The sequence below is a fragment of the Gavia stellata genome, chromosome 7, assembly GCF_030936135.1.
Source record: "Gavia stellata isolate bGavSte3 chromosome 7, bGavSte3.hap2, whole genome shotgun sequence".
Taxonomy (NCBI): Eukaryota; Metazoa; Chordata; class Aves; order Gaviiformes; family Gaviidae; genus Gavia; species Gavia stellata.
Genome location: NC_082600.1, coordinates 46,917,824 through 47,061,084, shown reverse-complemented (window position 1 = coordinate 47,061,084; position 143,261 = coordinate 46,917,824). Strand labels below are relative to the sequence as shown.

Genomic DNA, 143,261 nt, shown 5'->3' with positions numbered 1-143,261 from the left:
TAGGCACCCAGAAAATGAGAAACGCACACATGCTGTGTTTGAAAAAACTGGTTTAAATGACTTGCCAGCTTCCTAATAGAAATCTCCTACAAAGATTTTTTTCACAATAGGTGAAGAAATGGAGAAGCAAGCGTAACATCTACTTCTGTAATATGTCAGGCAGCTGCCAATTCATAAGAACTTCCTTTTCTTCCTGACACTCCTTCTCTTATTGACTGCACATTGTTTATCATCTCCAACGTACAACAAAGGCATCTCACATGAAATGATTTCATGCCCTGTGTAAGCCTGACTCAGTCCACAAGCAGGGCCCATGCTGTGCTGTGAATGAGACTCCAGGAGAAAAGGTACGCTATCGCATCATCAAAGAGTACACTGTGAAGCGTAAAAGGACAGCTAAGATTTCAAGGGCAAGTTTGGTCACATCTACATGTCTTGCTGGGGCTAAGACCCCGTTATCCAAGCCGCCCTACTTATATTGCCAGATGGTGTGGTGACTTAGAGTGGAAAGGTGAGCAAACACAACGCAACATGGAAATCAACTCGTTTGGGTTTGAGTGCCACCTAGGCCCCTGAGCTAATATAAAACCATAACCTTTCTTAATACATCATTTGCTGTTCTTTGGCCAGTGGAATTCACAGGCTTAATGTTCTTCCTGTTTTGTGTAAAGTCTCAAGCTTGTCTCAGAAAATGTTACCCAAGAGTGTGAGCTGAAAAGCAAGTGCTCGCTGATTTCTGTGGAGGCAAGGCCAGGTCCTATGTGAGGATGTGATGATCCATCAAGCCTGCCAGTCTGCTCCTAAGGACCTTGACCCAATCCATAAAATCATGACTCTCTTCTCCTGCTTGAAGAGGTACCTCTTCAAGCATCACTTTGCACAGGATAGCTGTAAAACCCCTGTTTCTTTGAATTGTTTAAAAATTATCTTTGAGCATACAAACTCTGCATGCTGCTGGTGGGCAGGATCAGAGGCTCCTGTTCCTCCTGTCCTCCATCCCCTACGTCTTCCTTTGTACCTTCTTTGGGGTATGTCAGTGCGTTCATAGAGCAGAGAGCAGAAAATGGCCTAGGGGCTTAGGGGTCTACAAATTCTTATCACAGAAATAGCAGGTACTAATCATGCCTCTGCACTCACTGGGGCGACTGAGTCCAGTGGGATTTATCCATATGGGAAAAAGGTAGTACTTTGCCTGGCCATGTTGTGTTACAGTGACGGCACATTAAAAATAGTTAGGAGAGGCTGTTTGTACAAAATCAGAATATATCATGAGCATCTTCTTCCCATCCAGTGGTGTGGACCTAGGTGTTGAGCTACCTTTCCGCTTGCTGCAGGTGGGACATAGCAATCCTCGTGCCCTAGACCTCATCCTCAGAACCTTTCATGTTATGGCCAGCTGTTCTGACCCGGCTCTGCCAGATCCTAGCAGCTTCTGAACTCTGCTACTGCGTATTATTTCCTCACTGGATGAGTGCAGGGTGCTGTAGTTCCCCAATCCTAGGCTACTGACGTCCGATGTCAGGCTGAGAGTGAATGATCCAGCGTATGCCCAGCGCTTGCAAAAGCACAACCTTGTCTTCTAACGTAGCAAGTAACTTTGGCTGTAAGTGGCATGTCTTGGCAGAGTAAATACCAGTTGTTGGAGGCCAGTGACATTTTGCCTGCCACGATGTGCAGATGCTCACTTGTTACAAGCACATGTTGCACTTGTCGCATGCTTTGTAGCAATCAGCCCTTCGCTTGGGTTTAGGTGAAATGGTCTGAAAAGGGACAGAGGTTCATGGTGTGGGAGCAGCAGCTTAAGGAGTGGTTTTGATGTCTGCCCAAACAGCCATTAGAGGCAACAGAAATGCCAATCCGGAGCTGGCAGAGTGTTTCAAGTGCTTTAAGTGCATACAACTGCATGATGGAAGTGACAATCAGATGATGCCCCAGTCATCTTTTCTCATTGGAAAAAGCTTAAATGCACAGTCATTCTCTAGGAGATAAAACTATTCTAGGGAAAAAAGATTTGTTTGAGGGCTTGTGGGGGTACTGAACAAGCCAAAACATATTTTAAAGATATTGTTCATAACCAGTGCTTGTATTAGCAATTTCTAGGGGAAAATGAAGCATATCAGGAAGGCAGAAGACATTAAAAACATAGACACAAGTTTAAACATCTATTGGGAGAATAAAACAAACATTTAAAGAGTTTCATACCTGATATAATTTCATCTTTTCATGAAATCCAACCCCTAAATCATATTGGTTATCCTGCTCTCCAGAAATGGAAGAGAAAGAAAGAATTTTAATTCTCAAAAATAAAATTATGCTTTCTAATCAGCCTACCAAACTTTCAGACCCTAATGTTCCCAATACTACCATTTTAATTTTTTTAGAACAACTCCTAATTTGACTTGATTATCCCAAAAGACTATTTCTTGAGGTAGTCTCATCAAATGAGGGCCTTCTAAAATTATTTCAGTTCTTCTGTTGACTCTGGCAAGGTGTTCCTGGAGCTGCTGCCATCTCCACTGAGCTCATCCAGTTGTCACTGGCATATGGCAAAGGAATAGGTGCCCACACACATCTGAGGGAAGAGCTATGCTATAGGCACAGCTGTGGATGGAGCATACAGCAGGGATGGGCATGTTCTGACTTGATGTAATACTGCGTTTTGCTGGGCAGAAAAATATCCTAGCGTAAAAATGTCTTTGGCAGAACATCACCCTGCAGTGTCGATCCTCCCTTCCATCCCCTCGCATCTCCAACAGCTGTGGTGCTCTCTCCAGTGTTACTCTAATGCCAAAATGTTTGCTCATATCACAGAGATTTTAGGGATACAAGCAAGTGTGTGTGTGTGTGTGTATGTGTGTGTGTAATGAATTTTGGAATATCTCCCCACTGTCAGTGGAAAGGCACGAGGAAGGGAAGGATCCAGAATGTCTGCAAGAACTGGTGAATTAATCCCCTTTAAAGAAAAAAGTACCTGCCAGAAATTCTCTCCTTTAACATTCCACAGTCCTCTCCTTCCCATCCCATGTCAGCAAAATGTGCTTAATGGATCATACTGAACCTTTGCAGAATAGCAGCTGCTCATTTTACAGATTTAATAAATTAAAGGCCAGATTCAATGGGCTGTGGGTCTGCTAGTGCCAGACACGAATTGCTCCAAAAGCACATGCTAGATCTGGGAGGTTCTGTGATCTTCGTTTTCCCAGACTACAAGCCAAGAACTCAAGTTGAATGGCCAGCCATGGCAGTAGTGAAGTAAGAGTTTGTCAAAATCAATAGAGAAGGTACCACACTTGTGAGCTGAGCTCAATAACATACGTTTTATGGCTCCAAGCAATAGCCCAGTTTAGAAAAAAAGAGGCTGCATTTATTCAACAAAGGACTTGTATTATTGCTAGTGGATTCTGAAAAAATAAACATTGTCAAAGAATAGCCTCTCCGGTTATCCACTGTTGAGCTGGGTTCTTAGCCATATAAGTCAAGGTGAAGTATTAATGATCTTGGTCCAAGGAAGGACTCAATCACATCCCTAACTTTGGTATTATAACCAGTCCCGTTGGAATCTATTGCACAGCTCAAATGCTTAAAGGTAGACACATGTCTAAGCACTTCCCTGCCTAAATCCTTTAAATGAAGAGCTAGTATTTATAAGCGGGAGACAAGCCGAATAAATGCAGAAAGTGATCCAGACCAGGCATAAATGGAGACCAGTAAATGCAATTGCAAAGTGTTTCCAGTTAAGTGAGAAAGTAGCGAGAGACTAAAGGGATGCAAGACGAAGCTCTAGATGTAGACCTTAGGTGTTGTACATGAATTGCAATACTGAGTAACAATGCAGCAAAAGGACAGCTTTCCCCAAATGCGTGGACACGACATTGCCACTGAGGAAATTAATTGAATTAGATTAATAAGAATATGAAAGTCCCCTTTGCAAACATAACTGCTCACATACACACAAACGCAATTATTTTATGCTTAACTGACAGGAGAAATTTGTGTGTGAAATTAGCAAGGAGAGGAACTATTGCAAAACAAACAACTAGCATGGGAAAGTGCTAACTGCACAGTCAATGCGGCAAAGATCCTGTGTTCTGTCTGTGACTCAAGGAATGAAATAGAAAAGTTAAGAGCTCACACCATGAGCTCCCAGCAGTGTGACTGTTTATGTGCAACAAAAGGACTAAATAAATACAAGGAAATGGGGAGAAAAAAGTTCCATCAGCAATTTTTAACCATATGTTTTCTAAAGAAATAACCTCTCATGGAGCTTTAGCTCCACTTACTGGCTGTAAATTAAAGTCCTTACTTATACTCAAAGGACAGCTCTCAAATAATTTTTACTGCCTTCACTCTGATCTCTCTTACCGTCCAGCTGAGCTACCCTGCCTGACCTTGGTGCAGCGCAAATCAGGGGCACAGCGCTCAGTAGCAGTCGGGGAGGTCCACACGAGCGGCCACGCCAGCGTTCACCACGTCCGTGGTGCTCGGCGCTCCCCTGGGCTACCCAGCCGCCACCGAGCAGGTCCACACCTCGCAAGGCAAGAGGGCATACCTGGGTATGGGACAGAGCAAAGGCCAGGCAGGGGGAATGCAGGTGGGATTCGTGACGCAGGGAGATCACGTACAAGTCCTCATACAGTTGCAAGACATGAGTATTTATCTGCGTGAAGCAGTGGCCATGCCACCTCAGCACAATCACTGTCTTCTTAAATGTACTACAAAGGGTGCATGCCTCATATCACGGAGCAAAGGAGACACTGCTGTGCTTCTCTGGTTCCTCCTCAGCGTCACAACTGGATTTACAGATTGATTTACCTTAATCCTCCTCCGTTTTACCGTGGAGCACCTAGGTAGCAAGTCGGCACGGACACTTAGGAAGAACCAGAAATGCCAGACGTAAGATGAGCTACAGTGGCCAAAAGTGAGTAAGGAAACAGCTGGAAGTCACTGAGTTACCATGCGCTAAGGCCAATGGCAGACTCTTGGTAGGAAAGAAGAGGCACAGCAGTACCTATAGATAGGTGATCGGAGGAGTGCAGGGTAGCCTGAACTTAGACCAGCAATATTCAGGGGATCCCAGCAGTTGCCCATTCAGGCACGGGGAAGCACACATGATCCAGAGAGCTAGAGAGGAGCTCACCAGCAGAAAGAAGAAAGATCCCTTCCAAAGCAGAGAGAACAGCACAAGCTGTGAGTGGTCCTTGTAAGGGCATTGCACTACCCTGGTTAAGCCTGAACAGTAAATGGCAAAAATGCCTTTACAGAGCCAGAAAGCAATAAAAGGTGGACTGAGAAAGCCATGAAACAACTGTCTGCCAAAAAAAACAGTCTCATGATACCTGTAACATCAGACCATCCTCAAGAATTGAAACAATGTGCTTAGTCAACCTCCCTTTCTTCAGTACTGCATATTCTGGACATGTGAATAGCTTTACAGCTGCCAATTTTCACAAATGTTTTCTGACCTTCAGAAGGGTGGAACAGGCTGGGGATTTCCCTACAGAGTTCCTAGCCATGCCCCAGTTCTCGTGGGAGGAATCCCACGAGTGTGAATTAACCCCCCGCTGTTCTTGCTCGCAGTCACGTACTTCACCCAAGCGCCTGACGCCCGTTGCGATCTGGCAGGCTGTGGTGGTACACGCAGGCAGTGGGTAAGGCAGAAGCACAGGCGGTAGAAAACACTGTTGCTGTGATCACTCGGAGTCTGCAGGGAGCTGATGCTACCTCTTGACCTGCTCATTTGAGGTAAAAAATGTTGCAGCACAACTATACTAGCAAAGCAGTCATCTTTAGGTCAGAGTTAACTGAACCCAACGTGACCTTACTTCTGCTCATTTTTCTAGCGTAGAAAAGCCCAAAGGCATAAGCAAAGTAACGTGTATTGAGAGGGACTACCTTAGAAAGGTTACCTCTTTATTTAATCATACATTTCAGTTATTGCTCAGTTAACAAACCTCATGCATTTTCATCCCTCTGTTGCAGCTGCAGTATCTTCAGACCTGGAGCTGTACAGCTCTGTGCCAGGCATTTTCTGTTACCTGCTCAGATAGGTAAATCATTTTCTTTAGTGCAGACTGGCAGCATGTATCCTTTCAAAGCAGAGGATAATTTCTGTGGTCTTTTATGAGGAAGTACGCCAAGTATGGAATACAGCGAGAGCACCCTTGTTTCTCCTCAGCTCCCTATCTGCACTTGGGTTGGAGATATGCCAGGTTGTGTGCTGGTTCAGGACCCAAGATGCCAGCACAGGATCCCCATCTCAGGAGCTTTGGTGTCTATACACCAGGTAGCACCTAACTTCTCTGTCATGTCCACGAGTAAGTCATCCAGTCACAGAATGATGGGAGTTGGAAGGGACCTCTGGAGATCATCTAGTCCAACCCCCCCACCAGAGCAGGGTCACCTAGAGCAGGTTGCACAGGAATGCGTCCAGGCGAGTTTGGAATATCTCCGGAGAAGGAGACTCCCCAACCTCTCTGGGCAGCCTGTTCCAGTGCTCTGCCACCCTCAAAGTAAAGAAGTTCCTCCTCATGTTTAGATGGAACTTCCTATGATGAAGTTTGTGCCTGTTACCTCGTGTCCTGTCACTGGGCACCATTGAAAAAAGACCGACCCCATCCTCCTGGCACCCACCCCTTCAGTACTGATAAGCATTGATAAGATTCCCCCTCAGTCTTCTTTTCTCCAGACTAAAAAGACTCAACCCCCTCAGCCTTTCCCCAGTACAACACTTCAGAAGTTCAGGAAGAATGATCAGGAATTTCACAAGCAGACTGTCTCTATAATAGATCGAATTATCTCTGAGCACAGGGTGAAAGATTTCATTCATTTCTACAACAGCTTGTCATCATGACTGTATTGCACCAGACATTAGAGCACACACATGCAAAGAGCTCCCCAGGCAGTACAGTCTGGCGCAGGTCCAGAGAGAATTAGCTACAACTCATACGGAGCTTCTCGCTAAGCTGATGGTGCTGCTTTCCGGACAAAAGCTAGTATCTCCAGGCAGAGCTACTCCCCTCCTGGTATGTGCCAGCCTACTTAGTGGTCATGCAGAGACCTCAGTCTCTGGTCATGCAGAGACCATGCTCCAGTGCAGTGTACGTGAGCCTTCTGCTGCGTATGACCTCAATGAAAAGCATCTGTAAGCATGGCAAGTGAGTCCCAGCTTTTGTCCAAAGTAAACTCTGGAATCATAGACTGATTTTAGTGCATCTCTCTTTTGCCCATCCATCACTTCACATTCAAACTTCGCTAGTTCGTACACGGTACAACTACTGCCCTAGCTGCTTGCCGCCGAGTGGCTGAATCTTAAAAGCAGTGCTATAGAAAAGATGAACCGGGTTCAAAACAGGAATACTGTGTGTCCATCCTTTGGGACATGACCTTCCATATCCATAGGGAAGAAACTGCATAATAAGTAATGGATGCACACTGCTGTAAAAGAACTTTGCACAAGCAACTACCGTGTTCAGGCTTACAAGACTGTTTGGCTCAGTTGATAAAGTTGAGATGTTGCTGTTCAGGTGAACGGGAGAGTGAGTTCATGCTCCCATGGCTCCATATGCAGAGCTCAAGGTCTATGTCTTACTTCATTTTCCAGTATGGGGCACAGAGGCTTTATGCTAGCTACCTCCACAGGGAAGAATCATTCCCAACAAAAGCCAGGAGAAAAAAACCACAATCACAAAAGCCCTTCTAATAGAAATACATTGCCATCAAGGACAAGGAGAAGAAAACTTTGAAGAAGACTTTGGTTGCCCAGAAACGTTTACCCATTTAATATAAAGCCTCAGGAAGGAAATGCAATAATCTACAATATTATCGCGGAACTGCTGTATTATCTAGAACATACATTAAAAAGTCACCCTGCTGCGAGACAAAATATCATTAACTTCCTGATCTTTAGAGCAGCCAAGTCCTTCAAGGGATACTTAATATCAAAGCATAGCATATCTCACTTCTTTCAGCTGAAATGGCTCTGTACAAAGTATAAAAGAAAACCAGGCCTTACTTCTATTAAGCATGAAAGCTGAGGACTACAACAGAAATTTTTGATCCCGTCATACCTCAGAAATGGAATAATTACACAAAAAGAGAACAACTTCATCAAGAAATTGTCCATCAGTTTTCAGTCGGAATATTATTTTTCGTCTTCCTTTTTTCCCCTTCCTTCCCTACACATTCGTTCTGGTGTTTCAGATGAAGTTAACAGTGATGAAAATGTGCCTACTAGCCAGAAAAGCCTCAGGAATAAATGGATATGGGGTTCCCTAGGTGAAAACGAGCGGAATAGAGTGCAGGATACATGGTTCCCAACTTGTGCGTAATTATTTAGAGGGGGATTCTTCTTGTTCAGAAATTGAGCTTGATGTCTTTGTATTGCTTAAGTCCTACAAAGAGTATTAAAATGGTGTGGAGGCCTTGAGCTGGCCAAGTGTACAGTTGTTCATTCTAAGTAGCGAGCCTTGTCTAAAAGCAAATGATCCATTAGACTTACGGCAAATTCAGACGAGACCGGTAAAGATGAAGGGATTAAAAATCAATATAACATTTCAATGTAGATTTGAAAGTAATTCTTACCAGGTCCTGAGTCTGATATTCTTGAAAGACATTTCTAGTTGCTGACTGTGGAAAGAAAAACGCCTACTGCAAAATAGTGGCAGCAGTATTGGAATATCTCTTCAAAAATAGGTAAAGATCAAAAGATTATGGGAGAAGGCCTATGTCTCATCTCTCCAAAAGGTGTATTCCCCTATAGTGAAGGGGACAGCCTTCTGAGTCCACCTTCTCCTCACCATGGGATTTACCACCGGCTCCCCCACCCCAGCATCACGGGCAGCACCAGTGCTTTACCCACCGGACATGCTTCTCCCACGAAACGAGGTGCTGCACGTAAATGGAAGGGAGGAAATAGAATTTAGTATGAATTTGGGGTCACTGTTCCGGAAAGATTGCTCAGAAATGTCATGATTTATAAAAGGATGCTGGTTTTGTCTTGATTATTATTGCTAATGTGGAAAAGATAGTGGGATGTAGAGAATATGACCCAGAACAGGGAAAGAAGTCTGGGTGTGTAACTTCACTATTCCTTTAAAAAACGTCTTTAAAAACTCTAGGTGTATAGACAGTTTGGACTTCTAAGAAATGAAATGCCAGTATAAGGTGCTGTTGTACACTGGCCCATTTTAAGCTCTAGGTACCTATAAATGTCCTCTTGTGTTTAAGGGAGCTTAACTAACACAATATTTAGACACCTAAGAGGTCTATAAATCAAAAGCACATAAGGTAACCCCCTAGCATGCATGCCAGATGGTCTGTGTTACAAACTGACTGAAACCTTAGATCAAATTTGCAAACATATCACTGTTTTCACGGACTACTCCTCTCTAGCACGATATTAAGTGATATTTATTAAAGCCGGTGATGCAGTTGGAGTAAAGGGAATAATACAGAGGTAATTTGAAAGGAGGACTCAAATAGCTCAGAAGCTGGCGTAAAGCACGAACGGACCGTCCTTGTACCCCACCTGACAATGCAGTTTGCGGCAGTCTTGTCACAGCCGCGCTGCAGCACCGGGAGTGGTGTCAGCTAAATGCGAAAGCTCTTTTCCGTCTCAATTCTTAGTCACGCTTACAGTTCCTGTGTAGCTGTCACTCCTGCAGGCTGAGATCTGACAGCCAAAAAAGGGCTATTGGATGAATTTCACTTTTCTCTCTGCTTAAGCCTCAGCTAATTCTTCAGCTGTGTCAATTGGGACTTGAGTGGTACATAAAGCTTGCAGTGGCTCTCTGCAAAAGAATGAATTTCACTCTTTGGTACTGTATAGTTTTACAGTGACTGATTTTACCATTCATCGGAGAAATCTGTAACAGAGTTATTAATACTGGAAATATTCATATTGGTATGAATGAGATATGAATGGAAATGTGGGTATTTGAAAGCACCAGAAAAAAATGTCGGAACAAGGGTCAAAGGGCTGGTGGGTTTTAATCGCTACAGAGTAATTGCTATGGAACACCATATCTGTGATTTTATACAAATGACCAAAGAAAGGAAGAAAAAACTCACTTAAACGTAAGGTGAAGGTGCAGAACAGTGCCGGAGCCATAAAATACTCAGATAAGGAAAAAGTGAAATTCATGAGTATTACCTAAAACCTATGCGGGGGCAAGAAAAAATGTGAGGCAACAGGTCCAAATACCCTGAGCTCCACGTAAAGGCACATGTATTTCCTACATTCCTTATTTTTAACTACAATAACCTACCTCTGCAGAAAGGTACCAGAATGAGTCTGTATATATTTACTTCCTTCTTCATAAATAAGTCATTTCTTCATCCCTTTATTACCTGCCCTCATTCTAGTTTATCGGCATCCTTTCTTTCTGGGATGTCAAACAGTGAAAGAAATATTTCCAGAGTTCCTTCTGTGCACACCCTCTTCAAAAATTGTGCCTTCTGATGCACTTGGATAGCTGCTGTTTGTTGTGTGAGTCTCATAACAAGCACGTAAGCAGTTTGCAGCACATAGGGCAGAGGGCTTTGCAGGTCTGATGTTTCTTTCTTAAAAAGGTGTCAAAAGAAGAGTCAGTAGGTCCTTGCAGCTGCTTAAAGCGTATTGCATAGCCTCTGGAGTGATGGGCATCTCTTCACTAGACATATTTCAACACCAGACACTGACCTAGGACCGCTACTGCTCTTCGTAGCGTTTGCTCTAATAGCAGTAGCAGGAGACTTTGGCTCCCGCTATGGGAGGATTTATTTATGGGTGCTCTCCCTAGCCCTGCCACACAACTCACTGTGAGGTTTTAGGTGAGCTGCTGACACAATCAGAGCATGGAGTGGACACCCGTCCTAAGAAGTGACTCTGATAGCCAGACGGCACTGCCTGCGATAGCCTTGTCAGAATAAAATGTGCGATATACAACTTCTGCCTGTGGCAAGTTTGGAATAACCACTGTCGGTCCGAGAAGAGTGAGTCTTCCTTTCGTTCACACGGCAGAAGGTATGTCCTAAATCCAAGTTACAGCTGAGTGAAAGAGGAAGAACTACACACAGTCGGTGGGTTATGCTGACTAGCTGGCAGGGACGGTTTGTTATCGTGCTTATTGTGACTCTGATAGCAGCAAACAGGTCATTCTCACTTGAGTCCGATCCCATCTACAGACTAGCAGCCAACAAGGTGGAGGCAGGAGAAGCACTCTGTTTCCCAGCCTCACGCTCGTTGGGAGAAGCAGCGGTTGAAGTATGCAGGAGCAAATGTGTACACATTGCACATGGGCAATTCTCAGCCCGTTCCTTCGCTGCCTAGCACTGGCGCAGTTAAAGAATTAGGTCCCCTTAAAACAATCAAGTAACAGAAGACATACTCTAAGTTTCTCTTAAAGATGTAATTGAAGACAGAGTGGGTTTGGCTGCCACATGAAACAAGACTCATGTAGGAAAGGAACTACTTACCCCACAGAATGTCACATTATTCTGGCCTGCGAGGGAGGCCACTTACCAACTTAACGAAAGAACAGAAGGAAAGCGGTAGGTTCAGGAGCAAGATGGAGCATGAAGGGAAAAGCAGAAGACATTAAATAGAACAAGAAAGTACAACTGAGCTCTCTTAAGTCCACTGCCACGTAACAGAACATACTCAAACTGATCGATTGAACAGAATGTCGTAATGCTAATGAAGAAACAAGAGAGGTAACTTGGCCATTTCACTATCTGCAGCTACTGCAGTTAATCAGGTTTCAACATTGTGGGTTTCTTTCCTTTTCTTTCCGCCCCAGACTAAACCAATGCAGAGACAGGATGTTCTTGCAAAGCAGCAGGGGCCAAAGAAGCAGATGGGGACAGGCCTGTTCCTCTCTAGTTCCTCGCTCTTCACATCGTTCCCTGTGCTTTGCCTTGTGCTGTTAAAATTCCTGCAAGCAAGGGAGAGAGGATGGCTTGTAACACAAGCACAGCATGTGAGCTGTGGCTTTTGTCTTTATTTCTAGTCCAGGTCCCTGAGTCATAGAATATGTGTTAATTCTCAAAGCAAGAAGATACTCCTCAACTGCTTCAACAGTCACGTTTTTAAAAAATAAATCTTCTCTTTCTTCCATCAGCTCACAAATTCAGTCTCTCTTTAGATTTTTGTATTATTATTGTTGAAATCAAGGCAACAGATTTACTGGCACCATAAACTGGAAGACTGACAGAGAGACTCGCACGGAGTATGCATTTCTTATGTTCCACCATACTTGGGCTGGACTGACTGCATCCTCCCAGAAGTAAGAGCTGGTTTTCTTGCCTTTGTCAGACCTTTTGCAGTGCAAGGTTATACAAAGTTATACGCATCACCCCGTTAGAGCAGGTCTCGTGAGGAAAGCCCGTACTGAATACCACGGCATGCTTTCTGCAGCAATTACCCAGCTGGTGCTGTTTCCACATCTCTGCAGATTTTTGATGACACTAACAGAATGGTAAATCAAACAGAACTACCTTCATTTCTGATGCATTAGAAACATGGTCGTCGTGCAGCCTAAACTCTCTTTTTGTACACTTGTATTGGGTTTGCGTGGCAAGGTTTTGGTAGCAGGGGGGCTACTGGGGTTGCTTCTGTGAGAAGCTGCTAGAACCTTCCCCTGTGTCCGATAAAGCCAATGCCAGCCGGCTCCAAGACGGACCCGCCGCTGGCCAAGGCTGAGCCCATCAGCAACGGTGGTAGCACCTCTGTCATAACGTATTTAAGAAGGGGGCAAAAAAAAACCCCTGGGCAACAGCAGCAGAGAGGGGAGTGACAATATGTGAGAGAAATAACTCTGCAGGCACTGAGGTCAGCGAAGAAGGAGGGGAGGAGGTGCTCCAGGCGCCGGAGCAGAGATTCCCTGGCAGCCCCTGGTGAAGACCATGGTGAGGCAGGCTGTGCCCTGCACCCATGGAGGTCCATGGTGGAGCAGATATCCACCTGTAGCCCAGGGAGGACCCCACGCCGGAGCAGGTGGATGCCCAAAGGCGGCTGTGACCCCATGGGAATCCCACGCTGGAGCAGGCTCCTGGCAGGACTTGTGGCCCTGTGGAGAGAGGAGCCCGCGCTGGAGCAGGTTTGCTGGCAGGACTTGTGACCCCGCGGGGGACCCCCCTGGAGCAGTCTGTGTCTGAAGGACTATACCCCGTGGAAAGGACCCATGCTGGAGCAGTTCGTGAAGAACTGCAGCCCTTGGGAAGGACTCATGTTGGAGAAGTTTGTGGAGGACTGTGTCCCATGGGAGGGACCCCACGCTGGAGCAGGGGAAGAGAGTGAGGAGGGAGGAGTGGCAGAGACAATGTGTGATGAGCTGACCACAGCCCCCATTCCCCGTCCCACGATGCTGCTGGCAGGGAGGAGGTAGAGAAAATCAGGAATAAAGTTGAGCTCAGGAAGAAGGGAGCAATGGGGGGAAGGTGTTTTAAGATTTGGTTTTATTTCTCGTTATGCTACTCTGATTTGATTGGTAATAAATTAATTTTTTGTTTCCCCCCATCCAGTCTGGTTTGCCTGTGACGGCAATTGGTGAATGATCTCTCCCTGTGCTTATCTCAACCCACAAGCTTTTCATTATATTTTCTCTCCCCTGTCCAGCTGAGGAAGGGGAGAGCGGCTTTGGTGGGCATCTGGCATCCAGCCAGGGTCAACCCACCACAACACTTGAAGACAGCTTCTTCTATTTTATTCTGGGATAGGCAGCAGAAGGGAGAACACCAGATGATTTGCCAAATGGAGAGGCATTAAACTGTGCCAAGTGCTATCTGGAGTTTACTCACAGACACATACGCCCATACCACAAACTGTCTCGCTGCAATATTTTTCCAGTAAAACCAAAAATGGTGCAAGATGCATTACTGTGCATTTCTTCATGGATTACAAGCTTCCTATGTACTCCAGCGCCTTTGTCTTGGTAATACGTGCCCTGCTGTTTCCGAAACGCGTGTTGGTACGTCAGAAGTTGGCTGCTCCATCGCAGTGAAAGTGTTAATGTGTCAGATACAATAAAGCTTCACGAAAAAATAGCAACCCCACCAACTAAGGCTTATTCCTTGGGAGGCAGATAACGCTTTTCTTGTCATTTTGACTAAACTCCTCTGGTCTCTCTTACCGTTCTGCTGATTTTTTACACCACACCCCAGCACCGGCTGTTCACATGCGGTGGGCACCCCTGCATCCTGCAAACGAAGAGCATTTGCAGGTCTGTAAGTATATTTGAGGCTGGGCTCTCAAAGCTGGGCTTGTTCAAATACGTAGTCCATCTTGTAATTGACTGTCAGCTTGATTTACAATGGCAGTTGTGATGGGTTTGGAGATTTCAATCCAAAAGGGTCTCTGAAATAAATGAGGGGAAAAGTCAATCCAGTGAGGCAACTCGATTTGTTAATATCATCAAAGAACGGGGAACGGTTTAGGCAACGCATCAGCCCCAAACAAAATGCACTCAGGACAGAAGCAGCCCAGACAGAGGCAGTTTATAAAACAAATCACAACAGCTGTAGAAATTATAGAAGCAGATGGAGGAATGAAGGTCAGAAAGGGGGAACAAAAAAAATCAGTCTATTCAGAAGCAAAGGAAGGAATGAGCAACAACATTTAGGTTCTGAAGATGTTGACCTTTCAAATGCTTTGTGTCATTTGTGGAAAAAGTTTCATAGGAATCCAAATCATATGTTATGGGCTTGAATTGGTGGCACTGTGCATCTTCCGGTCAACCACAGTTTGCTTCAGAAACATCATGCCGACCATTTAATTTTTGTAAAATCCCGAAACTCTTGTTAAACGTTAGGAAGGGAGGTAAAGGGGAAGGGAAGAAGATGCTGATGGAGACCTCCACATTCCTTGGTTGGTCTTCGGAACAGCAGACCCTCATCTTCACTCCTAAGGCTCTGAACACCTTGCATTTTGCAGCCATTGCCTTTCCATTTTTAAAGTGAATAGAGACACTCCAGATGCAGTCAGGTTATCCAAAATTGAGAGGACTAAGGGAAAACCTATTTTGCACCTATTGCAAGAGCTTGTCAGCAGGTGGAAAACGTTAACACCTTGTTTTCCAGCCACAGCTTTGTCAAGTCTCACTCCTGTGTTTAAGCTAATTTTCTTTGTTTAGACTAATAGACTTGAGATTTTCACTGAACTAGAATCAATCATGGACGTTTTTGGCTTTGTTCAGATGTAATAAACAGCAATAAAAGTAAAGCAGAGCTGACTTCAAAATCTATCACATTTTATATAGAAACTTATATGTTAAAATAGGACAGTTTTTGAAAGAGACCCAACAAATTAATACATGAATTGCAATCTTGATTCTTCCCGTAGACCCAGCTGACTGATTTGGGTAGTTTATTATTTTGCCACCGGGATCCTCCCATCTCCTACTTCTGATTTCTGTGCTTTGCTGTTAGACTACAAGACCTCAGTAAGCCAAGCAATTAGCCACATCAGCAAGCAGCTGCTTGGTAATAATACTTTATGCATGCCAGTTTTGAACTTGACATTGCAAACTGTCTGTAGGCGTACCATCCTGTTGGTCAGGCAGGTTAACCCCTTTGGTAACTAAAGCATGCACAGACAGACATTTGGTTCAAACTCAAAAGTTTCTCCAAAGTGAACTACAGAATAAGTCTCCATTTATTAGCACTGCAACAAAGTCACCTCTGGCCTCTTGCCGCTGAAGAACAAGGACTTTTGAATGCCTGATTCCAGTCAGCAAGGGGACCACATGCATACGCCCAATAGCCAGTCCAAAGTCCCATTCCTAGTGCTCCAATTCCTCTCTTCCCTTGTATAGCTAAGGCACTCTTCTTCACTCCTTGAGAAGGTTTAATTATTTCTCGATTTAAAACCCTTTTTCTTTGTTGGGAAATTATGTCCATATTGTTTTCAGTGGCAATGTTTACAAAGAAGTTCTTTTTTTCAGCTAAAAAGGAATACATTTTTTAAAGACTATCATTCTGTTCCAATTTCTGTTGAAAAATATTTTACCTTAGAAAATCAGAGGAAAACATAACCCAAAAACTATGTGAAAATACGTATTTCAAATAAACCAATACACAAAAAAACAGATGGTGCTTTTCATCGACCTTAATTCTCCTTCTCTACATCAACTTCACCCCTGTTTTCCTCATCTTCAGCGCTTAGTGCCAGTTCATTCAAGACACATCACCATTCTCCTTTCATGACTTCCTACCTTCTTGGCCTCTTCATTGAAAACTCTCTTACCTTTCCATTCACATGCATCTCCTAATCTCATCTTGGTACCTCTTTCCTGTTTGCCACTACTGCCAGAGTGCCTTTCAATCCAGACAGAAAGCAATGTTCTAGCTTTAAGGCTCTACCACAGTTTCTCCAAATATATCAGCTATAACTGTGCTTCCTGTTACACAAAACTAGATCCATTAACCAGACATTTTCTTGTGATTCCCTTGACTTAATTCATTGAATTTTGTCTTTGGATATTATCACTTACCTGGCAAAAACCTCTGGGATCTCATTAAAATTGCTTTCTTGTGCCCTTCTCCCAGAAGAGAATGTAGGACAACCATATTAATTAAAATACAGATAGATCCCAAAGTCTCAACAACATTCCCCATGAGGAACATGCTCATAAAATTTCATCCATTCACATTCCCCAGGATCTGGGTTTATTTTTCTGGCTGTCTGTAGCCCTCTTGGGATTGTTGGCTGGGGACTCTGCCTGGGGGAAAGGAAGAACTGCTGCAGCTGTGTAACGATAAATCATTTAGGACATTTCCATATATGAATGGCTTTATTAATGTCATTTAAATAGGGTGAGATGCTGAGGTTCAAAATCTCCAGAGAGGTTAAAAATAAAGCCAAGATGAATATGGGATTTGACAACAGCGGTCTTCAGGGCACTATTACAGAAAGGGACAATGCAAAGGAGATTCAAACATGGCATTTTGGGATGGGAGAGAAACAATGGAAATAGAGCGTAAAGGAAAAAAATAGGAAAGAAGATATGGCCAAAACAGGAGTTTCTCAAAATATTGGAAGTCTTTGACACCAAACATGGTATCATCAGTGCATTGTGATCAGAGAGTTGATTTAAACTAGATGAAAACATAAAGAAGTAGATGCTTCCTCCAAAGCAGTTGTTCCCTGAAATCAAAAAAAAAAAAAAAAAAAAAAAAAAAAAAACCAATAGAAAATAAAAAGAAGAAAGATTGAAAAAGGATAAAACATAAAATAGCTGGAGTTCCCTGAAAGATGAGATGCAGCAAGAGAAAGCCTCTCTGGAAAAGCTTTCTTTCCAGGTTTCTGAAGAGTCACTGCTTTTTAACACAGAACTCTGCTCCCCAGGAAACTCCTCCGCTCCTCAGGACTGTCAAACCCACAGCCTGGCTAGCAAAGTGCGGTTCTGGGAAAGTGAGGTTCACTCTGATACTGAAAGGAGAAGTGGCAATTGTTTCTACTTTGTCCATGCTCTGTTCAAAAATGCAAAGACAATGTCTTAGACTGAGAAAAGCTCCTGTGAAACAGTGAAGAATTTCAAAGGATAGCAAGGGAAGACAATGTAAGAAGGAAAGGATGGCCAAAGCCAGCTTTCTGCAGAGTACAGGAAGCCTTTGAAATAAACTTGGAAAGGACATTCACCAAGTTTGGTGGCATTTGTATGCTGAGGTCTGTATAGACAAAATCAGCCTTTGAGTTCTGTATTGCCTTTGGACCCATCTGCTTCTTGACTACTGCTTCTAAGTTCTGCTTCGAGGCTGGTATTTTACATGCTGAAAGGAAAATGGAAAGAGAGATACAAACTAATGGATATGCTCAGTAGAAGGTTCTTGTGAACGTAAAGGAGGGAGGACTGAGGGCCGGAGACTGGCTCAGCATTCAGGAACAAATCCAAAATTATGCCATTGGCATCAGAACGCCTGTTGCAGTTTTTGCTGCTGTAACTGAGAGCAGAATCCAGCTTTATTTAGCGCTGGTCAAAATTTCTTCATCATAAATGTGTGTGCCAATTCTGGGTGGTCCAGCATCTTCAGAGAGAGTCTTCACCTGCACTGTGGGATTCCTGTTCTTGGGACAGAAAACTAAAAATAATCCAAGGTTTCTGAAGCATCAATGTTCATACGCTATCACTCTACAGGAGTCATTGCTCTCCAGCTGAGGTCAGACTTCCTCCTTCACAAATAAATGTGAGCCAGCAACCTGTTTTCTCACCTTCTGCTCAACCTTCCTTCTGCTCATCTGTGTCAAGTACAGCAGGAAATCCAAAACGAGAGGGCAATGCTAGAAACAGACTACCAAAGCAAAGTCCTCCTGGGGAGGCTTTGAAAGTGAGCACCAGGAAACCGGGCAAGCAATAAATGCTACAAGGTTCTGCCTCTAGCAAGGGAAGGAACATGACCGGGATGCACTGGATACCTCACTCCAGAGCCTGATTCACTCTAAAGTGCCTGAGAGAATTTGCAGTTGCACAGCGGGCGCGATGTTCCCTGGCCAGATGTCCCTCGCCCTGTCAGTGTGTACGTGCTGATCTGCTACCGCATTGTCTACCACAAGAGGATTTCTCTAACATATGGGAGCTGCATACCTGGAGCATCCTCTGGGTAGGAAGCTGTTGGAGAGAGCAGGGGAAAGACGCTCGTTGTATCTGCCACGCAGAAACAATTTACCGGCTGCTTGCTTGATTTCAGAGCTAGCGTATGATTTTTTTTTTTTTTTTTTTTTTTTGCCTAGCTGCCAAAAACATTCTTATCCCTCTTACAAAAGAGAGTGGAGCTTATTCAGCTCTTGTGAAAATCCATTGACTCACGTTAGAGATAAATTTGCCCCGCAGGACTCAGAAGTAAGCAATCAGAGCATTCTGGCATGCAAAGAATCGCGCCTGTTCCTGAAATCCTTCCTGGGGTAGAGCATATTCTTCTTCTCACCCACGCAACTCGCAAGCTCCACTAGCTGGAACAGAGTAGGAAGCAGAACAATATCTCTGTGTCTTCTCCCTCTCACCTTGCTTTTTTCCGATCACCATCCCACCTGGCTGTATGGGAGCTGCCTGCTGAGTGCTGCTCAGCCCTTCCTAGACATGGATCGCAGGAAGGCCATCTCCAGTCCTTCCCCCCGACGCTTCCCCCAGCCCCAGGCACTTGCCTGAACACCACCAGGCTGAAACTTCGCTATACGCTGTAAAACCTTGGAGGTCCTCCCAGCAGTATCTGGGATCATCCTTGCCTGCCCGCAAGCATTTATTGAGGTCAGTAAAACCACCCTGACATTTATGTGGTGTTTGCAGAAGGGAAGGGGTGGGTAAGAGACTTGCATTGGAGGCTGAGTCTCCATTTTATCAGGAGCTATTTGAAGAGTGCTATTTAAAGAGTCAGACTAGATTTAGCGAGGCTGTTCAGGAGGGATCAACGGAGCTTTGTTTCATATAGTCCCAACTTGAGGAGCAGGATTGCTTTACCTGAAATTGCTCTCGAGCTGTTTCTCAACAGAATACATGTGGATTTCATGCAACTTGCCACCATCTTCTCTCCTTCAAACCCTTTAGCCGATGCCTCAAAATTTCAGCCTTTGAGGATGCGTTATTTGACTTTTACAAGATGACCTCTTTGATGCATCAGGGTACACACAGAAGCCTGAGAGTTGCAAAAAGGCCCAAAGCGACAGTATTAAGTAAGCACAAAGGCCAGGGTTTTCCTTGACATTATAGAAATAAAAACTAGAAAATTTCCAGGGAGAAGTTCCCATCTTTATTTGTCTCCCAAGCAGTCCAGGCAACGGCAGCCTTTACCATATCCCCAATACTGGGGATAACACCCCGCTGTTTTGGACCGTCACTGGAGAGTAGTGCAATCAGGTCAGCAGACAAGAGCACCTGGTTCAGTTACGGTGGCGGCAGCTCTACCAGGCTGCTCTGCAGCTCGCTGAGGCCCAAGCGCCTCGCAGAATAAGTCCCCTCCAGACTCCTCTGCTTGTCCTTTTGAACACGTCAGAGGGGCTATGCCAAACCAGCCCGGCCTCCTCACCTCATCGGTGAGGTTCAGCAGCTTTCCTTAGCCCAAAACAAGGAAAAGGAGGCAAACAAGGTCGCTGCTGAGAAATCACATTTGCTTCATCCCTCCTCCCCAAAGCCCCAGAGTGCAGGAACTGGAATCTGAGACGTCGGTCCTCTGCTCCGGTGCTCGCAAGTTCTCTGAAAGTGGCAGCTGGGTTTTTACCAAGGACCTGTAAAATTCTTTTAACTTACATGAGGCTTAAAAGATTAACTCGTTGCTGAGACCAGACTGTGATTCTCCTGATTCAGCAGTACTCCCTCAAAGTGCCTGAAAGTGCTTACAAATTTCATCACTCAGAGCCTACGTGGATGACAGATGGAGATAGACAAAGTGGTGATGGCAGGGGTGGAGGCTGCAGTATTTCCTTTCCTTTTTTGTTCCTTAGTCAAACGAATGTCAGCCAAGTAACACCCTCCAAATTCCCCAATCTCTGCAAGTTCATGGCGGCTACAAGATGTAACATTCATTAGTTCAATGGTTTGCAATGTAACTCCAGGCTCAGCTGGTATTTTTCATGTGGAATGAGGCAAGAAAATACAATTGGAAGGCTTGGTGGCTGCATGATGCCTATTTCTTATTTCTCTGATTGTACCTGAGAGTTAAGTGTGAAATTTTGCATTAAAAAAAATGTTGTGTCACAGTAACAACCCAATAAACCTGACTGTGGAGCTTTTAAAGAAGCAGAAAGCAATGAACTCTTAGTACTCACTTGTAGGAGTATTTCAAGTAGTCCTTTCACTTAGCTTTTATTCTTGACCACTTTTTCCAATAAATTAATGTTGCACTGGTAAAAAATAACAGAGCAAGAATCTTGGAACCTAAAGTCCGCTAACCAAAGAATAACGGTAGCACATGCAGCAGCAATACAGTCTCTCCATCTTTCATTATTATTGCCATTTTCTTTTTCTTGGTGCCAAAGAAGCAGCAAAGCAACCTGTATCCTTTCTTTGGGCCATACATATCTTCATCCACGTCTTTGGGCGTGAAGCAAGAAATGCCAGGTTTTCTCCTACGTTACCTCTCTTTAATGCACTGGTTTTAATCCATGGTCCAGCTCTGCTGGCCTGTTGTCTATATCCTCTTTATTCTTTGTGTCAAAAACACTTGCTGTAGGTGCCCAAAATACCTCCATATGCCTTTTTTCCTGTTCTTCTTGGTTGTTACAGTCTTCCAGCTTCTTCCTCTGTATCTACACATCTATTACCATTGACCTTGTCATTTTCTACATTTCACTCACTGTGAACACATCCATCATACAGTTACGGCAATTGTGTCTCTTCATAGCCAACAGCTGCATCTCACCCCAGCAATATCTGCATTTTGCAATCTGCATCTATGAAAACACAATAGTAATGGACTATAGTAAAAATTCTGTTGCTGCCCATAGTGGTTCTCATTTTCTGTCCTTCTATGGGTTTTCTGCTCCCGAAGAAATTATTTTCTTCGCCAACTTGGAAGCTAAAACTTTGCTTTTTTTTATGGTGGTTTCTTGCTTAGCTCAGTAATGGTCTGGTGTTATTGCCCAGAAGGGAGCCCCAGGTGGGACCTAGGCCTGAGACATCAGCTGTTTAAACAAGTGGAACGGCCATCATTAATCTTTGCTTCTGGAGCTTATAACAGGAAAATGGAGCAAGGAGGGAATTGGTTCTCAATAAAAGAAGCGTCCTTCAGCCTTGCACAGTTTCATGTCCAGCCACTAATCAATATATATTGTTCCCATAGATCACAGTAGCGGCAGGTGAGAAATTGCTTGGACTAGAGGCTTGTGTAGAGTGGACATGGGAGGATTTCCCACGCACACTACAGACAAATCAATCTTCTAGAATAAGACTCGAAAGAAGTATCAGGAAAAGGCAAGAGATGATACCAAGCATGTTTGGGAACAGACCCTTTGGGGGGAATATTTAAGACAGGAGGAAAGTCTGGTTCTTGTCATAAGGGTTTTCTTGTGCTTCAAAGATCAATACAAATATGTTAGAAGGTAGATACCTCTTCGCAAAAATACTGGTAGCTGAGAGCTAACTGGAAAGTGTCACCTGCCTGCAGAGCAGGCGCTCCTTCTCTTAATGACCCATTCTCGCTAGCGTCTCAAACACCTGAATCCCCCGGTCCACACAGGCTGTATTTCTCTATATTGCATCTTTGATCTGACTGCCTCACTCTTGCCCCTTTCTCCTCTCTCCACCGAATCTCTCTTTGCCACACCGGGGCTGTATTCATCAGTAAAAAGTGATTCTTCTTATACGGGAAAACTCCTGAGTGCTCTGAGCTGATCCGCCTCCCTTCCGCACTCTTGAACTGGCAAAGCAGTTGCTACGAGTATCATTTACAACAGCCCGTGAGAGTGGCCTGAAGATGCAAGAGGCCCATACTGCTTAGATACAGGAATGTAATCTTCAGATCACCGCTGCCTGGGTCCACAGAGCTGAGTCCCGTCTAGCTGAGGCACCACGCCAAAATTCGGCAGCAAGCCAGAAGTTCCCACCCTGCTCCCGGTTCTGTGTTAACAGCAACCAAAACTCCGCGGTTTCAGAACTACGCTTCTTACTAGAGGCTTTAGCTACAAGTAAATCAGTTTTTCTTCTGGAACAAAGTAAAATATCAGCAACATTTAACTGGCTCTGGTGATCAAACGCTGTGCAACGGCTGCTCTTTCACGGCCCATCACAATCTTCTCTCTTTCCACTGCTGGACAGAAGGCCACGTTAGTTCTGGCGTACGCTGGATTGAGCGTCTTGGAAGGAATGGCTTAATGGGCCCGACAGCTGTCTTTTCTGTTAAGAACAGAGGGTACCTTGAAGTGGGCCACGGTGGAGAATAGAACGGTTTTCATGGCTGAGAATTTGCCCAGTAGGAAATACAGCCCCTGTGTTTTCAGCTGCCGTGCCCGAGAGGTTACAGCAAGAGGTGTTTCAATTCCCAGAAGGAAGAAAGCACTTCTGCTTATATTACCAAGACAAATAGTGCAGTGAAATCAATTCTGAGAGACAAGAATTGGTCCCGAAAGATTGACTGAGTAAATTTTCAGTACAATTCAATTCATATGCTCCTTTGGTACTTTCTATTTTTTCCTCATAAGCAGGTGGTAGGCAGTGCAGAATGTGGCAAGCTCTTTTATATGATTGATGGTTTAGACTCTTCAATTAAAAGCATGTTTGCAGGTTTGAGCAAATCTCTGTGATGAGGGAGAAGGAAGAGCTCGCTGCGTGGCTTGATGGGCATGGTGCTGTGTGGTGTGGGTGGGTTGTTGTGGTGTGGGTTGTGGTGTGTTTTGTGGTTTGTGGGTGGTTTTTTGGTTTTTTGGGGTTTTTTTGTTTTTTGGGGGTTTTTTGTTTTGTTTTGTTTTGTTTTTTTATGGTTGGACTTGATGATCTTACAGGTCTTTTCTGACCTTAGTGATTCTGTGATTCTGTGATTCTGCATGTAAAGAAGAAAGTCTTATTTTGTGTGTCTATCAGCTCCCGTTTTAATTCTGTCATTATTTGACCAAGGGGATAAGGCACCACAGCACACTGCTGTTGGCTGGAAGAGTGATACCCAGCTCCTCTCCAGCGTGGTGTCCGCACTACCCTGCCAAGGACGCGGGGAAATGGAGTGTGAGGCGGGAGTTTTGCCATTGCTGACTGAGACCAGGAGCTGTCGTCACACAAGGACTGAACGTGCTGTTATTCTTGGTGCCTTCTGTCACCCATCTTATCATTCTCTAAGGAGCTGGCTAGGGAGGGGTAAACTCAGGGAAGCTGTGTGTCACTACGGGTCTGAGCATTTTAAAAAAGTGAGAAAAAAAAAGATTCTTTCTGCTCTGGGACATTTTCATCTAGTTCTCTTTTTCTCCTTGAGCCCGCTGCGGGTGCACCTCCTCTTCCAAGCTGAGGAATGCCCTTCTTCGGTTTGGCAGATCTGGGGTGACGGTCCACCCCCCCTGCCCCGGCTGGCTGCCGGGCTGCTTCTGAGCGCTGGGGTTTCACGCATATGCTGTTTTGTTTTTACAGACTTTCTAATAAGCACTGAGACCAGACACCTTGGATTGCTGTGCTGCTAAAGAGAGCCTGGCTCCTGACGGTGGTTTTGAAAAGGACATGTCACCTTTTTTTGCTGAATGAAAATGACTCATTGAGGATGACATGCAGTGAATATTCAGATTCCCTGCAATTCTTCAGATAACTAAACTTGCTTACCCTATAAATGGTAGCCTGTAACACGTCCTCAGCACATGTTTTTTATGGGGTTCAGTATCTCTGGTACTTGGATATTTCTTTTGCCCTCTCAGAAGTGAGATTTTGATTGATTCATTTTATAAATGGTCTTTTATTATGGTCATGATTGCTGAGAGTGATCATAAACAAGTTTTTTCTTTTGTTTTCACTGATTTATTGCAAATTACACTAAGGAGCATCCCATCGAACGGCCGATATCTTCACTGCCTAAACAGGCCTGGGATGAAAAACGCCTGTTGTCTGCTGGCTGTGAGAAAAGCAGACTTTTGTAACCGTGTTGCTATTAGCTGTATTCTGAGCTGGGAATTCACTCACGGTTATTTGCAAGGTACCGAAACAACATTGTAAATTGGCTTGGCTCCAGCTGTACTTTGGAAGGAGTGCATAAACAGTGTGTATCATTCAAACCCGCCACATTTCAGAGATGTGCTTTTGTCGTAAAATTGGGATACAAAGCCATGTTAATGCATCTATATGGCTTCCGGACTACAGGTGTTAACTTCAGTTAGCTGTCATGTTCTGTTAATCTAAGGGATGTTCCTACAAAACTGCATCTCACTAGCTAAATCTGAGTTATCCTCCGGAGATGCCTCTCTTCCTTTCCCTTGATTATAGATATCTTGGTATATCTTGATCCCCAGTGCAAGTACCTGACTGAAACATCTCAGACTAGATGGAATGAAGCCAGTTGTGAGCATCCCCACTGAGAGCCGTGGAAATTGAGGCAATCCTGATATGCTCAGAGAGATTAACGCTGTGCAATTGTTAGCAAGATTGCTAAAGTGGGCAGCGTACATCGGGCTGGATCCACAATTTGGGATCCACAATTTGGATGATCCCATTGGCACAAACATTATCTCTGGTTCAGAGGTGGCTTGGCCCTCCTGTATTAACTTTAAACATATTTAGAGAACAAATCAGGTGAGCAGTCCTTTGTATGGACTTCTGTGGTATTTGGGGCAGGAAGGTGTTTTAATCAACAGAGGCTATCATGGAGTATAAGCCACATTGTTGTATCGTCTCCCCCACTCCCAGCCCCTTGCAGGTTGACGGATTGCTCCTCAGAAAGGTTTCTTGTGGCCGTCAGCTGTGTTGCGGGGTGATAAGCTTGGCCTTTCCCTCTTCTGTTGTCAGCACTGACTCAGGTCTGAAATGTACATTCCCAAACCTTACCTGAGTTTCCCTTTATGGCAGCAAAGATAAAACCTGAGACATGCAGCAAGGACGGAGCATTAAATGATTTTGACAGAGCTAAGATTACTTGCCCAGAGTGTCAGTCAGGAGAAAGCCAGAAGACAGCATGAGAAGTACACTGATAAGGCAGCCAAGACTGGAGTCCAGAGGAGCATCTTTTGAGGTGGAAATGAGCAGCCTGGGCATAGAGCTTTTTAGAAGAGGCAGACCTGGTAGCCTCTGCAATACTATGCCTTGAATCCTGCCAGACTCTGAGAGCCCCTGCCCTTTGAATGTCTATGGGTGGTGAAGATAAGCAGACAATGAGCGATGGTAATTAGCATCTCCCTATCTTTTGTACGCAGTCACTCACTTCCCAGTACCATGACACATACACGCTAAAACATTACTGTTTAAGAATGACTAAATCAACTTTTATCTGGATTTCCATATGTTTCTTATAAATATTCATGTATTCAGTTTCACAACACAGCTATAAGGTATGGAAGTATTATTATTTCCATGTTGTAAATAAGGAGTATTTCAGGAGATGCACTTTTATGCCTGCAGTTTAGATCGCATAGATGTCTAACTCCCTTATTGCTCCTTCAAAACAGGGATTTAAGCACCTGAATGACCTGAACTGCCAGCACAAAGTATTACTGCTCTGAAGGGACAGGCTAATGCCTCAAAATCTCACCCTAAGTGATGGTCTACATCAACTCAGAAACATGTGCAGTATGGAAAAGGGGGCTTGCACGATCTTAACTTCTTGTGCCATTTATTAGCCAAAAGACCATCTTTTCTGTGTATTGTTGTTCCAGCATAAACCACGAGACTGTATCTTACTTTGTTTAAATGGAAATAAGTCTTAAAGGAGTGTAGTGAAGAAGCAAGTGAAAAAGTTGAACTTAATATGTATGGTTTAAGCTCTACCTGCATAACTTCATTAAATCTTTTCCAAAACAGGGGACGTGGGACAGATATTTGGGGTTTTATACAAATAACCTCACCAAGCGGAGGGTCCTTACTGCAGCCTGTGAGATTATTAGCTGCTCACAACACTCATCATAACTCCAGGCACACCACCATAGCCAGCCATGGCTTCTGACTGTTCACTTGCAAAATCTACGTCATGCCTTCAGTGCCTTGATGATCTGTAGCTTCTTTGCCCTTCCCTGGATGGATGAAGGTGTGGAACTAAGGGGCTATGAATGTTTTTCATCTGTTCTTAAAGTTAGAATTCCATTTCATAGCATTGCCGCTAGAATAATTACTTATTAGATTTGTCATTAATTCCAGTTCTTTTTAATGTGTTAGCATAGAGGCTGTAAGAACCAAGGGAACAGAAACATTGGAAGCTACTTCTCACACATCAGTGAAATAATAAAACACTGTGAACTGAAAGAGGAACATGAGCTTAAAAGAACAAATTGCATCTGGAAATTTTATTTATGTATCAAAACTAATTATTGCAAGTTCCGCCTCGGTAGCACTTGAGGATTTCATTACAAGATCTAATTGGACTTATATGTGCTGTAAAAGTTTTTTATCTTTTAATTGGTAGCAGAAATCAAAGCAAAGAGAATGAGAGACAAACTTGGTATTTGTTCCATAAACTCATCTTCTGGCTTCGTTTTCATTTACACAGTTCTTTGGAGCCACTCACAGCACAGGCTTGTATTAGCATGCCAAAAGAGAATCTGCTCCTGGTCCTTCAGTTCAGTGCTTCAGAAATTCGTCAGAGTCGTTCAGCTGGTCAGATCTTAATTACCAAAGGATGCTACTTCAAGTCAGCCCTGAGTATCCTGCCCCTCCTCAAGCCTCTCTGGAACACGTTTGGAAAAAAGACAAGTAGCAGCTGTAGTGCCATTTTACTGCACTGCCCATGACGGAGCTGCAAGCCTGCTTTCCCCAGGGTGAGTGAGTCCTTGGAATAGCTCATCTGAATTAAGTTTGTGGGTCCGGACCATAGCCCTTTTAAACTTCACCCAACCTGGTAGCATGAACATTTTTGATTGATTCTGCCTTAAATGTAGCCAAGCTGAAACGGACGTTAGGAATGGGAATGACTGAATCCTGTCTGCACTGCCCAATGCTGTTCTGTGCGTTGACCCTCACTAATGCCCACACAGCAGGCACCAAAACCAGAAGCGCTATAGCTCTTCTGTCTAATTGGCCTAAGTTAAAAATTGAAGATACACAAAAATACACAAAAATGAAAAGCCTGTAAGAACCTCGTCCCCACCACCACTTTTCACAGTACCATCCAACAGTCACTGAAGCTGAAACCACTATGAATGAGGGTAAGCGAAATATCTCTTGAACTGGTGTGGAGACACTTCTAGAGTCAGTGATGAGGAGATGGATTCCTCCAGTTCAGTGAATTAATAATAGCTTTCATTAATACTGAGGTCGCCGTAGCAGCAACAGGGGAATATAACCCACCACCCCCTTAGGACTGCGATGTGCAAAAGCTGACTCGATGCTAGCGCTACTGACACACAGCAAGACAAACGGGGTAGAGATGGCCTACATGGTAACAGCTCCAAGACTAGAGGTAGCAATGAAATGGTGGGTGGCTTTAGGGACCCGGTGGTGAGACGAAAATATCTCCTCATAATAAAAGTCAGGCGGCATTCTTCCTCTGAGCTCAAGGTGAACTAGCCTGGGTGCAACCCTGGGCCTTACATTGTACTGTCTGACACCAGGCTGTAAGTGGGGACAGCAGCAGGAAGGGGAAAAGTGGTATAAAAGGGCTTCTTGAATGTTGAGCGTTTATGCCAGCAAGTTGGGATGCTGAATGAACAACAGCTGTCAAAGAGACTGAGGAGTTTGTGTTGTACTTATCATTCATTGACTTGATTTGTTGTATTTTACCAAAGACTAGCTGTGTCCTCTCTTCCTTTACGCTTTTATTTTATAGGCAAACTCAGTGTTTATGGGGGAAGTACTGCCTGTCAAAGTTGCCATTGGGAGGTATTTAATCTTCCCAATTTTCTGTCTTTGAGCCGTGTGTGTTACGTCCGTAAGAGGCCTGCACTGGTACTGGCCACCCAGCCTGGCAGAAAGGTTGTATGTGTCAGAAGTGTTACACCTCCCAGCCTCCCCATTTGAAAGTTGCCAGTCCACCTTTCTGGTTCTCCAGCAAAAACAAGGTAGATTTTTTCTAAATTTGCAAATGCAAATAACTGGCAAGCTGCATTCACACCAAAGACGAAAGCAGAGAGGGTGCAGGGACATTGTTTTCAGAGGCTGTTGACCTTCTTGCTGTCACCTTGCAGTGTTTCGCTTTGCCAGGTAGAAGAAGGAGACCACAACATTTAAACACAGATGTCCGGAGGGCTGAAGGCCAAACTGTCATTCTTCAGTTGCTTTGGGAACCTTCAGAGAAAGTGACTCAGGAAAGATAAAAGATGATGCTGACCCCAATGACACCATCATTTTCTCTCTGTGATGGTCCTGGGATGTGTCCTCCACTGAAAAAACAATCCTGCTTCCCATGGTGTTTGGACATAAAATGAGTATTAAGGAGGAAGCCTTTCAGGAAGCTGCTTTGTTTCTTTTTCTCCAGCTCATTCTAACTCTCACCCTCTCCTTGAAATGGCCCAAGGGCTTCAATAGTAGATCCTTCCCTTTCTTTTCCAGATATTAATTAAAGAGCTCAATCTTCAATGCATTTATTATAATAAAATAGCCACGCAGGGTAAAGCAATCTAATTTTCCCTACTCCGCAGAGGCCAAGAAAATGCCCACTTTGGGGCCTTAATATAATGAAAGACCTGGAGAGTTATTTAGAGCCACGCTGAAGGTTCACATGTTTGAGCCGGTCACGGGTGCTTTATTACACCCTCATCATCACAAAAAAAAAGCTTATTCTGTGGTGAGTTCCAGGGTGACAGAAAGCTTTATAAAGCACTTGTAAGAGCAGCCAACATCTCAGAGAAAGTACGTGCAGTCCTGTCTCTAAATTCTTAGCTTCTCCCAGCTAACCAGCTGCAGAACCTGTTGTGGCCCGTGGTGGAGATGGGCTACACAGCAGCACATTTTTTCCTGAATCAAGTAGTAGTGCACTGTACCAGACCATATAAATGGACAGCTGGGAGGAAAGGCTACAGCTTCTTTCTCATGGTTAGTATGCCCCAGTGGCAATGCTGGGAAGTAAATTTTGCTCTTACCTGGTATTTTTCCTGTCTGAGAAAATGAGGATTTTTGAGATGTGATCATCCTCACTCAACATTAGCTAGTCCACATGAAGAAAACTGTCTGAAATGCCTCACCTGCAGTTTGTACGTTACCAGATACTAGAAAATCCAACCACAATACACAAAACTATAGGAAACCAGACTTCATTAGTTCATTTGCTCTCGGAACTATGTGTTTATTTACAATGGTAATTCTCTTGCAAAGAGGCTCTTCATTGCGTGAACGTTCTCCTGCATTCATAATCCTCTGCCTGGAACATCCTAATCCTCTGTTTGCACAGGGGTGTCTATACTTTGAAGTGTTAAATCGTTGAAAGAGGACACTTCACAGACCAACAACTGAAAAAATGGCTTTGGAGCTTTGGTGTATCAAAATATACGTGGGGGACTGATCTCCCTCTGCCTAGGTAATCATTTTACATCTGTGCCAAATGAACTTCAAGCTTTTCCATTCTGATTCAGTTGAGTTCTGACACCCTTTATGGGTTAGTTTAAATGACAGCATAAGCAGCAAGACAACAGAAAATCAAGCGCTGTGATATGGATATGCCAGCTCAAAATGGATAAAGCAATAATAAAACAGATTAGCATTGTGGCTTTCATGCCAGCAATCCTAATATAATTTACATACTCTACAGGAATCACAGGAAAATAGGGACATAGGATTGGCAGGGACTGCCTAGGTCATTGAGTCCAGTCCTCCGCTATTGCAGGCAGCAATGACATATAATCCCTTTCATAAATCCTTTGACTTGCCAATGAAATGCAGCAAGCACAGGGGAGAACACTGCAGCTGTTCAGAAGAGCATAGGAAAACCCACAGCCTGTTTACAATTAAAAATACAACTGAAGTTATACAGGCTTTTAATAGGGATGTAGAAAAAAGTTTGGTTTAGTTCATCTCTGACTCCAAACTTTTCTGGCATCCAGGTGGGAAAGGGTTACACGTAAATATCTGATGCAAGAGATTCACATTCCTCTTTCACATACAAAGAAGGACTATGAGAACTGAGATTTGATTTGAGCACCAGCGTGGTCAAAAAGTGCCCATGGTTCTTGAATAATCAAGACTGGTTGAAAATTCCCCTTTTTATATCTCGCTTGTGGTATGTTCAAGATGACATTTGACTAGGGTGCCTGTTGGCTCCAGGAAAGGCTAAACAAATCCAGAAGAGAGAACAGACCAGCTTAATTCCCATTTTGCACAGGATAGCAGAAGCATTCATCTATGACACGGAGAGTTCTGAGAAAACCACAGGTGTTCCCCAGAAACTTGGAAGTCTCTGTTCAATTTGTGATTCAGACGTTTAATTTTGCCTTGCTCCTTTGCAAGTTACATATAAATAACCCATTGCTAGTTGAGTTGGCTGCCGGAAGGGCCAAATTCAATGGCAAGAGAAAGGGATTAGCTGAAACGGCTCGCTGGGACTGGTAAGACTAATGAGGAAATGGTCTGTATTGTAAACTTCTATAGAGTGCATGTTAAGCAGTTTAACCTTTTGCTGTTTCCTTGCCAGTGGCTGATATTTCTGTCTGTATCTTAATAGGGGAAGCGTAGGTCTCTCTTTCAGAGCTCTTCATGTTCCAGACTGCATTATTAGCCAAACTATAAGCAGTAAATAATCTAGACATTTGAACCCGTGCCAGAAGCAGAAGCCCGGACTGTTTCCTAAGCTGAAGAGGCTGCTCCCTGCTTGTTCCCTACAGGAGGTGATTCTCAATGCCACAGCAAACAACCGAGGAAGAGATCCACAGCTGCAGAGGATCTTCTCATCAAGCTTCTTCACTCTGGACTGAGAACTGGCTGGTTTTACTCACTAGGTAAAAGCTGAGAAGGTGTTTCAGTGGTTCCCTCTTGTCACAAACTCAGAGTGGAAAGAGGAGTGAGCTGGTAAGGGGAAAAAGTTTAGCCAGTTCACAAACTTTGCCACAAACTTTGCTCACCCTCAGGTATCTTCACTAGTCACTGGTTCGCAGCTTTTGAAAAAGACAAAGTGGGAATTGAGGCTAAGCCACTGTGCCTCTCCCAAACTGTCGTGGGAGAACAAGATGCCCCTAACATTGTTCTAAAGTGAATGTTGCACTTTTACTGTGGATTATACTCAGTTTCCCTTATTATGTGTAAGATTGTATTGTAATTGCCAATTTCCATTATGAAAGGATGTAATTATGAAAGGATATAATTATACTAGAGAACCAGTTGCTTGGGATTCTCTAAGGGATGCAGAGAAAAAAGAGGCACTACATCAAGGAGCTGGTGCACGTTTGGAATATGTTCCAGATGAGATGTTGGGGGAAGAGGGAGAAAAATGCCCAGTTCATGGAGTTGAGGTACCATCTGTAAGAGATGATAAAGATAACAAGAGGGTGTACCTAATGAGCTCCTCTGGTCTCTGAGCTTTGGAAAAGAGATGAGAGAAACAAAGAAGGAATGTGAGAAGTAAGAGTTAAAGCATTGGCAGAAAATTATAAGTGAATCATTTCTAGCCTGGTTTCAGCAGCTTCTACAGGGCAGATGTGCCAAGGAAAATGATGGGACTGAAAATCCAGGGGAATGAAAGAAGTAAGAAAAGTGAAGTTTAGTACTAAATTTATCCGGAGTGTTCCGGTAATAGTCTGACTTACCAGGAAATTCTTATACTTACTTTGTGCAAAATACAATGTTGATATTTCTGTGTATGTGTATGACATTAATTTGTTGATATTTATACTCAGTCGACTAACCTTTCTGCAACATTCCTGTCTACTTCTGAAAGTTAAATTTTAGTGGATTTTCTTATAGGCATGAGCTGGACAGAGGTAACAGTTCCCTTGCATGTTTCCATGGCCCACACAAAATTGACCCAAACCAGTCGTGCACAGAGAGCATATACTTTCAAGGGAGGTCAAGAAATTTAGAGGTGAAAAGCAGAGAGGCAAGTATTTCTAAAGCAAAATAGCATGGTTTTTGTCAAACTGACTGGAGAAAGAATACCTGAGTACAAATGCACATGGCAAATTTAGGAAAGGCTTTGTCAGCAGGCAAGCCTATTAAATACTCACATTTCTTTAAGAAACCCTTAAAGTATATCTTTATGCGCTTCTTCAGAAGTTTTTAAAAGTTTTAAAAAGTTTAAAGTACTTTCTTAAAAACATTTCATTATAAGGTTCTTTTGTTCTCACTTCCATTATTGAAAACTAAGGCGTGCCCTTGTCTTCACTGAAGTGTATTCATCACATATCCCACAGAAGTCCTTTCACTCCTTGATAAACATTATACGTATGTTCCCCAGACTTCCCTGACACTTGCTTAGGTCCATATTTTAATTAGTTCTTTCCCTTTGAAAAAGCAGGGAAACTCAACCACATATGGTGTTCATAACATTGTCACAAAACCTTCACACTTTCACTTTCACAGCGGGTGTAACTAGTAAGTGCGTGTCCTGTAACTTCCATGTCTTTACAGAAAAACCCTGGAAATACCTGTCCAGACGCTAGCTGGCCTTAGCTTTAATATAGGAATTTTAGGTTCTTTATTCCAGTAAGTGCTGTGCTGCTTCTCCTGAGCATTACAAATGCCGGGACTGAGCTGCTGGCCGGGTGGTGAGCTGAGAGGCATTGGTCCGGTGAGTTCCTGCGGTCCCGGGGAGACACAGACAGATGTGAAAGAGCATCTCGAGCACAGTGCTTTGAAATGCAAGAGAGAGGGCAGATAACCTACACAGCGTGTACAGATGGACACGGGGATGGGCCACTCCATACACTGGGCAAAAATTTTTTTTTTTTTTAGGTTGGACTTGATGATCTTACAGGTCTTTTCCAACCTTAGTGATTCTGTGTGATTCTGTGATCATGGCACAGCCCTGCCAAGAGGTGGAAAGGCTGCTGTTTCCCGAGATTAAAGGCAGGGAAGGGGTAATTTCTAACCACAGCAACAACAGGTAACAAAACCAAACAAGGTGAGGAGCGAAAGAGAAAATGAGATGAGGCAAGGAGGTCTTCTAAAGGAGGCCCAAGCCGAAGTAACGTAACCAAAGCAGGGAGAAAAGGATCGGGTACATTCACCCAGATTCATAAAACTAGGAAAAATGCTCAATGCTGCCACATGTTGGAGAGTAGAGAGAATGAAAGGATAAGGGATAAAAGAAACAGTAGCTAATTAGGAAGTTACGTACTGCATGCCTCTCTTCATAGTAGTTACAGCTGCAGCAAGTTACAGCTTCCTCTGTCAAGCGAGAGGAATACTGACAAAGTGCACTCCGGCAGTGAAGGGTCCCCAGTGCCTTTCCTGCAGACTGGCACTGTCTATCCAGGGAGAAACCACCTCCCACATCAGTGATACCAAAGACGCACTCCGCTGTTCTGGAGGCAATGAGATGTCCCTTTGGCCTCTGGCCATTCAGTCATCAGCTTCCCCACCCGGTGCTCTCATAAATGCACTGGTTGATACTACTGGGGATGGAGCGAGGAGAGAAATGACTTGTTTCTTTCCCAGCTTTCAGCCTGTGCAGCAATGCTCACCTGTGTACACGACACACACCGCAGTCTGCTGGTGGTTGTCTCAAGTCTACCTCCCGCTGGGCAGAGTTCATTTCTAGCTGAAGTACAAGAGCAGAGCGTGTTGCAACTGTGGAAATGTCACCGAATTACAGCAAGGTGAGCATTTGCAAGGGAAAAAAGGCATGCTAGCCAGCGAGCGTTTTCAAAGCATGTTAACAAATCCAGCTTATCTCACATGCCAGCTCTCCCCCGCCCCATTCCCATTCCCACTGAATAGACACTAATTGAAAATTATGTTTTCAATGTGAAGCCTTTTTCTAATTTGGTCTTGTTTAGAAGCATTTAGGGATCCTATGGTTTGTTGTATTTCAAAGTGATTTGCATGAACTCCCTGGGGAAGCCAACAAAGGGCACTGTCAACATTTTGCTGGCAGACAGCAAGGGTTTCTACTCAGCACAGAATATTCATGTGCTCCAAGGAGCACAGAGTCTTGGGGTAGAGGAGGCAGCTGCAGAGCTCCAGTGCAAAACATCTAGGACAATGCTGTAATATCTGTTCCTCCCCAGGGTCTTTTGCAGTCCTTTAGCAATCCTAACTTCCCTGGTAGGCACGGAAGAACTCTATTGAGTATTCAAATAGTTAAAAAATACTTTTAATGGGAAAGGTAGAATTGCCAATGCAGTATAGTTAGACATGCTCACAAAGATGCTTTCCGGGCTTTGAGTTACATGGACACATCGCATTGCATACTCTAAACTCTTTTCATGGGATTCTATACACTTCTGCACGTTTATGAAAAATGAGTATACAAAGTATAAAACATATTGTATTTACCCAACCAAATATGTCGTCATGCACTCAGGCATGCATTACACACATGCTTACATATTTGATACGTGCATGATGCCAGACATTGTGTATACACACATATGTGTGCGTTACGTTATACACGCGTGTCTTCGCAGATCGTGCAAGGCACAGGAACAGCCTGCACCTTACAATGTGCACCTGCAGGATCTGCACGCAGCCAGCTATGCCGATAAAGTTCAGATTGCTTATACCTGTGTGCGTTAACAAAACCATTGCGGTTGTTTACTACACCTTCCAATCTGTATGTATGCAATACATGCCTGTACATTCATTTACTGAATACAGTATGGTATGGAGGAGAAAAACATTAAGGAGTACAGTGAAGAATTTATTAAACAGAAAGCCTGGTTCCTATTTTTATGAGTTTTCAGATTAGTGTAAGACCTGGTCCACATGCAAAAATTGAGCTGGCACATAACAAACTCCCCCATTAATTGACATCCCCATGACAACAGAAGTCTTAGAGCTATGCTGGAAAAAACCTCTTTGGCAGTCTAATTTCTCTAGTCTAAGAAACGGGAGAAGGGAAAAGAATATTTTGCTTCTTTTTTAGGGTAATTGGAGATAGAAATTACCATCAAACTTTTTCCAGTGTAATAAAGGCCTGAATCTACTTAGGATGATCTTTCTCATTAGAGTGGCTCGGTGCTAGAGGGATACTATTTAATTCAAATTTAGTCAAGTTCCAAGCAGAAAGGGACCGGCTACTCAGAGATCCTATTTCAAAACTGTGATTTGGGGCACAGTAAATGCTGCAGACTGTGGTTTCCGTAGCCATGTTTACACAGCATGCTACAGCCCACAGTATTTCATCCAGGTGGCAGGGACCTTTTATTATTAAGTGCTACTTTGAGCATATATTCCAAGTATTCCAGGTATTCCACCCCCACCGCTGGGATTTTTCTGAAGTACCTCTGGAGAACATTGCCAAAACCAGCTAAAAACCAACCTCAGATCTTCACGCTTCTTCTTTCTGTCACCGTCTAGCTCCTCCTGTGTAGCCAGTGTCATTTTCACACTCTTATCAACCAGCGTAGACGAAAACAGTGCTCCATGCCATTGCAAATGCCATTGCAAATACACAGAAGCTGTGGAGAAGTTTTCACAGCTTGCTGCCATGTGGCTTTAGCACTGCCAGTCTGCCACCGTACTGCAGAGCAGCTCTCGCGCCGTTTTGGAAGCGGTGGCAACAGCTGTCTCACCAGCAGCAGCCTCAGGAGCCCTGGAAGGCACAGGACGTCAGGCTGCTCGGCGCAGGAGCTGGGTCAGCATCCATGGCCGAAATGCTGGTTCTGAATTTATCAAGCAAGAGGCAAGTGGTGGGGAAGGTCCTGGGACAACTATCAGCATCTACCGAGTTTCCGGGTAAGACAGAGCAAATTTTTGGATGTCTGTGCAGGGTTCAGCTCAAAGTCACTGCCACCTGCCCAAGCACCGGAGTTCGGGTGGGTAAGCGTGCCATCCTTCTTTGCCCCGGCTCAGTGTGGTGCAGCCAGACTTCCGCGCTGGCGGTGGGCCGTGGCATTAAAAAGGTAGCATCAGCAGATGTCACGAGGTTGGCCAATGTTCAGAGCTTGTTGAGGGCTTTGCGCACGCATGGTTGAGAGTCTGAAAAGAGAAATGTTGGATGTCTGTTCTTTCTTTCTCCTGCACAAGGTGTCAGAGGCTGTTAGTGCGAATGGGTACCATTGCCTAGGGCTGCAATACCTGGATGAGCACAACGGCAGACTTACCAATATGAATGCAGATGGTCTAGAAAGAGTCCTGACTCTGACAGTGCCAGGGACTCTCACATTCAGCAAAACTGCTGATTTGTGCCTATCACCGTAACAGACGTTAATGTTATTGGTATTCTCCTTGTAGTTCTGGAGAGACTGCTCATCCTTTATGTGTGATTAAATCTTTTACTTGGTAACATGCATGCTAGAAAGAAGTTGTTTAATTATTTGTTGCTAAAGGATAACATTAGAAAGCATCCGAGTGTTAGAAGGGGATATGTTGCTGCCTGGTAGTAAGGAGCATTACCTGCTGTTGTTTGAAACGCCGAGTTTTGCCCAACCCTTGTGAGAACAAGCTGGAAATGCTCTGTGAGTGCTGGGAGGTAGCAATGCACAATTCCTTCTCCAAAGCAACAGTTGCTTGGGACACGTACTCAAGTGTGCCTTATTGCACAATTCCTTCTCCAAAGCAACAGTTGCTTGGGACACGTATTCAAGGGTGCCTTACGTGCCTGCTTTTGGTGATTTTATACTTACATTTGATTAAACTTCTGGCTGTGTTGCTTTCTTTGTGTAACATTCCATAAATATTGCTATGAATTTCAAGACTTTAACAAGTATTGAGAGCGAATACTTCATGGATGGTAGCACAAATATCTTACGTAGTTATTTGAAATATTTCACAAAACCTTAGATGAGTATTTTGTATGGTCTGATTTGTGTGATTCCAGCGTTATATCCTATTCAAGTTGTGGAAATACTTCATTGGAATGGCAGGGAGTATTTCATTAAGTACGCCATACGATTCTATGCCATGAATATTCATATGAAATCGCATTAAAAGTTTCATGTCTAGCCACACTCCAATGTTTGGAAAGTATGTTTTATGCAACTTTCCTTTTGAAAGCTTCCTAAAAATATTACTACCGCTTTTCAATTACGCTCATGTTTAATTCAAAACATTTTTGAAAACAGTAACTTTTTTTTTTTAATGCTTGTGTCAAAGTGAAAGGGTTTTCCGACAAGTATGAAAAGCAAACCCAGTTGTCCCTTTAGTGACATACAGGCTGCAACGACAGGACAGAAAATCCTGTAGTGAATCACGTGGTTAATGGCACTGATGTACAATCCCATGAATAGCAACGATTAAAAGATAGACAGGTACAGAAAGGGGTTCCCTCCCCGGCGCTCGTAAGGGAGTACTTCAGCATTGCAAGTACACCGCCACTTCATCTCTAGCTCTTGCACCTGGATGACCAAGACCCCTTCCTTGTCGGTATGACAAGTCCTAGAGCTGCTGGTATTCCATCGCCCTTCCAGGGGGTTTCCTATAAACTGTTGCAATTTCCATATCCTTACTCTTCAACCTCCCCTAGCCCATTTCATTACAACTTTCTAAACATCCTCCTCCCAGCCTGCCTTCCTCTGAGGAGGGAAGGAGGGCCTCTGAACCTCCTCCTTGCCAGAAGTCTAGAAACGGGCCAAAAGTAAACAGCGGGTGCAGCTGGGCTACTGCTGTCCCGCTCCGCAACACTGCCCCTGAACTGGCAGCGTGGAAATGCAAATGCTTGGCCTCAGAATTCAGAGGTGAAACCTGCCCTGAGCGAGCCCAGAGAAGCGGCGGGCTCATCTTTAAATGTCCCAGGAGGCGGAATGGATCATGGCATGGAAAGCCGATGATGGCCGTGCTAGCAGAGAGGCACAATGCATCCGAACTTCAGCCTGTAGAAAATTAACATCCCAGTCATTTCATATCTTTTCAAAAGGAGGATGGAGTACTCATTATCTGCCCCATTAATTTGCCCTAACCAGCATTGTATACACGTGGAACTTTTCAATAAAAGTAGAAAAAACTCGATATAAACCAGTCGTCTGTCCCCCTTCCGTAGATGCTCTTTGAGCTGAACAATTTGTAGATGCTGCGTCCATTTTTAAGTCTTCTTGCCAAATATTCTATTTCACAGTCACATTTTTCTACCCCTGAAGATGTTTCCTCTCTCTTATTGCCGCGTGACTGTTCCAGCCGAACAAGAGAATCAAATTTGACTCTGGCAAGGGCTGAGTTTCCAATCTTTACACAACCTTGCCCGTGTGGAAAGGCACACAGCATCCCGGGCTCCAAATAATAGTGCCAATTAACTATCGTTAACATGCAAGGCACCAATGCTGTGTCAGGGCCGCGGTAGCTTCTGAGCTACAGAACAGAGTGAGCGCTGCTGACAGGTTCACAAGTCATTTAAAAGGATACGCTACAATTCCTACATGCCGTAGCGGGGTAAACAGTCAGACGGGTACAATCCGACTGCTATTACGCGTACGAAGGCAGCAACCTGAAAAAAAATAGGAAAAAAAAAACAGCTGTATTTCTCCAATCTCATTTTCCAGCGGAATTTGGGGGTGTCACTTGGAACAGCCATGGGGTAACGGGTTTTTCAGCCAGCCAGGCACCGCCCTTCTCAGTGCTGCGTGGAAATCATTTAATCGAGGCCCGGCGCTGTTCTGGGTACGGGAGCGGGTACCGCTCCATCAGCCGCCGCCTCCTCTCGCCGAGCGGGAGCCGCGGGGGGGGCGGGAGCCGCGGGGGGGGACGCGCGCCTGCATCTGCGGGGGCAGAGCGCCGCCTGCTGGCGCGGGGGGGTGCGGGCCTGGGTTTTGCGGCCTCGGCTGCGGGGCCAGGGCTGCGGGGCCTGGGCTTCTCGGCCTGGGCTGCAGGGTCTGTGCTGCGGGGCCTGCACTGCGGGGCCGAGGCTGTGGGGCCTGGGCTTCACGTGGGGCCTGGGCATTGCAGCCTGGGCTGTGGGGCCTGGGCTTCATGGCCTGTGCTGCGAGGCCTGTGCTGTGGAGCGTGGGCTGCAGGGTCTGGGCTGTGGGGCCTGGGCTTCGCGGCCTGGGCTGCAGGGCCTGTGCTGCGGGGCCGGCACTGCGGGGCCGAGGCTTGGGGCCTGGGCTTCACAACCTGGGCTGTGGGGTCTGTGCTGCAGGGCCTGCACTGCGGGGCCGAGGCTGTGGGGCCTGGGCTTCACGGCCTGGGCTGTGGGGTCTGTGCTGCGGGACCTGCACCGTGGGGCCTGGGCATTGCAGCCTGGGCTGTGGGGCCTGGGCTTCATGGCCTGTGCTGCGAGGCCTGTGCTGCGGAGCCTCTACTGCGGGGCCTGGGCTTCACGGCCTGGGCTGTGGAGCCTTGGCTTCATGGCCTGGGCTGTGGGGCCTGGCCATTGCGGCCTGGGCTGTAGGGCCTGGCTTCATGGCCTGTGCTATGAGGCCTGTGCTGCGGGGCCTGTACTGTGGAGCCCGGGCTGCAGGGTCTGCGCTGTGGGGCCTGGGCTTCGCGGCCTGGGCTGCAGGGCCTATGCTGCGGGGCCTGCACTGCGGGGCCTGCACTGCAGGTTCTGTGCTCCAGGGCCGGCACTGCGGGGCCTGGGCTGTGGGGCCTGGGCTTCGCGGCCTGGGCTGTGGGGTCTGTGCTGCGGGGCCTGCACTGCGGGGCCTGGGCTGTGGGGCCTGGGCTTCGCGACCTGGGCTGTGGGGTCTGTGCTGCGGGGCCTGCACTGCAGGGCCTGGGCATTGCAGCCTGGGCTGTGGGGCCTGGGCTTCATGGCCTGTACTGCGAGGCCTGTGCTGTGGAGCCTGGGCTGCAGGGTCTGGGCTGTGGGGCCTGGGCTTCGCGGCCTGGGCTGCAGGGTCTGTGCTGCGGGGCCGGCACTGCGGGGCCGAGGCTGTGGGGCCTGGGCTTCACGGCCTGGGCTGTGGGGTCTGTGCTGCGGGGCCTGCACTGCGGGGCGGAGGCTGCGGGGCCTGGGATTCACGGCCTGGGCTGTGGGGTCTGTGCTGCGGGGCCGGCACTGCGGGGCTGAGGCTGTGGGGCCTGGGCTTCACGGCCTGGGCTGTGGGGTCTGTGCTGCGGGGCCTGCACCGCGGGGCCTGGGCATTGCAGCCTGGGCTGCGGGGCCTGGGCTTCACGGCCTGGGCTGTGGAGCCTTGGCTTCATGGCCTGGGCTGTGGGGCCTGGCCATTGCGGCCTGGGCTGTAGGGCCTGGCTTCATGGCCTGTGCTATGAGGCCTGTGCTGCGGGGCCTGTACTGTGGAGCCCGGGCTGCAGGGTCTGCGCTGTGGGGCCTGGGCTTCGCGGCCTGGGCTGTAGGGCCTATGCTGTGGGGCCTGCACTGCGGGGCCGAGGCTGTGGGGCCTGGGCTTCGCGGCCTGGGCTGCAGGGTCTGTGCTGCGGGGCCTGCATTGCGGGGCCTGCACTGCAGGTTCTGTGCTCCAGGGCCGGCACTGCGGGGCCTGGGCTGTGGGGCCTGGGCTTCGCAACCTGGGCTGTGGGGTCTGTGCTGTGGGGCCTGCACTGCGGGGCCTAGGCTGTGGGGCCTGGGCTTCGCAACCTGGGCTGTGGGGTCTGTGCTGTGGGGCCTGCACTGCGGAGTCTAGGCTGTGGGGCCTGGGCTTCACGGCCTGAGCTATGGGGTCTGTGCTGTGGGGCCTGCACTGCGGAGTCTAGGCTGTGGGGCCTGGGCTTCACGGCCTGAGCTGTGGGGTCTGGGCTTCGCAGCCTGAGCTGTGGGGTCTGGGCTTCGCGGCCTGGGCTGCAGGGTCTGTGCTGCGGGGCCTGCACTGCTCGCCCACACTCTAGGTACAGGGCCTGCCATTCCTCTGGGAAAAAGAAGCAGGCTGCCTTGCCAGGGAGGAATTTTGCAAGAAAATCAGATTACACTAGAAGGAATCTGGGGGAAGTGTGTGCATGGCTGAAGACAGCAGTTAGATGCTTACAACGATGCAAGATATCTTTAATGTCTGCCAATAAAAGGCTTTCATCTCTTAAAGTTTTTATGCATTTAGTGTATTCCCCTATGATATCTGGACACCTTTTTCTGAGAAACACTAAGAAACATTTCAGATGGGTGGAGGATAATTGCTATATCCCTTCATTTGTAAAAGTAAGCTCATTTAGTGACTCAAGCCCAGTTCTACAGAGTGAGAGACAGAAAATTAGAAGCGTTCAGGATCAATTGCTCATCCGGCATAAACCAACAAATGGACTTGAATTCTGACGCTTTATTATCCACTAGGGATCTGGCCCACAGAAACCTTTCAGGTTTGGTACCTGAGGATCCATGTGATTAAACCACTGTTCCAGTGTGAATTTTTCATTAAGCGTGTCTTCTCCTCTTGTCATGGTCATAATAGAAGTCTATTATCACACTTGTCTGTGGCTTTGTCTGAAGTCAGTCCTCCACCAAAGAGCAGGGCAGTTGTGGGACAAGAATAGTGATTTTTTTTCTTTCCCTCTGAGGAGAAAAGCAAATTTCAATGATTTCACAAGTAAATCATTTTTCCTCTGGAGAACCTGCTGCAAATTGTGTGGAGATCTGCAGTGATTCCAGTGTACATGGATTAGTGGGCAGTGTACAGGAATAGAAGTCAAATGTACAATGATAACATTTCGTTGTCAAATGAGTCTGTAACTTACCATAGGGTTATCTCCACATGCATTGGCGTGAGGAGACTGAGAAGAAAGAGGAGCTGAAAATCGTGACTGATGGACAGCTTAATCATGTTTCACGAAACTAGGAGGCTTGCACTGCGGAGTCTGAAAAAGCTGCGTTGCCATTCTCAAATGTGCATTTCAAGCGTTTGAGTTTCTAAAGATACATTTCCAAAAATATCCCAACTTTAACAAACGAAGAGATTCCTGACTAACTTTGAAAAACAACTTCAAACGATGTCTCCTAAACTTGTAATGCTGTCAGCTCTTCATTCGTGTTCCTTCCATATTAATGCCAAAGGCTAATGGTGATTCATATTAAACAGGTTCATTATAAAAAATATTTCATATATGAGTAAGGTGAAAACCAGGGACTGGGAAATGGAACTTGTTGTAAGGAGAGAATAAACAAAGAGAAGAATGATGTAAAGCAACAAGGAAGTAGGTGAGGAAAAAACCCAAAAGATGACGCATGGGAGGTCAAAGGACGGAAATAGAACGGACCCAAGAGAAAATATTTTCTTGCTGTGGCTCTGATACCTCTTTTCATTTTGTGTGTTCGCTGTTGGAAAGATGATGAGCACAGCTGAATGCATCCTTGCCAGAGAAGGTAATAAAGTATAATTCCAAGGCGTATAATATATATTACGATATAACGTACATAAATGTGATTAAAATAATACAGATATACTTGGGTATAACAAAATATGTAACGTTATAGTGTTTTGAAATGGCTACCATCCCACCCCACCCATTAATCTCCCTGTAGTGTAGCCAAAGTCCAACAGCTGAGCTCACCTTCTTCTCCCATCACTTGGCGGTGTCTTGGGCACTTGCTCTGCTCCGCCACGGAGTGCCGGTCTTTCCCGGGAGGCACACAACCCCTCTCACACCCGCTTTCATTCATGCCTACTTCTTCTCTGTTTTCCTCCACTTTTTTCTCCGCAGCTCTCATACAGCACGGTATAAATGCTACATATTTATCTGATTATCCATGTTTGCTATAGAATGTAATCACAGTTTAATAGCGTACTGTTGAGGAAACAAGCAAGAAAAGGAGATAACGAGGCACCTCCATCTATGTACATGTTACAGGGAGGTTAAAAGGCAATTAAATGGGAGGTTCATCTTTCTTCCTTTCTGGCCAAGTTGTAAAAGCTTGCCATGGCAGTGCTGATAAAGATGATTATAGAGAGTTTTAACATCCACATTTAGATGCAATGCTCTCTGGAAGATGCTGGAGGGCAAGAGATTGACATCTTTTATTACGCGCCAGGCTGCCTGAGGAGCTGCCGCTTCCCAGAAAATGGAAGGTTCAGGGAAGCGAGTCATGCACATAGCTCTTCTGATGCATTAAAAATGTTTTTTCTCTTGTGTTACGTTTTGTTCCCACTATTAAGATTAGCCAACGTATTCTTTTAAGAAGATTACTTTGGGTAAATGCAATGCTTAAGCGCGCCAAGGGTCAGGCCGTGGTTAGTGCGCTCCCGGATCTGACAGCAGCCGCAAGCTTCCGCGCCCTCGGACCCCGCCGGAGCCTGCAAGAGCCACGCGAATCCACCGGCGGACAGGTAGAGGCACCGGGCCTCGATTCAAAGAGGGGGAGAAAGGTAACGGGTGCGGTCACTGCTGCCGAAACACGGCGAGAGCAAAGGAGCAGCGGAAGGAAGGTAAACGATGGACGCCGCTCTACACCTCTGCTGCGTGCGGTCTGCCGGCACAGCCTCTGGAGAGAGACGGGGGCTTTGGACGCTTCCGAAAGCGCCTTTCGTCCTGCTGGAAAGGATGTGGAAGAGAGGTCCAGCGTTTTGCTTAGCTCGGCCTCAGGCTGACGTGAGGGGAATCCTCTTTCATTTTAAGTGCCTGTAAAATCAGCAGGATGCTAAAGCATCTTCTGGCGAGGGGACGACGCTGCTACAGCCTTTTAACTTTTGCCACAATTTATATTTAGGTCATTTGAGCTTACTCTGTGCGTGCTGCCTCCACTGACATTAGCTGCAGATACTTTGGTTTCTATATGCTGGAATTAAGGGGCATTTTCCTCTGCAGGAAAAGATGAAAGTCACCAAATCATGGGAAAGCGTCTGCTTCTTGCACCAGGAGCTCGGCGTACGACAGGCACTTCCCGTACGTCTTTCATAGTATTTGTATGTGAGAGGCAGAAGGGGATACAGAAACGAGTAGCTGGGGAAAGAGAGCAATCGGGGAAACGAGGCCTGCGAAGAAAAGCCCCCCCAAAAAAGCGAGGTTGCGAAAGATAAAGCCCATGGCACATCCCTAAGCAAGCACACGCATCCCATACCGCTCCCCCGACAGCAGGAAAAGCCGTTGGGTGCCGTGGCTCGCGATTGAGGGCCAGGCGGGTAAAAAACAGCGAATTTTGAAATATTTTTAGCACCAGGCGTTTGTGAGGGGATGTTACGTTTCGCGCTCCCATTACCGAAACCCGGACACGAGCAGGAGCTGGGGTACTCCTATTTAAACTGAACTTAGATAGGTTTAATATCACCTAAGCTCCATTGGTATGGAATATATGGGGGGGGGGCGGAGCGCGGGTGTGGGTGCGCGGAGCGCGGAGCGCTCCGCGCACCCACACCCGCGCTCCGCGCCCCCCCCCGGCCTTTAACGCTGTCCGGCAGTTCCACCGCCAACCGCTTGGGGGCGCTAGGCAGACATCACCACCCCGCCGCTCTAGGACTTCCGCCTCGTTGGTGCTGTCGGCGGCGGCCCGAGCGGTAGCGGCGGCCCGAGCAGCGGCGGCGGCGGCGGCGTCAGTGGCGGTCTCGGTTGCAGCGGCGGTTTTTGCCCCTTCCCCGCCGCACCATGCCCACCGTGGAGGAGCTCTACCGCAACTACGGGATCCTGGCGGACGCCACCGAAACGGCGGGCCAGGTGCGGCGTGGCTGCGGCCTGCAGGGCCTCGCTAGGCCTCGGGCTCGAGTAGCGCGGCGGCGCCGCCGCGGGGAGTTCCGGGTTGGGGGGGGGCTGAGACGGGGCGGGTGGTGGGTGAAGGGGACGGGATGCCGCCGGAGGAGCTGCTCGCACCGCCGGACAACCCCCGGGGCTGTTCTCGGTGTAGGTTTCCTCAGGACCCGGGGCGGGTAGAGGTGAGCTTCGCGTTTTCCGTTCTGCAAGGACGGTGGCGGCTCACGTCGCGTTTGCAGTAGTCGCCTCGTCCCGTCCTGTCGGCACCTCTCCTTTTAAACGTGGCGTCGCGGATATTAGGTAGTTTATTAGCTAGAGTCAGATTGCTTTTTGCATGGGGGCGGGGTGTTTTCGCCTGGCGAATTCAGGCCTTGAAGAAGACCCCGGTGGTCATCCAGATCTGATAGAGCGCACTTGCACTTCCGGAGAGCTTCTGGCAGGCTCTCTTGTTAAAAGACTTGTTGGAGGAAGGTGAAGTCTATTATGGTTTGATAACTGCCTACAGCATTTTTATTGTTTTTTTCCTTAAGGCAAGAATGGAAGGTCGATCCTCACGGCTAAAGGAGATTTTTACCTGTAAAATCCTGGCAAGATGTGCCGTTTGTTTATACTGTTATTGAATTAATAAAAAAAAAAAGAGGATGACTTACCAGTACAAAATATTATGGTTAGTTAAAACTAGTTTTTGAATTGCATTAGGCTCTTGTGTTACTGAATGGCTACCTGAAAAAGCTGAAGATACTTTTTTTTTGGTCATAATGTGCATAAGTAGGAAAGTAGCTTTGCACATACCTATCTAGCAGTGGATTTTAAACTAGATACTACTGTGCAAGGTCATTTGGAAAGTTCTTTAAAAGAACAAATAATGTGGTGGTTGCTTAGGTATTTTTTTAAAAAAGTTTTTTTTCTTTTTAATTCAAGTCCATTCGCTTCGCTTGTGTAATTTTGCCCTGGTGAAACAAAGCATCATTGCAGGCAGTCCAACAAAAACATCATTTCAGCCAACCAAAAATTCCAACTAAAATGTTGGGAACTATGGGGAGAGATGCAGAATAAAACAGATGCTACTACTGTGCCCGTTTTACAAATACGTAGGCCATCATAACTTCGACTATTGTGAGTAGCTCCTGTAAGATAGGAATGGCCATCTCGGGTAGAACAAACTCCAGTGTAGTTAAGAAATGCAGCCTGTGACAGCGATCGATAGCAGGTGTGTAAGAGCCTCTGAGGGTAAGTATAGAATGATGATGTCTGATCTGCTCTCCCAGCTTTGCCTCTCTACAGCTTGTGGGCTTCCAGAGCCAGAGATAAGTGTCTTTGTAGTTAGTGTATCTTGCTAGATTGTTCTTCAGCGACCTTTTCTGATGCTTTTTTTGACTGATTTTATTTCTGGCATACAAACGTTCTGTGGCAAGATGTTCCATTACTTCATTAACCTTTGTAAAGGAGTTACCTCCTTTGAACTTGTCATTTCATAATCTTACTTGATGTCTCCAATTTTTGCATTCTGAGAAGCCATGAGTAATTGTTCCTTATGCATCAGTTTTATCCCACTTATTACTTTATTATCTCTTAACAACCTTATGAACATGATCTCTCACTACAAAAAGTCATAGTCACCCTGTCTCAAAAAAGAAGCTTTGAACGTGAGAAGAAGAGCAAGGGAACAGCCAGAAGTATGACATTAAGAGGAGTCATTTAAAAGACTGGAAGTATTCAGCTTGTAAAAGAGTGTTTCAGTTGAGGAAGGGGCTCGGGTATGATGAGTCTGCCTCATAAGTGGAATGAAGGTGAGAACTTGAAAAAAACTATTAGGAAGCATGCTTAAAATAAAAGAGGAAGACGAACTTTTCTCTGTAACACATTGTGAAACTTGTCACAGGACATTATAGAGTATGAATTGCTTCAAGAACTAATCTAGAGAAATTAATGGATGGTTGGTCAGTTGACAGATATTAAAAATAAAGGTCTGGACACTGTCTCTGGCTTAGGACGTTCTTGTGTTACAGATTGGGAGGAAACGTGGAAAACAAGGATCACAGTGCTTCTGCAGTTGCCTGCTTTTGTCCTGAGCATTCAGTGGTAAAAGAGACTCCTGCCTGAACTGTATTTTGCCTGAATGATAGGAGTAGTTAGCATGCAGTAATACAAATTTGTGGAACACAAGCTACTCTATTTCGTTGCTGTATGAATGCTTTTTAAATATGTATTAAGTTTAAGTAATTTGTTCCCCAACAAAGTTGTTCTTAATGTTCAGTTTGAGAACCTGTGATGACAAGAATGTGTATTTCACTATTAGTTTGTGCTGGCTTATTCCTGCCTTTGCTGTTGAGTGCACTGTGTTGGCACAGCTACAGAGCAAACTGGATGGCGATGTAGATCAGTTGAAAAGCAACCATTTTTTGCCTTGGTTATTCTTCTTCCAGATCAGAAGTTCAGAATCTGGCAACACGGAGACCTATCAACAAGGTGTAGGGAGTGTTCAAGGAGCCTTGGTACTGAATGCTAAAATACAGCTCACCTTTAGAGGGAATTAATGCACCATACTGCTTTGTAAATGAGTATCTCTATTTGCTGTGGGTGAACTTTTATGTGGAGTAGGGGTGATGATGTATGTGGCTCTGGGAAATGTAGTGTAAATAAAGCAAAGTGTCCTCTGCTGTTGACGTAGCTGTTCAAAGTAGGGGAGTTGTCTAATTTTCCTCATGGTTGTGGAAAGAATGCTTTAATGATAGAAGGTTCTGATTTCTGCTAGCATCCTAACAATGCTGACTTTTATTTCTCAAACAGGAAGCTAACCACGGTGAAGAGTTCCATTTATTCTAAAGTTTCAGTCCTGCAGGCACAAAATCAGAAACGCCTGTGTGATTCTAGTTGGAGCAGCTAGAGAATTTTCTACTCTGTTGCTGAAGTGTTTATTTCTATATTTCAACTGGGGATTTCTTTTTTTTTATCTAGTCTCTGTTAACACATCTTTTCAAGAACTATGTTTTATCTCAGATTAAGTTAACTGCTTGAATAGACGCCAAAGATGCTTTAGCACAATGTAAGTTAAAAATCATTCGGGATCTGTTCCAGTGGCACAGTTGTTGAGAGAGGTAACCTCTACTTGAGAGACAATAAACAAGCAGACAGAAGGCAAAAACTCCTTGAAAAACTGCCCAAGTTCAGTGAAGGTGATCACGTAATTCCTTGAGTCTGCACTAATCTGATCACAAGTGGTGTGTGAGAGCTGTTAGCCTGAGGGCTGGCAGTTTGAACAGTGAGCACTTGAACAGACAGAGGAACCAGAATAACAGTAAAAACTAATCAATAGAGGCAAATTTTACAAAATTGGCACAGTTATATTGGTTTGAGATATAAATTTATTTATTTATTTGTGTGAAGCTTGTATAATATAGTTCACTTAAATAGCTGAAGTGAATGAAAGAGAAAAAAATGCTTTCCTTGTCCTGAGAACACCCCAAGATTTTTCTGTTTGTGTATTCCGTTGTTCCTCTTTCAGCATAAGGATGCGTACCAGGCGATCTTGGATGGTGTGAAAGGAGGTGCCAAGGAGAAAAGACTTGCAGCCCAGTTTATTCCGAAGTTCTTCAAGCATTTTCCTGAGCTAGCTGACTCAGCTATCAACGCCCAGCTGGACCTCTGTGAGGATGAAGATGTTTCTGTAAGAATAAGAACCTTGTAGCAAGTTGAGACGTTGAATTTGTTTTGTTATTCTTTTTTTTTTTTTTAATAGGCTATGTCTTTTGGGAGGGGAGGGTTGGTCTTTGGAAAACTTAAGAATACTTAGTTGTGTTCCTGCAGTAGAAGAATCTATTGTGTGGCAGTACAGGAAGATACATCAGTTTTCATTTGTCTTTTTCACTCCCATCATTGGTCAAAGGAATAGCTCTGTAGAAGGAAACTTAGATACAGTTGACTTGAATATCTATTACATTTTTTCCTTTCAGAAATAACTTTCTAGTAATTTATTCTAGTAAATCCTGCTGGGGGGCAAGAAAATTTTGTTCACACCTGAGAACCATGATTCTGAATGTTATTCTTGCAGAAGTCTTGAGATGCTTCATGCTGCTTCTGTGGTGTTGATAGAAGCTGTACCTTTGAACCATCTTTGGTTATCATATCTTCAGTGATTTGGGCAGATCTTTCAAGGATTTTTGTCAGTGCTGGGAACAAAACCTAGAGGTTTTCTCTGCCATATGCACAACTGGTAAACTATCCTTCCTGTTGGCAAAGACTCCATAATGACACAGATTCCAGCCCTTTATTTTGTTGACAAAATGAACGATTTTGTGAAGAGAGGTGCTGTTTGAATTTGTTTTTTTCCAGGGCTGCTTAGATCTAAGAAGAATATATTTATTTTCTTCATAAATACATCGTAATAGTTTCATAGCAAATAGGAAGTTTGGACTGCCATTAAAGTCTGAAACTTGAACATCGCTTTCTGAATATGATACTCATGTTAAAAGAATATGTGGTCATTTTCTCAAATTTGGCTGATTTTTCTGCCAAACTTTGGTAGTTGAATTGCCTGATATTTTTTTTGTAATTACTTTAATTTTTTTACACTTTCTATTTCCACAATACAATTTTGACAGATCCGGCGACAAGCAATCAAAGAATTGCCTCAGTTTGCCACTGGAGATAATCTTCCTCGGGTAGCAGATATACTGACCCAGCTTCTACAGTCAGGTAGGAGACATCGGTAGTTTCCTGGCTTATCTCCTCTGGCACACCTAAAAATGTATACAGTTTTGCTCTGTAAAACTTTTTCTGTTGATTCATACTTTGTTACAAAGCAGTCTGTCCCAGTGCCATCCGTGTCCTGCTTCTGCTCTTTTTTCCCCCTCTTTATATTTGCTGTACAGTTATGCTGCTACTTCTGCTGAAAGGTTGCAAATTATTCTAATCTAAACTGAAAATCTTTTTTTAAATATAACAATTTTTTTTCATTCAAGTTCTCTGAAAGCATCTGTAGAAAAAGGGAAGAAAAAAAAACAAACAACACCCTCCAGTTACGGACTGCAGCAAATTGCCTTCTGAAAAAGAGTTATTGGTTTTCTAATCCAGGTACTCAGGAACTTTAAAAATCCTGAAGGCATTTTCTTCCATACAATGTATTTTTGGTACAAAATACTTAATTCAGAATTTAATACATTAAATAAATCTTTTTAATCTCAGTAAGTTATGGAGTGCTCAATATTAGATGTTCAAATTTGTATTAAAAAGCTATGATTAAGTCTCTAGGCTTCTCAGAAGAGACTTTTTTTTTGAGATTTACACATTTCTCCGTTTAGTTCAAGAGGAAAATTTTCTCCCACCTAGAAATACGGTAGATCATTTAGGAGTGCCTTAATTTGGTAAAGGTCAGCTTGTTTATTCAGCTGTTCCTTAAAATTATTAAATATATTGATTACTAACTTCCCTTCAAGTTTTCAGCCCTATCAAGTTTGTAATGTTAAACTTTTGGCAGGGAGGCTCAAGTGGCAAATAACTTTTTGTTTTCCTTCCAGCTTTCATAATCGTGGCTTTCTACTTCCTCAGTCTAGTAGTCGTTAAAAATACAAGTCATGTTGTTTATAATTAAATGCTGAGGATAGGATACTTCTTGTGTGATATCAGAAATTTTTCTTTGTTTTTCTGCTCTTATGTTTGCATTTCAAGGATATGCATATCAGGTTTTTTCTCTCTTCAGATGATTCTGCAGAATTCAATTTGGTGAACAATGCTTTGCTGAGTATATTTAAGATGGACGCTAAAGGTAAAGGACACATTTTGCTATAACTGTCTTTTGTTAATGCTTCCCAGTCTCTAGTAGGATGAGAACAGGACTCAATTTTGTATCTTCTTAGTACAATGCAAAAGTTAAAACTAAACAATGAGTGTTTGTCTCTACAAACGCTACTGAACTTTTTAATAACTGTGGATCTGAATTATATAGACCAGTAAAAGAATGTGAATTCTTATGTCAGGCTACATGAAAATCGTGGGTTTTCTTAAAAGTTAGTGTAGCAGTTAGTTTCAAATGTGTCATGGAGTCTTACAGGAGGAAAATTCTTTCTTCTGCATAGAAGATTCAGCTCTTAACTTCTAAAATACTTTGCGTTACCTGATTTATTTTCCATTCAGGGACTTTGGGAGGCTTATTCAGTCAGATTCTTCAGGGAGAGGATATTGTGAGAGAGCGAGCCATCAAGTTCCTCTCTACAAAACTGAAAACCCTGCCTGAGGAGGTGATGACAAAGGAGGTAGAAGAGTTCATATTGACTGAATCAAAGAAGGTGAGTGTTTTATTTCAGTACAAACTTAATTATTATTAAACCATCCCTTGTTGCTGGCGTTGCTTTGGAGGTCTGTTTGTTTAAACCACATGTAGAGTTAAGCATTGTACAAATGCGGTCTTTTTGTGGGAATGTTAAAATTTTTGCGTCGTTTTTTGTGGGAATGTTAAAATAATGCTGGGCTCTTCTCACTTCGTAAGAGCGACTCTTATTAGAATCACAGAAACATTCATCTTGGAAAGGGACTTCAGGAGATCAATCACCTCAGTGAATCATGCTTGGCTGATTTTAGATCAGATTTCTCAGTGCTTTGTCCAGTTAGGGTTTGAAAACCTCTAAGGATGGAGATTTCCCATACTGTCTGGGCAACCAGCTCCAGTGTTTAATTGTCCTCAACGTGGCCTTTGGGTTTTTTCTTCATCAGTTGGAACCTCCCATTTCAGTTTTATATCATTGTCTCATTCTCATCCTGTCCACCTCAATAAAGAACCTGGCTCCTATTCTTGGTGACTTGTTTGGAGGTGCATACAATTATACTGCATGTTTTCATGTATTCCTTTAAACTTATGTTTTTAGATAACTGGAAGTTGAATTTAAATGCTAAATATTTGCATACTTTACCTTTTCAAATCGAGTAGGTTTGACCTGGAGGTTTTCAAATTGCCACCATAGAAAGATGTTTTCTGGTGTTCTGTTAAGGTGCTGGAAGATGTGACGGGCGAGGAATTTGTTCTATTCATGAAAATATTGTCTGGATTAAAAAGCTTACAGACAGTAAGTGGGAGGCAACAACTGGTAGAGCTGGTAGCCGAACAAGCTGACCTGGAACAAACATTCAATCCATCTGATCCGGATTGTGTGGACAGACTTCTCCAGTGTACTCGGCAGGCAGTGCCACTCTTCTCAGTATGTATTTATTTGCTTTGCATGAGGAATATTGTGGGAAGCTAACGGCTGTAGCTTCTCTTTGGTGTTCTCAATGGTTGTTAGAATGACAGTGTATCAGTACTTCTCCATCTTTGGCTTCTAATCTATTAAAATGCTGGAAAACATCCCTAAAGCCTCCGAATACAAAGAGCTTTTGTGTTGTTCTCTGGTCTTCAGCATTTTCTTTAACATTTAAGATGTTACAGTGAATTATAACAAGATTCTCACGTTAGGTTCATATATGCATGCGTTTGATTATTTCAAGTCTGGTGCCAGGCAATTGCAGCACTTAAAGGCCTGTGCTTGGGTTACAGGCAGTCTTTTCCGCCCCTGTTGCGGGCAGAGTTTAAGCTACCTGGAAGGGTCTCTGCATTTTAGGAGTTAGAGGGAAGTTTAATAAAGCTCTGAGGTATACTTGCATGGTAGGTGTTCATAAGGGTGGTGGAGCGATGAGGGAAAAACATTGAAGTCTTTCAAACTCGAAGAGTAGCCTGAATAATGTGTGGTGTTTTTTTCAGAAAAATGTTCATTCCACAAAATTTGTTACTTACTTCTGTGAGCATGTTCTGCCAAACCTCAGTTCTTTGACTACTCCAGTGGAGGGTCTTGATATCCAGTTAGAGGTAAGCCAAAGCTAAAATGTCTTTCAAATTGTAAAAACCAAGCATCTTAGACAAAGACAGCTATCTTAAAAATTGCAAACTCCTTTCGTAAGTGGTTTTCAACTCTTGGCTTGGAGGAAAACTAGCTACACTAAGGGGAAAAAAAAAATGTTTGCTGTATTGAGGAATTACTGAGCATTGCCTTTTAAAGCACGTGTCATTTGTCCCGAGCTTTTGAGGCAAGGCTAGAATAAGTAGATCAGTGTAATCATTTTCATATTACTGTCAATTTTTTTAAGCACATAGCATTTACTGAAATGATTGTTGCATGGCTTGTCGTAATTTAGTCTCCTAAGGGAGTGGTTTAATGTCTGTAATTTTGCTTACATTAATCAGTGCTGCAGCTTCAGTTAGATCTCTGTGAATCTCACTTTGAAAGTGAGCTGTGCTGCAGACGTTGGAGATGAAGTTTTGTTTACTTCTTGACTAATGGTGCTTGTTGGGATTAGACACACGAACCTGTGTTTCTGTTTGAGGACATGAAAAACTGACTAGGGATGTTCCTCCTTCTATTCTGTCCTGATATTTGGGGGGGTTTAATTGTAATAGCTGACCTCTACTCTGCCAGCCATACTGATGCGATAATCGCTTTTAGGTTGAAAGTTAAGCCTTTGTACTTTCCAGTTAACACACAAAAACCAGGCTATCCTTATGTGTAGGTTTTGAAGCTTCTTGCTGAAATGAGTTCATTTTGTGGCGATATGGAAAAGCTTGAATCGAATTTGAAGAAGCTGTTTGATAAATTACTGGTAAGGCTAATTCAATTTTTACTCATGTAAAACACTTTTTAAAAAAAAAATTTTTCATTAAAACAAGTTATTTTTATCTGTTAATCTGTTTATCCTTTTTCTAAAGTGGCTGTTTCAAAGATAGCTCTGTCCAAAATATAAGGTCAAACATCACTTTGCAATTCAGAGCCTTGGTAGATACAGAGAGCTGTTACCTGCATAATGCTTTTAATCCAGTAGACTCATGTGGGTTTGTTCTTTTTAAATTTCATCGTCATGAGAGACTCATGTTGATCTCATTAAAGGCTGTATCTGCACTGACAGTTTTAAGCCAATGCAGCGCTGTTTCAGAAGCACTGGTGCAGTACATTGCTGCTTCCTGTGGGAGCAGTGCTTCCGTAATACTTCCTCCCAGTCAGAGGTGTCAAGTCACGTGAGTGTAGGCAAAGCACCCGCACCAGGATTTCATGCAGCAGTTCATCACGTTAGTGTAGGGATGGGGGATACTTCTTAATTGTCAGCATAAATAAACCCTGCAGTTCAAACACTGCAAAAGAACGGTCAGTCTGCATAAATGTGTCTCATGCGTTTGTTTTTCTTTTCTGTTCATTAGGAGTATATGCCCCTTCCTCCAGAGGAGGCGGAGAATGGGGAAAATGCTGGCAATGAAGAGCCCAAGCTGCAATTCAGTTATGTGGAGTGTTTATTGTATAGCTTCCATCAGCTGGGTCGTAAACTTCCGGACTTCCTCACAGCCAAGCTGAATGCAGAGAAATTGAAAGATTTTAAAATCAGGTAATCATTTAGAGGCAGGTGTTAGAGTTCTGTTAGAAAGTGTGAATTATTACTGTCTGGATGCTAAAGAAGCACAAATCAGATTGATAGAAGACGTATTTTGAGCATTTTTCTTGAAGGGGAGAAAAATGAGATGACAGCTTCCCTTTGCTTATGCTTTTATTTAATGGGAATATGTAAAATTTATTAACAGATTGCTTTTAAATTTTTTAGGCTACAGTATTTTGCTCGAGGGTTGCAGGTGTATATTCGACAGCTTCGCCTAGCACTTCAAGGAAAAACAGGGGAAGCCTTGAAAACAGAGGAGGTAAATATTGTTCAGGAATTCTGATTTTTCTAATTGAGCCTACCGAAGTAACCAGCGGTACACAGTGATAGGCTGCAGTCTTGTTGTAAGCATGCAAATAGATTAAGGGAATAATATTGCTAAGATCTCTTGCAACTGCATCTTACCTGATGCTGCATTTTGCAAGCTAAGATGATCTTTTAGTTTCTATTGTCAGCTACTCTCTGCATCCACATGTATATGGCTTAACTCTGCTCCGCGTTTTGTTTTGAAGGGGAAATTTTCACATATTGAGGGGGGATCAAAATTTTAGTGGGAAGTACGCTGGAACGTTAAAAGCAACTGGTTAGTGTAAAACTGCAAGAAGCCTACAAATAGTTGTAATGAAAACTCAGAAGTGTACACACCTTCAACTATTACTTATTGCTATAGCAATTCACTAGGAAGAGCAGTCAGTTTAATGTTACCACTTCATCAAATGCAGCTGGCATAATTTAAAGCTACTAGAATAGGTGTTCAGTGGTGTTTCTTTTTTTACAGAACAAGATTAAAGTGGTTGCCTTGAAAATAACCAATAACATTAATGTTTTAATCAAGGTAAGTCCTCACATTATGAGCCTGTGCAAAAAAAAGGAATAGATTTGAACTAAGTTGTATCGTGTTATTAAGTTAGTCAGTGTTAGCCAGCTCAGGGTTGCTGCCCGCTTTACTGTTTCTGAAGAGATGTGGACCTGCTGTTTATGCAAGCTGGTTAGCCTTTGCTGCTGCTGCCGTTGGGATAGGGTGTTGAGGCCCTTTTTTTTTTGCAGCACTAATTGTCCACAGGAGCAGAAGACCTTGCTTTAGGAGTCTCTGGATTCTGGCTGGGCTTTTCCTTGTCATTTCCCTTTTCTGCAGTGGTGGGGAGGGGTCAGGAATAGTTTGAAGATGTGCAAGGGGTTGTAAAGGAGGGAGCAGGCAAGGCAAGCTGCTGTACAGAACCTTTTTCTCCAAAGAGTCTGGGAGAGATGGGCTGCAGAAAGAGACCTCCATACAGAACTCTTGAAACTACTCTGATTTCTTCTAACCACCTTTTCCTCTCTTTCCTCACTTCCCATCCCTCACCGTCAATCACCATAATAAGCCAAAAACTTTGCCCACAGTACTGAGAAGCCTGTCTTTTACCGTCATAGCAGGGATATCAGATGTCTCCCTGTAGGAGCCGTTGTAGTTCATTAAGATGCTTGACGTACATAGGGAGAACAGAGAAAGCGTATTATGCCAGTATAAAGACAGAGAAAGCATATTATGCCAGTATAAGACACTAGTCTGTTAATTTAAATCTCATTTGAATTTCCTAGTAAAGTGTATGGGCTAAGGCAGCCAGATAAGGCTGTTAGCCACTGCTGCCTTCTCCCTCTGCCATGGGACTTCAAAAAGGATTTAAAATTGTTGGAGGGTAACTATTTTTCTGGAGTCTCAGTAGGTAGCTAAAATTTTGAAGTGCAATCGACATGAATTTAACTGTAGAATAAACTGTCCGATTTTGCCTCCATAGGATCTCTTCCACATTCCTCCTTCTTATAAAAGTACAGTTACACTGTCCTGGAAACCAGTACAGAAGGCAGATGCAAGGTAAGAGTTTTTCATAAAAAAAGAAAATGGTGGTGGTAATTTTTGCTGTTTACAAAGTAAAGATCCCAAGCTGTGTATATGTAATAGATAGCACGTGAGCTAAAAGTTTCACAATCAAAAATAACACCCATCCTGGAAGGAACGAAGGCTGTGGAGTGATAGTCTTAGTCTTGCTTTAGGGATACAATAGACCGAATCAGCTGGAGACTGGCTTACTTCCTCTTTTGAAGTATTATTCAGGGCATCTTCATTAGCTGCTGCTAGCTTCCAGTGGTTAGTCTTTGAGGCTGAATTGCTATTCCTGTACTTGTCACCACAGGGGTGTAATGATCTGTTTTTGTTTTCTTCTGTCAGTCAAAAAAGAGCAAGTGAAGATACAACCTCGAGTTCACCCCCAAAGAAGGCTTCAGCAGGACCAAAAAGGGATGCCAGGCAAATATATAATCCTCCCAGTGGCAAATACAGCAGTAACCTGGGTAGTTTTTCTTACGGTAAGTTAGGCAGCTTGGAAAAACTTCATCTAGTGACAGTTGTGCCTTGGGGCAGGGGGATCAAACAAATTGTCAACTTAATCTCACATTCTGGGAAGATCAAATTGTACTGTCATCAATTTTTGTGTGTAACGGTCTCTTTCTAGCTGTTGAACTATTACAGTGGTTTGAGTGTTAACAGCCTATAAACTATAGGTCATTTGCAAGTTAGTTTTAGTAGTGTTTTAATACATAGTAATCGAACTGCTGCGTTCTCTATTATGACACGGCACTCGCACCCCAAATTTCCCATTGGACAGACCAGTTTCTGCAGATGGCAGAGCTGCGCCACCTCCTGTCACACGGTTGGGACTGTGCTGAGTTCCTGCTACAGCCACTGCTGATGCTGATCCAGAACTTCTGGGAATGGCCAGGTTCCCTGTGCATGTGCACAGTTATGTCCTCATGCTCCCAGTCGGAGTGATTCTGTCTCTCTGCAAGTCGTATCTCAGGGCAAAATGTGAGAGCAGTTCCAGACTGGATGAATAGGCCCAACAGCGGCAGCAACCCGTTCTTGTTGTCTTCCCCGTAGGCCCATTGGTCTTACCTCTGTCAAGTAAACAGCCTGCTATGACAGATTGTCGTCGCCCATGCCCCCCTAGGTTCAAAAACCGATACAAAGCACTGTCTTATACACAAAACAAAGAGAAAAGATAAAATCTTCTGCAAATTTCTTACTGCAGACTTCAGGTGATGCACCTGCATCTTTTAAGTTAAGCTTGTAGTCCTACAGTTCTAAAAATCAGGAAGTTTTCAACCAAAAATGTTTTATTGCTTGCTACTGTTTCTTGTTAATGAGATGCTTAGGCCTCTGATCAGCTTTTGATTCCTGTACTCTAAAATAAGCACCCAGTTCTCTTTGTAGATTAACATGACCTGTATTTTAAGACTGTACATGAAGAGAAAGCATAGAAGGGGAATGAGTTTGATGTATTTTCAAACAAATCCGAAGAAACTTTAACAAAATATTTTGTAGGTTTTTTTGCTGTGATCAGATTTGTTCATAACAAAGGGAAAGGAATAATTAATTGTCTACAGTATACAAATAGTTTGTGTGGTATGCGAGGAGCGGCTGAGGGAGCTGGGGTTGTTTAGCCTGGAGAAGAGGAGGCTGAGGGGAGACCTCATCGCTCTCTGCAATTACCTGAAAGGGTGCTGTGGTGAGGTGGGTGTTGGGCTCTTCTCCCAAGTGACAAGTGACAGGACAAGAGGAAATGGCCTCAAGTTGCGACAGGGGAGGTTCAGGCTGGATATTGGGAAAAATGTCTTTCCTGAGGGAGTGGTGAAGCATTGCAACAGGCTGCCCAGGGAGGTGGAGTCACCATCCCTGGAAGTATTTAAAAGACGTGTGGATGAGGCGCTTAGGGACATGGTTTAGCAGTGTTAGGTTTATGGTTGGACTTGATCTTAAAGGTCTTTTCCAACCTAAACAATTCTATGATTCTGTGCGTCTATGTCTAAGATTTTTAACTGGATATAGTTAAGATGCCAGCCCAGCAAAAAAACTTAAGTATGCTGGTGATAAGTTAAGGATAGAAAAGGTCAGCTAGACTGACAAAGTTGTGGTTTTCCATCATTTTGTAAAATAACTAGGAGCAAGTCAAACACCCCAAGATCGACATGGTGTTACTGGACAGGATGAGCTAGGTAGCCTGGTGAAGTTCTTTACAGACCAGTTTTCCGTTCTGTGATAATGGATTGGCCCAAGTGTCGTTCTAAAATAACGGGGCAGTTACGTTTCATAGTATTAGTGTGCGGAAAGACTCCGTTTAGAGAGGCTAGTTCTCATGACCTCCTTTTACAATTAGTGGGGTCTGCCATCCATCAAAGCATAGCTGGGAGATCTCATGGTATATAAGCAGCATTAACCCCAGAAACCTAAGTCAGCCTTCAATACCTCCAGTTATTGCTATTCAGTGTTAATCTGTGTACAGCATAAAACCTGTATGAAAAGTTTTGACTTTTATTTCAGAGCAAAGAGGTGGTTTCCGGGGTGGACGAGGAAGAGGCTGGGGAGGACGTGGCAATCGTAGCCGAGGAAGAATCTACTGAGTAGACCGCTAAATCTTCCGTGGCCCTGAAGGGCTAAAGTGAAAGTGCTACTCAGCAAGTTTGCTTGGAGTATTGTTTCCTTCAAGGACTGCCTTCCACTAAGACTGACTTAAATGTTCTTTATACCTTTGTATGTATGATCTACTTTTCTAACGGACTACAACTTGTCCACAGTGAAACTACAACTGTATTTTTGGATGCTTACAGTCAGCAGTTTTGGGTTCTTATTTTTGAAGTGTCTTCAGGATTTATTCAAAATTGGAAAAGAGTGTAGATGTTTTATCAAAAGCTACATCTTGACAGTTTGTATATTAACCTAAAAATCAGCTACTGCATAACTGAAACTATATAATTGAGTTTATGTATTAAGTAATGGACAGGAAGGGCATGACAACAGATACGTCAGATAAGCTTAGCAGCTGAAGTAATCCTTTCCCCATCTGTAACCATATTTTGCAATATGTGGAGAAGAGTACCACTGTTAAATTTGCTTTGATTTACTTTTTTAAATGGAATTGAATGAGGTACATGCTGTTTTTTTTTTAAAGTTTGCAACATGAATGGAAATTTATTTTGCTTGTAGCATGAAGCAGTCTTTTTACTTAGCGATGTGGAGAATGTGGTGTTTTTTGGTTTGCACATCTTACTCTTCTCCGTGCATTGTAATGCAAAAGTGATGTTTTGCAAATGAATTTTTAATGTTTAATATGAATATGTGCATATAGCTATGCCGTGAAATTTCAGTAAATGAACAGGAAAAACAAAACAATAAATGACTAGAATTATTCCAGGAATGAGTAAAGACTGATGCAGTGATTAAGCTTCATAGGCTGGAGCTGGACCGTAGCAGTACCTGGCTCTTTTCTATGTTTTGCAGATTTCTGGATTAGTTGGCACTTGAGGGTTGGTTTTTTGTTTTGTTTTGTGTTGGTTGGTTTTTTGTTTGTTTGTTTGTTTTGGGGTTTTTTTACCAATACAGTTGCATTTAAAAATATATAAATAAAATTGTATTTTGGGTAATATGGAAAAACTCCAGCTATGTAGTTCAATTCAGGTGGAAAAGTTAACAATTCCATGCTATTTTTTTCCATAGCAACTTGGGATTCTTATTTACTGGTTTACACCCAGAAAATACAATGTAAGAGCACAATGCTTTTTTTTTATTCTCACCGCTCAAATTTTTTACTTCTCAGGTCATTCAACATTGTAAAGGAATTAGCAGATAGTAAAAAGAAGTTGGGACAGAGGAAAAGAATTTTAATAAGTGTTCCAGGGCGTGTTGATGTAAAATAGCTTAGGCTTTAGAAGAATGAAGATTATTTCTTACCCTCCTTTTTTTTTTTGTCCAGCCATTTGATATCCACAGATAAATGCCTGAAAGTGATGTTTCCCCACCTAGTTCCATTTGTATTTGCTTGTGAATCTGACTCAGGTGTCTTCATTCACACTCCTTGATATTTATCACTACAATCAGAAATCCAGAATACCGAAACTATGTCGAAGTTAGAGACATTGCCGATGCTAAATTAGAAGTCTATTTTTGCTTAACTCTGGAGCAGCAGGCAGCAAACTTTGGACATTCCAGGACATGTGAGATGACTTTGTATTTCTGATTACGTGCCAGCTGCTGAACTCAGATTTGTCACTAAAACCAAGAAACTTGGCAAAGAGCTTTTGAGAACGAATTCATGAAATCAAAATGTCACTCTGAAAACTGAAAATAGGCACTAGAGGGATGATAAGCTTCCATTGGGGGGAAAAAAGAAAGACATTTTGCACTTGTGGCTATAATTTGTGTTTTGAGGGGATTTAAAAATGTAATCTCAAAGCCTAAACATAGCTTGTATTTAGACTAATAACTAGGTACTAGCAGCTTATTTTCTCATTGAATTTTGAGTGAGTTTTGTTTATGGGACTCCTGTTTTTCAGAGGTGATGTGCAAAGTTCTTGTGGCCTCAGAAGTAGTTAGATTCCCCCCCCCCCCCAGTTTCATATTTAATTTTAATGCAGCGAGTTCTTGTGGAGACACCTGTTTACCATCTTGTTGAATTGTAAATGTTCCCTTACGCTTTTGGAATAAATTCATTTTGTAATTTTGTTTGGCTCATTGTTTCACGGTTACTCTGCAACATTTTGTGTTGGCTTACTGAAAAGGTACGGCAGTACCTTTTTGTTTTAGTGACTTACTCCTTAGATTGCTATAGATGTATTGAGCTGTTTGCCACTAAGGAATAAATGTTAGCAAGCCTGCATTAGCCGTTTCAACTTCTAAGTAATTTAACTTTTAAATGCAACATTTTGGGTAGGAATTAAAATATTCAGCAAAAGCTGCCTGTCATATATCTTATTTGGGAATTACCAAGTCAAAAAGGAGTTGTTCATGGTCTTACTCACTCTCCTAGATGTTGACAGTGCAATAAAACCTGTTACTACCTTACGATAGAGCAAGAGTGGCTTGGAGTTGCAGCCTGGGGTTTTTGGTGAAATCTGTAATATCCCTGATGTGGAAACTGGCAGCAGTGAGGAACTATTGTGCTTGTGGGAATATGTTCTCTTGTCCCAAAGAAACTGAATCCCTTGGATTAGTTTAATCACTATGACAGCGTTAGTAAAATGTTTTTTTTTTCTTGTTTCTACTCCATGGGTTTGAGTTACAGGCACGTTTTACTGCTTAACAGGCTCTGGGAAGTCCGGTGTCCCCAAGCAGTGGAACAATATTAGGAAAGATTTCTTTACTGAGAGAGTGGTGAGACACTGGAATAAATTGCCCAGGGAGGTGGTGGAGTCACCATCCCTGGAGGGGTTCAAGGAACGTGTGGACGTGGCACTGTGGGACATGGTTTAGTGGGCATGGTGGGGTTGGGTTGGTGGTTGGACTTGATGATCTTACAGGTCTTTTCCAACCGTAGTGATTCTGTGAACTGTTGGCAGCTTGCTTGTGAACTCGGAAAGGTCAAACAGACCCAGGTTTGAATTCGGCAGCTTTTCGATCTCACTCAGGCCTGGGGACCGAGGCTGCTGCTGCGGGGTTGGTATTTTCCCTTAACTGGAAGGGGAAAGAGGTTTTTAGATTTTTCTGTGTAACTGAGAAGCATTAGAAGGAAAAAGGAGTGATGTGTTTTTCGGAGCTACCTTCACCCGGCTCTTCAGTCAAGGGGCGTTACCTGTGGATAGCTGCAGGTGCGGTTTGGTTTGACTGGGGCAGAGGGCCCTTTCCTCGAGCTCTCGCGGCAAACGCTTCAGCCTGCACTACACAGACGGGAATTTTTCACGGGGGAAGCGTTCCGCCCGGCGCCACAGGCTGCTCGTCTGGCATTTCAGGTCAGCCTGGAGCTCCGGACGGCGGCCGTGCCCTTACCCGTGGCCGCTTGAAGCGCAAAAAGGCTCGGTGACCCGCACTCGCCTTCCCCGGCGCCGTCGATCCGCGGTGCTGTAAGCCGGAGCCCCCAGCCCCGCCTCGGCCCCTGGCGCGGGCGGTGCCGCCGCCGCCGCCACCCGCCCGCCTTCGCCTCAGGGCTGCTGCCGCAGGGCGGGGCGGGCGCGCGGCTCCCGGCCGGGAACTCCCGGCGCCGTCTGAGGTAGCGACCCGCGGCCCCCCACTTGGCCGGCGGGGAAACCGGGGCCCGCGCTGCCCCCGTCCCTCCGGAGAGGCGGCACCGCCCCGCAGCCGGAGGCACCGCCCGCTCGGGCCGCCCCCTCCCAAAATGGCGGCGGCGGCGTTTCCGGTTCCGGGTGGTGCGGGCAGGCCGGGATTGGGGAAGATGGCGGCGGCAGGAGCGTCCGGGCGGGGCGGGCTGGGGCGGGCGTGGGTCTTCTCCGGCTGGGCCCTGGGCCTGTGCTCGCTGCTGGCCTCGGGGACGCGGCCCGCCGCTGCCACCACCCACTGGGTGGTCACCGAGGATGGGAAGATCCAGCAGCAGGTGAGCGGCCCGGGGGGCGCGGGGAGCTGCCCACCGCCGCCTGTCCCGGCGGTGGCGGCCCGCTGCGGCGGCGGGGAGAGCCCCTGCCCGCCTCGTCGTTCCCCCGCAGCCCGGGGCTGTGCGGCGGAGGGGGGACGGGGCCTCTTGGCCCGGTGCGAAGCCCCGCCGGTCCGAAAGCCGCTGCAGCCGGCCGGGCGGCCCCGGCACGGCGGTCTCCCGCGGCGAGTTGGCGTCGCTCGCGAAACGTGGCTTGAAGTCGCCGGAGCCGCGGCGGGGAGGAGCGGTCGGTGGGTCTAAGCGAGCCGAGGGTAGAGTTTAACGCGAGCCGCCTTTGCAGCCGCGGCGGTCCGTGCTTGCCTGCAGCCTCCCCGAAAGCCCCCGGCTCTTGGGGCCGTGCTGCTGAGTAAGCGCGGAGCCGGGGTCCTGCCTCGGTGGCGAATGCAGCGGGACCTCCACCCTCGCCCGCAACGCGCGCCGCCGCCTTCCCGCGGAGCCCGGAGCCCTCCCGGCGCCGGCCGTGGCCGCGCTGCCCTTGGCCGGGCGGGCGGTGCCGTCCCCGGAGCGCCCCGCCGGCTCCTCCGCCGCGACCGGCGCAGCCCGAGCTGCGGATGAGTGTGCGATGTTCCGCCGCCCCCGCCCCGGCTGCTTTTCCTTCCCCCGGGAAGTGAGAAGGAGAAACGGCGGGGTCTCTGCTTGGCGCAGAAGCACACAGCCCGCAGAAGCGGGCCCCGCTCTGCGGCGATTCCGTGGGTTTAGTCACAGCGCCTTATTTTGGTACCGGGCTGTGCCTCCGCCTTCGCGAAGCGGCTGGAAGAGTCGATACGTATTTCATGTTTCGGCCTTTTCTCGTTTGCTTTGCTCCCCCTTTCTTGCAAGGGGAACAGCACCAGAAATGCACTTCCATGTCGGATCTGCTTTGCTCTTGAGCAGGACTGCCGGCTCGGTTTCCCTCTGGAGCAGAAGAGTTAATCGCTGGAGCAAGCAGCGTGGCCTTCCCCCCATCCAAAAGAGCGTGGAGAAATGAATGTCTGTTCCCATCACCGTCCTTTGAGCGTCTTTGGCGGGGCCGCCCGTCAGAAAGGTTTAGGTTCCTCGGACAGATGGAACTGGCTTTCTCCGCAGCAAGCTCCTGCCGCCTTCACGGTTGTCCGGCACTTCAGCTGTGGATCTGCATGGATCCACCCTAGTTAATCATAAATTAATGAATGACAACGCTTCCAGTGCTATCGCACCTCCTTTTCCCACTTGGGTGGTGAGAGGATGTGATAATGGTCTGAAAGCATCTCCGTGTGTATATTAATTGTATACTATCAAATTCGGGTGAAGTGTTGATTTTGATTATTGCAGCAGCTGTGACTTGAAAAAATCTAATTAGCTAAAATGACTTGATAATCTGATCAGCTAAATTCAGCCATAATTTTAAGAAATGGCTTTTTATGATGTCACTTAACTGATGGTACGGGTAGAAGCTTCCACTGTACCATTGCTACGCAGTGAGCTGTTCTGTTACAGTTACCAACGCTCTCTAAGCAGGGGCGTTCCCACGTTCCATCTATAAAGTACTCAAAGTCTACAGCGGAGGTCATAAAATAATATCTGTGGAATAACTTCTCTTACCTGCACGGTCAGAATTAATTCATCTGTTTCCAGCAAGGAAACTCACATTATAAATATGGTATTAGTTGGAATACGAGGAGCTAGATTCTACAGTAGCTGGGATGTAGTGCTGCTAACTGTCCAGTGAGTTTTTGGTAATAAGATGCATTTCAGCATCTGTTACTGTCGTCTCCCTGGCTCTTGTGAAAATGATACTTAGATTTGTGGTCATTGCCATCCCTGCAGAGCACCTCTGAATTTCATTTTTTTTTTCTGCTTCTTTGTGTTTTGGGGAATGAGAAGAGTTTGCATTTTCTAGAGTGAGCTTGAGTATTGTTTTAAATGCCCAAATGTAATTGTGGTTCAGTAGTTAGCAGCAAAACCAACAGATAATCTCCATTGTCCAGCAATAGGAAGGGATTGTTATTGTCCCACTCTACGCTGTACTGGTGCGGCCCCACCTCGAGTACTGGGTGCAGCTTTGGGTGCTTCAATGTAAGAAGGACATTAATCTGTTAGAGTGTGTCCAGAGGAGGGTGACCAAGATGGTGAAAGGTCTCAAGGGCAAAAGTTGTGAGGAGCAGCTGAGGTCACTCGGCTTGTTCAGCTTGGAGAAGGCTGAGGGGTGACCTCATCGTGGTCTACAACTTCTTCAAGGGGGTCAGTGGAAGGGGAGGTGCTGATCTCCTCTCTCTGGTGACCAGCAATAGGACACGAGGAAATGGAATGAAGCTGCCTCAGGGAAAGTTCAGGTTGGACATTAGGAAAAGGTTCTTCCCTGAGAGGGTGGTGGGTCACTGGAAGAGGCTTCCCAGGGAAGTGGTCATGGCACCAAGCCTGGCAGAGTTCAAGGAGTGTCTGGACAACGCTCTTAGTCATGTGGTTTAGTTTTAGGCGGTCCTGCGAGGAGCAGGGAGTTGGACTCGATGATCTTTATGGGTCCCTTCCAACTTGAGGTATTCTGTGATTCATTGGCAATGGGATGATTCGTAACTGATTTATCAATTCATTGGTAGAACCACAATATTCCAAAATATTTGAGCTATCCTTCTCCTAATACCAAGACCGAAGTACTTGATCAACAGGACATAAGCCTAAAATTTCCCTGCAGGCCATCCCTTTGCTTTAATTTTTCAGAATATTCTTTGTTAAGTTGATACTTATTATGAGAACTTGTATTTTTACCAGTACACTTAGCTATTCAGTCCTTCTTTCCAGCTATTTTTACATTGTGCATTTTCAGTGGGGCTTTTGTCCACGTTCATCCACTCTCTGGCTGTGCAGCTTCTTGTGTTTCTCTGCAGTGTCTGGCATTTTAGCTTCTCAGTGTACGTAGAGCGTTGCCTGTCATCAGCTTCTCTACTGGTTCTAATTAATCTACTCTTGTTTTGTAGAAAAATATTGTTGCATCAGGTTTTTCCATGGTACTCTAGACTCATCCTTTGATCATCCAAGTATCGATCCACTGCGCTAGTTCTTGCTGCTTGCACGGCAGCCCACGTTTGAATTTTGAAGCACCTTACCTACTGGAACACAGCTGTGTAAGTCGAGACTCACGTTTGGAATAAACATCAACTGCCGCCGATTCAAACGCAGTAACCTAAAGAGGGTCACAGAGTAACGCCGCCTGCCCTACAGCTCAAAGCAGGGTCGCTGAGGGCGCTGCCGGGCTGAATTTTGTGTCCAGGGACGGGGATTTGACAGCCTTGCCGGGCACCTGGCCCAGTGCTCAACTGCCTTCAGTGTGAATTTTTTTTTTCCTCTTTTCTAATTAGAATTTTCCATCTAGCAACAGATGCACGATGCCTCTCACTGTCGCACCTCGAGAAGAGTCTGGCTCTGTCTTCTCTGTACCCTGCCTTTAGGAAGCTGAAAACAGCAGCAATATCCTCCTGCAGCTGGGCCAGCCTGCTTCTCTCAACCGCTCTCCGTGTTACGTGCTCCAGGTCCCTCACCATCTCGAATGGGTTTTGCCGGCCCTGAAACCGGGGACAGACAGCTGAGGCAGGTGCCTTCTCACGGGGGTGCCTGGTTGGAGGGGGGTAATCGCTCCCCTCGCCTCGCTGCTGCAGCCCAGGGTGCCGTTGGCCACCTCGGCTGCGAGGGCACGCTGCCGACTCATCGCCAGCTTTTTCCCCGCCAGAGCCCAAGCATCTTTTTCTGCAAATCTGTTTTCTGTTCAGCCCCAGCCTTTCCTGCCGGACGGGGGTATTGCATCCCAGGCGCTGGGTTTGGGCTTGCCGTTGTTGAGGTCGCTGTCAGCCCGTTTCTCCAGGTCTCTCTCTAACTGCAGCTCTGCCTTCTGTCGTGGCCACCCCTGCCCCGCGTTTGCAGAGGACGCCAAGCTTGCTGAGGTTCTTTTTTTCATTGGCGAAGACGTTAAACGGTGTTGGCCCCCGTATTGATCCCCGAGGGATGCTGCTGGTGATCAGCCACTGTTGGACTTCGCCCTGCTGATCGCAACGCTTCCAGCACAGCAGTCTCTAACTGGAAGTGGCTCATACTGTCTGGTGGCTAAGAGTGATGGTATTAATTAGCATGTGTATTATTTACTTTTAGAAATATTAGCATTCTCCAACAGTCTGAAACACGTTTTTAAAGATTGTCGCCTTTTTACAGAGGGACAGGCTTAATCTTCACTTGGACTACCTCAGTTGCTCTGAATGAAGCCCATATAATTAAGATATGGGCAAAACTTATGTGGTAGTAAGACCCAGACGTTCCCCCTGCTAAATGAGCTGCTAGCCATGGGTATCCAGGTAAGCACCAGTGACAAGTGACTTCCCTGTAGCTTTTAGTTTGCTGCTGTGAGCCTTGTTTTCCATGTTACCAAAGCGCGCTGTGGATGAGGAGCTGAAAGCAGGAGTTACAGATCCTGGTCTATACGCTAAATACAATAGCAGGAATCTGTTTGAGGGAAGAAGGGTGAGAATATTTTATATTATTACCCTAAAATCTGTTAGCTGTTTCTCCTTACGGTGCAGCAAGGGTGTAAGCCTTTAACATGAGACTACATTCAAGTGAGATTGATTTTCCTGTGGCATAAGACAGCTGGCAGTACCCTGGCTGAGATTGGAGCTGGAGTTCCTAGTGGTGTAATGACCTGGCAGGGGTGGCAAAATTAATGCAAACTGAACAATTCTCTGTATATCAGCAAGATCTCAGCAAGCACTCCCTTTTACTAGATAAGTAGGCCCTGCTGTTCCAGTTTCTAGTGAGCATTTCTGAATGATGAAACTAATTCCCAGCAGTGCATGTAACGTTTCGTTGTCTCGGTAAGCCGTCAAGAGAAAAGCTATCAAGCTGTATCTGTTGCTCTAGTAGCCTGTTTTCAGGTCAAATACAGCATTCTCCGGATCAGTTCATATTCCTCTTTTAGTGTGAGTCCACCTTCAAATGTGTGTTCCTGCAAAGCCAGGGACTGAGTAATCGTCTCTGTTTAATGAGATTATATCTGGTCAGTGCACACGCTTAAAGCCTTTTCGTTTCACAACTCGCAGTATAAAGTTCAGGCTAATATATAACTGATTTTTAGACAGTGCAGGGAAACTAGCCACTCTACGGAAATACTAGTGTATTTTAAGAGAAGAGAGAAACTTGACGTAAAGAGAGGACGAACAATTGACAGATTAAATGCAGTGCAGGAAACCGTTTCAGTAGTCATTCGTGGCTTTACTGGTGGGCACCAACTGCTGTCATCTCTCAGAGACCTGACATACCAGAGCTGAGGTAGGGTCTTTCTAAAGATCCCTTGATGGAAGTGATTAAAGCTGAGCAAGCTGGCAGGGACTCAAAGGGCTGCCTTTATGTGGACTATTATAAACGCTGAAAAAGTTAGTTCTGCGTAACTAAGCTAAAAGAAGCAAAGAAACCTCATGGGCAGATGGTCCAAAGCAGGATTGGGAAAGTGTTGCCTGGAGCAGAGAGCCTCTGGCAAGGAATCTGAGTTGGCCAAAAGTTGTTTTAACATGCTGTCGTGTGTTTTGAAGTTTGTTAGAGATGATCTGGAGAAGAGAGTGAAGGAGCAATGCTGGTTCGCCTCTTCGCGGCTAAGACGACTAGCAGCTCAATAAACGTGACATCTGAATTTCATGCAGTGCCGTAGTGTGCTTAATTCTGGCTTACTACAAGTAAAGAACAGTTGTTCGTTTGGTTGTGGATTTGAATGCGCGTGTGCCTCAAGTTGCAGCGAGGCAAGATGATTCATGGATGGCTTTAGAGTTGGTTAATGCATTTCTGATGTCTGTCATCTGACTGCACGCATATGCTAACAGGTTGAGATGAGAACAGTGGTCCGTACGCTCAAGACTAGAGGAGAAGCAGCCATCCAAAACCAAGGAAAGCTGAAAATCTACTGCAGCCAAATAAAAAGCTATTTGCTGCTTACAAAAGCATCATCTGCGATATATTAAGCAGTCACTCGGTCCTGTCTTGAAAATGGCAGGTGGGTGTTTGCTTTGCTCTTTCTCCAAAGGTTAGTTTGCTTGGCCGTCTGACCTCTTTCTTGACTGAATTTCTTATCCTTCTAAGTCTGTTATGTGCTAGACAAACCAAAAAAAACCGGTTCATTTTTACTGAAGTGTGTAACGTAGCATGCCTTCCCCAAAACAGTCGCCAGTGCCTCTTCATGAGTGTGTGCAAAGAGGCTGGAGGTTGGTGTGAGTCTGCTGCAGTTCATTAGACGTCATCCAGCCCCGGGGTGACGCGCTGAAGGATGATGGTTTTGAAGCACAGGTCGGCTTATCCTCGGGAAAAGGGAAACTTGTTCTGTTTAAAAACTTCCCTCTTGATCACCAAAAGACTGTGGGATTTAGGCCTTCCTCTAGCGTGAAAAATGATAATTTTTTTAAAAACCTTCACTTGAGATTTTTCGCCTTTTTCTAAGTACATTTGAAAAGCTTAAACCTGAACGTTTTGTGTAGTGAATGGCTGAGACGCGTAACGTCCTTGTCCCCGGTGGGGTGCCGCTGACCGAGCGCCGTGCCTCACCAGCGCTGCCCGCTCGCAGGGGAGCGCAGCCTCCGTCTTCCTGCGTCGCTCTGAAGGTCGCGGCTAGATCCGAATTTGATAAAAATAGGCCTTGTGGTAGGCTGCAAGTCAGAAATGCAAATTTTTTGTTCTGTGGGGCAGCGGTGGAGGAGAAGTAGCTTCCACTGTTCTCAACTCAGCAGTGAAAGATTTGCATCCGAGGTGGAGGAGCTAAGAGGCAGATCCGAGGGGCTGCTGAAATAACGGCTGTCGGTGCCCCTCGCGCCTGCCGCCGTCTAGCAGGTAACCTTATGCCAGGTTCTGGCTGCTGACAGCAAAGCTTTAATGCAAAAATGCCTGGATTTAGCCCCGCGTAGTGATATACGCCGAGGTGCTTCAGTTTGTCAGTCCAGGAGGCCCCAGCGGTGGCTCTGAGCGTGTGTGGGCCCTGTGTCCCGTCTCTCTCATTCCTCTCAGCATCCTCACACTTTGATTTCCTGGCCTGCCTCTCATCCTGTTTTCCATCACTTTTAAAATAAGGGTAGGACAAACTGACACGATGATACGATACCAACCCGATCTCCTTCTGTGCCCAGGTGACCTGCCTGGTGTATGAGGGAAAGGCTGTGGATGTTGTCTGCCTGGACTTTAGGGAAGCCTTTGACACTGTCTCCCGCAGTATTCTCCTGGAGAAGCTGGCGGCTCGTGGCTCAGACATGTGCACTCTTCGCTGGGTAGAAAACTGGCTGGATGGCCGAGCCCAGAGAGTCGTGGTGAATGGAGTGAAATCCAGTTGGCGGCCGGTCACAAGCGGAGTCCCCCAGGGCTCAGTTTTGGGGCCAGTCTTGTTTAATGTCTTTATTGATGATCTGGATGAGGGGATTGAGTGCTCCCTCAGCAGGTTTGCAGATGACACCAAGTTGGGTGGGAGTGTTGATCTGCTGGAGGGTAGGAAGGCTCTGCAGAGGGATCTGGCCAGGCTGGATCCATGGGCCCAGGCCAATTGTATGAGGTTCAACAAGGCCAAGTGCCGGGTCCTGCACTTGGGTCACAACAACCCCATGCAACGCTACAGGCTTGGGGACGAGTGGCTGGAAAGCTGCCCGGTGGAAAAGGACCTGGGGGTGCTGGTCGACAGCCGGCTGGATATGAGCCAGCAGTGTGCCCAGGTGGCCAAGAAGGCCAACGGCATCCTGGCCTGTATCAGAAATGGTGTGGGCAGCAGGAGTAGGGAGGGGATCGTGCCCCTGTACTCGGCGCTGGTGAGGCCGCACCTCGAATGCTGTGTTCAGTGTTGGGCCCCTCACTCCAAGAAGGACATTGAGGTGCTGGAGCGTGTCCAGAGAAGGGCGACGGAGCTGGTGAGGGGTCTGGAGCACAAGTCTGATGAGGAGCGGCTGAGGGAGCTGGGGTTGTTCAGTCTGGAGAAGAGGAGGCTGAGGGGAGACCTCATCGCTCTCTGCAACTACCTGAGAGGGGGTTGTGGTGAGGTGGGTGTTGGTCTCTTCTCCCATGTAACTAGCGACAGGACAAGAGGAAATGGCCTCAAGTTGCGCCAGGGGAGGTTCAGGCTGGATATTAGGAAAAATGTCTTTCCTGAGAGAGTGGTGAAGCACTGGAAGAGGCTGCCCAGGGAGGTGGTGGGGTCACCATCCCTGGAGGGGTTCAAGGAACGTGTGGACGTGGCACTGCGGGACATGGTTTAGTGGGCATGGTGGGGTTGGGTTGATGGTTGGACTTGGTGGTCTTACAGGTCTTTTCCAACCTTAGTGATTCTCTGTGATTCTGTGAACTGTTCAAAACAGATTATTCTGTGGTGAAAGCTGTGCTTGGTGCCTGGCGTGCCTTCCCCGTATTGTGAGCTTCACAGCAAAAGGAGAGCCTGGAAGTGGCCCAGGCACGTGTTTGCACGAAGGCCCCATCAAAGCCCAAAAAAGCAAAGTCAGCGAGACTGTGAAATCCACTGTTATTTCATGTAGCTGAACTCTTTTTTTTTAACTCTTTTTTTTCTTTTTTTCTTCCTTTTTTTTCCTTTTTTGTCTTTTTTTTAAACATTTAAAGCTGAATCCCTACCTGTTACTAACCAGTTAGGAAATGAGAACCATGGTATAAAGCACCTGCCATAAAAACATGTCACTGAATAAAGTAATTTCCCTTAAAGTTTAACCAGAAAAAAAACTAATGGGTTGTCTGTTGTTCATTGGGTGAAAAAAATTACTGCTCAGGGTTAACCTTTTTTAGGTGTCTTGTAAATCTAATTAATATTTTTCCTGTTCTGTACTTTCAACGTTAGAACACTTAATATTTTTAGGATTTGGCCGTAAGCAGGCAGCAGGAACCAGTCTACCTTTATGGAAACAAGTACTTGTTCATTACAGATGTATATGAGTGATCTCTCCATCTCTTCCTTTGATTCAAGAGAGTGTAGGGCTGGTGTCTGTTTTGCTACTGTAGAATATAAACCTTAGCTAGAATATACACACTGGAAATTTGTTTTGTACCCCTAAGTATCACCAACAACACATTACAGACAAGTGGTGTTACAAATAAAGTCTTGTTTTCCTTTGATGCATTTAGATCTGTTAGCTACCATATTCATCGCCGGTGTGCTCTCTGGAAGTGATCTCAGTTGTGCAGACCTATTCAGTAATACTGCAGCTTTTGTTAGGTTTTATGTTTGAAGTGCTACAAGTGTTTAAAATTTCTGTTTTCCCTGCAGTGCAGCTACTCTTAATAATATCCAAAGACCTAATGCTGTATGTTAACAGATTCTGCAGTTGTAAGCTTTTGAATGGCTCAATACTTATTATAAAACCTCAATTCAACATCATTTTTCAGTGACATCCCTCGGAACAAGTGTCTTCTGACACTCCCTGCTCATCATTTGGATAAGCCAAAACATGTATTTTCCAGTTTTGTAGCTTGTCTTGCACTGAAGCCTATACAGAATTTTTTGCAGCTTTTTCAGAAATGCCATGGTAGCATCATGTTGGAGTGTAGAGTGTCTCACGACAAGAAGGACATTGAGGTGCTGGAGCGTGTCCAGAGAAGGGCGACGGAGCTGGTGAGGGGTCTGGAGCACAAGTCTGATGAGGAGCGGCTGAGGGAGCTGGGGTTGTTCAGTCTGGAGAAGAGGAGGCTGAGGGGAGACCTCATCGCTCTCTACAACTACCTGAGAGGGCGTTGTGGTGAGGTGGGTGCTGGTTTCTTCTCCCAAGGGACTAGTGACAGGACTAGAGGGAATGGCCTCAAGTTGCGCCAGGGGAGGTTCAGGCTGGATATTAGGAAAAATGGCTTTCCTGAGAGAGTGGTGAAGCATTGGAAGAGACTGCCCAGGGAGGTGGTGGAGTCACCATCCCTGGAGGGGTTCAAGGAACATGTGGACGTGGCACTGTGGGTAATGGTTTAGTGGGCATGGTGGGGTTGGGTTGGTGGTTGGACTTGATGATCTTACAGGTCTTTTCCAACCTTAATGATTCGGTGATTCTGTGAAGACAGCAAGAATATACTGAAAGGCAAGCGTCAGTTTTTAGATCCTTCACTCCCGCTTGAGACTGCAAGGAGTTCCAGCCTATTTGAGTGGGATTTGCCTTCATTTCACAAGTACAGTGACAAAAGATCCACTATGAGTAAAGCCAGCCTACAAAACAAGCATGAGGAGCCCATTTTGCTGTACGTCGTCATTTAATGTAGTATCTTTTCCAGCTTCTTTCTGTCATCATTTGCCTTCCGCGTGTGGTAGAATGCTTTTAGGACATGCAGAGGCCAACAGCTGTTCTGATTTTGGTGTTCCTGTGCCTCAGTTAACAGTGAGATTTCCACAGTACTTTAAAAAAAGCCTTACCTAAAAATAGTTGACTGAGGCATTCATTGACTCTTGTTTTAAAAATTTACTTCCCGATGCAATGTAACTGGGTCGTGGGGAAAAATATAGCGAAAGGTTTGGCAAAACTTACAGGTTTGATTGTTCAGAGTCTTTGATACACACAGGTAACACAGGAGACTCTAAAACTTCAGGGTTTGATTCAACTCCGATGTCTTTTTTTTTTTTTTTGTTACACAAATTCTGTGTGTTTCTTGCTGAATTAGGTTCTCAGTGTACTTTGTGACAGTGAATAAATTTGAACTGTGCTTTAGAAAGAAACTTTCACCTTTGGGCAAAGTTGAACAGAGAACACTTATTCTAAAAGTAGTTTACTGGCAGGCTTTCTGCAGCGTGGCTATAGTAGCCATCAGAGGTTCAAGGAAAGCTTTTCAGCGCTATTTTTTTCCTGTTTACTGTAGTTGAACTGAAGTCAGATTCTTGCATTTGAAGCACTTCATCTTGAATGTCGCCGTTTCAGCACTTTGGGGGAAGAGTAAATGAATATGGCGCTTCGCCATCAGCCTAACGCTTGGAGTTATATTGAGTAAGTTGGAACAAGCATCTGCTCTGGCGCAGGAGTCTCTGCTCCCCTCGCCACGGGGCTGTAGGTGCTCTGCAGGTTGATGTCTGTTCCCTTTCCATCCCAGCAGAGTCTTGTGGGGAGTTGCTTACATTTTGCAAAAGATGACCTAAGTCACAATATCCGTCTGTTTTTTCACTTGTCTGACTCCCCTAATCAGACAATGAGGCACAACGGACTTTGCATGAAGGGGTGAGGGATGTGCAGTATTAGCAGGCTGCTGTCCTATATCGCCTAAAAGCAAAGCTACCGTTTCTAATGCAGTTTGAATTTATGGTAACATCCTCAGCTCCTGCCTTAAATGTGACAGGAAGCATCAAACGTGAAGTGGTTTTGAACATGGGGTGGGGAGTGTAGTGTATCTGCAACTTTCTGTGTGGCAGGGAAGAGAGCGCAACACGTTGAGGCGAGACCAAGTCCTGCCTGGCAGTAGATTCAATCCTAAGGTTAAAAAGAAGCATCTGAGAACACCTGGGGATTTGATTGCAGCTGTGACAGTGTTGAAATAGAATCACCAAACCACTAAGGTTGGAAAAGACCTGTAAGATCATCAAGTCCAACCACCAACCCAACACCACCATGCCCATTAAACCATGTCCCGCAGTGCCACGTCCACACGTTCCTTGAACCCCTCCAGTGATGGTGACTCCACCACCTCCTTGGGCAGCCTCTTCCAGTGCTTCACCACTCTCTCAGTGAAGAAATTTTTCCTAATATCCAGCCTGAACCACCCCTGGCGCAACTTGAGGCCGTTTTCTCTTGTTCTATGTTGACATTCTAAATAAAACGTGACAGCTTTTGAAACAACGCCTGCCCTCCGCTAAGGTTGTAACTGTTGAAGTCAGAGCTATGCTAGTTTCCACAGCAGAGTTTTGTTCCGTTTTCCTTACTGGTTAATTGTTTAAAACCTGACATTAAACGCAAACACTGTTACCACACAGGTCTTCAGCAGTGCTCAGAACAAATGCAAACTTTTATTCATTCCAGCGGTCCCGGGACTGTATCGTCAGCAAGTCTGGTGAAGCTTAGCAAGACGGGGCCCACGGCCGCCCTTTATTTCGCAGCAGGAGGCTTTCAATACACAATTATTTGCAAATACCTGAGCTGTCGTAAAAGAGGGGAGCTGTGGCTATGACCTAGTAAATACATAGCGTTTGTACCGTAAGATCACGTGCAATTGTGGGTATAATGTGCTCTTTCCTCAAACTGTACCAGTACCATTCATGTTGCTTACTGTTTTCTGTCTAAAGAAATATTTTCTCTAATGGATACTATGAAGATGTAGTGCAGTGGTGCAAAGGCAAGAGACATAAGAAAGATAAGTTGGTATTTTCTGCAGAACTTCTCTGCTGGAATCAGCCTCTTCTTGTTTTGTTTTAGATACTTTCCTGAAACTGGAGGTGTCTTCAACCAGATCAGTCTCTGGGTGACTGTTAAATAGAGGTGGCAAATGTCTGTAAGAGCACAAGCATGACGTGAGACTGAACGAAACCAGTATCTTCTAAAATCTACCTAGAGTCTTTAGAGTGTTTGTCTCGTGGGAAGGAAGGGGTGTAATCCAGAACAGTCTCCACGTATCCATTGAATACATCTTATTTGGACTATTGTATTTCTGACTAAAGAATTATTTGACAGGGGAGTGAAGCTCTGGGGGCTTTTCCAAATCTTCAGGGTGTATTGTTGTTTCTTTGTATTTTTCTAAGCAGCAGCCCACAGGGAAGTTCTGGCATGTCTACCGTTTCTATTCCAGGTATAATTTTCTGGGATATGGCTGCACTGGAAAGCAGGAAGATGCTTGGTGGCACTGGGGCATGAGCAGCACCAGCAAGAAGGACAGGGCAGAGCGCGAGCACCGGGGCGGTGAGCCCTGCGGCTTCCCAGTGCGCGTTCTCCACGTCAGCGCGTGCTGCTGCCCGCTCACCTTTACCTCTGCTGCGTACGTTAGGCGGATATTACATCTTCGTTTGCTACCTACTCGCTCTGCTAGATTCTTCGTGAGGTGGCATTGCTGCCCTCCATGGCAAATGGAGTATTGGTGCTCTTCGCAGCCGAGTAGTTCAGCTTTGTCTTTTTCTAGCTGTAGAAACGGCGCGTGCTGTGAAAAGAAAAAAAAAAAAAAACACCCACAAAAAGTGTGTTTGATCTGGGCAGGGGTGTTGTAAAAAGGTGCGGAAGGAACCAGAAGTCTTGACAGTGTTGCTGGCTGGATCTGAGAGGAAGAGGTTGCAGTTCGAGAGCCCCGAGGCTGTCGCTGCGGAGAGGGAGACGATGAGGTGCTCACCTGAGGCCAGGCTAGCCTGCTGATCTGGCTGAAAACTAATTGTTTAATCTTCTAAGTTATTTTTCAAGAATTAGCCGGCCTGTTTCCCAGTGGAGCTATAAGATTACAGGTAGTAAGAAAAGGGAGGATTCCCCTACTTGGCAGCAGGGTGATTATTTTTTTTGGATCAATCAGGTCAGAAAATTGCACTTGAAATTCTATGAAATTCTTAAGTTTGAGCACCATCATCCTCTAGACTGATGCCTGTTGAAGGCCAAGGTGGCATTATTTTCCGCATTCGCAGGCATGATATCATAAGATCTCTGGGTTTCAATTAAGAATCTGTTTTTCTTTGTGTCATACGGCATTTTTTTTGTAGATCTGAATGCTTTTTATTTCCTTGGTTACCATTTTGTAATGCCTTCACACTGTAAATATATAAACTGAAGAGTATAAGAACTGATACAGTATATTCGGCTGGCTTTTACAGGTAGCCAAAAGTGCTCTGAACGCGTTGGATGTGCTGGCTCAAGTTTTTTCTGCAAACCTTGTGTCATTGTCCAGTGTAGCTGCTTAATTTTTCCATTAAAATTCTTCTTCCAAAATTATTGCACATAAAATGGATTTTTAATTTTAGGAGCTAATAATAGTCTTTACTCTGATAATTTCTTGCAGTGGAAGTCTTGAACTTCCAGACTCACAAATGATCAAATGTGAATAAACGCAAGGTTGGATTTACTACTAAAGTTTTGGGTTTAGAGCTTTTTGTTTACGCACTGCATTGGTCTTAAAGCGATAATGACTGCTAAGGTTATTTAATATTATTAAACTTTTACTAGGTTAAGGGGTTTGCTGTTACTAGAAAGCGCTCGTTTGCTGGTGACAAACCGAGGTCAGATCTGGAAGTGAAAAATCTGAAAACTGAAATAAAATATCATGCATGCTGCTTAACTTGAGATGATTTCCTGGTGGATTGACATAACTTTGTGAATGAATTCAGTGACATTGCTGTTTGATTGTTGTTGTCACTTTGATTGCTGCTGCCAGGTAATAGTTGATAGGAATTTGGGGCTTGTTGCGTTGCTTTTCTGTCAACCTGTGCACGCTGGATTGGTGACATACCACTCCGAATTCCCAAACGCTAAATTCAGACCTAACTCTCATGAGACTGTTTTGTCGAAAGTTAAAAACAGAAGCTGTCCCTGAATATCATTCTGGTTCTGAATGAATGGTAAGCAGAGATCTTTCATCTTTCAGAATAAGGCTTTCTAAATGGTGGTGCTCGCATAACTTTCGTAAAAAAATCGCTCCCCAGATGCAGTTTCTCACTGAAAGTGGAGCTGATAGTGGTAGGACAAGAGAAAACGGCCTCAAGGTGCACCAGGGGAGGTTCAGACTGGATATTAGGAACAATTTCTTTCCTGAGAGAGTGGTGAAGCACTGGAAGAGGCTGCCCAGGGAGGTGGTGGAGTCACCATCCCTGGAGGGGTTCAAGGAACGTGTGGACGTGGCACTGCGGGACATGGTTTAGTGGGCATGGTGGGGTTGGGGTGATGGTTGGACTTGATGATCTTACAGGTCTTTTCCAACCTTAGTGATTCTGTGATAGTTGACTTTGCTCTCAGTGACAGTGTAATATTGTGCAAGCAGCCTTTAAATGTCAGAGGAACAGTGCAGTTTCAGAATGGGCAATTAAGTGCTTTAAACACAGTAAAACTTTCCTTATTTTCTTTGCAAATTCATCTCTCATTTGCTCGCACGTACCACAGTAGTTTCCCTAGCAAATGAGGCATGAACAAGTGCTACATTCAGTGCATAACTCTGGGTTTGTGTGCAACCAGTTCAAAGTGAGGTGAGGCCCATGGGAGGAGCTGTGAAATACGCCTGTGAGTAAAATGCTGTAGACTTTAATACTTCAACTAACGACATCATTCGTTTTTTTGATACGGTATTTTCTGCGCTTCTCTGGATCATTGCGGATACTTGGTCACCCTTTATTGGCAACAGTTAAATCCATAATCTCCAAATTCGTGGTGTAAAAGTTAACTGCTGTCAGTAGCACCTATTGTTTTCTATTCATCTGGTGATATAAGAGAATTAATTTGCTAAGGCAGAAAATGAGTTACGTGTAAGTATCTGGACTGTGTAGGTAGCCACTCGCCAAAATGGCTCGATGCTAAACGAAGCAGTTCAGCTTTTGATTTGGAAAGGAATACTTAGCCAAATTCAGCCAAAACCGCCCTTAGGGTTTTTTTTGAGGAGGGGGATAAAAGGAACAAATGTTTTTATCTTAGAGGGTAGGACGAGGCATTGCAGGACATGGTTTAATGGGCATGGTGGGGTTTGTTGGTTGATGGTTGGACTTGATGATCTTACAGGTCTTTTCCAACCTTAATGATTCTGTGATCCTTACTCAGTAGCGAGGCTTGGAAGGAATGTAGACTTCACAGTCAGTAGTCCAAAGAAAGTAGATTTGAGCTTCTTATCTGACTCACAGCCAAGAGAACATGGCCCAGGGCTTAATCTGTTGACAGGACACATTTAAATGAGCAGGAAATTTGCAGTTGTCCTGCTGGAGATGCAATTCTCTGTATTAAGAGAGAGTCCCAGAAATGTGTCCAAGTTGTTCGGAAAGTTGACAAACAATGAAGAGCTGGAGCTCAGGAGGTTCTCCTGCACATGTATATATGGCAGACTTTTCCATTAAATTATAATGTCACCAAGTTTAGACAGCTATCATGGGGGTGGGCAGCCCGTGTAGAGGTATGAGCACTAACACACAGGTAGCGCTTATATCTTTATGCAGTAGCTAGTTCCCTATCCTGAAAGATTGAATGGAAACTGAGCAGATCCAGGAACATCTTGGTGTAGACCGTCTACCATAACAGTCATTATGTTAAAAATGCGAGATCTTGCTGTCCTTGTCACCCTTCGTCCTTTCCTCCTGTCACCGCATACTCCTGTCCATTTCCTTGCTTCTGTTCTCATTGAATCCTCCATGAGCTAATTTAATTTACTAGTTCAGATAAAGCACCCGATGGGGGATTACGTCCCATTCAATGACTGAGTTTGGGTTAGCTCACAAGAGAGCCTGGCGGGCACCAGCGCTGACGTGCAGGACTAACTGGTATCGCACTGACAGACCGGAGGAAGCGGGGCTGGAAGCCTGGAGGTGAGCCTTTGGGTCAGCTCAGCCGCTCATATACCACCTTCTCGACTGTAGTGACTTACCCCCACCCGGTCAGGCAGCAGAATTGATTTGGCATGAGGACAAGGTTGGGGTATTTCAGCTGTGGAGTGAAGTGCCAGAGCTTACTGAGCCCAGTTAGGGACCAGTAAAGGTCTGGCATATAACCACTCTTGTCTGTGACTTACCTACGATGTCGGTCTTCATTGAGCGGCGTAGCTATGGAAGCTGTAGCGCGCTCTTCTGCAACAGAGTTTTCAGTCTTCGTCTGCTTACCTCTTCATTTTGTTCGTTTATGTCTTAATGCTGAAGGCAATAGATCCTAATGCTAGGCTGGCGTGTTAAATGAGTTGCATGGAGGAGCTGACTTGAAGCTGAAGCACTTTATGCCTATTGAGGGGCATGATGGAGGAATTTTAAAGCTATAAAAGAAAATAAGCTTTTGCGATTGCCACTTAAGGTATCTAGTATTTCAGCAGTAGGTACTCTTAGTAATGTTTGTCGTGAGAAATTTACTTCCCTCATGCTTAGAATTTGTGTGTCTGAATACACTAAAATAGGTTTAAAATTAAAGCATGGTTTGAATTGGTTTCTCAAATAACAATGTTTGAACTACAGATTTAAATGACGGAGGTATTATGAATGCCGAGTGGACAGAAAACCTCTGAACAGACAAACTGTAGTTGAAGAAATATAACTTCTTACCTTTTAAAATCACTCTGATTAGGAGAATGTCTTACACGATGCACTGTTGAAATGTCTTGCAGGTGGATTCACCAATGAACTTGAGGAACCCACATGATCTGGTAATACTAATGAGACAAGAAACAACAGTTAACTACCTCAAAGAACTGGAGGTAAAGCATAACATTAAGTACTAACTAATTTCTGAAAATACAGATTTTTATTTTTTTTCACAGGCTTTTTGGTGATAGATTTAGATGGGGAACGGAAGTCGTCATTGGCATAATTCTGCTTCGGTGAAAGGTTGAAGAATTCTTCAGGTCTCAAGAATTTTGTGTCTCAAGTTTGCTCGACTGGTTATCATTGTCCCCAGTTGCATCATTCCCTGTTGTTATCCATAAATCCTAATATTTTTAAGTAAAGTCATTTAGGTACTGGATTCTGTTGCTGACTACTGTATTCCAGAAGAATACAGAGCAGGTCACCTCTGGTTTTCTTCAAGTTGAAAATGGATCTGAGAACACCCTTCTGAAAAGGGCTTTAAGGAACTTCGAACTGATAACTTAAACTAAAGTTTAAATAGAATACGGGCTGGGCAAGCTAACAGCTCCCAGCCTTTCTTCTGGCCGTGCACTCCTTTCTCCTGTGCCGGCTTTGATTTCGTCAGGTAGCATAATTAGCTAACTGGGAGGTTAGATGAGCACCGGAGATGGCTTTAGGTGAACGGGAGAGGTGGAAGGGAGGAAAAAAAGCAGGACTGCCCCTTGTGTGACTGTATTCAGCCAGTCTTTCTCATCGAGGTGCAATCATTTTTGTGATAAGAGACATTTTAGCTATGGATGGAACAATAGTTGTAAGCTTTCCAGGGCATGGGTTGCGGGCTTGGAGATGACTAATGTACGATTTGTGCCATAGAAATGACTTTCAGCAGAAGTTATCTATTGTGAGATCTTGTACAAGTTGCTACTACTGTATTTATCTCTGGTATTGCATAGTAGTGTGTAATCAAATGTGTACGGCTTTAATTAAAACTGCAAATTTTCTTCCCATTTCACATATACAAATCCTTATGCTATTTAATGGGTTTTCATTTTGCCAATCTAGGTGAAAATTAAATACAGCTAATTGTGCTGGGGCAGATCATTAGTCCATTCACTGCTCATCGTAGTCAATACTTACGAGCTTTATGGGGCGAAAGGTAGCTCCTAAGGCACACAGTAAGCTGATCTATAGAAATTAGTCTCATTCTTGCATTAGCCTCCCACCTTAGTTGTACTTGGTGTGCTGAATGGTTAAGAAGTTCGTTTTGTTTGCAATCTCTAATACTATTTCCATGAGGACTTACAGTGGAGGAAAAGGGTCCAAATACCGAAAAGTTGACGTGCTGTTAACAACCATTTCTTCTTTTTCTGAATGGCCTACCATGAATTTGGAGTGCTATTAGCCCTCTTTTTAGGTACAGCAGGAGAACTAAGGGCCAGTTCAAGTCATATTATCTCTAATGAAAGTATTTGTATTACATCTAAATCAAAAAATGTCCTACAGTTGTTATAAAATATAGGGAAACATTCCCAGAATTTGAAGAGAGTGTTTTAGATTTTCTTCAAATTGACATTGTTGTAAGGAAAAGGTTGGACTGTTTATTTCCTAGCAACTATAGAGTTTGCCTGCATCAGTATACATTCTTCTGTTTCCTTTTTTTTTTTATTCCTACAGAAACAGTTAGTTGCTCAAAAGATTCATATAGAGGAAAATGAGGACAGAGACACAGGGCTGGAACAAAGGCATAATAAAGAGGATCCGGACTGCATTAAAGCAAAGGTGCCCTTGGGGGACCTAGATCTATACGATGGCACGTACATCACCTTAGAGAGCAAAGATATCCGGTAATAAGATGCTTTATATTTTAAGATTTTTACTGAATGAAAAAAAAAATCAACACAACCTCTAAATGCAAAAGAAAAATACTATCACTGACTGTTCTTTAGCTGACAGTTGTTTTATTTTGTGTTGGTGTGGAATAAAATTGAAACAACCTTTGCCACTAATTATGAAAGGGTACGTCACGGGAGTGCTGTCTCCCCAAACTGTCCGTGTTTACCCTACCTGGAAACTTCTCTGTTCTGTTCCCAGGCTCCCAGTCAGTTCTCCCGCTGCAGCTCTGTGCTGGTAGGACCAGACGTGTGAATTAAACTGACGTGCGTCATGTAGAAGGGGGTTCAATTTGCTTGAGTGTGCTTTGGGTGTTTTGAGCTAGATATGCTTCATGTAGTGGGAACTGTCTCGACTTAGCAACAGAATTTCATTCAGATTTTAGCAAGCTGTTGAACCTTCTGGTCGTATTTCATCCCCTGTGTTCAGCAAGTAAAGGGTGTGCGGACAGTCTGCTTGACATTCAGCTTCACTGGTAATTCATCTTCAGGGCTGACTGTTTTGTTTTCGTAGTTTTATTTTTTTTAACATAATCAGATGAGTACTTGAAGTGGGAAAAGATTCATTTTATCCTCCCATACCTTCATTTGGGCTTCTCAGTTATACTTGGGGTTTGTTTCTTTGTTTCAGTTGGAGAGTCTTCTAATCTGCATGCGTTGCCATTTGCCTGGCAGATAGATCATTAATCACAGTAGTGATACACTAGGTTGACGCTGATACATTTTGGAGGCTATCCAAATGTTGGTGTTTTCTCTAAAGCAGACGGAAATTTATTTATTTTATCCTATGGTGATGACATCCTGATACAACTGAAATCTGGGAAGACATCAGAAATGGTCTAATGTGCTCAAACACAGGATTTTTGTAACAGTCAAATCAGAAAACTCTGTCTGTCAGCTACAATACTGCCTCTTAGGAACTTTAGCAGTATTTTAATCTAGAGTCTGCTGTTTTATGTTGTTATGTCCTCAGCCCTGAAGACTATATAGACACAAAGTCGCCGGTGCCTCCAGACCTGCAGCAGCCAGACTGTACAAAAGTTCTAGATCTTCCATACAGTATTCATGCTTTTCAGCACTTACGGGTAAGCAAGCAAATGCAAGTATGGGCTTTTTTCCCCCCATCAGGAAGAGGAATAGAAAACTCTTACTGGGAGTTCTCAGTCAAGGTTGAAAGGTATTGTAATCTTTTAAGACTGTTTCAGACTTTTTTTAAACCACAGTTGCACCGCGGTTAAAGTACCTGCTTATAGGAGGACGCTTCCATCAGATACACAGATCCTGTTTCTCTGTTGTTATTGTTTGCCTTATTTTAGAGGGCATTTTTAGGAAAATGGGAGTATTTTGTTTTCGTAACACAATGCTTCGTTAGCAAAATGGTAGCTTTCATTGGAAACGCTTCTAACTTGTGAATTGTTTCAGTTGAAAATTGGAGAGCGCTGACCAGGCTATGAAGATTCAGGGTCAGAAAATTGTTTGCAGGCTTGTCGGTAGCTCCTAACGTACTTGACGTGTCTCTTTGGTATCTGAATGCCAAGCCCTAACCCAGAGGATGAGATAATTGTTCTTTACTAGTACAAAGTTCATCTGCTTTAGAAAGGTTACAGTGGAAGCGTGGTGCAAAAATTGGTTTTGTCAACAGTATTGTGAGCAAATTTTCTAATGCAGATGCAGCTTTAGTGCTTATACCTTGACATTTATTTTATTGTAAGTCTTTGAAAATAACTTTTCATCTACAAATAAGATTTTTCTTACGGACAAAACAGGAACTGAAGTTTTTTAGCTCTGTTCCTGGGTCTGGAGGTACTTTTGAAAGGAGCACGTTTGTTGTTGGGGAAGGAAGAAAGAGAAGAAGAGATGTAGGGATACCTTCATAGTGCACATGTAACCTGACAAACATGAGTTAAGTGCTTCAGTGGTCATTAGCGAAATCAATAGCTGCTGGATACACAGTGCTACCAGAAATGAATATTTCTCCTATAGCATTCGCAAGCAGAGGCTGCTTTTGGCTGCTTCTAATGTTTGCCTATCTATAAGAATATATACGAGTCATCTGTCAAAGGTGACATTATCCTGTCAGGTCCTAAGATCTTGATACTGAAGGGTGATAGGAATGTAAAATAACCAAGCTGTAAATTTTCCCGGGAGTCATGCTCTTGGGTATGTTTCTCTACTTTTAGTTAAAGTGTCCGCAAATACTTACGTTCAGTTTTTATTTTAGGGTGTCCAAGAAAGGGTTAATCTTTCCGCACCCTTGTTACCTAAAGAAGATCCAATCTTCACATACTTATCACGGAGGCTGGGAAGAAGTATAGAGGAAATAGGTCACCGTATTTATGACGGGCTAATGAAGGTATGAAACTGTAACCTTAGTGTACGCACAAAAAGAGTGCTAGAAAGGTAACACAAGATTAGATATGCCTGGTACGTGCAGTCAGGTCCAGTACTAGTTTTGTACATGTATTTTTGGTTTACGCTTCAGTTACAAAAGGCAGACTGAAAACATTTTCTGCTAGGCAAGCGGAGGTAGGCAAAGGCATCAGCAAAGCCAGTAGATAGATACTTGCTGTCATCTTTAATGACTCATGTATTTGTGTGGTCTGGTGAGCCACATTCTTTGCTCTGTCAAGGTAGTAAGAGCTTTAAAACAAAAATGCAGGTACTTAAAGAACAAAGAAGAAACAATAGTACTGAAGTGTGTGTGTTTTTATTAAATGCCTTTCGGCAGAATATAGGAACTCTTATTGAACTCTAACTAAGCTGCTGATGCGTAAACTACTGTCGCTTCTCATTTCATCTCATTTTGAATTTTTACCTGTCTGAAAGGCAGTTCTGTTTCTTTAATACATTTATATGCTAGTTTATTCTTCCTGACCATTCGCAACTATTGCCAAATGGCAGCTTTCCAGGGGAAGAGGATAACTTAGAGCAGGTTGGGTGCTCAGCTTTCCATCCCGTAGTAATTAAAGCCCTGATTAGCCTTTTAGTTCGTGTCTTAGTACAGTTCATGTGTCTCTCTTTACTGCAGAACTCTTCTTCCTGGGTGCTCTATAATATGGCTTCTTTTTACTGGCGAATAAAGAATGAGCCATACCAAGTAGTAGAATGTGCCATGCGTGCCCTTCATTTTTCTTCAAGGTAAGAATTGCTAATAAAGACTTCTTTTCAGACTGCTTTTCTAGTTATCCTAATTAGTAAATAGGTTTTCGTTTCTAAGACTGTATCCTAAGGAATAATCCGTGTTACTTGTTCTTAGTCTTTATGTGCTATACTAGGCGTATATATAATTTAGATGTTTTTCTATCAAATTACATATTTAATATGTGACTGACAAATGAATGTATCCTTATGCATGATTCTTACACGGTCTGACCTTCTTTTAATGTCTGTTTTTTTTCCTTTTTTCTTTTCATTTTCTTCTCTTAGGCAAAACAAAGATATTGCACTGGTAAATTTGGCAAATATTCTGCACCGGGCTCACTTCTCTGCAGATGCAGCTATTGTGGTCCATGCAGCTCTGGATTACAGTGACTTCTTTACCAGCTATTACACTTTGGGAAATATATACGCAGTAAATATGATCTTTATTTTCCAAGACTTACAGAAAACTGAATATTATTTAACCTTTCTGGCTTGACTTGTAATGCTTTACTCTTTTACAATGTGTCTTGAGTTCCACATGCATTTCACGCTTAATGTTTAAGATCCTGTCAAGATATTTTCATCAAAAAGTCTGTCTTTCAACAAAGGTTTTTATCTGCACTTGGAAGTAAATCCCAGGGAAATTCTCCTGCAGCCTTTCTTTAGCAGATACAGTGGCTTGAGTTTCAGAAATGACAGGCTGCTTGTTACCACAAATTAAAATTTGAGTTAATGACTTCTTTAAAAATGGAATATTTTTTATTAAATATTACTGAACAATGACTAATTCTCTCTCTCGGTCATTCTTCAGATGCTTGGAGAGTACAACCACTCAGTCCTTTGTTATGATCATGCTCTACAGGCCAAACCAGGGTTTGAGCAAGCTGTAAAAAGGAAGCATGCTGTCCTATGTCAGCAAAAACTTGAACAAAAATTGGAAGCCCAGCATAGGTAACTACCTAAAGAAGCATCCTAGTGGCAATTCATACAATCTCACTTTTATTGTTCTGATGCAGCAATTGTTTACATTTCAAATAGAACAATGATTTGCAACTTTCTCTATTTCTTTGACTATGCATTAAAATTATTCATAAGAATACTTTAAGAAACTCAAAAGTTGAAAATGTGCAACACTGTAGGAAAAGCTGATATTTTAAAAAGCATTCGAAGTAAATCTTTTCTACTGTTGAATTTTCAAGATCACTTCAGCGAACATTAAATGAATTGAAGGAATATCAGAAGCAGCATGACCATTACCTTAGGCAACAGGATGTTTTAGACAAGTACAAGCTCATTCAGGAGGAGCAAATCTTGAGGAACATCATTCACGAGACACAGATGGCAAAAGAAGCTCAATTAGGTACAACTTTTTTAGAGTTCATGCTCGTTATAGCAATGGAGAATTGCAGATATTCAGATTAATGTCAGGATGTAACTTCTTAATATATAAAGATGGCTCCGAGTGGCTGTTGTGTTTTGCTTGTTAAAACAAGGGATTAAAATACGTTCTTGAACAGGGTTTTTTTCAAGTCCTTCAAAGATAGAGTTTCCTCTGTGCTGATTAAATAAATAAAAAAGATTGACCGAATTGGGGATGGAGGGGTTGACTGTATGGTTACTTAGTCTCCTCGGAAACCTCACTTATATACTAGAAAAATATGTTTTGTGCTCTGCAGGGAACCATCAGATTTGTAGACTGGGCAACCAGCAGCATAGCTTGCACTGCCAGTGGGACCAGCCTGTGCGTTATCACCGCGGAGACATTTTTGAAAATGTGGAATATGTTCAGGTTTGTCTGAATTGATACCGCTGCTTTAAGTTGCATCCCATTTGCCTTGTTAGCAATATAGTTCCCTTTTTTTGAGGCTTGACGAAGGGGGTACGTTTTGGGTGTGGTAATTATAGTGAGAAATCATTTAGTCTCTTTTCCGGAGTGTGAAGTATTTAACACTAGTTTCTTTTGCTAGTAATAAAAGCTGAGATCGACTGTGGGTTATAGAAATTTAGAGGGTTTATTGTATAAGACTTTGTGTTACTTAGAAAAGAGAACTATTAGAATTATTTGGATTGAAAAACTATTTTACTCCAAAGCCTTAGTTTCCTGTGAGTTACCAGCCACTGCTATATTGACTCCTTTGCTTTTTCACCCTGCATGGAACAGCCAAGTATTTCTTTCTAAGAAGTACAAGAATCCTCACTTGAGGAATTACAGCGTTCTCTTACATGAATATACTACATTTCAGCCATGCTAGCAGGAGGGGTAACATGTTTAATTTTCCATTTTAGTTTCCTTCAGAGAGGACAGGAAAAAGCATCAGGCAGCTAATGAAGAGGCAAAGGTTTTCTAAGGAGTTAGTTTTCTTTTCTAATGTACATGTGGTATATGGAGCAAGAATTACTCTTTAGTGGAACGAATATTCCAACATAACAGCTTAGAAGTGTTAACACTTCCAACACTTCCAACATAACAGCTTAAAATAGTATTGCATCAGTAACTTATCTCTACAGCCTTAAAATGGATCATAGTTTCTTTATTATACAGTTGTATGACTCAAGCTACACAACTTTTGCGTGCTTCTTCCAATTTAATCTTTTTTCCTACCAGAAGGAGCACAAAACTGCCATAAGCGATTAACAAATGGAAGAGCAGAGCTCAGTGGTATTGAATCTAGTGAGTGCTTTTGCAGCCCAAAAATAAGGTGTTAACCCAGTTTTGTGAGTATTTGCTGATTGTATATCTTTAATTGGACAGTGCACCAAGGAGATTGATACAGGAATATTGAGAAGGTTTGGAAGCAAGGTGTAGACTAATACTGAAAATCCAGAACAACAGCTACCCAAGCAACACACCGCTGCTGTGTTAGAACTACGGATAAAGATTATGGTTTCTTTTATTTTGCAATGTGGAATGTGTTCTGGAGTTTTCCCCTTAACTATTTCAAGAAACAGGAATAATTATTTTTAACTATGCTGTGTTTTCTTCTTGGATGTTCTTCCCATTATAATAATTATAAATTCAGATTATCAAGATAATTTTGCAAGCCAGGAGTCTTAGTAACTCTGACTTGAACTAGAGCTATGCAGTCTAGATAAGTAGAATGTGGTCTATTAGAAATGTTTGCTTGGTACCTTTTAGCATTTTTTTTGTTGATTTGCACTTGTGTTTTCATTGTTGATTTATTTACAACATGAATATGACTTTTCCGTGGTACGAGTGGATCAAGAGGCTTAAATTTCCATTATTTTTTTTTCTGCTACCCAGATTTCAGCTCATCAATGAGGCTTAACTACATAAATGGGAGGGGGGGAAAATAACGTGCAGAAAATCAGCCGGTAATATACCATCTCTTTTCTTTATTAAAGATTGTTTTTCTGTTGTTTCTAGTTTGGCGAAGACTCTTCAACTTCTAGTATGACATCTGTGAATTTGGATCTTCATGCAAACCAAAGCGAGCACAGCCAGTCCTTGCAGTCTTCCCCTGTTGCTCGTTCTATTGTTTCAGTGTGGAGTGTGGAATCCAACAGAGTGAGTGAAGATGATAAGCTTTGCCCTTTCAAAGAGGAGTTGTGAAAGAGTGAATCTTGTCCTTGTTTACGTGAAACTTCTTAGCATTTGGGTTACAGTTCTGATGTGTGGCAGCACTGGAGAATGTAGCATTCTGAATTTCTTCAACATAAAAGCATCTCTGTAGTTTCTCTGTACTTGTTTCCCATCATTTGAAACTCTAGTACAGCGCAGAGGGGCTTGTTCTTAGCTACCTTTGTAAACATCTGCTGCAAATAAAGCAGTACAGCTGAGTGAAGATAAAACACTGAACTGCTGATATTCCAGAAAAGGCTGAAAAATAATAGTTTTAAAGATCTCTGCTCTTTTTTCCCTCCAGACTATTCCTTATGTTCTTATTAGCTTGTTAATTAGAATATTTAAAATGTTAATAAAATAATCAAAAATCATTCCTTTCTCCCTTAGGACAAACAGCATATTCTTTGGCCTCAGCGATCAGAGTGCATGAAATCTTTCCCCAAAATTCCTGATCCAGAAGAACTGCCAACTTATTTCCTGCCTCCAGAAAATAGGGGATTCAGGCAAGTGTTGATTTTTAAAAATTATATTGTAAATTTCCACGCTAATGCCTTAATGAGTATTTTCTTTCTGGAGAGGATGGATGCAACTAGTAATCAACAGCACAGATGTGTTCGGACCTCTTTCTCTGGCCGTTCCACAGAAGGAGGGTGTTTTCCTTTATTGTCGTCTGTGCTGTAACTGTAACAGTCAGATCCAATTTCATGGTGATTCTTCCCTGACTCTTAGTGCAAGGTGAATACATGAAATATCTACAGTATTACTAAAAGAATGAGGATTTAAGCACAAGTCTGAATGTCTTGTAGAGTATATTTAAAAAGAAAAAACACCTCGAGAGAGAGAATGAGGTATCTATTTAATAACTACAATCGAGTGTTGTACATTGCACACATCCTCTTAGCTTTTGTTATGATAACAGAAAATGGTGAAGACCAGAAAATACTAAAAAAAGTTTAGGAGTGGAAAGCCCTGGCCCGTTCCTTTGGGACAGAGGCAGAAAACCAGCTTAGCTGTGGAATAGTCAGTAATATTTGTTATTACATAAGATAGAATACATGTTGCAATAGCTACCTTACATAGATCAATGCAATTTCATAATATCCTGCTCACTTAGCATTGTAATGGTGATAGTAAGAAAGCTTTCTTCTCCTAGTCAGTGTAATTCTAGTATTGAGCATACGTTAAAGCAACGGTTCCCATCCACAAATGGCCTGAAGCTTACTTTGAAAAAAACAGTCTTCAACTTAGAATGTTCTTCCCAAGTAATTGGGATGTTTTTGAAATTAAACTTCGGTTTAAAAATCTTCAGCATTTTCTTTTTCACTTATCTATTTAATCCTAAACTTCATACAATCCTTATTAGCATAATATGAGAACCTTCTGTCTTATCTCTACTGCATTGTCCATTATTTACAGGTATTCTGTGCTTAAAAATGGAAAGTAAAGACCTTAATGATTTTTCAAGGGAAGGGTGGTCCTTGAACTCTCCTGGTTTGCAGCTCATGTCTCATGGCAGTCTACAGTATGAGGTTTGTCAGTTGATATCTAGCTGATGCTTATGTTTACGCTTGGTTCTCCTTATTGCTAGAGTCCAGCCAATCCTGAGTATCCCAAGAGATGCTGTCGGGCATGGAGAAACCCAGGCACCAGACTGTTCTTCCATTACTGGTGCTCGTAACAACGAATCTCTAAACATACTGGTGAAGGAACTAGACAGTAATCTAGATTTGAAATTCAAGATGCCGGATGATCAAGCAAGACAAGTAAGAGACATTTTCTCGTTGGTTCTCTTCTGTTTTAAAGTTCTCCTCTTTATTGCCTTAAAAATCTTACTCAGAACATGAAAGATTCTGATATTTAAAAGATTACTTGATGTCACAAGCCAATTAGTACTTCCAAAAAAGGGGAGCAAGTGCTTTCTAATAGGGCTGGAGAAAGGGAGAACTTGTCACTCAGCATAAGACTTGTTGTCTGACTTCTTTCAAACGCTGACTAAAAGCACACAGAATAGGAAATTTAATTTACTGTTTAAAATTACTGCTTTCTTTTAAAACTTTTAACAGTCACTTGACGTGATTCATCTTCTTGGGGTTTCCACTAACTACTGCAGCCCATCAAGTTGGTAACTTTAGGCTGAGATTAGTCCTTCATACTGCTTTCTGGAGATTGGCTGCTTTAATCATTACATGTTCACATCATGTGCTTAGAACAATATTATTATTTTTTTTCCCTTTGCTGAAGGGAAGACTTAGGGAAGTGAGACTTGAATGACCATGTAGATATATACGGTAAAATTTATTCAGTTGTTTAAAAAAAATAAAAATCTTTGTTGTCTAGGTTTTGCATTCTCGTATCAACAATCAAACTATTACACAGGCGAAGATAGGAGCATTTCTAGATCATGCCATGAAAAAGGTACGTCAAAAACTGTAGCATGAGATAAATTCAGAATTCTTATTTGAGGCTTGTTTCTATACTTCTAAAGAAGTCACTCACTGATGTGCAGGAAATAAGCTTATTTGCTGCCTGTAACTGAGATGAAACTAACATAAAAATCCATGTTTACAAGTAAAGCACAAACTTTATCGAGAAGTATCCATTTAATTTAGCTTAGTGGGGACCAAACAGCCCTGTAGTTACTTGTTCTTGTGACTGCAGGACATGGAGCAGCAATGTATTAGCTAATCCTGGCAGCCACTTGCTTAACTGAGAGAAATAGCTTGGAACTACTCCTCCATCTTTCACCCCTCCCTACATGCCTGCCTTTTGCTCTTCCTCCTCCTCCTCCCCACTACCCTGCCTTCCCCCGCAATCCCCTCCAAAGAAACCAACCCTCTCTCAATCCTCTGTCAGGATAATTGGCACTCTGGGGCAAAGAATGTGTGTCTGTGTAACAAACACCCTGTGGAATGCCACCTCCATCTTGCGTGGGGCCTTTGAGAGTCATCACAAGTCAAATGACGGGAAGCATTGAGATAGAGGTTGACTCTTTTTGACATGTCGAGCTGATATTTCTCAGATTAACTCTCTTGTACAAGTTGTGTCAAGGCAGTGTATGTATGTATTGTTTTTAGCCTAAAATCGGTACCATTTACGACGTGCATCTATCTTACCCAGAAGAAAAATTAACAGTAGGAGTTGATTCCTATTATTATGCTGTTCAGAACAGTCCTATGCATGTCTAATGTCTTACTGTTGCAGTGCATAGGTATTTTGGTTTTAACTGTAGTATTCAGTTGCCTTCGTGCCAAAAGTCTGAACTTCTCAGTCATTTAGATGCTGATGTACGAACACTGTTGCCTCATGCCTCTTCTGCTAGTGATAAACTTTCTAGAGCAGGAGTGCCGCAGTTGGTAGCTTTGCATTGGGAAAGACAAAGCGCTAATAACTTGCTGTGGATTTAGTTAAAGAAAGGTCATTGAGACCTGTGTATGGAGTGTAATTCAGTGAGGAGTTTGGCATGAATAACATGCCAAGTGGTGTTATGTATGTGCATTGCAAAATAGGGGTGATAAATACTCTTACAATTATAGATTATGTAAGGTACGCCAAACAAAGAGGTAATATATCCTATTGATATCTTTCAGTTCATCTTGAACCGTAGGTAGAACCCTCCTGTGTGAGGTTGAATTAAAATCTGGAAGAAAATCTTTGTACTGATTAACTTTTCCAACACAGTATTACTGTAATGCCAGCTGTGTTGCGTTAATACAATACTACTGTCAAGATCCTTATCTGTTTCGCTGCTTTTAATCCTAGCTGCGTGTTTCCTACTCACGCATGCGTTCGGGCTTCAGACGTGGGGGTTGGACTGGACATTCATTTCAGTTGTTGCTGTTATACTTCAAACTCTTTCTAGAATTGGGTAACACGGAATGCCGAAAATATTAAAAACTAGAATGTAAGTGTTTCTAAACCATTTCAAACTGCTCCATCTGACAGTGGATGTTTTACATAGCTCTGTCCACCTGTCAGTATTTTAAAGTTTTGGTATTTCTCCTCTAGGATGAGTGTTTTTTCTCTTATAGGTGAAAGAGGAGGAAGGAATGTTCAAGGCGTATTTGACGCTTCCTCCATTCTTCCACCTGCCCTCACTTGTTGCTTGCTATTCTATAGCCTTTAAATAGTATCTAACGCGTGTCGCTTGTCAACTTTCGTAAGACTAATAGATAACTAAATATAAAAAAAAAACAATTCTAAAACCTTAAATTGACTTGATGTTGGATATAGGACCTGGAAGCACACCTAACTACAATTTAGAAGCTGCCTGACCTTCCAGTTGTAACATTTCTGCATAGATCTGTAGTAATGTAATTTTAAGACTCTGAAGTGGCTCACAAATGTTGCTTCCTGAAGTGAGCTAACCATTATCGCTTGTGTATTTTAAGGGATTTTGTGGTCATGATATAAGGCAGTCATATGAGTAGAGCGTGAGCTACTAAATTACAGTTCAGACTGTAAATCGTGTCAATTTGAGGAGAGTAGAGCAGACAGAATAATCTGCTAGCAGTCACAGCAAAGCATAGTTTGCACCTAGTTAATAAGGTAGTATGCAAGGGTGAGGTTTGTTTGTTTCTTACCAAAGAGCAGGCAATTCTGTCTTCCTGAGACACCTCTCTGTGGGTGTTTTCATGCTTTTCCCTCACTCTCCTACAGCCAGAAGACCCTCTATGGCTTGTGCTTAATGAAGCTGGATTGTACTGGCGTGCAGTTGGAAATAGCACCTTTGCGATCGCCTGTTTGCAAAAAGCATTTAATTTGGCTCCCCATGAGTATCAGGACATCCCTCTGGTCAATCTTGCTAATCTCTTGATTCATTATGGTCTTCATTTGGATGCCAGCAGGCTCCTGCTGAAGGCTTTGGCCATCAATGCCTCTGAGGTAAGATGATGTTGTTTGTGTTCGTTCAACGGTGAATGTCCTTTCTTTCATTGTTTTCTAAATACATGTTACTTACCTGTGCATGCAGTTCAGCTTCCAGCTTGGGATTTGCAACAAGTGTTAATTTTCATTTAAATTCTTGATCGCACTGGGGGTGATGCTGGTTGCTGAGAATATAAACATCTAGAGTAGAAGCTCTTCTAAAACAGATGACAGACTTTTTGCCTCCCAAAATCCCGTATTATCAGCAGTGGCTCCAAGGAATCTAGTCCTGGTGTTTTGGCAACGTTTTCATCTAAACCAGAGATCTGTAATGGGGCCAGCATTGTATCTTGATTTTTAAAACCCTTAAAGTAGCATGTATGTCACCAAGATCTTTGGCTGTATAGACATCTTTCTGTGCCACTTGAGTTTTTTCTCTCTACTGTTTTATTTGGTCCTAAATTTCATCTATATACCTGGAAGAAAAGCTGTGTTCTAGTTGTTTGGTGACTTTATTTCCAACCATAGATTTAAAACTTCCAACCATAGATTTAAAACTTCCAACCATAGATTCAAAACAGCTTTTTGTGTTTCTGAATGGTAACATTATAAACATTTGGTAGGTTGTCACCTATGTCACGTAGAAAGTTTCTGTATAAACTATTTAAAGTACTGGACTGGCCCGAACAATTGTGAAAAGGAAGCAGTGTTGGCGGGTGTGGCGGGGGACACCTTTTCTCTAGCAAGTAATTTTGGTCTTACATTTGAGATGCTTCAGTAAGAAGTTCAAGTGACTTTTTCCTCTGCTTCTACCTCTGTAGTTAGATAAACAGAGAGCCTAAACCTGCTGGGCCACCAGTCATCTAGCACACAAAAAAGCTAAAAACAGAATAAGCTTTTCCAGTATAGCATTCAGGAACAATTTTGCAGTTGTTGGAAAGGAATCTAGACCATTTGGGTGGCAGGTAAGAGTGCAAAAAAGAACTATAGAAAGGACGATGCTTGAATGATGTGCCTTAAGAAGAACACTTGAAAGCACAGCCTTGCGGGGGAGAGGGAGCCTGGGGATCCTTCGGACCACGCTGTGTGAGTAGGGCTTTTCTTCAAAAACATTGGCGAGTCCTACCTCGTTACAATAATGCCTTCTCCCTTTTTTTTTTTCCCCCAGGCATTCTCAGTCCTGTAATACCTATTGTATCAAAAAACCTGGCAGGAGAATTTGTACTTGAGTAGTATTTCCTGGAATATAATGGAAAGTAAATAGAAATTAAAATGAATCACAGCTAAAGGGAGTGAAGGATGTGCTATATTAGCAAAAGCTTTTTAAAAAAAAAAAACTGTTGCTCAGCTTGCACCTTTTTTCTGAATGGTGTTTAATAATACAAACTAAGACGAGTTTGAAAAATGTTAAGCTACTGATCAGTCTCTGCATTTTCAGATAATGAATGTAGAATTATTTCAGTGGAAAAAATGACTGCTAAATTACAATATTATAGTCATCATTCTAGCGTTACACTGTTAATTGTAGCAAATTATTTTGTGTAAGTGAAAGACTTTTCAGTCAACAAACAAAATGTAATGCTTTACTATGTGCCTGTATTAAAGCACTAATTAAATTCTACCCACTGAAAAAGGTGTTTATAATCTGTACTTCTTAAAAAATACATATTTTAGGGAGACTAGCTAAAAGCCGTGGACAAAAATATTAAGTTTTATAAAGAACTGAAAGTAAACATAAATGTATACCCCTAAGCTAGTGTGACATTGGTGTTTTCAGTAACCTAGTCCTGCTCAAGTAAATCCTGAACACTCTTGACAAATGAAATGCATCTGTCCTGCTAGAACACTAGTAATATTTTTACATTTTTACTGACTTTTAATCATTCTAAAATGTCTTCATGCATTTCAATTTAATTCTTTGCTACTCTGTGCAGTATGCATTAAGTTTATGATGGGTTCTAAGTAAGTATTTATTGCTTCATTTCAGCTTGTGTGTATTTAACAGCTGGTTTTCATTGTAGGAAGATGGAATCCTGAACACAACCTTGTGTCAAAACAGCTTTTGTTTAGCACCAATGCATCAAGCTGTTAGTTCTCCATTCTAAGAATAGGCAGTCCCTATTTAAGAAGTTTTCCAAATTCTTTCCAGGCAAATTTGGGAGGGTGTGGATTGACAGGAGTTTTTTCTAGTTGGCTTCAATTTTCAACAGTGAACATATTCATGCTGGGGTATGTTGCTTTTCTCTTTGCAGCCCCTGACTTTTTTGAGCCTAGGAAATGCGTATCTGGCTCTGAACAACATTAGTGGAGCTCTGCAAGCCTTCAGACACGCACTGGATTTGACGACCAAGTGCTTGGAGTGTGAAAGCAGCCTGAAGATGATCCGCTGTTTGCAGTTTTATCCTTTTCTGTACAACATCACCTCTTCCGTGTGCAGTGGTAAGCAACTGCTGAAAGGTGGACCACAAGTGAAATAGTGTCCATTTGCCTTGGGTGTTGCTCCTGAAATTCATGATTTACTCTACTTTTTTCCCCAAGGATCCTCCCTTTTGCTTTATAATGCTTTCTCCCTATAAGGACCAAGGTTGAGGCACTGCTTTTAATGGAAAAGTTACAGTCCATTAAGAAGTGCTTGAGGATGACTTCTTAAATATCTAGAGTGCACTGAGTGCAGATCATTTCCTGAGTGTGTCAGTAATACCTTAACAGCCTCACCGATATCTCTTACTGGTAAATGAGGAATGCTGGATTCAGTATTCCTGGAAGTGCACAGCTACTACTGCTAGGCTACTCAACAGCCCCTTTGGACATCCCTTCACGTTTTACAGTTTTCGTAAAGCTGAAGAATTTGGTGAAGAGCAGTTTAGTTTTAATTCGTACCCTTTCAGTATGTTCAGTACTTTGGATGTCATTTTCTAGTGTTCAGTCTTTACAGAATCGACTATATTGTGTCTACATTATTTTGTTTATATGGGGTCTGTGGTCACTGCTCTTAACCCTCCAAAAATCTGTAAGAAGAGTGACTTTGAAGCCAATCTCTCCCCAAAAAATATTTTAAAATATTTGAGATAGAATGCTTTATTGTCCTTAGTGACTACTTGTATAAAAACCCCAATAATAGCTTTTGGAGATGAGTCCTTTCATTTCAGTGAATCCCACTGAATATTTCAAGTATTTTCTCTGTATTTGCATATGGCTAATATGTTGCTCATGAGCAATCTTGAAGAACATTTATGAATATATTTTGTAATCCCTTCTCTCTCTAATTGTTACTAAGGTATCTTTCCATCTAATCTTTCCTTTGTTTTAAATGAAAACCTCACATGAGAGAAATGCTTTTGATTTTTAGTATTGCTAGGACTTGCTCTGAATTATTTTTTTTTTTTCCAATTCCATCTCCAGTGGAAAGACATGGAGAAACCTCCTCTGATTTAGCATCTGGAATTACACTGTCTAAACATAGACTAGAGGCCATCATATCTCCTGGTACAATACGGATGATGCCACTGTAGGTGAAATTCCAGGACTATGCTGTTAGAATAATACTATCTTCTGTGGCCTTATGCATTTTTGCTCTGATCAACAGCACATCGGTTGTGCAGAGAAATGAATGCGGTTTGGCTAAATGTAGCGTAGTAAGTGGTATTATGGCCCAGCTGCTGGGTCTCTTACTGACTTCCATAATGTCAGCTCTTAGACTGGTACCTTTCTTTGACTCTCTTAACGTCAGATTGCCATTGTTTCAAAAATCCCAACAGATACCGTAAGCAGTAGTGGAACTTGCACATTTCATCACAAAGAGACACTGTCAGTGTTCTGGAAAAAAAAGTCAATGTTTGTTTACTTTTTATCAAGACCTTCTTTAAAAATGGCTATAACTCACAAGTTAAAGTTGTTCCAGTCAAGCTTTAGCGTTAGCTGCTCCATTTTGAAGTTAAGCAGAAAGTCATTTCAAAGTACATTCACAGAACCGAGATGGTAAGGAGCAATGGCTGCATTTGAACCCCAAAGTGATCTTTTACGTCTTTCTTTTCTCTTGTATGCTTTTCTTCCTTAACCTTGTCGTAATACTTAAAAATCTACCCCTCTACTTTGGCTGATTCTTGGCTGCTGTTTGCATTGATTCCTGATCTAGGATGTTCACTTTGCTGTCAACTATTACGGCGTATGCTGTTTAGGAAGTTTGCGTTTCCGGAATTTGAGGAGAAACCCGTATCAAAAGTGCTTATGAGAAAAGTATTCTCTCTCCTTTTTTGCTAGCGTGGCCACAGGTTAACAGAGTGAGCGTGAATATGTTCGTCTGGTACATTGGGGTTGGTTTTGTTTGTTGAGGAATCTGTGAAGCTGCTAAATCAAGAGGGAGCTGAATATGCCTTAGCATGTTAATTTGCTCATTAAATCTCAGTATTCCAGTATTTAAGTATTTTAGTCTATTTATATTTTTGCCTTTTTCTGGCACTCTTCCTGTCTTAATATTTCTTTCTTTTTCATTTCTATTTATAATATCCTTTAGGTCGTCTTTTGTCTGAGTGCAAGAACCCTGAAAGTGTGAACCTGACAAATAGTGTAAATGTTCGTTGTACATTTTTGTGCAGAGTGTAAAATAAACATACCGGTTAATTCAACCTTGATGGTGATTTGTGGTTTAAGTCAAAACTCAGAATTCAAAAATGGAAAGGTAGATTTGCCTGTCTTATTTTCATAAGGTTTGGGGAAATGTTTTTTTTTTCCCCACCGTAAACTTCAGCTGACTCGAGAGGAACCTTGACAGGCTGTATGAAAGTGAGGTTAAGTCTCCAAAACCAGAATTATTTCAAGAATGCGTACCCAGAAATCACACTTCGCACTTACAAGTATCCTGAAATTTTGGGATTCTTCTGGTCATCCTTCAGTCCAAAGACAACAATTGAAAAGAGATTGTAAGTTTGAATTTTGACCTTATGTACGTAATGCAGTAGTACATACAATTTCTCAACCGCTACGTAGAACCTAAAAAATGCAAGCTGTATTTAGATGCTAATATTTAACGTTACCTACTGCGCTTACAGCATCTGTTAAAAAGTTAATATCATGTAGACTTAGAAGATTGATAAAGCAACATAATCTGCTCTTGTTTGGCTCCATGACAGACTGGAAGGCACATTTTGATGACAAGATGCAAACTGAACGCTATTTTCACACGCCTTTCTGAATGAGACTTTAGGTATAGAGCTAATGCAGCACATTTGTAAAAATAACATGGCTCAACTGTATGCTTGACAATCCCAGCATCACTGGATTGTTACTTCAGGAGATTTTTCACAGCCTTTCAGATGATGTGTTGCTGCTTGGGGACATCTGATATTGAATTTAGTCTGTCCTCTTGCTACTATGCACTTGATGGCATGTCATAACTATTCATATTCTGTGAGATGGATATGGTATGCTGAAAAATTTACCAAGAAATTGGAATGTCAAACGTTGTCTCTGGTTTAATATCTTGTTTTGATAAGCAGTCATTCGGTATTTCTGAAAGTAACAGCAGTAGGGCTGCCTGTGCTTTGGGTTGTAGGCCCATGTGATAGCTGTGTTTTTTGCTTCGCCTGTCAAAAACCTCTCTTCCCGAGAACTGACCTAACTAACGAGACACGGAGTTTCTTGCTCTGCTGCCATCAGCCCCCGGCAGAATCCAACGAATGGTCAGTGGGAGTTACATGCTAGCATGGGATGGAATATGGGATCAAAAATCTGAATTTATAGTCTGATTTTTGATTACAGTATGTGCCTGGTGTATATGTCAAATAGGTGAAATGGGAATTTTCTCAAGCATGTTGGGACATTTGCTGTGTTAGCACAGGACGTGTGATACACTAACGCTGGCTTGTTGGATGCTTGCTTATATGCGCCTGCCTGGTCCTGTTTTTTTCTAACTTACCTCTGTTCTAGCTAGAAATTTCTATTTCAAACCCAAGTCACTTCATGCATGTGAGAAGAGGAATTAAAAACCTCAGACCGACACTTTCCTATTTAACTTTTGCCTCCTATATTGAAGTTGATATGATGTTTCTTTTCATTGTAAAAGGATTTCTAAATCTGCGAAGGTTTTTGGTGGGGTTTTTTGTTGCAGAGGAGGTGTGTAAAGTGTCCGAAATTTAGTACAACTGTATCACCTCTGACATGTGTTTTAGGCAACTGCAGGAGGTCAGTCAGTTGCAACTAACACGGATACTATACAGCAACAGTGCTGCAGTGCTACGTGTGCCTCCGTTACTTGGACCAGCAGCCCGCGTACTGCCTTATTCCCAAATAACTGAGAAAATGGTTGGAACACTTCATTGTTACGGGATTATCCTGTGGCGGTCCTTCTAGGGGTGACTCGGCAGAGTTAAGGGTATTATTTTTGTCTGATATCGAAATGGTGCGTTGCCAGGGTTTGTTTTGCACACCTTTACGGCTTAAAAAATTGCAAGTAGCTTTTATCATGTGGTAACGTCTGTAGAGGGATATCCAACCTAAGGGATTGTTCCCATGGCACTCCATTGGCTGACGTGAACATTCAGACGTTGTCAAGCCTCGTTAAAAAGGTTACAATACACTAGAAGCGTATTTTTAGTGTGATGGTCATTGAAACACACTGATTTGTTAATTGCTGTTGCATAGGACTTTGCCGTATGCCTGTAAACAGAATTGCTGCTTGGACAAGCAGAAGTCATTTGTACTCAAAATATTTTTACCTGACTGTAAGCATCTACCTCTGACTGACAGTTCCAATTCGTTACGAGCTCATGCACTTCACCTGCTTTTAGACAAGATCAAAATTCAGAATCTTAAACTTTATTAATAGACTGATGGTATTCAAAACATGAAGCACAACTTGTATCAAGCTTCAAGTTTCTTTACTCTCACTGTCTTTGACTTGGCAGGACAGTGCTTTTACAAAAAGCTTTGTGCTGCTCTGTTGGAAGTAGAGGTGGTGTGAGTACATTATGAATGTACGTGCATGCCGTCAAGGTATCCGAATGCTTTTATGTAGGGAGTGTGGATGTTTGTGGAAGCAATGCATACTTCCTTCCTTTAATGCATACAGCGATCGCTTAATGAGCCGCTTTAAGTACGGTTTTAGTGCCCTCTTGTGGTACAAATACCCTGTACCACATGAAATCAAATCTTGGTTTATGTCATCTACTTCCTCTTAAAATAAAACATGGGGAAAAGGTATATCATCTTTTAAGCGTATGGATTTTCCTTTGTCCCCCAGCACTTAAGTTCTTACAAAGTTAATAAGCTCAGTCCTTTAAGCAAATTGACCTGAAGAGGAGAGGTTGACCTGAAAGGAGAATCTCTGCTTGAAACTCTAATAGTAAAGCTTATGGACAGATTAAATAACTTGCTTAAATCAACATCACAGTTGAAGCCTCTGACTCTAACTTGGCAGCTGCAATCACTTTGCGTTCCCTATAGAGGTTTCAGGTATACAAACACTAAGAAAAAGCATCTCATATACTTTCTTCACAATAGTGTGTTAAAACATAGAGATGTGAAATACTTTGCATTTTTAAATGCACTTTTCACTTATGCAGTGATCCCCCACAAGCTATGACTGACTTGATAGTCCGAGCAAGGGGCTGCTGAATTTTGTTTCCGTTTGCTATAGCATGAGGTGCTTTTAGACGTTTTTATCGTAACAGCATTTTAGTTTCCTCCTTCTGAAGCTGCTGTATCTTGTTCCTCCAATGCTCATCACTTACAGTGTTAATAGGTGGAAAGAGGGTATGTTTACTCTTGGAGCAAAGGGTGTTGAGCTTAGCTCAGAATTTAATCTTGTTTTAGTTGAAGCAAAAGGCCAGACTCTATACCAATTGTGTGGGATTCTGAACTGAACGCTACTATATGTTTAAAATTCAGCTTTTTCTTTCTTTCACTTGTGTATCATGTAAAGGCAGAATTCTTAAGTGCTCCCGAGCCTTATTTAGACTACCACAAATGGTAGTACTCTTATTTATCTGATGATATTAATGAAAGGGATGGGATCTGTGACCATTCATTTTTCTCTTGCTTTTACTCTCTCTCCATTGCGTTATGGGACGGTTCATCTGTGTAAACAGTCAGCCCCAGTAGGTTTTTTAAACAAGCAGAATTCTGTGAAGCGCGTGAACAGCTTGTCGGAGCTCTCAGAAACACATCATGGCAAACGTTTGCATTGTCATTTAATAGTAGCATAGAGAAAGGGGGTTCTGTCTTAAACAGTAGCAGTTCTAAAGAATCACTAAGGTTGGAAAAGACCTGTAAGATCATCAAGTCCAACCACCAACCCAACACCACCATGCCCACTAAACCATGTCCTGCAGTGCCACGTCCACACGTTCCTTGAACCCCTCCAGGGATGGTGACTCCACCACCTCCCTGGGCAGCCTCTTCCAGTGCTTCACCACTCTCTCAGGAAAGGAATTTTTCCTAATATCCAGTCTAAACCTCCCCTGGCGCAACTTGAGGTTGTTTCCTCTTGTTCTATCTTATCATTTGACGTTAAATACTCAGTTGCTTATTTCTACCCCCTACAAGCGCATGCATGCACCTGCGTGCTTATCGTTCACCCTGCAAGTTCCACCTGGGATCTGAAAAATCAAGCTGGATTCTTTCTCCCTCGAGCATCTCTGGCAACTAAGATCATACAGCATCAGTCCATCTGAAGGATCTGTTGGTGCTGCACAAGTGCAATCTAGGTCACTGTATTTGGGGTCTGCAGTGCTAAAGGAGTAAGAGGAAGTTAAATTGTACTTGTGTAGAATGAAAACAGCTTACTGAATGCGGGCAGGTGGGGGATACGGAGAATGAGGATTGGTATGATAGGAATGATAGAATGAGATTTTTGTCTGCTTCCAACAGGACATCCCTAGGGGGTAGGGGTGTTGGGAAATGTCAGACGTGGCTCTGACTGGGAGATCCTGGAGAAATACTATGTGAGGATGTGCTCTCTGGGAATAACGTGACGCAGTTATTCCTTCAGGTTTGTGCTACCATTTCTGCACCACTAGCCCAGCGAGGGAAGAAGCAGTTTCTACCATCCAACTTTGCTGCGATAGTCATGGCATACCTAGAATTTTAGTGCTGTGATCTAGAAGGTAGGTGACCAGATGCAGGCTTTTTGATACTTCTTACTATTTGACTTTGTGCCTGCTGTATAAATCACATTTTTCCCTGAAAAGTCTTTGTCTAGCGTCTCTTGAGTGGCTGAAGGAAGCTGAAAGCGAAGGACCTCACCCTGATAATGCCATGCCAAGCTCACTTTGAAACCTGTCTTTTCTTTCCAAGCTCCATGTATTTTTCTTCTCAAAACTATGCAGAGATGTATGGCTTGAGATTTTTAAATGTAAAAATCAAAGAATGTGGTATGATGTCAAATACGGCATTTTTAGCTACACCGGTATCCAAAGAAAGGTGTATACCCACTGCTCACACACGTTGCTGCCAAGCTACAGCTTGCTGGAAAGCCATTACGCATCTTAAAGGTTTCTGTAACCAGCAAACAAAGCATGCTGGTTTAGGTCTATCTCTGTTGCTCAAACGTCATTCTCTTTTGCGTTTGTTAAACATGCTAATGGGTGAATTTGGCCTGCAGCTTCTTTTTATGCTAACGTTAGGTGATTTCTTTACATCGTGCAAAGTCTGTCTTGCTAGCATACATACTTACTGTGCTTATTTACAGCATGACGGTGTCACAGGATCACAGAATGACGGGGGTTGGAAGGGACCTCTGGAGATCATCTAGTCCAACCCCCCCCAGAGCAGGGTCACCCAGAGCAGGTTGCACAGGGATGCGTCCAGGCAAGTTTGGAATATCTCCGGAGAAGGAGACTCCCCAACCTCTCTGGGCAGCCTGTTCCAGTGCTCTCACACCCTCAAAGGAAAGAAGTTCCTCCTCATGTTTAGATGGAACTTCCTATGACCAAGTTTGTGCCTGTTACCTCTCATCCTGTCACTGGCCCCATCCTCCTGGCACCCACCCCTTCAGTATTGATAAGGTCCCTCCACAGTCTTCTCTTCTGCAGACTAAAAAGACCCAAATCCCTCAGCCTTTCCTCCTAAGAAAGATGTTCCAGTCGCCTCATCATCGTTCCAGTCCCCTCATCATCATTCCAGTCCCTAACAACTTCTCCCAACAGTCATCAGTCTCACTTTCAGCTCTCTTAAGAATGGTATGCCTGCAATATTTAGCGGTCTGTATTCATTCTGCCTTTTCCCAGGGTCAGAAGGCCACAGGCTAGCAGAGGAGGGAGAAGAAAGTCATGGCCTCAGCTGCAGGAGTAACTGAGGAAATGGGGATAACACGGTGGAAGGGAATTTAGAATCGTAGGAGAGTTCAGTGAGAGTTTACTGATGCAAAGCTATTAATAGATGAAGGAAAAGCAGTACGGTATTAAACTAAATATAATATGACATTTCCTATTTTTATCTGCCTTTATGGTGCAAATGATTCCTCACGCTGTGTTATCTGGATCCTGCAGTTACTTCAGCATAACTACATACTCATGTAGCAGGAGGAGGATCGTCAGGGGTTAGAGTGGAAAGGAAAAGGTTCTCTTTCCAACTAAATTTTTCGAAAGCTGATACCTTCAGTTATCAGACATACTAACATTTCTCTGCAGTGTTTTTGGTGCTTTTTTTGTGATAGGAATGTAAAGAAAACGAGGCATATTTGCTACTGTCTGTGTCTTCATCTCTTTTTAGGAGGCTGCTTTTGCCAGTGGCGGTTTCTTGCATGCGGCTGCTAAAAATTCTTACTGAACCTGAATAGTGTGCACTGCCTAGGGCTGGACCTTCTTAAAAAGGTCCAACAACTGCATATGTTCAACAGCCTTTTTAGGAGGAATAGTAATTCCCCAGTTCCATCTCCAGGAAGATGTAGTTGCATGAACAACTTCATAGTAAAGCTGAATTAGTGACTTGGTTAAAGCGTGTTTGGAAGAGAAAGACCACATTTTCCCTATGTATGGGAGAACTGATGATGCGTAGTTTGGTGTCATGAACAACTTGCCAAGACCTTGAAGGCTGTATTCACTTGGCTTAAATCTGAGAACTTGTAACGTGGTGATGTGTAGCCTCCGCCTATAATGAGTCATGTTGAGGTTGTCTCAAAGCAGCGTGCAATGCCGTGTGCTCAGATTAAAATGAGCACTGCATGCGGAGCCATGGAGTGCCAGGTACTTAACTACCCCTGATCTGTCTACTTTATTGATTTGGTTTTTCCTTTTAAGGTTGGTTGCCTCGTTCATGTCAGTTTGCATTGTGCTCTGACTGTCCTCAAAGCTTTAAATCTATCATCTGTTCTGGCTACTAGTGACCGAAACTAGGAGAATTCAAAGTTTCTCTAGAGGAAGAGATTGATGCTTCTTGAATGCAGCAGGTTTGGCGAGAAGGCACATTCTTTCAAAAATTCCTAGTCTTTCTGCAAGCACTGTTCTATAGCTTTGTACTATTCTGGCGGTGTGAGGAGAGTATTTTCCTCTTGAATCCTAAACTAGGGTGGTTGGCAGTATTCTTGTCAAACTTAACCTTCTGCAGGTATTCCTTACCTGGACTCGAGAAAAGGCTAATCCAATTCTTGTTCATCACTCCCTCAAAACCAGGATTGATTTTTTTTTTTATCTTATTTACGACAACAACTCTGCTTCTTCATGGAGTTGTGTAAAACGTGGCCTGTCAGACAAAGTGCTAAGCACTTAAAAGCTATCTTTATATTAATAAGGGGCATACCTACATGACCAGTTAACACATTGTTTTATTATTTGACTGTGTCAGTGTCTCTGCTTTGATCTCCAGTTAGGAAGAAGACTGCAGGGATATCTATCCCAAACAAACCTATAAATTGTCATGGATCAAGTCTGACTATTAATCTGCTCTTGTTGAGCAGTATAACCTAGTGAAGAGATACACAGATAAACATAAATACCGCCTTATCAAAAATATTTTCATAAAATAAAAAATAGGAAATCAGGCCCCTGTGGAATGCTGTTTAAATTCCAAGATATGGTGCAAACCTTACAGACAGAATGGTAGTCAAAAGACACACACATAAGGCCGTTACTTGGCTTTATAGTGTCAACCGTGTATGTTGAGGGAAGTGGAAAGCTAACAGTAACTTACAACGGCGTTAGTTAACTGTTGTAGAGTTCAACTACATGATGCCATTTCTCATGAGTGGGTTACTCTTGTACTTAAAGCCCCTTTTAAACTTGAGTTCACGGGTACCACAGGATCTAACAAAACATTTCGTATTTAGCATAAGAAGAGTTATGTGGCTTATGATGGAGGAAAGATTAGAAAGAGCGAAACAAATGCAGGCCACTGTTGCCTTTGCTTATGCTAGTGATCCTTAAACCAAGAGTTTCCACGGCGTAACCAGAAACAGATTTCAGAAGTGTGTTGTGTGCAGGGAACTAAATATTAGTCTTTTGATATTCATAGCACACGTTATACCGTCATCTATGGTGGGTGAGTGTTTCTTGTTAAGGAATTAATAAGTAACTATTTTCTTATCTGACAGTAAAAAAAAAGTCTGGCACATAGGAGAAGTCACTGAGGACAAGCCTTTGTCTATCAGAACTTACATGTGCTTGTTTCTCTTGCTTTCTTTCCCTCTTTCCTCAAAACAACAAAAAAATCAAGCTATTCTTGAAGCAGAGGCTGAAATTCAGACTGGAGTGCAACTTCTCTTCCTGCTCAATATGTAGGACCAGGCTCCCCTGAAAAAGAGACATTTTCTAGTCTCTTTTATCCACCGCCAGGATTGGAGAGTTTAAATTTAGATGTTTAGATGTTTCTGTGTTTTGGGCCCTGTTCCCAGGCATCATAGAGCAAGTTATTGCTTCTAGATGTGCGTCACAAAAAACCCAAGCTCCTATTTTAGTGGGTGGTGAGGAAGGAGGAGAGTGAAGGCTTTAGGTAGTCAACCTCTTTGATTTCCCCCTCCCTGTTTTTAACTATGGAAGAGGTGTTGGGGGGGAGGGTTGACGTCTATACTGCTATAAAGTAGTCTACTGAATTCTTCAAGATGTCTTGCATGCATGTCCCTTATTAAACTGCATTGTGCTCCAATTTAAATAGGTTTGTCTTCCTCTTTACATTTTTTCCCATGTTTTATTTATCACTTCTTTATATTTCATAAGGAGAATTCGTGTGTCTGTTCATCAGGGACTGGTCTGTTACGTAATGGTGAGGTATTTCTCTCACTTAATATGAACAAGAAGTCTGGTTATGTATTGTTGGCGTTTGTATGTTTTGAAAGGTTTAATCAGAAGTGCTATAATGAGACAAATGGATAATCTTTAAATCTATAGCTAAGCCAATTTAGAGGCATCTTTTGGCTATAAGTCAGATTTAAAACCTATTTCCCTATGAGTGAGAACAGTTGTTTTACTATATAATCCTCTTAATTGAAAACCTGTTGTTGGAATAAATAATAAAAAAGAAAGAACTTTTGTATGCGTCATTTTGTGGGCTTGAGTCTAAATTTTGACCACAGAGATCATCATCCTGTTGTTTGCTGTGCATCAAACCAAAGCTTGTTATGTAGCGCACTCTTCTGACCACTCGATTTTGAGCATGCCTCTCATCATCTTTGAAGAAGGGCCACTGACCGCTCATCTAAGAGAGGAATTTAGAGAAGAGGTAGGAATTTATGAAAATCAACTTCTAAAATACTTCCTATTGCTTTTCGTGATTTGTTCTCTATACTTAGCTTTTATTTTTCAGTTAGCAGTATGTCCTGTCCTTTGAAGATGTTTATTTTTGTCCTGTAACGTCCAGTTTTGCAAAGGAGGGTATATATTAAAGGAAAAAGCTCAAAATGCACAGTGTGGGGAGAAACCACACCAAAAGCTTAGGCTAAATTTTGGGCACTACGCGCATCATTCTCTGCCAGTACCCATATTGATACTTAACTTGAAATATTTGACCAGAGAGGGAACTTATTACAGTCTGTCCTTTGTTATTCCAGAATAGTAGCTATGATGATATGTGGGTAGTAGATACATGGGGTTTTTTGGTAGTGATTTGTTCAGTATGTTACAACAAGGACCTGGGGGTGTTGATCGACAGCCGGCTGAAGATGAGCCAGCAGTGTGCCCAGGTGGCCAAGAAGGCCAACGGCATCCTGGCCTGTATCAGAAATGGTGTGGCCAGCAGGAGTGGGGAGGGGATCGTGCCCCTGTACTCGGCGCTGGTGAGGTTGCACCTCGAATCCTGTGTTCAGTGTTGGGCCCCTCACTGCAAGAAGGACATTGAGGTGCTGGAGCGTGTCCAGAGAAGGGCGACGGAGCTGGTGAGGGGTCTGGAGCACAAGTCTTATGAGGAGCGGCTGAGGGAGCTGGGGTTGTTCAGTCTGGAGAAGAGGAGGCTGAGGGGAGACCTTATCGCTCTCTACAACTACCTGAGAGGGGGTTGTGGTGAGGTGGGTGTTGGTCTCTTCTCCCAAGGGACTAGGGATAGGACAAGAGGAAATGGCCTCAAGTTGCACCAGGGGAGGTTCAGGCTGGATATTAGGAAAAATGTCTTTCCTGAGAGAGTGGTGAAGCATTGGAAGAGGCTGCCCAGGGAGGTGGTGGAGTCACCATCCCTGGAGGGGTTCAAGGAACGTGTGGATGTGGCATTGTCGGACATGGCTTAATGGGCATGGTGGGGTTGGGTTGATGGTTGGACTTGACGATCTTACAGGTCTTTCCCAACCTTAGTGATTCTGTGATTCTGTAGCTATAAAAGGTACTGGAGGAACACTTGTGTTTCTGTTACGGAGCCTAGTCATGCCTTGTTGAGACTAGCAGTGATACTGCGGGGTTCAGAGAGCGCGAGGCTGGCTGCTGGGTCGGCGGTTGGGCTTTTCCAGGCTGCAGCAAGGCTTCCAGCAGTTCTCTGCTTCTGCAGATGTAGGTTGCCCATCTGCTTTGTACCTTTCCTGAGTCCTGTAGTGCACCATGAATATGTAGTAGGACTTGTGTATTTCTCTTCAGTTAAATATAGACCTATCAAACATTCACAGGTCTGTATTGCACAGCCAGGTAATTGTAATTAAGAACTTTTACTTTTCTTCTCCCTTCTCTGCTCCATTTGTCACTTTGTTGATTATTTTTCACTAAAAATAAACTGAGAACTCTTTGGTTATATTTTTTTTTTAAGCTGTGTGTGTGGAAAGCACCAAATTTTCTTTGGTATTGCTTCTGGAGCACAGCGCTGTCTTGTGGTCCAGCAGTCATGGCTTGGGACCTTTCTGTAATGTTTTTGATGACAATCCTCTTCAGTGGTTTGCAGTTTCTGCTTTCAAAGCTCAATCATGGGATTCATTTTGAAGTGTAAATATGTTGTTTTTTTCAGGGAAACGGTAAGAAGAGGAATGCACGAATTTTAGAGCAAAATCTTAATAGAACCATGTTTATTTATAATTAAGGTGAGCAGAGCAGCAATAGCTGCTAAAGATAGGTCTCTCCTCTCGTTACTGCACATCCTATTGCTTTTAAAACTCATCTCAAAATAACTGGCATGGATTATTTTTTTTTCCTTAACAAATGTTTTGCAATCAAATACCTGTTCATATGTGGTTGGAATAACATGGTTGCTGTTAATGGCTGGCAAGATCTTTAGGAAATTATCATGTTCACCTTGAAACATCAAGGTAATTTGGGTATGCAATGTGTTAATTCCCGGTGTTAGCATTGCCGTGAAGGTCAAAGCTCATGTTTTGTATGTTGTCTGAAGGAAGGTCTCTCAAAACAGCACTTCCCCATACCACTACCCTGGCTTCGTAATGTCATACTGCGGTGAAGTCACCAGGGTGCAGAAGGTAAGGCAGTTCTTCAGGTGCTAGTTTGGCCCAAATTTTGATGACTGAGATCCCAGTAGTTTTAGATGCACAAAAGGGTTCTGGTAGGTGAGTTCATTCATTCCGATTGGTTTTGTAAACCCTGGGAAATTACATTGCCTGTAACGTGAAGCACTGAATAAGACTTGTTCTATGAAAGTGATGGGTGACAATACACTGGTTTTCAGTTTAATTTCTATAATGGATCTATTTTAGCCTAATTCTAAATGTGCAGTGTCACCCAGGCAGTGAGCACCCCTGAAGTTTTCACATGACCGAAGAGCAGCATTAATTGTTAGGCATTTTCATGTGTAAAGTGATTATATACCTCCCCCTTTGACTCGTGTCTCTCTGCAGCTGTGTAAGCAGTGACTAGCAAAAGTAAAAAGATGACTGCTTGTTGATGCGCTGCTCCTGAAGCGTCTGTAGATGAGGCTATTCGTCTGCGTGCAGGGATTAAAACCTATTTCCATTAAGCTCAGCGATATGTCATTCCTGCTGTGAAAAAAGAGGACTGCCTTCGCTGAATTTCACTATGGGGAATACTAGTTTTGAGCGTGCATCAAAAAACAAGTATGGAGTTAATAACTCATGTTAGCAGCTTGGTTTCAGTTTGTTCTGTACTCTGACAACTCAGGTGTTAGGCTGACTTACATCTGTATTAAGTAGAGTTCTCTCTTTGCATTGTTTAACCATAAAGAGGCACATCATTTAAGTGACGCTTATCTCCAGATAACTTACATTTTTCATAGCCTAATGCAAGTCACTGACTACAGCAATAGTCCCTTGACTCTTGTAATCATTCAAGAGATAATCCAGCTTTGCTTATTCCAAGTGGTAGGAAAAAAATCAGCACCTAAATTGTAAATGACTTGACTTTTAGTTTTGAAGTGTTATTCTGCCATCGTTATTTCTAAATACGTACCGAAAAAATTTAAGGAAATTAGTTTGTCTCATCGTAAGAAGCTAGGAGCCGATAATTTTCTTAAACCTGGTATGTTGGAACATAGGTGGTGGAGTTAGGAATGCCGTATTTCACAAGAATAAGAAGTCAGTAAAAACTCCGTGCTGACCAAAGACACTTGGAGATAATTTTACTTTTTATTTCCAATGCTGTTGATGACACCAAATCTTCTATCTTCAGTTGGTATATAGGAATCGAACAGTTGAAATATTTGGTGAGGCCTCGTTCTCTCTGCCGGATGTACCACGAGACACAAACAGCTACAGTGGCAGTTAATTTAGGTTTTTAAAACAGTCAATGCCCTCTTTAATGGGGGAGTTTGATGACTTTCAAGTCCTTCCTCAAGGTGCAGCACTTCCATGTGATACGCTGGGGGTGTTGTTTGTTCACCTTTCCTCTTTTCCATGCTTTTCACGTTTCTTTCCTTGCTTTAGGTAAGGAACTTTCCATCCGAGGGGCTGGAGTCATCTAAATTGACAGACGACGGCTCTTAAACAAGCAAAAAAACCCCACATAGGACCAAAAAAGTTTATATGTAATAAGGGAAGTTCATAATTGTTTCCAAGTGTGACTTTTCTGAAAAGTGTGGCAATATGAAGTATGGTTCAGAATAACTATTTGTTACCCCTTTATAGCTGGAACAGGTCTTCAACGTCAGTTACTGCATCATTTCTCCTTCCTACTGTTTGTCCTTCTTTGCTGCAGATGTCAACGCTCTGGGTGGTTCTTTCCTTACACCGAGTGGCTTTCAACTGAAGAGGTTGGAATCATCCTATTCCTAACCAAGAACTTAAGCCTGACTTTTTGTTTGGGGTTTTTTAGCCCTACCAACTGCAGTAGGCACCACAGCTTCGGTGGGCGTTTGAGGGGGGGGCCTGAAGTTCAAGAAAGTGGTTAGTATTAGATGGGATGGATGGTCTAGCAGATCTTTTCTATATGTAAAAGGTGTGTTCTGCTAATGCTGTACAAGTGCATTCACATTGCCCCCCAGAAATTCCAAGCTAGAACAATATGAGAAGTAGAGACCTTTAATATCTAATACCGTGTTCTGCTTTTAATCTCCTGCTTTTAATCTTCAGTTTAGAGTTTGTATTTGCTTTTTCTATCCAACGGGTTTACTTTCTAACTTAGGAACTGTTCTCTTTTTTTCCCTCCCAATTTCTACCTTCACCTGGCACAATCAGACTATTTATTTGTGTTATTTCCGTCACTTGAATAAAGGCCCAGATGCTTATTTTGTGCCAACTCTATAGCATCTTTTGTTTCACTGCCTGGACCATCGTAACCAGGTCTTGTAATACACAACGTAGGACAGACTCTGATCCACTTTCCTCTGAGCTTTTTTAGCTCTGCAGAATCAATAGGAAAAGTGGCAAAAGCTGCTCTCAGAAAATACATGAGCAGGAGGGTGATCCTTCTCTAGTAAGTTTTCAGGATGGACTAAGCTGAATTGATCAAGTGCGGTGAAGTAGTTTTAGACATCCAATTTTTTTAGCTGCAACATCACTGCGTCAGGACTTTTCCACCTAAAATTCACACGTGCGTATTCAGGCAACCGGAATAGAGGTGAAATATTGGTAAATAACACACAGCTGAGCATTTGTAGGGTGGCAGTCGCTGTTGTCCTTCGCACGGCTAAGGCGCTGGAAGTATTGCAGCGATGCAACTCGCGTTCTACAGCCGGTGAATGTGTCTGGAGTTTGGGGCTACGTTGTTCCCTTGCTGGTCTCACACTCTTACCTGGTGGCTTTCCCCGTTGGTCTTCAGGCGTCCGGCTGACACGAGCTGTGAAGTTCTGACTGGCGGTGTTTCCGGACCACCAGCTTCATGGTACGCTCATCAGAAGTCTTGAACTTCCATGGGTTTTTCAACCGGTATTTTTCTCTCCTGCGACATCAGACAACCGAAAGCGGCAATTTGAAAAAATGAGGCCACTCAGGTTTCTATATATAGTGGCTCTCAGATCCCAAGAAAGCCAGCGCTCTCGTCGAGGCTGACTTTAGCTGTCAGTGTTTGTAAATTAACAGAGTTGGTCTTAAGTAGAATTTTAAGTGCCGTCGCGGTTTTTTTTCCCTTCTGCTTGCTGTTTCCAGCTTTTTTTTCTCTTTTTGGTGTTTTTATTTCAACTAAAAATAGTCTTCTGTTTTTCAGCCCCTTTGCTTTTTTCTGTATACTAATGAAGAGCTGACCTTCAGCAAAGGCAATTGTGGTCATCACGTTACTGAGAAGCACTTGACTTTGCATCAAAATCAGGCTGGTTTGATGTCAGGCAGGGGGACTAGGCTTTAGGGTTCTGTGCACCCCATTTCTCTTAAATTAAACATGAGGATCTCCGTATATTTAAGTGATTCTTTTTTTTTTTTTTTCCATTCAAGCAATTAATTTTTTATTGACAGCGTGGGGGAGGTGGGGAGGGGATTAAAGAAAGAGTCAATGACTGATAGAGTGGGAAAGGCAGAGTATAACTGTATGGCAGATGTTAGAAGAGTTTACGAAGTTACCTGCTTCTGTTTTCTATGTTTACTCATGAAATACCATTGTTCGGCTTCTTTTATACGCAGCAGAAAAGGTAGGGCAAGAAATAGTTTTTACAGAGGGTTTATGAATATAGTTTTATTTGTTTGATTTTGATGACGTCCCCCCAAAGAAAATACTGGTCTGTCTCTCCCCCAGAGATACCACCTGAGTGTTCGCAGATGCAAAAGTAGAGAGCAGACAGCAAAAAGCTGTAGTTTCGCTTTGCTGGCCCGACGAGAGCGAGATCTAAAAATATTCTTTTGTACCATGGCATCATTGCATGGAGAAGAAAGGAGTCGCTGATCTGTTTTATTCACATTCTTCATATTTTATGCTGCCGGTTGAAAAAAATAGTGCTTTCGGTACGCATGGAGCAATACAGTCTGCATTCATGAGAGTAGAATGGGGAACATACTTGAGAATCTTGCATTTAATTTAAGCTTTCTTTGATTCGCTGTGTGCTTCTTCATTCGATTGTGTATGTATGTGTGCTATTTTCACTCACAAGTGATTGCAATAAAGGAAGGGAGGGATCTGAGAGCAGCAGCTTTGTACACGGGATATGATTTTCTCCGTGGTGGCAGGCTTCCCGTGTGACGACAGGCAGGTCCCCCGCTCCGTCTCTCGCTCCCATAGCTGCGCAGTGGGGTTCGGGGCAGCCCCCAGCCTCTCGCGCGCATGGAGAATCCCGTCTCTGCCTGCGCGGCTCTGGGGGTCGGCCGGGGGAGCAGCTCTCTAAACGCTTCTTGCCCTGGAAGACTGGCAGGTAATTATTATTAGAAAATCTGTGATCTTGAGTTAAAATGTACTTGAGATCAAAAATATTGCTACGAAGGTGCGGGTGGCTACCCTTTAAACTCTCTGAAAGCTTAACAGGGTCTCACTGAAGGATGCTCAAAGGTCAGTGTTGCAAGTTTGCACTTTATTTTTTTTACCTGCTCATTACTGGCTCTACATTTGGATTTTTCCAATGTTACTCCTAGATCTTCGTATTTGGTGGAATCTGAGCCTGTAACCTGACCACAGAATTATCGATGTTAAATTTTCAGCTGAATAAACTTCTGATTTTTGGCATAGATTAACACCCATAGCTTTTGTCTGTCTGTTTAATGAGCTAGTCTGTCTTACCTCCTGTCTGTTGCTGGCACAGCTCAGAGCCCGGCAATCCCGAATCCGTCCGCCTTGCCCCTTTTTCTCTCGCACGTAGGCACGGTGAGCATTATGGTGTCGAAGTGAAGTTCAGATGGCAGGCAACTCCCACGTATGGTGCAGTGTCACTAAAAATATGTCTTGGGAGCACTCGTTGGAGTGGCTACCAGCACGCAGTCATTTTCTACGTACTGCGCAACCTTCCCTCAAAAGAAACCTGATTTTTTTTTTCATTAGTAGTTCACAGTGGATACCTAATATTATTGTTTCCCGTAACTGTTTTAGGCAACCTGCCTCCTCAAGAGGCAGAGCAGCTTTTTAAATCACTGAATGGAGTCTTTGATACCTCGTAGAATTACTCTGTTTAAATTGTACGTGGAAAACTAGAAGACTGTCACATCCGCAGTAGAGCTTCTGCGCTTGTACTCAGGAGGAGCGGTCTTCCATGGTGTATCAGTAAACGTCTCTCTTTCAGGCCACTGTCATGAGAAAAATCCAGATGGCAACCATGACAAGGAGAAATACTTCGATGACCGCCACGAGTCAGTCACACCAGTGGCAGAAGGACACTCTGAGGGAGGTGCAGAAGATCCAGAAGTCCTTACTCAGAGTTCAGCAAGGGATCCCTCCTTCTTGAGACTGGAAAGTAAGTCAGCCTTACAAAATCAGTGCTGGCAAATGAATCTGTGTCTAGATTTTTCAGAAGAGCTGTCTTCCTCCTAGAAGCTACGTTTCCCCCCACCCTGTCTGTAAAGTGGCAAGTAACCCTTAAAACCAGTTTCGTTCTGTTCGCTGTTCTTCTCCAAGTCTAACGTCAAAATGCATGACATCAAAAAATGAGATCAAGGTTTAGATGCTTTCCAAGCTAAAGGATGTGGTTTGTTGCAAGACTCTCCAAACACGTGTTGGTTGTACCTTAGTATCAGCTGTGCCAGACAGAAGGGAAGAAAAACAGTGTCTATGGCGAAGGTACAGAGCGTTTTATTCGGTGTTTAATGCACATACGTAGAGAAAAGCCACCACCTGTTTACTCCCTCAAACGGGCAGAATTCTGGTTTGGAAAGGAAACCGATGAAAGTGGTCTAGAAGTGTTGGGTTTTGAAGCACCAGTTGATGATGCTTTGCATTCTCCAGTCCCCCTCTCCGTTTGCAGTGAGCAGTCGGTGATACTTGGTTTGTGCATGTGGAAAAGTCAGGTGTCAGAAAAAAGATCCTTTGTATACGATTTGTGGAAGCAGCAGGAAGAAAACTTTTGACCTTTTTATGGTATTCCCTCTTAGACGCAGTCGCTGCAGAAAGCAACGGTTCAGAAGGAATGGAGGGGTTAGAAGATGATCAGATGTCGGAAGAGATGCTGGCTTTGGTGGATGAGTTTGAAAACTCTTGGCCGCAGGAAGCTTTTGAAGGGGCGCTGGAGGTAAAAGGTCGTCGGATGGACTTGCAGGGAATCCGGGTCCTAAAGAAGGGATCTCAGGATGGACTGGCTAGCTCCTGTTTTGGGGACTGCGGTGATGATGATGAAGCTGAATGGGTAAGTTTTTGGATGAGTTTGCTTAAGTCTTATACCAGCTTACTATTGTGGAGGAGGGAAAGATGAGGATAGTTCAGGGGGTCTAACACTGGAATATATATAGGAACTTCCCCTGTGGGCCTAAAAGAACTGGTTCATGGCTTGTGTGAAATGCACAAGTAGTTTCAATCCATCTTCTAAAGGGAAGGCCTTCGCATCACTAAAACTGACATCATTTAGTCTGGAGAAGAGGAGGCTCCGGGGAGACCTCATCGCTCTCTACAGCTACCTGAAAGGAGGTTGTAGAGCGGTGGGTGTCAGTCTCTTCTCCCAAGTAACAAGTGATCGGATGAGAGGGGCTGGCCTCAAGTTGCACTAGGGAAGGTTTAGACTGGATATTAGGAGAAACTTCTTCACGGAAAGGGTTGTCAGGCATTGGAAGAGGCTGCCCAGGGAGGTGGTGGAGTCACCATCCCTGGAGGTTTTTAAAAGACGTGTGGATGAGGTGCTTAGGGACATGGTTTAGTGGTGGACTTAGGAGTGTTGGGTTAACGGTTGGACTTGGTGATCTTAAAGGTCTTTTCCAACCTAAACGATTCTATGATCGTAAGTCTTGATTGTCAGCAGCAAGAACTTAGGTGTTGAATGATGCTGGGTGCCTTCAAACTTCTGCTCGCAGTTACAAAGGAGAAGAGTTTCTAACCAAAGGTTCCATTGAGCATGAAAATGATGAAATAACTGTTGTCGTCGTGTTACAAACAAAATATGTAATGGAAAATGCCTTTCGCTTCTCTAGCAGTTAAACTGCTTTTCTCTTATGTTGGAGATTAAAGCTGTGTACTTGGTTCGCGTGGTGTGATGCAGTGAAAGTGAGCAGGCTTAGAGAATGGGTTGAGATGGGAAGGGAGGGAGGGAGAGAGATCTCATCTGTAACATCTTTGAAATTGAATCTTTGGACTAAAACAAGTAGCATATTGGAGCTGATAACGTTCACGGTGTTTCTTACTGTTAACCTTGCCAATACTGTTCTTTTGGTAGATCACTTTTCAGGTCAAACGTTTAAAGAAACCAAAAGCTGAAAGCTTGGCTCTCCAGGAGCCAGTTGGGAGAAACGGGGAAGAAGGGACTAATGGAGAAAACGAAAACTTTTACCAAACTGCCCTGGAGATCAGTGGACCAAAGATACCTTCTCCTGGACCAATAGGTAACCTGCTGCTTCTAGAGAAAGCAAGTCGTTTGCAGATTTTGTATTACTCCAATTTATTTCCTTTGCAGCTTTTATGTTACTCTGGTTTATTACCATAAATATGCATCGCAAAGACTACGTAGTGAAATATGCCTTCTAGATGAGTACGTGGAAAAATTAGAAATCTCTTCCATCTGTACCTTCTTCATGAAGTGCAGCATAACTTTATCTGCTGAATGAAAACTTTCTAGTTAATTCCCAGAACTTCTAGGGATGAATTGGTAGGAGTGGAGAATGAAAGAGGTGGATATTGTGAGTAGAAGTAGTAAAAGAGAGAGGCGGTTTTAATGATCTTTTTCTTAAATGAACTGCTCTGCCCATTCAGTTTTAAACAGATGAGAGACACCCCTTTGGGGACAAGTGCAGGACGAGAGCTTGAATTGATTACTGACTAAACATAAGACACACAATTCAAAAGTAAAAGGCAGAAAACTTGGTCTAATTAAAATTAAAAAAATAATAATAATAATTTAAGTGTTCTGCTGTAATTGGTTTGGTGATACTGTAAGAGAAAACTTAGAGACTGTCTTCCAGAAGACTGGAGTTACAGAAGAGTAGAGTTTTGCACCAACATAGATGAGGCGGTTTGGAGAGAGAGGTGGAGTTTTTGCTAGTTGAGTAACAGGAATTGGAGAATGGTCTATTATTATAGCGCAAGCGAGTTCCACTGGCGTGTCCAGACAGACAGAAGTTATCAGCACACGATTGCTTGGGATGAAGTTTAGAGCTGCTGGAACCTTAACGATGCCAAAGAAGAGAACCAAAGTAATTGGCCCCCATGCTTTTTGTCTTGCCTTGAGTTCAATGGAGGTAAAACCTTTATGTCGTAGGGCTGATGTGTAATAATACATTTTAGTCCTTGACAATTTGATGACCTAGAAAGTGATTTGCCATTTTCAAGGCTTTTACATTAAATCTTTAACAAGCTCCTTTTTTAGCAACTGACAAATGTAAGTTACTGAATTAAGTATTTAAGCAGGGGGAAGGGATTACATGAAAACAGACTATCATTTATGAGCACACATCTGTCCTTTCCTTGATGTATCTTCTCTCCCCCGAACTAATTTGTGGCTTTATTACATAGCGTCCCTCGATTATCTTCCGAACGCTCCTGTGAGGCAAGGTCCACTGGCATCCTCTTTACAAGAACTAAATCATCAAAAGTTTAAGTAACATATTGGAGGTCACCTGGGAAGTTCCTGGTAGAACAGGGAAATGACACTAGCTGTCCTGTCTTCGACTGCCTCTCAGACTACTGAACTGTCGCTGTGTAGTGTTTCCATACCTCTCGCTATCTTTCGCCGTTCACACAAATAAGAACTCACGATCAGATAGTTCCCAGTGGTGGTGATGAGAACTGATCATTCCCCTCTAAAGTTTTCCCAGTTTTCCTCGGAGTTAATTTTCCTTTAATCAGAATACTTTACAAAGGACATGGTATTACAGACTTGATCGTTATTTTGCAAAATTATGGTGAAGCATTTTACCATACCTTGGATGGGAAATAGGATTTGCATCCAAATGGGCAAAATTTCAGGTAACAACAAATAAATACTGAAATACTGCCTACGTAGCCGGTGCGACAGACTGGCACGTTGTTAAACTTGGCTTCCCACTGTGCAAATTTACAGCTACAATGAATTTTTCTTATGTTCCAAACAGTTGGGATGTTTCTGATACGAGAGGAATATGTTTCCTAACAGTTAACACAAGTTGGATTCCTAGGACTTGGTACAGTATCCACCAAACGTAAGGGAAAGATGTCAGTAGGCTTTGGTTCAAATGTGAAGACCAGGTTCTTGTTTCACCCAGTGATCTGTTAACATAAAGCAAGTTATTTAACCTTTGCCTGCTTCACTTAACTTCTCTGCAAAATGGGAGGGCTGAAGTGTAATTGCTTAATAGAAGTTTCAGAAATGTTGCTATCTTGAGTGTAAGAATGCAGTAAAGCCGCTGTCTGTCTTCAACAATATTCACTGAAAACAAACAGCAGTATTTTTTCACCTGGGATTGTCAGAAGATGGAGCAATCCACTTTTACTAGTTTTTACTGTAGCTGTAGAACATAAATGATGACTCACTTATGAACTTTCTTTAAGGACATTTAAGTAGAGACATCAGCTGTAAACAAGAGTGGCGATTGTTCTTAACGTGTAGCTATTGAAAAAGTGTAATGAAACAGATTTTAGAGCTCCACCTCCTAATCTGTCTTGTGTAGGATCCGGTTCTGTCTTCGGATCCCACAAGTTCCATTCAGTCCATTTAAGTTCAGGAATGTGACCGTGACTTTTATAACGTAGGGAATGTATCCAGTGGCGTAAAGTATTTTGTAAATCACTGTAGTGAAGTAGAATGTCCTTCTGCTTCCCAACAGCTTCTTCTAATTTTTTTTTTTTCTTTTCTCAAGGAAAAAGGCGTGACTATCGTAGCCTTGGCTGGCCAAGTCCTGATGAATGCCTGAAACTCCGTAGGGTAGAGCTTACAACTGTAGCCAGCACATGGCTTGCTGTTTCTGCTAAAAACATTGAGTAAGTATCTTCTGTATGAACCTTAAATAAGTTACTCACACAAAGCAAGACAGTTACATGGCCTTCAGTGTGCATAAACTGAAGATTTTAGTATTCTTTAAAGGAAGAAAGAACTGCCAGGATTTCAGAGAAATTTGACAACATTATGTGGTATTTCATCAATAGGCTTGCAAAGAAAAGTGCAAGTGCAGACAGAAGATCCAGTTTCTCTTGCTTCTTGAGCTACTCAAATGAGATTCTGCCAGATCTGGGCAGTTCACACTCACTAAAGAACTTAGTAATGACTCTTCTGTTTTCTTCTCCTGACTGATTCAACTTGGTTTATCACCTTTGTAGCATTACAGAACACATTGATTTTGCCACGCAGTTGCAAGAGCCAGCCATGGAGCCCCTTTGTAACCCAAATCTACCAGCCAGTATGCATACTTTGGACCACCTGCAAGGTGTCTCTAGTCGGGCCAGCTTGCATTACACTGGAGAAAGTCAACTGAAAGAGGTATGCCAGAGTTGAAGGCTGTCACACAAAAATGGCCGTACCACCGCAGATTCAAGGCGCATTTAGCTCAGTGCCCTGTCTCCAGAAGTGACCTTCAGTGAGTGAATGCCTGGATAAAACTGTAAGAACAATGCAAGCGGAAAGCGATATTTTTACCAGAATGTTTTCCCAACCATCTACGATCTGGCCTGAGGGAAATCCTAAAACATTGTTAGTGTCTTTGTATTTATAGCTCTTGATGGATGAAGTAGTGAAAGAAAAGCCCAACTGAGCATACCTAAACTTCTACCATTCTTAGTATTCAGTGCCATGGAGTTACAACACTGTGTGATGATACAGATAGTACTAACTCAAGATAGACAGTGATGTTTACGTTGGAATGGGTTACAGTGTTTGTAAAAGGCTGGGGAAAAAAGCAACCAACAAGTGAGGGACATCTCTTACCAGGTTCCGGCATCTAAGCACTTCTTCTTCCTCTTCCACAGGTGCTACAGAATCTTGGCAAAGACCAGTACTCACCACAGTCATTAGAACAAGTTGGTACTCGAATAGCCAAAGCTTTGGAAAAGGTATGTGTAAATGAGAAGTCTGGGCTTACCGCTCATGACTGACGTAGTGGTCAATCCAGTGTCGAACCGTTTGTCTGAAATCCCGGTCAAGGAACTTTTTAGTACTTGAACTACGGATTTGTCTCTATCCAGCACCTGTAATGCCTTCACGAGTATTTTGTTGAGCTGTATCCTGTGCTTACACTGTCATGTGTCTTGTATATCTCTCTACTGAAACCTGAGCTTGTCAGATTGCCCAATGTTTACAGCCCTGTAGTGAGCGGTGTTGTTGGTTGCTGATACATGTTAAACTACTTCAACAGTTCTCAGCCCTCCTCTTTCTTTTTCTCCCACAATGGCTTGGAGCTTATGGAAAGTTGAGTTAAGCCATGGCTCGACTCCTCAGTCATGCGCACGGCATGCAGCGGTCAGACGGCGGGCAGGCAGGGGCTTCCTTCTTCTCTGCGTGCGTCCTTTTGCCTTACGCGGTGTTGGGCTGAAGTGTCGGATGCGTTCAGGCAGAGCTACGGCACCATGTGCAAGGCTGCGCTTCCTGTGCTCCCCGGAGAAAGCCAAGCTTCCTAGCTAGACTAAGGCTGCGAAGGACCTCGGCTGAGGTCCTTAGGAGGAGATGATTAGGGACATAATTTTTCCAGGATCTACAAGGTAGATAAGGATGTGGGGATTGTTGTTGCATGTTTACAGCTAGTGGGGAGGATATCCCAAACTACTACAAAAAAGAGGGCTCAGCCAAAACAGTTTGGTGCCCCTAGCCTATTCTGCCGAAAGCCACCTGAGGAACTTACGGTGCTTTGAAACTAAAAGCAATATAGCTTTGTCATTCCCAGAAAGTAAAGATGTTACTCTTATGCTTACGTTACAAGACTTAGTTTCTTTTCGCTGTAGATGCGTACCAACTTTTTCTCTTACGTGCTACAGTTGCCCCTGCAGACAGCAACCTTTATCCAAATACGCTGAAAATTTAGCGCTGAGACCAGAAACAGAATTCTCAGTAAGGCTAGCTGTGTTGGAAATAAAATGCGGTTCTTCTGTCTACCAGTCTCATTCCATATTCACAAGAGCTAATCATACAAATCAAGATGGCTACTTACCTAATTGCATATGTGAGCATAAACATTCATTTACTGTATCTGAGTCCACAGAATTAAAGCACATAGTATTTTCCTTTCTAACACGTGACGTGGGAGTCAGCCAGCTAGAGGCACCAAACTTGATCAGACAGGCTTGTCAGGCTTCTGCTCTGAGCTGCATCCCAGAGCATCCTTTTTCTTTCCAGTGACCGCAGAGAGCCTACGAGTCCAATTGGCTAACTTAGCTGAATTTTTTGCTTTATGTTGGGTACTTTGTATACACATCTACATGCTTAGCATCAGACAGCTGCTTAGAAGCTGTTGTGGCGGCTGAAATTCTTGTTGCTGTTTAAAACCGTTTAGCTGCTATTCCTTTCTTAAGAAAATGATGTTGCATTTGTAATTTGTGTTTCATTTGGCAATCTCATTTACTTGGCTATTGCATATATGTTGTTAGGTAAGAAACTTTTTGCTGCTTTGAAATAGTTTAATGCCATTTTTAAGTGTAGCACCCTCTAACTCAATATATCAAATAAATTGGAAGAGTGAAAGACGGGAAGACTGTTCACTACAGGTGTTTTTGTGTTCTTCTTTTGCCAGAATCAAACTTCATGGGTCCTCTCTAGCATGGCAGCTCTTTACTGGAGGGTAAAAGGCCAAGGAAAGAAGGCGATTGATTGCTTACGGCAAGCATTGCACTACGCACCCCATCACATGAAGGTGTGTACACACGTGCCCGCTACTCAGATGAAATAATGTTTTGCTTGTCACAGTAGAGCTTTCACAGATTATTGTTACAGCCAACACTTTGTGTATTGTCTATAATTTATTAGACATTAGCTAGCTGTGGTGATACCTCAAGACTTTCACCACCTGTATAGTGTGGACTGTTTCTTTTTAAAAAATAATAATAAAGAAGACAACTGGGAAAGAGGTTCAGTGGAATTTCCTGCAGCTCAGTGGGTTTGACACCTCTCTGGGCAATGCGAGCTTGAACTTCCCCCGTTATGTAGGACTTGGAATCTTCATCAGCCTTTGTCTGGACAAGTCTTCTAACCTAAGATGTGGGGAGTATACTTTCTGGTTGTGCTTTTAAAGAGGGGAGTATATCTTCTGGTTGTGTTTTTAAAGAGGGGAGGAGATGATATCTAAGTGAAGAACTTAAACACTTAAGATTTAAGCATTTGGGCTGTGAATCTCAGCTGGATACTAGTGGTGGACTTTGTGCAGCAGTTGTATGCTTTACACCAAAAAAGGCAGTACTTTGACATAGAATCATAGAATTGTTTCAGTTGGAAAAGACCTTTAAGATCATCAAGTCCAACCGTAAACCTAACCCTGCTAAGCCCGCCACTAAACCATGTCCCTAAGCGCCTCATCCACACGTCTTTTAAATACCTCCAGGGATGGGGACTCCACCACCTCCCTGGGCAGCCCATTCCAATGACTGACAACTCTGTCCATGAAGAAGTTTCTCCTAATATCCAGTCTAAACCTCCCCTGGCGCAACTTGTGGCCATTTCCTCTTGTCCTATCAAATCTGTTCATAATATCATAATCATCTGTTTAGTGTTTCAGCTGACTAAAGTGCTTGTACCCTTCACCTTGCCACATGGCATGCTGAGCGTTATAATGTCTATTCTTATACACCAAGATCCCCCTTGCAAACTGATAAATGCAATACAAGCTCCTCACTCAACGTTGCAGATTTCGCTTTAGGAACTGAGCAACAAATTGTGCGGCACTGCAAAATGTCTACTCTTTTTTTGAATCTTGGTCTTAAATCCTTCTCTGAAAATGGAGAGACAAAGTAGTTTATGCTCTCAGGATATTATTAGGAGGATTTAGCCATTAACAGTAGAAATGCCTCAATTCAGAAATGCACAACCTATGTAACTATGTCCCCTATAATTCTGTCTCTTTGCACTTCTCCTTTTAAAACAAGATTGGAACCAAGATCTAACGCAACCAGCTCTTGCTTATTTTCCCGTCTTCTATGTAACTGGGAACGGTTCCTCAGAAATGGCACCCTTAACTGTGTGACTTGTAAGGGTCAGAGTATGGATTGGAAACTACAGTTTGGCGAGGTTACGGCGTAGTAGTGCTGTTTTCCAGAAATGTGATATCACGTTGCTTGGGACTGGCTGACTCTCCGAATTTCTGCCTTGTTTTTATCCTCCATACTGAACTGCCTCCAGAGAAAACTGTGGGTCTTGTTTGTAAAGATACAGCTGCGACTTGAAGGCAGTGAGAGTTAGCACTGAATGAACAGCTATTTAATACCTTGTTTTATCCTCCTCCTTGGTTTTATGCACTCTCGCCACTTTCTCTTGCCTTTCCTCATGTAAATAAAAGGTAATTAATTTTCCTCTTGGCTTCTTTGGTGATTCTGACTTCCATTAACACCTGCTTTGCAAACGTGAATGACTTTTCCACCAAAGGTGCTCCTTGCCTTCTAGAGGTCAAGGAGGCAGGGATCATATACATCCAAAAATTTGTATTGTCCTGTTGAGGGCACCTAAGACTCGCTACTAAGCAGTATTTTGTCCTTTGAAGGTGTGAAGCCCAGCTCCCAGAGAGTCTGCTATGGCTGTCAGGGCTCAATGGTTTTGTCAGTCAGACAAGGTCACAGTCTGGAAAACCAGAAAATGAAAAACATGCCATCAGTGACTAGCTGAGAAAATTTTATTTATAGCTGTTATCCAGCATCATGGAGGAATTCTGTGGCAGAGGCAGGATAAAAAACAGCGCATTAGTTACACTGATGGTTAGACCCTTTTTTCACTTCCCTGCTGTCCCCTTTTATTCATATTCCTTCCCCTTTTATGCAAGAGCTGAAGGAGGATGATCAAACAAACAGCTTTTCTTGTCTCTGAGAATGCATCTCATCTTTGGGGAGAAGCATCTGAAAAATAAAGGTATATACTAGGACACTTAAGTGAGTTAATTTTTTAGTTGTTTGTCTATTCAACAGTAGTGTTTGTTGCTGTTGTGAGCAGAGGTCACTATATATGAGGTTTCTTTGCTTCTAACTCAGGTCCAAATGCCCTTTTATAGTAAAATAGGTCTGACTTACCACTTCTCAAGTCCCCAGATAGCAGAGCGGGCAGTAACCGAGTGCGAGCGGCCAGCCGGTGGAGTCTTCTGTTTGTCTTGCTGATCCCGAGACGGTTTCAATGGAAAGAACCTCACTGGTTATCGCTTGCTCTTCTCTTCCAGGATGTACCACTAATAAGCCTAGCAAACATCTTCCACAACGCCAGACTCTGGAACGATGCCATCATTGTGGCCACCATGGCAGTGGAAATAGCACCACATTTTGTGGTTAATCATTTCACACTGGCCAATGTCTACGTAGCAATGGTGAGTGTGCTGTCACCCAGCTATGTCTTGTCTTTGGTACAGTGAGCGTATATATGTGTGTGTGTGTATTTTTATAAAAATCTTATTCTCATCAATAATTTTGGAGGAGCAGCATTCAAGAAATTGGGGTAGGATCAACAAGAAAGAATATTTTTTGAATGCCAAAACTCTTATTACTCCTTTTACTCTTATCACTCATTTAGTACTTGAAGGCCAACATTTTTATAAGCTGGCTTCAGAATGCTGTCTGCAAAGCTTTGTTAAGACAGTAGCAAACAATTGATAATTTTGGTTGGTTGCTCGTCTAAGCACAAGATATTTCTGTAATACTGGAAAATTAATGATAAATTGGGTCTCTATCCTGAAGAGCTGAGCTTAGCATCATAAGTAAGACCCAGTTCACAGTCGTGATGAACAGACGCAAGGGAAGTTTAATTTCAATATCTGGATTATCGACACCCAAAATAATTCACAGATTGAACTCACATTTCTTCATACTGTCTATACATTCTAATCTGCAATTTAGCTTTCAGTGCTTACTCTGGACACAAAACGTTCATTCCTTTTATCTTACTAAAGCTGTATTGGTTCTTGTGTGTTTCATCCTTATCTTTAACAGGGCAAGTATGATTTGAAAGGTAAAAGAGGCACCATTAAACTGAGACGTAGTTGATACATACGTCTGTGTCGAAAGTATTTTCACTTACGCATGTTCTTACGTATCCCTGCTGGTTTTCAGCACTTGTCATAGATTTGCCCTTAACGTTTTGCTCCTGTGGTTGAGGGGATCACGGACATAACAGGGCAAGTTGAGGAGGTAATCACGTATTATGGCTATCAGGGTTGAGAGGAGTTGAAATATGCACAGTACTGTCAAACAGACAATGGAAACAAACTGAAGAAAGGCATGACTTTGTTCTGTCAAGGTATTACTTCTGACAGTTGTTTGAAAGAAATGAAGTAGAAGTTTGATGCTTGAATTGCCAATGTCTTTTTGAAGTTAGCACGGATAACTTCATTCTCCCTGGATCTGAGAGCTATCTCAATGAAGCCCCATATTCAGTATATGAAATGACTGTAGCAACGGGACAAAATTTATCTTCTGGATCAAATTATCCTAACGTAAAGACAAGTTAGTTTATTTACGTCATCGTTAACCTGCTGTATTTGAGAGCTGACTCGGACCAACAGGTTGTAGAAGATGTCATCATGCTAATTAACAGTATAGCGGGATAGGGGCCAAGGTTCCTTTATTTGCAAAACTTTTCAGTAAGTTGCCTTACAAAGGGGAAACAGTTGGCCATGTTAGGGACTAAGAACTTTGGATGGATGCTATAGAAACTGTTGGTGTGGGAATCTAAAGGAAGATTAAAATAATATCAGATCACAGCAAATGTAAATCATTACACCTGCAAATGGAAAAATCTGATTCTTGTTTTCATTGCTGTTTGTCAGTGCTCCTACGAACTAATACGGGATTTTCCATGTAATTCCTGTGGAAACTGTATTAAAATACACTTTTTTAAAAAAATCAAGACTTTACCACTCCCATTGATCTAGTTAGTGTTTGTAATGTGGCTAGAAATGAATATTTTCTCTACTGGACAAATAAAGTTACTGAGAAAAGGAACTTAAGAGAACAAAAACAGTGTTGAAAATGACTGAAAAACCCAGAATGCTTTGGGTCTTTTCCCCTCTCATTTTTCTTCTAATACACTGTTGGATGTTGGCGTGATTTCCTAGTTAATAAATAAGCAGAGTGGCACAGGGAATTACATTTCAGCTGTGTAAAAATATATACTATTTCAGCATGAATGCTTCTTACTACCATTCTGGAGTCCAGCTTATCACTTGAAATTGCCTAGCTACCGTATACTCTTCAAAGTTCTGTTTGTTGTGGGTTTTTTATTTTACTTTGAGTAATCTTTTAAAAATAATTTCAAGTTGTTTCTAAAAATGTTGGCTTTTCATCAGAGTTGGTGGTTTTGCATTGTCCAAGATTTTAAAGCTTTGATCTATGTAAATTCTGACTGAGATCTGTTTTTAAAAGTTACTTTTACAGCAAGAATGCTACGATCTGCTGTTAAAAAGAAAAGACGAGAACGTTGGTCAGTAATGCTCAGCAGTGATTGGATTCCCTTCCAAGGAGTGTGCAGAATTGGGTCATTAGCCCAAGAAAATATCTGAGTTATTTGGGGGAGAATCCTAAACCACAAGGATTGGTGCAGTTACTTTCGTGCGTACCATACTACTCAACTACTTAGGACAGGAAAGGCATAGAAAATGTAAGCATTTACTGGTTTTTAGAATCTGATTCTTTGCAATCTTCTCTCTTTCTTTACAGGAAGAGTTTGAAAAGGCGATGAAATGGTATGAGTCAACGCTAAAACTTCAGCCGGAGTTTGCCCCAGCAAAGAATCGAATCCGCACCATTCAGTGTCATTTACTTATGAAAAAAGAGCGACGGTCTCCTTAGAGATCAGCATCTTTCTCTTTTTTTAAAAATGTCATTATTCTCTATTCTGCTTTTAAGTGTGCTGACATAAATTGATGAATCAAAATTTTTAACAAGACTTTTAAAAAGAGATGGGATTTGGATCAAGGGTTCTTTTATTTTTTTTTTTTTCCTAAATATAGGAGCATCTTTGGAAAATATATTTCACAGACCATAATTTTAAAACATCCGTGTAAATATTAAGCCAAGAAACTTCCATGAGACCATGACCACCTGTACCAGGACCCAGGCACTGTTAGTTTTTTCCTTAATGCTCAGATTGGCATCAGTATCCAAAATAACTTGCTTCATGTCTTACGATCTAAGTCAATGGAAATGCAAAGCACACGCCCGTACCAAATAGTAAGAAGAGATAATCAGCAATTCATCCACGTGAAACTCATGCCTTGTCCAGTCTTGTTCACTCCATGCCACATTGCCTGCTTTTTTGGAAGGAGAGGGGCAGGATTTGAAATGGTTGTCAAAAACAGTAGGAACATCAAGCATTTTTGGAATTGTTTATATCTGTTGGGGGATGAGGAGGAAGTGAGGAGGAGGGAACACCAGGACACTAAAGTTAAAGTGGTTTTTAATCTTACTTGCAGAAAAAAAAAATTGCTAAAAATCCCAATAAGATGTTTTATATTTGTCTGTATGTTCATAGCCCTCTGCCTCCCTGAATGGTTGATTTACTAATTCTTTCTTCACTGTATTTTTAGCCGTTTCAGAATAAGGTGCAAGTTTATGCTCACTCTGAGCCATTCTCTCAGCTGCCGAGGAGGAGGAGGGAGGCGGTGTCCAGGTATCATCAGCAAATAAGTCAGGTGGAAGATTTCCAAATCAGTTCTCTCTTTGGTTGGTGGAGGACATGATTCTCCAGACATCATTGTTGAATCAACAAGGGCACATATTTGAAATAAAATAAATTCTTTATGAACAAGGCACAGCTTCTTCTCTAATCTTTGTGTCGTGCGCCGTTTGCAAGTCTAGGCTTGGGGAGCTGCAGCCTTTCCTCAGGAGCAGACAGAGCCGGGAGGCAGGAAAGCCTTTAACGCTCCTGATCAGACAATGATCTTCTGCGTATCCGTGGAAAATTCCCTGCACCTCTGCACCCGACTCCTTTTCCATGGCAGAAGGGAATCAGGGACAGTTAACTAAATCAGCTGTCTGCCATGTAAGCTACCCTCCAGCTTTTCATGTTAAACATACTGCTTGGTGGTTCTTTTTTAAAGAACTAACAGTGTTTATGAACTTACTCTTTTTTTTCAATCTTTTTCCTCTTTCCGTGATGCAAATTAAGAGCAAGTATGGCAGTGGTGGAAACTATGATGTCAATGTAATTTTTTAAATACTGTAACTTTTTACTTCATAAAAAAGGATCCCTGAATATTTTTATATATAATTGAAGATGAGCAGCTGTAATGCAAATTTTACCTCTGTTTTACCGCAAGTAATTTGTATTCATCTAGAAAGCCTGGCAGAGGTATGAGCAAGTGGTACTGTCAGGTAGATTTTTATTAAAAATGGGTGGATGTGTTCCATTTTTGTCAACAGAGCCGACAGCATGTCTAAGCCTTCCCTTCCCAAGGCTGCTTGAAGGCTGGATGTTGTTGACTGGAGATGGGCATAGCTGTATCCCTATCAGCTCCAAGAGGAAGGTCACCTTCTGGAAGGTCTGATACACCATCACTGGGATCATGGACTGGGGTAATGAATTACAGAGATTTCTCACAGAGAGGTGTGCGAGGGGAAACCAGTAAGGCAGGTACAAGTAAATGGGAAGAAGTTCCATTTGAGCTAGAAAAAAGTTAGAACAAAGGTTTTTCCTTGAACTAATGCAACGCACAGAGGCTGCTTTCGTTCAGTTCCGTTAACTGATCCGCTTTACTTGTATAAATACTTGATAAATACTTGGGAGTCACTTATATCTATTCAGTGAATCTTCCATTTCTTGTCCTAGTTTTAAATTGCAATATGCAAAAACTTCTCTTGGTACAGAGGATCCGCATTACTACTGGGTTTCCTAATGTGTCAGCTGGTCAAATCAAGTGATTGCCATATGCTGAACTCTTTTCTACTGCATCTGTCTCACTGATGAGGAGAGATGCGGGGATTCGAGTGAAGAGTAAGGCTGGTCCATAAGAACCTGAAGCAGCAATATGTGGAGCACAGATGGTCATCCTTGGCTTTGACAAAAGATGGAGTTAAAATAGACCTTTTCTGCATCACCAAGGATTATGCTTATTGACAGCAGAACTGATGGGCACTTAAAATTAGCCATTAATACTCGCGCCAGTTTACATCTCGCTTACTGCAGTATTTACTTATTTTTTATTAAGAAACACAGCAAGGTGCATGACCGACATCATACAAAAGGCAGGAACGCTCAGTTTTGTGTGCATAACCATGCTGTAAATTGGAATTGCCACCAAGGAGACAGCAGGCTTTTGCTCTTCTTGGTCTGTTTGCATTTCCACCTTATAAATAGTTCTTGAAAACCGCAGTAGTCTGACTTCATATCTTTTTTTTTTCTGAATCTTGGTTAAGTACTTCAAGGGAATGTGTACTGCTTTACTCATAAAATTTGTATGTACAGCTGTTCATTTGCTGCTGTATCTGCCATACAACTAATTTTAAAATAGCCCGTGCTTCCCTCTTTAATGTATTTTCAGAAATTTTACGTAATTCCTCTAAGTGTACTGCATAAGCAGCACATAAAACTGAAGCAGGAAAGCAAAAAGATCTACTCAAGAGCATAAACTTGATCTAATGCCAGCAATAGAGCGTGTGTCTTAAAGACTTCACCCATTGATGAATCTACTGGGGAACGCTGGCTCCCACCCTGGAGAAGGCGAATGGAAGACTCTCCTTTCTCATCTCCACGTCTTCAACCCTCCCGTATAAATGCAGAGAATGGTGGGTTTGAGTGGTTTGGCTCCGTTCACATGTTAGTCAAAGAAAAACTAATTATGTTGATCTTGGACGACAAGTTGGACAGCGTGTTGAAAGGGAAGCCAGTGAATTTTACGGAGCAAAGGTGCGACTCTCTGCAGGATGAGCTAGCTATTTAAGGATGACATTCATCTCCTTCCATTTAAGCTATTTTAAAATAAGCTAAGGTAGTTGTCTAGGCTCTATCTCCAGTAAATGGAAAAGATTATTATCTTGAGAGGTTGATCCACCCTCCCCTGTTGTAGAGCGTGACAAATTGCCTGTTCGAACTGCCTGTTGCTTTCCATTGACTGTTGTTACCTTTGGCCAACTGAACTTCAATATGATTTCTAATAATGAGACTTGGTAACTCATTTCATATTGGCTGGCTTTGCTAAAGATATCACCAAAGTAGTCTAATTTAGGGATGACGTAACCATAGGTAAATGGCAAAATCCTCTCTTTCTCCAAAAAAGTTTTTTCTCTCAGTTGTTTTCAGAGCGTACCCAGAAATGAAGTATAGAGGGGGGAAAAAAGCCTCCATTTGTTTGCAGATAGCAGGACGCTCCTGACATCCAGGGGCTTTTGAGGGCAAAAGCTACAGGAAGAGAATAAGATACTTCTATCTATGGAGCGGTGGTTTTGATTCACCGTTGATGGCATAGTTGTACTGGTCAGGGCTGCACTGATGCCATACAAAAAAGAAAACCCCAAAACACCATGTTGGCACCCAATGTGGCCATAGCATCGCATTCGAACAACAGATTTTACAATGCATTGGAGGCTGGGATCTTAATGTCCGTCAGCTGCGGACACCTTGCACCACCTATGATGGCCAATTTTCATAACAGACTGAAAATATTAATCAGAAATGTTTTCTGATGGAGCTTACAACCTTCTTTCCCCACTCTCTACCCCTCCCTCCTTCCCTTTTACAGGAAAAAGATAAAAAACAAACAAAAACCCCATAACCGCTCCCTAACAATTGTGCGATACAGCCAAAGATGCTGTATTAGCTCTGTTGCAGTGTTGTGATGCTTTTGCTTCCTGCGATTTTCAGTAGCTGCCGTGAAGTTTCCTGGCTAGCAATTTAGGACCTCCTGGGTTTAGACCTGCTTCATGAATAGTAACCTTGTCGCTGTCCTCCTGTATGACTTTAGGCAAGGCATTTCCCCTCCTCGCTCTCTTCCTCCACACCTTCTCGGATGTCTTTTTAGAACATATGGGGTTTTTTGGAGCTGGAGTCATTGCTGTTCATGTCTTTTGTACAAGAAACAGTTGTAGTGCCAGAGAATACAAATAGTAGCAACACAAATGAAAAACAACTGTGTGGAGACCTATGAAGCGGGGAATAAGAAGAGTTTAATAGTCTCTGTATCAGCACTGAAAGAGTGAAAACGCTTTAGAAGAACTTCCCTTGGCATGCAGAAAAACACAAGCTCCTTCTCTTCTCCGGAGCTACTGGCTGTTGTGAGGCAGGTTCAGGGTGGTCCTCCCGTCTCAAGCATCACTTAGAGGTGTCCTTCTGGAGTGCTGCGGGTTGCCTTGATTTCTTAGAGGACCAGCTGGCCACGTTTGGGTCAACGAGACTCTCTTGAAAGAAATATCCCCAAAGAGTAAGGTTTGTCGTTTGTGGGCTTGCTTTTGTTGATTTTTTTTTTTTTCTTCTTCTTAATTTGCTGGGTGTACTCAAGTGTGCCAGTATTGATTCAAACAAAGCAAAGGGGTCTATGAACACTGAGGCTTATGAAGCTTTCCTATCAATTTGTGGTGGTCTTGCTGAGGTCTGATGGCTGGTCATCTGTGAGAGCCCGCAGAAGGTTGTCCTGCCAATGACTACCAGGAAAGGACAGGCAGTGAGCTTAAAGGCAATTTCTTTTTATTATTATTTTTAGAGAACATGCACAAGAGTGATACAACCTATATTCTGTACGTATAATCACAGAATCACTAAGGTTGGAAAAGACCTGTAAGACCATCAAGTCCAACCATCAACCCAACCCCACCATGCCCACTAAACCATGTCCCGCAGTGCCACGTCCACACGTTCCTTGAACCCCTCCAGGGATGGTGACTCGACCACCTCCCTGGGCAGCCTCTTCCAATGCTTCACCACTCTCTCAGGAAAGACATTGTTCCTAATATGAGATTTTTCCTAATTTTTCCTAGTATTAAGTGAAAGTCTGAATTAAGTAAGAGGGTTCACCTACTTTAAGCTTTTCTCATTTTTAAGTATGGAAAAGCTCAGGATTGATTAGGAACAGTGTTTTGATAGGACTGACTGCTTAGAAAAGCAGTCCCTCAAACTTTTGGAAGCAGTTGATTATTTTTTTTTAACCTTTTAAACCTAACTATCTGCTTCTGGGTTCCAGAGCAAAAATTAACAGTAACTGAGTTGGATAATCCCAGAGAAGGCGCAGTGACAGAGCCACAGAAGGAACGGTGTCAAACACAGGTGCGCGTGAGTTAGCTTTGCGGTATTTATAATCTAAGGGGATTGTCTTAAGGCAGGAGTTTTGATTTGTTGAGGTTTTTTTCTTTCACCTCGTTCCAGGCTGCTCCTTTCACGTTCAGTCCTTCAGACTCAGGTTATTACTAGTCTAACAGAGTTTTGCTGTTTCTATTTATTTGTGCTCACAGCAGACCAGGCGCTTCACAGAAGAGCCAGTCTCTGCTCTGAAGGGCGTACAGCCCCCGACATCGGCCCACAGTAGACTTTCCGTGGTTACAGCCTTTGTCTGTGGAGCTCATTCCGTGGCCAGGGATCAGAGGGCTGTTCAGCCAAACCTTCTGGCTGCAGTCCTTCCACGGTAACACCGCTGCTGGTTTTAAAATCCGAGCAATCCACGTTTCTCTGAGGAGAAGACAGTACTCTGCCAAATCAAGCGGTCATCGTTCTAGTACCATTTAACGGAAAACTTTCAACCTGAATTTTTGACTTTTTGATCAGAATCTGATCTTGTCTTCTCTCTATAGTTACCTCATTCTACTGTTGTTTTTTTAAAACAGAAATGATTTCCCAGAGCTGTAGGTGGTACAGATTACAGTACAATAGCATGAGTTAGCAGTATGTCTTACGAGCGCCTTTTGCCGTACCCTGTCTTACGATCCATGGGCTGAGGAGCAAAGAAGCGATGTTGAAAAGTCATTAAGAGACACTAACTTGTGAGCAGATGCAACCCAAACGAAATGAATGGATGGAGGAAGCCCAGACAAAGCCGGTTTTATCCGAGTGCCATGCTAGGAGCTAAGGTAGGAAACCGTCTTCTCCGGGAACAGGGAAAAGAAACCAGGCTTTAGCGGTGAGGCTCTCGGAGGAGGGAGAGAAAGCTCCAGGTAAGAGCGAGGAAGCCGAGGGTCCTGCTTTCCTGGCATGGGACACTGTTTTTGGCTGCTCCGCCTCCCCAGCCAGCCCAGGCGCGGGTGCCGGGGGACGAGCACAAGCACAGAAACATCGCCCGGCCGATGGGACGAAAGCTGCCAGAGCACCCTCCCAGCTCCCGTGCGGAGGGAGGTCCCAGGGCCTGGGGCAGGGTGCCTGAGAGCGCTCTGCTCGCCCCGCCGCGCCGACCCCTCGGTGCGCCGCCATCCCTCCCTTCGGACGCGGTCGCGTAATACCGCGGAGTTTTCTCCCATGACTTTGTCAGTCCGTTTTCTCAGTCGTAGCCATGTTAGCATCCACAGTCACCTCTGGCTGGGAGTTCCAGAGTTCAGTTTGGTTTCCGGTGAAGAAGTATCTGTTCGTTTTGAACCTGCTAGTTTCGTGTGATGGGTCCTACTTCTTGTATTAGAAGAGACTGTGAACACTTGTTCTCCCTCACCTTTCCCTTATGTGCTTATCTAAGACATGCCTTTGCGACTAAACCGAGGCCTGACTAGACTCAGTTTGGCTTTTAGCCTACTGTCTTGTTTGGGAAGGTAGAACGCTTGCTCAAAAGTGCTATTTTTTTTAATAATGAGACTGTACAGCATCTGCAGTCTGCTTTTTTTCCTACTTCTCCACCTGGATTGCAAATACTGCTGGAAAAGAAAGGTCAGGATGTCATTCGGGTAACTGAGGTGTTAACACCGGGATGGCCAACCTACGGCCCACGCACCAGATCCATCTTCCGTCCCGCTCATTCTCGCCCTCTTTCTCAGGGCCCTGCGGGTACGGTGCGGTCTGTGTCTTGTCGTGTGGCACAGGGATGCGCCTGTGTGGGGTCATCCGAGGAAGAGTTTTCCAGGCCAGCGGATGGCATGTGTCGGTGTCCCTAAGCACAGGTGGATCCACACATTCACATAACAAAAAGTAGACCACACGTGCCCTAGGTTGTCAGGTTTGTGCTAGATGGCATTGTCTGCCCCGCCACACCAACGTCTTCACGCACCAGCATACGAACGCATGGGTTGAGAAACAGCCCTGTGGTTAATTGTGACCATGGGGAATGAAATAAATCACCGATTCGTTCGCTGGGCCGGTTCTATTAACTATCAGACGGCCGTAACAAAAATCAGAACCACAGCCTTTGCAGTCTGTGTGTTTTGTGGTGATTATGTAGTGCCTACGGTCTTTTTCAGTGAACTGAGAGAGGTGGATTGAATGATCTTCCAAGCCCTAATTAATTAATTCCTGACTGTCATCACAATTTTAATTATTTGGAGCAGCTTGGTCAGCGCATCAGGTTGCAAGAGCTCTGCAAGGCTTCTCATCCTAGACTTTGTAGGTTTACGTGGGCCTTCCTTTAAATTTCTGTAGCGACACCCTCCTTGCACCCATATACAACAGCCATCCTTAGCAGGAGCATCCCTAAAACCTCTTAAACAACGGGGTGGCTCCAACCTGAAGCCTTCTCCAGCTGGGGCAGGAAGGATAGCATTTCCTCGGGAGCAGGTCAGATCAGCGCAGCACCGATGCCGGTACCCCGACAGAGAGCCCCGTGTCCTCTTCCACGAACAGGGTATTTTGTGCTATTAGAAACCCAGAATGGTTCTTAGCTACCACTTTACCCTAAAATGTTTCAAAGACATTTTGACCAGAGGAACAAACAACCGGACATGTTTTAGTGTAGGCAAGGCTTTTTTTCTTCAACTGGAGGATCTGCAAGAGGGGGAAAAAACCCCAAACCTTGGGTGGGAGTTTCCTTAGAAACTCTTCAGAAGAGAAGCCAGGACAAACCCCTTCCGTGCCGACTGGAGTTTCGACCTTCCTCAGTGCTAGGCGGAGGAGTAGAACCTGCCCATTAGCTATGTGAATCCAGGGACAGGGCTTTTATTTTCTATCTTTTTATTTATTAGCTTAGCCCTGAGCTTTTTTTTTTTCTTCCTTTTTTTTCTTTGAGTGACGGAGTGGCAGTTGTAGTTCTTTCAGTCTGGATACCATGTCCTAGCATGTCAGGTTACTGTGATTTGTCTGTTCAACACGCAACCCTTGAAGTTAGCGAAAAAGAAGAACAAGACTTTCTAATATTGTCAGCGTGGCAGTAGGAAGTTTGAGAGGGGAATGAGAAGTGTGGATGAACTCATAGTATTGGTGAAAAAGTTGATCGTTAGTGGAACGAACAACAAGGGCACAGCGGATAAGATGGAAACAAATTCATCCCTGTGACTCTTTCACTTCGGAGTGCCACCAGCAACCCGTGATTACCACCTCATACCCTTGTTTGCTCACTGCTACTGAGGTCTCCAGCAAAACAGACGCTGGCTGGCACGGCTTAGTTTCGGGGGGACTAGCGATGAGTTTTACACCTTTTTTTCGTTTTAATTCTCCTAGGATCCTCCCTTGCTCGCAGCAAAGTGGCTTTCTTCCCAGGGCTGCGGTGACCAGCTTTAGCTCCCAGGCACCCACGTTTCTCCGCGCCCCACTTCGTCCCCGTCACGCAGCCCGGCCACCCCTGCGAGCGCTGCTGTCGGCTCAGAGCAAATGGAGGAGACAGTGAAGGTCGAAGGAAGATGGGGCTCTGGAAAGAAACCAGGCAGTGGCAGCTGTCAGCCTCTAAGTGCTTCCCCTGTTCCTTACCGTCTCCTCCAGCCTCTTAGAGCTGCTGTGTGGGAGGAAAGAGCAGCACCAGCAGCTGGAAGAAGGTGGGAGGAGTGGGAGGAAGAAGAGGGAAGAGCACCTGGGGGCTGCGAGCCAGCCTCGCCGTCTGCTCCCTCTCGCAGCCCCCTCCAGCCGTGCTCTTCTCACCCACCCAGGAGCCGAAGGGGCTGAGGGGCAGGTAGTGGTGTGAGCAGCGGGTTGTGGGGCGATCCCCCCACCTCCCTGACCCTGGTTCTGCCTTTCTCCGTGCCGGGGAAAGAGCCATTACCGATATCGAACCACTCCCGCGGTGTCGTTGCCTTACTCCCCGTACCTCTAAGTGGTGGGCAGCTGAAGCGAGGATGAGGAGTGCCCAAGGATAAAGTTGTTACTGCCTCCTCTCCAGACATACCTGGACTTGGATGGATGGTCCATCCTGCTAGGAGCAGGTAAGAATTGTCCATCCCGGTACACCTGTCCTATCCCATGGGCTGTGCCAGCATCTTCCCGGGGCGATCGGTGTGACGTGAGGGCCTCGCAGCTCTGTGCCGGCCCGCGAGCACCAGCTTTCCTGGGCCGCCTTTCCCAGCCACAGCCTTGGCCCCTCTCCTCCTCCTCTGCCACCACCACGGCCTTGCTCTCCACTGACCGGTCCCAGTTTGCCCAGTGCCTGTCCTGGTGTGCCAGCCCCGGCCCTGGGCCTCCCCGCTCTGCACACCCGCAGCGCTGGAGCCTGCGAGGGGGGGGGGTGTGTGTGTGTGTCCCCATCCCGGGGGGCCCCGGGCGGAACCCCACACTGCTCCTTCCCGGCAGCTCCCTCGCTTCCCCCCGTACTGCTCTCCTGCTTTGCCAGACGCTGCCCCCCCGGTACCCCGGCTTCGGGGTGACCTCACACCCTGGGCAGGAGCTTTTCTGAGGGGACTGGGGGGGCACCATGTGGCAGACACCTCACTCTGCCCCCCCCCCCTCCCGTCTCCGGAGCGGGGAGAGTAACCGGCAGCAGAGAAAAGCTGCTCCCGCCGCGGCCCCGGCGGCGGGGGGAGCCCGGGGCCGGCGGGGAGGCGCCTTCCCCCGGCGCGGCCTGCAGGTGGCAGCCGGCGCCCGGCTTGTGGCGGCGGGAAGCGGGGCCGGGCCGGGCGGGCAGCGCCTCACAGCCGGGCAGGGCAGGGCAGGGCCCGGCCGCCCCGCCGCACCCCCGCTGCCCGGCCCGGCCGCGCCGGCGGGACCCCCACCGCTCCGCGCTGCCGGGGGAGAGGTGCCCGCTGCCGCCGGGTCCCGTCGGTGTGCCCCTCCGCCGCGCTCAGCCCCCCCCCCCCCCCACACCCCCGGCAGTGCCTCCCCGACGTCTGGCGCGTGGGTCCCTACAGGGTCCCGAATCTCAGCAGCCTCCGCCCCGGCTGACAGGTCACCGCAGCTGCCCTCCGCGCCACGCGTGGGGCACGCAAGCAGGGACCCCACCGGCCCCGTGGGGCTCAGGGCTGCGGCCCCCCCCGCCTGCCCCCCTCGGCCCAAAATGGGGGCGGGAGAGGGCTGCCCTCGGAGAGCAGCGCAGGGCGGCTCGGGGCGGGGGGGGGGGGTCGCCCCCCGCTCCCCTCCGCGGCCGAGGTGCGGTCGCCCGTGGGGCGCCCACTCGGCGCAGGTTCGCCCCTTTGCACGTCGGGGCTGGGGCGGGGGGGAGTGTGGTCCGCCGGGAAGAGCCCCTGGCACCGCTGTGGGAAAACCAGGCTTTGCTGTGGGGGTTCCGACACCCACCCGAGACCCACCACCCACCCCGCGGGGGGCTGCCCGGGCCGCCTTCCTTTCGCCCCCCGCCCGCAGCAGCCGTGCGCCAGGTTGAGCAGCGGTAAGTAGCTGCTCCGCCCGGCCCGGGGGTCCCCGTCTGAGCTACTCGGGGTGCAAAACCCGGGGGTCCCCCTCTGAGCTACTCGGAGTGCAAAACCCGGCGGCCCCAGGGGCTGGGGTGCGGGGCTGACGGGACGGGACGGGACGGGACGGGACGGGACGGACGAGGAGCGCGGGGCGGGGAACCCCCGCTCCGGTGCCAGCTCCGGCTGCGGGGAAACCTCCTGCCTCGTCCCCCGCCCTCCCCGCCCGGTGAACGGCCCCGGGGGCGGCCGCGGGTCCCCCGTGGGCACCGCAGAGCCCCGGGGGTGGGGTGGGGGGGGGCTGAAGGGGACCTTCCCCCCCGCCCACACCGGGGGCACCACAGCGGCGATGACCCCCCCCCCGGGCAGCTGCCTCCAGCGCTGTGTTTCTGGGGGGCCGACCCACTGCAGCTCTCGGTGGTGCGGGGAAGGCCCCGCTCCTCCGCAGCTTTCCCCCGACCGCCCACCGACAGCCGCCTCTGTGCCCCCCCACGCCGACCCGCGCTGCCGTCTGCCATCCCCTCGCCCTCCGCTCTGGGCCGGTATTTTGGCCCCGACCCCAGTCAGGGCCGGGCTGATCCCGCTACAATTTCACCAACTGCACTGTCTTTTCTTTGGAGTTGACCCTCCTCGGCTCCTTCCCCAGCTCAGCCCTCCGGCTCCTCGCACCGGCCTGCCCCGGGGGCCAGCCTGGTGCAGGGAGCTCCCTCCTCCCCTTCCCTGCTTCTGGAGGAGGCAGAGGCATCATCCAGCACTGCATCTCTCCTGAAATGGCTGTAATTCAGCCCAGAAGCCACCTCAGGCTCTGCCAGCTTCCCCCCTTTCGGGCTGGATTCATACTCGGGGAATAATGACACCACTTTCTTCCAAACTGATGTAAATTCAGACCAAAAAAAGAAAAAAAACCACAACAAAACCCAAACAGAAGAGTCACGCTCAGGGCTTGGCCATGGGGACCTGGGAGTGAACCATGGGGGCTTCTCCGTTGGCCACCAGTCCCGTCGAGACAGGTAGGAGCTGCCTGTGCGGAGAGCTGGAGGGGCAGCGGCGGAGAGCGAGGTGGTACAAGGACCCCCGCCTCAGGTCTCAGCACCGCTCAGAGCCCTGGGAGGTGATGGGAGATGGACTGGGATTTTGCCTCTGCAGGGTGTGGCACAGGCGCTGAAGTACACAAGCCATGGCCATGGTGGCGACTTGTCCTGCCCGCGCCTATGATGTTCTGTAATATCTTAGGGTATGTAGGGGACCGCAGTCTACAGGGTTCTCAGTCTGCCCCCCATTTGCCAGCTTGGAATGCTCTTTAAAATGGATTATAAAAAAAAAAAAAAAAATTTCCAAACACTATTAAATGCAAAGAAATCATGAAAAACAACAAGGAACAAAAGCTCTCAATCCTAGCTGAGCACTGCACAGACAGGAACCTGCTCTGACGTACATGAGCACCCCATAGGGATTAACTCTCTCCTGCCCAGCAAAACCAGCTTTCTAGTTTCTACTTTGCAGCACATTTTGTGTGCTATAAATGCATTTAATCTAGCCAGATAAGGAGATTAAAAGGTACAGGCTTAGTACCTATCTGCAGCTGCCTCCACCCAAAAAAAAAAACCACCCCACAACCCTGGTCCAGGATTTTTCTGCCTATATGACAGATCCAAAGAAATTTCCCTTGTGAAGCAGACACAAGAAATAGGCAGCAGAAGTCTAAAGCAAAAGGAAAAGGAGAAGCTCTTGGAGTCATTTTCCCCTTTGCTTTCCTGTACTAAATATGCAGAAGGGAGGCTATTGCCTGGCTGCTGCCAACCAGTTAATATTTTGCTACCCTCACACCTTAACCGAGGTTCCTAAAGCCCTTTGCAGCCACAGCTTCATTCAGTCTCCATCTAGGAGATAGCTGGTGCTATTAACCCCCCTCATACGAAGAGGGGCAGGGAGCTTTCGGGGGGAACTTGTGTAAAGCCGCCTTACAGGCAGTCCCTGGCACAGAAATTAGGAGGTGGGATTCTCAGTTTTGACTTTAAACTTCAAGTCAGGTTTCCTCCTTTTCCCAAACCTGCAGTGCCAGACCACTGCAGTATCAAATGTGCAACAGCATCCTCCATCTTCTTGCCATCTTTGGTACCACGTCGGGGTGGAGGGACGCGTAGCCTGCAAGCCTCCAGACCCTCGCTTGCCTTTCTAGGAGACTGCCGTTTAGAAAGCTGGACTAGGAGATTCATCTTTTGGCTACCTGCATTATCCTTTATTTCGATAATGGAGCATCATCGCTGAGGAGGGAATTACACAGAAATGAATTGCTTCAGGTACTGTGTCACTGCATCTGTCCCACGTTTAAGCAAAGTGAGAAGGACTGATGTTTTTCCCTCTGTACCACATACTCCTATTCCCTTTTTTTTCCCTGCGTCTGCGGGCAATTCAAGGTCTCACCACGGGACCACCTGCGCAGGGATACAGCCCGTAGCAGGTCTCAACTGTGGCTGCAGCAAGAAAAATTGGGAACAACATAGAAGAATTTTTCCATTGCCATGACAATTAAGGCATAGCATTGCCTAAACGAGCTTGCCCTTCTCACCTTCATCAGCGAATTCTGAGTTCTCTTTGGTTTTTTACTTCCAGGTCTGACTGGACACGACTAGCGTCTTGGGGTGCCCGACTGGTATCCGCACGGGAGATGTGCAGACGTCGCCTCTTTCTTTCCCTGATAACCCCTTACCGTGGTACAGCAGAGGACCTGAGCAAGAGGCTCCATAGCATCTGAGGTGGCAGTGAAACTCCCGTGACAGAGGGTAGACCCCGGGAGACAAACGGGGCGTAACAGGTATGACGTTTTCCTTGAGCAAGCCAAGTGTAAAATATTTATTAGTTTTCATTCTACTGCGCTTCCAGAAAATTGCAAAAAAAGAAATTTAAATTTCTCCCTCAAAAGAAAGGGGGAAAATGGCTTCTTGGGGAGAAGGGATTTATGGTAGGGAATTCCTCATGTCTGCACATCTGTTCTAGAAATGGAAAATGTTCACGAGCTGTATCCGATCACTTAATTGAGATCTTTTCCCAAAATACCACCTCTACTTTTCTTAATTCTGGAATGGTACCATTCTGAACCTATACTTTGAGTTCATCCTAAAAGAAGGTAACACTAGGTTGAAGATGCATTGCAGGAACGTGGTACGAGGCATTCAGGTGTCGCGTGGTATGAAAAGTATGGTGGACCGATACTGAACTCCAAATCATGCCTGCAAGTTTCTGGCTGATCTTGCTGATCGGTTTGCCTTGTGTTGAATGCGTTTGTGCTCTCCACACATCAGTATAGTGTAGAAGTGTTGGGGGAAGCGCCAAAGGTGGCATCCTGGACTTTTCTGAGCCTCTTGTCTTCCTCTTGACCGTGCCTAAGGCCCTCACCCTCGGCGAGGATCTGTCTAAGAGCAAGTGCAAAGTTTGAGAGAGAAGTCTCTGAGGGTATTGCGGCATGAGATGGGGGAGAAAAGAGGGAGAAGGCAGCAGTTGATAGTCAGACCGTGAGAAAACCACTAATTTCAGGGTTGTGTTCCTCAAAAGCCACTGTCCAGGTGGCATTTGACCAGAAATGAGAACTTCTCAGCTAAGATCAAGTAGACATCGTTGCAGTTCAATGTTTCTTGAACACGACAGAGAAGGCTTAAAATCCCTTTAGCGCTCCTAATTGCTTAACATTTAGCTAGCTCTAGGAAGTCCAACAAAGACTGGTTTTCGTATTGGTTTAAGTGCCTCAAAACTTCTGCTTGAAGCCTAAAACCTTCCTCATCTATGGCCCTCCTGTTAGTGATGAGCCCAGAGCATCACAGAGCCTCTTAAGGTTCTTAAGTTAAACCCCCTTTCTTCCAGTGCTGCTCTTCTTGTTGTCTCCATTTGCTAATTGTGAACATGGAAACTTGATAGCCAGAGACCTCATGCTAGAGCCTTACAGATCTCCAGATTACGCAGCCATAATTAAATTGAGGAGAGCGGAGGGAAAGGAATTAATATTAAAAAAAAAAAAAAAAAGGAAAGAAAACAACTACAACCTAACCCCCAGAAATCAAATCCCTGACAATGAGTTTAAATGTATGGTGTGTGGCCAGTGACATATGAGTCACTTGAGCCTATCTTTATAAGAGTAGCAAAGTATGAATAAAACACCCGGCTGGCATGGTGCCACTGTCCCTGTAGATATATCAGAGCATAATGGCAGCCTGCGTTGTCAGCTAGAGGCTTATTGTCATCAAGGCCAACAGAAATCTTAGTCCTGGTACTCGGGTAAGAGTCATCCTACGCTCCAGCCTCCTATTGCGAGTCTTCCTCGGAGCCGTCTTCCATAGCTGTATTTCTCTGCACTGCCGTTACACACCCATTTGATTTTCATGATCCAAAGCGAATTTGCAAAAGAAGTCATAGTAGGTACCTGGGTCTCTTCCTCTCGTCGTTATATTGGCCGCAGCTCTAACAGCTCTGCGGTGCGGGTTCAACCTCCACTTGCCTTCATGTTTCTGGGCTAACGGGGAAGCTGGTTGCCTGCCTGCCGGGATTAACAATCCAACGCACGGCCATGAGGTCCCTTTAACGTGGCGTGACCTCAGACCTTGGCCAGGCCCATCCAGGTTCTCCGTTAGGGAACAAGAGCGTGGCCAGCGCTGAAGCGTTGCGCTTGCTCTCTGCAGCGCGGAGAGGTCCTCTGTGAAATGGAGATTGTGGCGTAACGGATATTGGGCGAAGCCTTTGAAAAGGTTGAACTGACATCTGTCAGGAATGACGTTGGTTACGGCTGACTCTGCTCCAGCTGGCGGGGTAGATTCGATAAGCAATACAGGTGCCCCCCAGCTCTGCTCCTCTGCGACAACCCCCTTAGAGCCGTTTCCACCGCCATTAGCTTGATGAGCCAACACAACCAAAACGTAAAAGGAGGCAAGAGCCTTTTTTGGTTTGGGAAGAGAACTTGTAGTAAATTAGCATACTTCCAAACCTCTGATTGTGTAGATGCAGATGTATGACAAATGCAAAAGTTGGTACCCTGCCATAATTGAGACCAGGGTCCATCTCACCCCACCCTCTGTTGCGAGGGAGCAGGCTAGAGGGAGGTTGCGAGGGCAAGATTAGTTTTCCAGCAATAGCTGGTCTTCTCCTCTACCCCCTTCTTTACCAGCGTGCTGACGTCGCAGCCGTGCCGTGCTAAAAG

General features: G+C 44.1%; 2 protein-coding genes across 2 annotated transcripts; both read left to right on the top strand.

Moving 5' to 3' along the window:
- Positions 1 to 44,939: 44,939 nt before the first annotated feature.
- Positions 44,940 to 61,065, top strand: API5 (apoptosis inhibitor 5). The gene is made up of 14 exons (XM_059819330.1): positions 44,940 to 45,059; positions 48,598 to 48,759; positions 49,694 to 49,787; positions 50,791 to 50,856; positions 51,225 to 51,376; positions 52,076 to 52,282; positions 52,822 to 52,926; positions 53,625 to 53,714; positions 54,307 to 54,488; positions 54,702 to 54,795; positions 55,315 to 55,371; positions 56,312 to 56,388; positions 56,743 to 56,879; positions 58,891 to 61,065. The coding sequence occupies exons 1-14, from the start codon at positions 44,991 to 44,993 to the stop codon at positions 58,968 to 58,970; spliced, it is 1,572 nt and encodes a 523-aa protein (XP_059675313.1). The 5' UTR covers positions 44,940 to 44,990; the 3' UTR covers positions 58,971 to 61,065.
- Positions 61,066 to 62,653: 1,588 nt separating this feature from the next.
- TTC17 (tetratricopeptide repeat domain 17) lies at positions 62,654 to 128,223 on the top strand. Its single transcript, XM_059819268.1, has 25 exons — positions 62,654 to 62,890; positions 80,114 to 80,203; positions 81,747 to 81,916; positions 82,935 to 83,046; positions 84,183 to 84,314; positions 84,990 to 85,099; positions 85,388 to 85,532; positions 85,914 to 86,053; positions 86,302 to 86,462; positions 86,779 to 86,891; positions 88,488 to 88,628; positions 89,073 to 89,188; positions 90,274 to 90,448; positions 91,023 to 91,100; positions 93,342 to 93,566; positions 95,801 to 95,987; positions 114,483 to 114,653; positions 115,288 to 115,538; positions 116,556 to 116,721; positions 119,170 to 119,290; positions 119,627 to 119,786; positions 120,272 to 120,355; positions 122,026 to 122,145; positions 124,645 to 124,788; positions 127,133 to 128,223. Exons 1-25 carry the CDS (start codon positions 62,675 to 62,677, stop codon positions 127,262 to 127,264), a joined length of 3,660 nt encoding a protein of 1,219 aa, XP_059675251.1. The 5' UTR covers positions 62,654 to 62,674; the 3' UTR covers positions 127,265 to 128,223.
- The last annotated feature ends 15,038 nt before the right edge of the window (positions 128,224 to 143,261 follow it).

Excerpts from the sequence above, each read along its gene's own strand:
- API5 (XM_059819330.1), top strand. The coding sequence starts at position 44,991 with ATGCCCACCGTGGAGGAGCTCTACCGCAACTACGGGATCCTGGCGGAC. Across the intron at positions 45,060-48,597 it reads CCACCGAAACGGCGGGCCAG|CATAAGGATGCGTACCAGGC; the intron begins GTGCGGCGTGGC and ends TTCCTCTTTCAG. Across the intron at positions 56,880-58,890 it reads CCTGGGTAGTTTTTCTTACG|AGCAAAGAGGTGGTTTCCGG; the intron begins GTAAGTTAGGCA and ends CTTTTATTTCAG.
- TTC17 (XM_059819268.1), top strand. The coding sequence starts at position 62,675 with ATGGCGGCGGCGGCGTTTCCGGTTCCGGGTGGTGCGGGCAGGCCGGGA. Across the intron at positions 95,988-114,482 it reads CACCTCTTCCGTGTGCAGTG|GCCACTGTCATGAGAAAAAT; the intron begins GTAAGCAACTGC and ends TCTCTCTTTCAG. Across the intron at positions 119,291-119,626 it reads GTTTCTGCTAAAAACATTGA|CATTACAGAACACATTGATT; the intron begins GTAAGTATCTTC and ends TCACCTTTGTAG.